The 144,179-nt window shown below is 40.9% G+C and overlaps 1 pseudogene; it reads left to right on the top strand.

The window, feature by feature from the left end:
- Positions 1-25,484: 25,484 nt before the first annotated feature.
- LOC149252482 (calcium-transporting ATPase, endoplasmic reticulum-type pseudogene) lies at positions 25,485-101,267 on the top strand (annotated as a pseudogene).
- Positions 101,268-144,179: the final 42,912 nt, after the last annotated feature.

A 144,179-nucleotide genomic window follows, 5' to 3' on the forward strand; every position in this document is an offset into this window, starting at 1 on the left:
CTATATATAGAGCTCTCTCATGAGGTCTATAGGGGCTGGGGATCTTGTGAATGTAAGGAAGTGCTGTTGGTTTGAGTATAGAACTATTGGGTGATTTGCTTGAAGGAGGTGAAGAGGAGATTTCTTTCTGCTGGGAGGTGATGCTGGATTGGGCCTTTTATGGTTGTATTACTTCCTGAACTTTACTTCTTCCATTAATAAAGCATTTGAGATTCTTCTATATGCATGTGTCTCAATGGTGTATTGCTATACTTGTGTATTTGATTTATCCTAATCCTTGAATCAATTATGAATGTATGCTTCTTGTAGTTTCCCTCTCTTGCCATTTTGCAGGATCTTGGTGTAGCTGGGCCAGTGAAAGAGCAAGGAGCTGGGAGCAAGCAGCAAGGAGAGAAGATTGGATCAATCATTAGCAGAAGACATCAGTTAGTGGATCTCTTCCCTCTCTCTCTTACATCTCATAAAGAAGTAATCTCAAATAGCTTTGCTTTGATTGTTGCTGAGGTACTATCACCCTTAGAGTGGGATAGGGTCATTCCGTATTGGATACTTTTCCCAACAACACATATCCAACTGCCATAAGGAAATACGCTTTTCCTATGGGTTAGTTGAGTTATTGCATGATGGACTTCAGTTATAACTCAAGTGATTGAGTTTGGTGGAGTTGATTGAGGAGTTGATGGAGTTGTGTTCAGTTTGACTTAGTTGAACTAGTTGTATTTAGTCTAACTGCCAAAGACACTAGTGATGAGTGATGTGAATTAATTATTAATTAATTCACTAATTATTAACTCATAAATCAACTAAAGAATACATCAGTTAACTCAGTGCATGGACAGTTCAGTGGAGACAAGTGTTAGAGGTGGGTGAAAGGGTGAGACTACTATCAGTTGTGACTATAGTTGTGCATGAGATTTGCATAATGATTGATTGATATTTCCAATGAGGATTGCACAGTACAAGCCAAGGGAATTCGAACTTAGATCAAGATCTATTCTCAACTTGGATTTCCTAGTAGAGGCAGGCAAACGGTGGAGGAGATTTGAACCTATGACTTGTTCAGATCTGAGCTAGTTTTTGTGTAGCAGGTGGAGATAGTACTGAGTACTTGTGAGGAGTATTGTACTATGTATTGTTACATGTTCTCTATCATTATAATATATAGATAGTTGGGGGTTTTCAGCTGTATGATTTCCCCATTACATACTGTGTTGATATGTGTGATTGATGTTTCAATGTGCGCATGCGATTGTTTTTTTATTCCACAAATTGATGATCAATGGTAGAGGAGGTTATGTATTATGCATGCATTCCAAAAATAGTGTATAATCAGGATAATCTCTGTGAATAAGTGTTATATTATTCAAAATTTCTACACAAAATCCTAAGGGATGGATTTTATTGGCCAACCTTGTTTTCTGATGTAAAGAAATTTGTCACTGCTTGCCATAAATGTCAAATTTTTGAAGGCAAGAGAAAACTATTACCTTTACACTTGAGACCAATTTCCACTGAAAAACCCTTCCAACAATGGGGACTGGACTTCATTGGAGAAATCCATCCTCCCTCTTCTGGCCAACATAAATGGATTCTCATTGCCACAGATTATTTCACCAAATGGACAGAAGCCATTCCTTCTAGACAAGCCAATGACACAATGATTATAGGATTCCTAGAAACCAACATATTGTCTAGATTTTGTTGTCCTGAGAAGATCATAACTGATAATGATGCTGCCTTCAAATCCAAGAAAATGATAAGTTTCTGCAATAAGTACCATATCACTTTAGGCTATTCCACATCCTATTACCCTCAAGGTAATGGTCTAGCTGAGTCTTCAAACAAAAGCCTAATTAATATTATTAAGAAATTATTGGAGGAAAAGAAGACAAATTGGCACAAGAAACTTACTAATGCACTATGGGTAGATAGACTCACCACCAAGAAATCTATTGGAACTAGTCCTTATGAATTAGTCTATGGCATGGAGGCTATATTTCCTTCATCTTTAGGAGTTCCTGTAATGAAATTACTTCAAGAAGCTCAAGTGGAATCCAATGATATTGAAAGGAGGATAAACCAAACCATCCATTTGCAGCAGACCAAAGAGGAAGTGTATCAGAGATCCCAAGTGTTACAAGAGAAACTTAAGAAAATATTTGATAAAAGAACCAAGGCAGAAGATTTCTACCTTGGAGACAAATTTTTAAGATGGGATCTAGGAGAGAGGATAAGGGATAACATGGGAAGTTTGACTTCCTATGGAAAGGATATTTTATTATCCATGCTTTACAAGGAAACAATACTTACTATCTCAAAAACTTGGATGGCACAAAAACAAAAGAAGGGCTAGTTAATGGTCAGATGTTGAAACATTACTATGATCCTACTTTTTAATGTATTCTAATTTTAACATGTACATACTATATCCTTGGTAATGTCATAGTTTGGATTGGATAGTAACTTGCTGGAGTTGAAGCCCGAAGAGAAGGCCCTAAGCTTCAGAAGTGTTACTGTCATACATACAATAAAGCAACAAGCACAAGGAGATTTCAGAGCACAGTCAAAGTCATTCAGAAGCCATCTGACCTACTGTTCTTGACTTTCCACTAGGAAAATCCATCCCCAAGTGGAGCCAGTGGCATATTTCATTATTGACTTGATGAGCTATGAATATGTTCATACCTTTCTTTGTTGCAAAGGTTTTCCATATTTTCAAAAAATCAAAAAATTTGAAAAATGTAAAGAGGGTATACCCTAAAAGAAAAATCAAAGGGTGAAAAGAAATAAAATGGTAAAAAAAGTGAAGGAAAATGAACCCCACCAAAAGAAAGACCAAGGAAAGTGTGCAAGTCTAAATGCCATTACTTTTTACTCTTATGTAATAATAAAATTGTGTGCAACTTGTAACTTATATCACAATTGGTGAATAGTAAAATAGTTTAAACTTGACTAGTTCATATTTTCAATTTTATGTTTTAGAGATAGAGAATAAAATCTGACCAAACTGTTTAATCTTGGAAGATAAGTAGATAGGTAGAGTGAATAAAAGGAGATAAACAATTTAATCTAAGCCCTTGGATGTAATAAAGTTAGACTTAGATAGATTTCTATATGTAAAAGAAAAAGTGTGATAAGGGTTTGCCAGTCCAAGTGCACCCTAATAAAGAAGAAAAAATGTCAGGCTAAAGTAGGTAGGGTAGGTAGATGGTGTTGCAGAATTACTTGTGATGGATAATTTCTATAAATGTGTTAATTTTCACTTTTATCACAAGTGCAAGGTAGACATTACACATGATGCAGTTCAAGCAAAACAAGGTCAAATAATTAACTTCCCTTCACATTTTCCCTGAAGATTTCACTAATTCCCCCTAAAGTATTAAGGTCTTTGAAAATTAAAGGGGCTCAGAGCATTTCTCTGACTTTTGGAGGGACCGGACCCTCGGCCCAATAATCTAAAAGCCTAAAGTACTTAAAAATCATCATTCATTCATTCTCATAAGTCTTTTCCTAAGTAAAATCCCATTTTACTTAGGAAAGTTACACAATATTACATAAATCTCCTTTCCACTTAAGCCTAAGTTAAATATACTCTCTAATGTTTTACTTAGCGCTTATTCTCATTTTATGTCATATTAACTTTTAACACATATTATATAACTCCCGAATAAAGTGCCACCCTTTCCTGTATTATTTAATTATATATTAAAATCCCCAAATTATTATATACCCTGCCCCTGTTAATTATAACCATAGATATAGTTAAAAAGGCATTATTGGATTAATCCGATATTCATTAATAACCTAATCTCCCCGCTCTGCAAAAAGGAATTAATTAACCCCAAAGGTTAATTAAGAACCTCCCCACCATTCACAAACTCCTCGATATGAGTTATTAGCTTATTTATTAAAATGGGCCCACCGCAGTTAAAGTTCCACCATATCCCGCTCCCGTCCACATCATTCGACAGTTGGTATCAATATCACAGCCCCCCTGGTGACCACGCGTTAACACGCGATCACCAGGTGGTTTTCCTCCCGTACCTCCGCCACGCATCGTGCAATCAATGGGATCGCTATCCCCCAACTGAAAACCACCCGATCCCAAAAGCGGTGTGATCCCATCTCACTTACCGCCCTCCATAAATGTCAAAACGTCATTTCCCTACATACGTCACCCGCCCGATAATCCAAAAAAACCCCCGCCAACCTAGATTTTGTGAATAAAACCAATGAAATGTCATTTTCAATGTTTTATATGGCAAACTGTGTTCCCATGCAAAGCGACGTCCCAGTCAACCGCTGAAGCTTTTCAACCACCACCTAATCAAAAAATTTGCAGCGACGCCATCCGGAACCTGTTATCCATCCTACCATTGCACTGTTCACTTCCCCAATACAAGTATTTACCCATTTCCACCGAAACCCTATAAGTTTTGGTTTCACACTGAATATTCCATAGAAAAGACCAAATTCACTATAAATTTAGTCTTTATATAGGTTCCCAAACCTGCTGTTTTGACTATTTTTCAGAGAAAACCCAAATTCCATTCCTGAATCCACAAGAACCAGAGATGGAAACTCCCATAGCTCTAAATGTTGTACCCATGAATGCTCCTCACAAAGATTTAGATTATCTGCCCTTGGTTGATAAAGATTTTTAGATAAAAGACTTATTTGGTAATGAAAACCACCTTAAAACCTTTTGCCAAGCCAGAGACAGCTATCTTAATGGCTCTGACATCTTAGGACTGTGGGAATCCAACCTTCCCATCTACTTCCTCCCTTCAGTCCATGTGTTCCTAGATATAATTCATCACTATTGTGCCAATTATGACCCTAACCAAAGAGCAGTGATGTCCCCAAGTCAAACAATCCTTTTTCCCATAACTGCTTATTCCATCAATGAAATGTTGCAATTCCACTCCAGTCACGCTCTCACTCCCCTTTCCATGGGATACTTACTTGAAAAAGCTCCACAATTGTCTCAATCAGAATTGACTCACATCTGTCAGATGTTCATGGACCCTAAACATCAACTTAAATTCCCACCTCCTTATCTACAGGTTTTCTTTACATATACAGGAAAAATTATTGTTGATATGATAGCCTCCATCATGGGATTCAACTCTGAAGAGTATGTTAATGAGATAACCTTAGTGTTGTTGTCAATTTTTACTCCTGGACAGCCCCCTACTGTTAAATATGATTATTCCTCTTATATTGCCAACAAAATTCATGACCAATTCCTAAGACTGGACAATGAATGAGTCTTCAAATACACTACTTTCATCTATCATCTTCTGTTGTATTATCAGTTAGACAACTTCCCTTTCCCTGTCAAGAAACTTGACACCAGAGGCAATCCAAGGTCTGTCATTTTTTGGAGTCCCATTTTCCATAATTCCATTGAGACCCCTTACACCTACAATGAATTCATTGACCTATTTGTCCATCCAGCAACCACTTTACTGATAGGAGTTTCCCATCCTAGGATAAATGGCGATATGAAGAAAATCCTCTAGCTCTCCAAGCGATACAAGATAGGTGACTGGTACCTATATAAGAATCACACAGAAATTAGGATTTATGGGTGTGAACTCTGCCCTTTTAAGCTACCAAAGTATGTTCCAATGAGACTCTTTGCATTGGAATATTTCAGGCAAATGATAAATGCAAACCTAGTCCATTTTTTTAATGCCAAGAAGAAAGCTCATCTTAGAATCAAGAACTAGCTAGGCCCTTTTTTCTGCAACACTAGGGAAGCATGGAAAGAAGCAGAAAATTTTTTAGAAGAGCATCTTAACTTACAAAAGAGTTTTGGGTGGAAACCATATGATCCTAATAGCTTTATATGTGATAGAAGAATGAAGAACAGGTTGTCCCCATATATTTACCATAGGATTCCAGAAATTAAACAATATGCAAATATGGATGAATGGAGGGAAGGAACCCTAGTAGAGCATGATAGTGAACAACTCAATTTTGAGACAGTTATGAGAGATATTGAGAAAACACTTGACTTGGATTCTTTTGGGAAGGTACCATTTAAGTTATCTCAAATATCAGGAGTTGGTGCCTCTAGTGCTGGAACCTCTCAACAACCTTCACAGGAAACAGGTATACCAGCTACAGGGTCATCTAAGGGCAAGGAATTAGAGATCAGATTTCAACACATTGAACATCCTACAATGTCCAAGAAGTCTGAAACTTTCAGAGAATAGGTTCAAATACAGACTCCTCCCACTCAAATAAATATAGGAGAGCCTCCAGTTCTACAAACTCCTCTAAATGAGGAAAGAAACAAAAAGAGAGATAGGGAAATAACTACCCCTACTAGTGAACCATCAGGACAGCCTGGAACAAAGAGACAGAGATTAAATCCCCTCTCAGAGGAGGAATTTGCTGGAGAAAATACATATAGTCAGAGGGAAGAAAGAGTGGAAATCCAGCATACTTTCCCAATAGAAGGAACATCGACTAGCTCTCAGAGGCAGGAGCTAGAAAGGCAGAAAAGTGTAGAGATATCTTCTTTCAAGCCACCAAGGACTGATGCCTCAGATATTAAGAAAACATTCACAGAAATAAAAGCCAGGAATGATCCATTGAGGCTACAAGTTTATAACCAGTATTTGAAGATGGCTCCTACAAATCAGCAAAGATTGATGTCAGCCTATGGTATCAAAGAAGACAAGATGATAAGGAGCTATTTTAAGCCAAAGGTGCAGCAGCCTAGATCAGCAGTAGATTATCTCAGAACAAATTTTGAAGTCATGGCAATGATATTCATCCTTTGGATCAAATTGAGTTGCATAAGCAAATGGGAGAAATGATTTACTCAACCTTGACTGGCAAGGCAATGATGGCCCACATGTTAGAAAATTCTTTGGATAATACTACTACTCAACTACACTTGGAAAAGGACTCCTCTCAGGCCAAAGATAATATAATAAAAAACTTAGATGAAATAATTATTGGATTGGGCCATGATCCCAAAGATGCAAAGGCTACAGAAGCCTTGATCAAAAAGAAAGATGAAGATATTGCTGCCCTAAGGAAGAAACTAAAACTACCACCTTCAAGGCATCCACAGACTGATGAGGTGATAAAGCAAAAATCTGAAGAAAGCTGATGGATTTACTCTTAAAGCTCAATGAATGACTGAATGATATTGAACAAGCACTTGAAAAGGCATTGAAGGACAAGCAGGGAGAGTCGACCTCCCATCCTCCCAATGTGATACCAGTAGTATCAACAGTAGTCCCATCAACTCTAGGAGCAGCATTGGCACCAAATATTCCACCAGTCACAATAGAGGCAGTTACAGATACAACAAAAATAGAAACAACAGGAGTAGCAGAGGGTAGTACTGCTAATTTGAGCACAGAAGAGCTAATAAAATCAATGGAGGACCTGAAACTACAATTTTCAGAACTAAATAAGGTAAAGAAGCAATATGCCAAACTGGAACAAAGCTATGATCTCTCAAATATAAATGTTGTAGAAAATATGAGAGAGATTAAAGTGTTAGAAAATAAAGTGAAATCATTGGAGAAAGATCTTACTTTCGACAAGCCTATGTCAAAAATTAAGAAAATTATTTGGGCCAACATCACTCAATCCATAAATGATGTTTGGCCATCCATCCAAGTAATTAATGAGCATATTGATCTTGCGAAGGCAGCCCAAGAAGAAATCCAAAGAACAAAGGCAAAATTAGGAAAAATGTCTGAGGAAGCCAACAGGCTCATACATTTTTTGAATACTAGAAATAAAGAACAACTAGAAGAATTAGGATTATTGTCAGAACAAAACCGTTTTGGAAATCAAAAGGGTATTAACCAAGAAAACTTTGATGCAAAATTTAGAAAGAAGATGTCATGACATGTAGGCAGAGATTAATGCTTTTATGGAAAAGTTTGATATTTTGCAGGGTAAAGGGCTACCCAGTCCTTTAGTGATCAATGATAGATTAATGAGGCATAAAGATTATGTGGAGAAATTGAATAAGTATGCAGGAAACCAAGTAGGTTCATCAACAAGTGCATCAGGAATACAAGCATTCCCTACAGGCAGAGTTCTCTATGATAGCCTAGAGAACTTATTCTATGTTGAACATGAACTAAAGCACTTGTTCCCAATTCAACCTACATTTTTCAGGTATACAGAAACAGATGAAACCCTAAGAAAGCTTCAGAAAACTAGAATACCATAGCTAAAATGGTGGGAGGAAATTCTTGAAATTTTGTAATTTATTCTAGGTAAAAGGTAAATTTTGATTTTTACTATAGTCAATGAAGGTAAAGAAGATGAAAATATATCAACAGATAAAGAGTATCAGATGCAGGTAAAGTGTATCAATAGGGAGGTCAAAACAAAGCAACCAGCACATAATTACACCAAGGGCAACAAGAGGCCAAATCATAGGGCCTAACTCCAACACATTCTCGAGGATAGGGACAACAAACCATTCAGTTGCCTTATCTGTCATCTACGAGGTCTTCTAACCCTATTTTCTTGAAAAATATGATTAGTCACCCCAATTTATATCTCACTTTGTTATGAGATATTTCATTGTAATTTTTTTTTGTATAAATACCCCCTCAATTGGAGTACTGAGTGTGGCTTCTTAGACATTGCTGTAATATTGACTATTTTGGAATAAAGTGTTGTTGGACCAACTTTTGTATGGCTTGTTGGATAAAGAATTGATGCAAAGGACTTTCCACAGATTTCTTGAACCAAACACCGGATCAATAAGTCCTCTATACCTTATGTTTTAAAGTTTTCCTTGTTTATTATATCATCTATGTTTCATATCTAAATGATAAGTGAAAAAGAGTAATTCGGAATATGCTTGATTGCACTCTGTTTTCAATCGTTATTATTCCCTATGTTTTCTTCTGAATTAGGATAGACATTGAAATCTTAAATGCTCCTATTTTTTAGTTCATTCATTTTGATTATTTATTAAAGAATACTTAACTACTCTTTATTAGTAATCATTCAAGTTCCCTCTTTAAATAGGCTGAAGGATTCTTAACTGCCCTTCACCCATTTTTAGCCCATTCCATCTATTCCAAGTCTTTATTTGTTCCCTGTTTGACCATCTTGCCCTGTGAAACCATCTTTTGTTAAGAAACCAAATCTAGTTAAGCCATCTTCTTTGACTCTATTAGCCCAATGGCCTAAGCTACTCAGTTTTACCCCTCTGCTATTGAATCTCACCACCCAAATTCAAACAAAACTCCTAAAATTCACAACTAGCCTAATATCTTTCAAAACCAAGCTAAACCATAAAGAGAGAGCCCTCTCTGAGTACAGATTGGCTAGATTTTGTACTTAAAAGTTGGTTTGTGGTTACCTCGGACCCCTTTCCTCTTCCCATAAACTTCAAGGAAAATCTGAGTGATAACACCCTCCATCATTGTCTAATACTTCATCAGCAAACAACATCGGGGAGGGATCTGTTGGGTGTGGATCATGATTATTTAGAGGTCTTTGTTTCAGCTGGATGTATACCCCAGGAAGTTTGTACAACCCTCCATGCACGAGGGTACAGGGGGGACTTCCCCCTGTAGGGGTTCACGGGGGCCGATCCCCCTAGCTGGGGGGTTTGGGGGCCAGCAGTCCCCCAGCAGGGGTTTCGAGGGTAGCACCCCCGAAGCTAAAAATAGATGTACAATTGCCTTGTAACAGAATAGTAATTTCTAGTCAATCTGGGCCATTCATTAGGCAGATGATCTGATTGTAGAACTTATGTTTAGTTTAGGGTTTTTTTCCCTAGAAGGCAACCCCTCTCTTTGTATGAGGGCATTGTATTGAGGCTGTGTAGTAGATGTGTATTCTCTGAGCAAGAAATAGAGAGGTGAGACTGTGAGAGAAAACAAAGGATACTACAGAGGATCTGCTGTAGGTTGTGTCTCTTCATTTTACTGGATAATACAAAGGAAGGACTGGCTATTCGGGGTGGATGTAGCCCAAAATGGGTGAACCACGTATATTTGTGTCTCTCTGGTTTTATGCCTTTTCTGTGTTTATATTTATGCAATATTCTATGTGTTCCATTGCTCTGTAATATATAATTTTCTAACAGGATCATGGACACACACATCATTAAGTTTCCTCATATATACACAAATCCTTATTTCACCCATCTGTTTCTTCTCTTGAACCACCATCGGGCTCACCCAATCAGATTCTTCAACAGGTTCTATGATGCCTGCATCCAACATCTTATCTAACTCATGGCGAACCTTTTCATTGTATTTAGGATTAAGGTGATATGACCTTTGTTTAATAGGCTTCGCATTTGGCTTTAGAGTAATGTTCATAACACCTAAATCGCCAATTATGCCCTTCAAATCCAAAAACTTTGTAGGGAACATATCCTGATATTCGCAGAGTAACTCAACAACTTTATCCATAGTAGCGTCATCCCAATAATCTCCAATCTTTGAAAACTTTGGTTCTGCTTCAGTACAAATATTTACTTGCTTTGTTTTCAATGTCGCGATGATTTCCGGGTTATCTATCTATGGGCCCTTGACTTCACGATTCCCTTCTGCCTCTGGAATATTAATATTTCTTGGATCTTCATCCTCTTGTTCAGCAGTCACATTATAGCATTCCATCACATGGCGTAGCTAGGCACTCTAGTCTGGTTGGACCCACTCCATAGGTTCTTGCGGAGTTCTAAAGATAAGTACCTTAATCTCTTGTAGGGCTTCATTGATACTGGTGAAGCCGTCTTCAAAATTGAAGGCCAACAAGAACCCTTCCCTCAAAATATCCCACTCTGTGGTGCCATGGAAGAGCTCCATTTCTAGATACTAGTTCATGGGAATTGTGTCCAAAGTATGGCAGAATATGTGTACCCACTTCGGCTGTGGTTCTGTCCCCCATGCTTTAGTCCATTTTTCTAGGTGATCGCATAGATCATCCTTCCCACTATATTACTCAGTCAATCTAGTGTTAGGGCACCCAAACCATAACCTCATCGTTCTTCGGTAATCTCGCCATCCGTCAAATTTATCCTTGTGTGTACCCCACCATCGTGCTAGCATAGCGCGCAATGCCAAATCTAATGCTTGGAAGTGGTGATCCTCAGGGACTTCATGCTCAAATAAATCCAAAAACTTATCCATGCAGGTTAAACCATCATAATAAGGCAAGTTCCTCACCTCCAACGAAATACAACGCAACTATTTTTTCATCATATTGCAGCACAATGTAGATACTTCATGCAAATGATTCTGCCAATGCTCCAACTCTTCATTTGAATCAGAGGCGCAGGAACTCTCCCGGTCCCACGCAATCCATCCATATGTCATCATATTGATTCAATCTTGGTCTCATGCTATTATTTTATAGATCTGGTCCAGTTCATCTTCACTTTCTTCATAATCATGGACTGGTTCAATGTAGCACGCTCCTTCTAGAGGGTCCAACAACACTACAACCCGAAGCGATTTCCTTTCAAATGATATTGTCCTCTTCTTCAAATTGATAACCCCATTCATGTTAATGGGCAATTCCAAAGAGCACAGGGTATGGATTACTATCATAAATGATCTCTATAACCTCAAAGTCAGCCATCATGGTCACACCTTCTATATCAACTGTGACTCCATATAATCATCCCATGAGGATGACCTTCTATTGGTTCGCCATTCTAAGCTAAATCAGAGACCACTGCAGTGCAAGTCTCCCCATTCTTTCCCATGTTTGTTTTGGAAAAATGTTCGCATCAGACCCCAAATCCAAAATCACCTGGTCCATATCATAATCTCCTATCTGTGTGGTGAGCCTCATCTCATGTCTCGTTCTTTCCTTATGTTTGCCAAATTTTCTGACCAACAGGTCTCCATCAGGGACCTTCTCTTTGCTAGCGCATTTGTTTATTAATTCCTGCATGCCTTCCACATCTTTGGTATCACACAGGAGTTTTATGCAGGTCTCCAAAAATGTAGTAAGCATAGAGGGGTCAACCTCTGTAGGTGCGCTAGTTTCTTGCACCTTATCCTAACTTCCTGAGGTGGATGCCTCAGTGAAGCTTTTCTTGGCCTCCATAAATGTTTCCTTAGCACGTTCCATATCAAAACCTAGTTCCTTCTTTGGGGTCTTGTAGACCCATTCATCCTCTTCAGGTTGTTTAACCTTATCCTTTCCAGTTGTTATTCCACTTCTCAACACTATATTCACACTTTGATCTTCCTCACGGGTCTTATCTCTCATCATCTATAAGTTCTGCATAGGTTGTTGAGGTTGCACCTTCTTCTTCTTCTATAGTGTGGTCAAATTGGTTGCACTATTGAAATTAAGGGCATGTCTAATTCTGGCACTCCCTCGCGTAGTGCCCTGGTGTTCCGTAGTTGTAACAAATGACGTGACCCCATCCTCTACTGGGTCCTCCTCCTCCTCGGCCTCATCCTCATCCCTGATAACATCTGCGTGCTCCTCTGGTTCCCTGTTCTGGAGGCCAATTTTATACTTGCATCTGGTATGTAGGTGTTATTTCCATCATCATCTCATAATTATGATAAAGTTTCTCATCATGGCCTACTGATTTTCAGAAGGTACATAACAACTGTTGAGGTGTTTGGACGAACTTTTGAAAAAAATGGAAATTATCTATCGCATGTTGTCCAACAACCTGAAAAATAGCGCACGATAGCATAGCCCCCACGCTCGGTCCTGCTAGATCTTCTAGCCTCAGGGGAATTGGTCCCCCTCCTATAATATATTTCACGAATATGGGACATTATATTTTATCGTGCCCCTAGATTTTGAATTTCAAACATTAGACTTATGTGCACACCTCTGGTTTAGTATCCATGTCTTTCTTCAAGCTCTGTAATTCTAAGTAGAGGCTCTGTAACTAAGAGTTGATATGTTGAACCCCTAAGGTGGCGTCTTGAATGGGCATTGCATGCAACCTCATCATGATTTCCAAGGCTTCTTCTTGAGTTCCTATCTTTTGTTGCGATAGATAAATCCTTAGGTGGGGAAGAAGCAAAGCTATAAACCATTCGCGATGCTGACCATCTGTGAGATGCATGTTAGCTTCTCGAATCACACATTTCAACCTTTGATCTAATTACCAAGGTGTCTCATCAACCCTCATCATGATTTACTTAAATCCAACTATTGACTGCAAGTGACACTTAGGCTTACCAAACTCTTGGTTTAAAGAAGCCTTAGTCTCTGCTAGTGATTCCAAAGGATTATCAGAACAGTACTTAATATACCAAGTCAGTGTACAATCCTATAGAGAGGTAAACAATTGTGCCTTCTTTATATTGTCATCAGTAATTTGCTGCGCTCTTCACATAGTATTCACAACAAACTAGAACTGATCAGTATCTTCATTCCCTATTCCCTTGAAAATTGGCAACTTCATTGTGTTTGACATGTCGAATGGTGGTGGTGGTGGTGGAGGTGTGGGCGAGGGTGTATGAGGTGGAGGTGGAGGTGGAAGTGGATTGGATGGATGATGTGTTCATGGAAAACCCTTTGTTATCAGCTCAACAATGCTTCATGACGAAGTTCATTTCACCCCTTCATAGTCACTCAAACGAGGTCCAATCAATGGACTATACTCCGATCTTGATCCTTCATGATTTCTAAACAGCCTTCCACTTCGTGTAGCTCTGAACATCAAGGAAATGGCATAACTCACTTTTCACACAATATAATTTTAATCCAAGTATTCAAAGATGTTAAATACTTACCTCGTGGTCCTTCGAAAAACCATCGCTCCGCTTTGTTGTAGCTAACTAAGGTATCGACTGTGAAATTTGTAACAAATCCTCTCAGAATTCAACCAAGTGAATGATTAATAGCCCGCGCAATATTGTCTTCGGAGGCTTCTAATCATCATACTAGTTTTGGAGTCCATGCTATTGGACCGTCAAGCTTCCACCTCCCTTGACCGTCTACCAATTTAGCTAACCACTCATATAATTCGATTGGGAAGGTGAATATGAAAATTTCATGTATCTTTGTATACAAATACCTATCCAACCACTTCCCTTATGACAGGCGCAGATTCCTGTTTTCCTGCACTGAAAATTCGTGAATTTTTCTATCCAGCCACTTTTCAATTTCTTTCTTGGTCAGATTCCATTGATGCAACATCACACATCTATTTCAAGCAGATCCTAGTCCCGACAACGAAACCATTTGTTGGCTTAGGGGTTCCTGACCCCGGTTTAGAGTTAGTTGTGCTAACTAAGAAATCCCTACACTACTGGCCCTTTCGAAAACAACCCTCATAATGCAGGTTGTAGTCTCACCAGAAGCAGTATAGGGGCATGCAAGAACCAAGTTTTTGCATCCAAAGACGAGTGTGATGTCTTTTAGCGCCTTCATATATGCCTTCACACAGATCGATAAGCCCTTAGGGATCAATACTACAACTCTACTAAAATAGCCTCCAGACCTTTGCGAAGGTCTAAAATTAGCCTTTGTGGACCCTTAAAAATTGATTTATCAACTTACGTGCATTAGAGAACAATCCTAAATTAATGTTCGCGCAGATCTACTTAAGTTATGTAGTAAGCATAACAAAATTTATCACAGTCTTCGCAAAAGTACTTAACATGCATTGTTTACATCTATTAAGACTTATTCAAGAGAATCACACATCATAATATCAATATTTCATAAACACATTATTTATTCACAACATATATCGTAAACAGAAGTAGATAGAGATAAACAGATATACACAGGATTTCTTTGGTAACTCTCCCTATTTATATTCAATTCATCTTTACAGACGCAGAACTACCCTGCGCGCTCACCTGCAGGGGTCCATGCACTCAGTCTTTCTCTCCTATCTGACCCACTTCTTTGCACTATCACTTCTAAGACTCCATTCATTATCCACACAGACATTCCCTAGACTCTCTAAGACACACATATTTATAGCCTTTTTCATACAATCCCATGGTCTGTGGACAATGGGTGGATCTCAAAACTAACTCACACTTTACATAAACAATGGGCTAAAACCCCTTTGACTCCTAATCATCTATGCACTCTGCATCCACAAATCCTGGATACTTTACATTAGATACAAAAAATACATCAAAACTTGGGTTATTTTAACCCCGAAACTGACCCACAGGACCCCATCCCGACACTTGGTAAGCCCACATGCTGACTGCGCAAGCCCCTACAACTGAGTGCATAGGGAAGAAGAGTCTATAACAATGAGGAAGACATATAATTAAGACTATTTTGATCCATACTTGTGTAATTGTGCATCTATATTTACTTATGCCAATTTTGTATAGTTGCTCTGTTAATCTGAAATGATATGAAGTAATGCTTGATGCGTGAAAGTATATGATCTGTTTATTTACTTACTGTTATGAATATCTAAAGCATTTCACAGAGATTTAGATTCTGTTTCTGTGCGTTACTGCAATTATTTATATTTTAAAGGTTAGGGTTCATGAAGACTAAAAGAAGCCCTATAAAGCACAGGTGCCCATCACACTGACCTCTAGATGCAGAAACCTTGTTATGTCATCCCCCAATACTACTTTGGGTGAGACTATAGCCTACGCTACACAGGTTGTTTCTGGAAGGACCAGTAGTTAGGGTTTTGTTCATTGGTGCAGCTAACTCTCAACCTAGGTCAGGACCCCTCAATCCAACAATGGCAAACTCAAAAAGGTCAATAGGCTACTATAGATGGTTGACAGAGGTTAAGACTTACCTTGAACACATAGTGGTATGACACAAGAGTGACTTGGCAGAATTACTAATGACCACTAGGTGATATCATGCAACGATGGAAGAGCCATCAAAGCACACTCCATATGACTGGAAGAGTAACAATCCAAAGGATTAAAGAGACTCATATGGATGGTACAGCTCCTAGACAAGCTAAAACCTAACTGTGAGATAATGAAATGGACAAGTGCCATGTTCAAGGGCACCGCATCTGACACTTCCATTTCGATGACTAATGGAAAAATATGTTCCCTCCCTTCTATTTTTATAAGTTACTTTTCCATAAACTTGTCCCCTAAGCCTAAAAAATGGATAAACATATATAAGAGGGAACCTCCTAGCCAAATTAGGCTAGGGTATTCCTTTTCTGTAACTAGTCTATCTCATTTTGGAAAAGGGTTAAACTTATACTGGGTAAACAACACTTCAGGTACTTTAACGGGCGTGAACTAGACAAGTTCACTTGACAATCTTTTCTAAATTAAGGAGTCTGAAAAGAGCTTAAAAAAAACTCCTCTTGGAGGAACAAGTGGTATAAAGGATAACAACGGGTTCCGATAAAGGTGGAACTACTCATGTCAGAAAGAGGACAAGAGGTTGGCTAATATTACCACCCATAAAAAATAGTTCACCCAAGGAAGGGTAAAACACCAAGTGAAAGCGGATGGTAGGCCAAGTAGGTGATGACGATAGAATATAGAAACCAAGGTTCATCATGCAAAAGTAGGCTAATAAAAAAGTGGCAATCACAAGGGATAAAAGTGGTTGAATCCTCCTCAGGTAAAGCCAGAAATATGACGAAGAAGAGGACATGAGGCTCAGATTATAGGTCATGGCGGGTGAGAGGGAGGAATTCCAAGAAGGAGCAAAAAAATGACTACCTGGACATGGAATTGGAAAATAATGCTAACTAGGGTATCCATGATTAAGTAAGCTCTATTGCCAAGCTATGACATGCATAAAGGAAGTGCAGAAAGTCACAACTTGACGAAACATACCTACAGCCCAATGGATGCCACAATAAAAATGTTTCCCTGTCCTGTAAAAAACATATAGCCAGACTAGACCCATGGTTAAATCACATAAGGAAATACATAAACATGGATGAGGTAAAAACATGACCATATATTTTGATTTTATAATTATTTGAATTTTTGACATAAATAAGGAATGAAAAAGACTCACATCACACTCCAAACCAAAATAGAGATAAAGGATCACACTCTTATGTACAATATGTACAAGCACAACACAGTCTAGTAGGTGATGCTAAAGTGTACCCACAGCCGAGAGCGGGCCAAGGTTTTCTATACCTAAACTCATGGAGGAGTGGAGATACCATATTGCTCACTAATTTGGGGCCATGCCAAAAGAGATAAAACTGCCCAATCCAAAAATTTTGACCATGCTAAGGACACTCTAACATAGTTTCACTCTCAAAATTAACCTGAGGACATAAGGAAGGATCAAGACATAAATGGGGTACAAGATGATCTTAAATAGGTGGAAAGGATTTCGAAAATTCATTGGCAAGTTCAATAGTAGAATCCCAAGACTTCACTCAGTCCATGGGTGCAATGCCAAGGAACACCGGGAAGGTGCCCCCTTAGTTGATTCAAGATTTAAAGTTTGAGGATCTAATTGTTCCTCATCAGGGAGACTAGAGGCATAAAGAGGCATAATATCCCTAGGATTATCTGTGGATAGATCCATTACCTCTAAATTGACTAATCAGGGAGGCTCGTCATCAAGGAAGTCATGTGGAAGAAGGGGAGGGGCGGCCCGTATGGGAAAAGGAACCTGTCATATTCGATATTCGGATGGAGTTTCAGACTAGTGTCAGGAGGTACTAACAAGAATACCAGAGAGGAAATATCTTCCACAAAAGGTGGTGGAGGATTCTCACTAGCATGATCAACTTCCATAATAACAGGAGACACCACCCAAGGAACAAGAGATTGATGGGGTCCACAGGCACCAGAAGAGATCGTATGCATAGGAGTTGTGGTAGAAGTACAAGCAGTGTGGGGCAGTGATAATTGAGAAAATATCCAAATAAGAGATGAGATTTTAAACAAGCCCATGTCAACACTCTCATACTGACCATGTTTATCTCCCATGAATGGTACAAAATTCCCAGTAGTGGAAATCTGGTCAAATGGTACGCAAAAGTCAAGTTGATCATCAGTGACAATATTGTGTTCATGAGCAAAGCAAAGCAGACATAAAACAAATGAGATGACTACAATCATCACGTAAAACAAACTATGACCAAGGATTAGGTTGTAATCTAACGTGGCGTTGATAACCTTGACATCAACATGGACAATTTTTACCCCTAACTCGATGGAAAAATATAGAAGAACTCCCTTTGGAACAAAGTTGTGTCCATCAAAAGATTGGAGAGTCGTGTTGGATGTGGTGAGTGTCGGAGAACCTATAGCCTTCTAGAAAGATGTAGCCATGACACGTGTGGAAGAGCCCTCATCCAACAAAGTGTGATGAACATTCCTATGGTAAATATTCATAATGATTTGAAAAGAAATCTGATGTGAAAGACGAGGAGTGTCTTTATTAGCATTAAAAGCACTGATATTTGAGTTAGACGGGTCAACACCACCAATGGTAGATAAGAAGGCTTTACGTTGTGTTGTAGCGGCTACAACCACCCTCAAAAAAATTTCCTTAGCTTCGTTTTGGAGCCTCCCTTCCAACCTTCACAGCAGCTTGCCTTGCTTCATCAAGTTCACAAGCTTTAGTGTTTTGCTTGCACAAAGTGAGCATGTCGATCACACCTTGATGTATTCCCCTCATAGGCTGATCACCCGGACTTGATCCAGCTACAAGTTGAGCAGTTCCCCCAAGTAATTGTGCAATTTTTTAGAGCAACTAGCCTTCCCTTCAGAAATTGTGCAATCTAGACTGGTAGCCTACTAGGCTCTAGAATTACGCAATTCTGGCAGTCAACACACACAGTGAAAATTGTGCAATTTTCCCTAGCAGGGCTACTCAGCCCAGAATTTGTGCAAATATGGAAAACAGTCATATGATCTACCCATAAATTGTGCAAATATCCTGGGAAACCAGCGTAGCTCCCAACCAAAAATGTGCATTTTCTCCCAACAGTCAAGCAGTCTCTTGCATGTGCAGCTGAGTTGACTAGTTCCCTCCAGGACCAAGAAAAACTGACTTGCATGCATGGGTTGCTTCTCCTAAGGAACCATGCAAATGCATCCCTTGTTTCAGGGATCTATTTTAAGTAGTTGGATGTTACATGCAAGAATCATTTCAGAAACCTCCCATGAAATGTCGCTTTCCCTAGATTTGTGGCATGTGCGTCACAACCTTGATCTTATCAAGACTCGTCAACTAGATGCTGTAGAGCTCATTCCACACATCAACCTTGCAACTCTGACATCTCACATCACATATAGGAGATGTCAACACATTCAGCTGAGCTGTTTTGGTGTAAGCCCACTTTTGATGACTTGTGTTGCATTTCTGGTGCTTTTTGTGTTTCGCTTCATGATGAGCCCCAAAAATGGATAGTTATTTGGGCTCATTCAACCTCCTAATTCAACTTAATCCACCATTATCATTAGTTTATTGCATATTTTTATTATATTTACGCTAATAGAGTGAATTGGGTTAGTCATTATGCCAACAAGTCTAATGGGTGCTTTGTGTAGCCTTTTTGGTCAACTTGGAGACAAAATTGAAGGTTTTAATGAGCACTTGGCAGCCAAATTCGTGGGAGAACAAGGGATAGGATTTGTAGGAAGGTGTCCCCTTCATTTATGGGCCCTTACCACAAATTCTCCACCATCAGCTCGGAGTTCAAAGGCCACCAAATCAATTAGCACAAGGGCAGCCAAGCAAGTCAAGTAGGACTGTTGTTAACTACAAGTCTTGGGCAGCTGAGTCCCTAAAGTTTAGGAGGATTGTTGGGGTCCTCAATTTGTATAAATAAGAAGGCTTAGGGCCTAATTTTGGTTAGCTGGTATTTAGTCATTTCATAGTCTTGTTGTAGTCATTCTGTAGTTCGATTTTTAGGAAATAGATTAGTTTTGTTGTCAGCTCATTTTCAAGTTCTCCTTGTGGACAGTTTTGATGTAACTCTTCATTTCTTGATCAATAAAGATGAATCCAGCTTTGCACCAGCTCTAAATCTCTCTTAGGAGGCTGTAGCTCTTGGGGTTGGGCCCATCTCAACTGCCCAGTACCTCCTTTGTTTACCTTTATGTGTCTTTGCTGCATTCTTAGAGTAAAATCTGCTATTTAGATTTAAAACTTGTTGTGTTATTTAGGTTGCTTTTGATGATTAAAGTAGATTTTCATGTACAGATTGATTTGGATAGATTAATAACATAAAGGATCCTTGGAAAAAGGGGCTCAAGCACCTCTGATCTTACCTCTCCCTCAGTGGGATCGTGAGTTGGGACAAAGGTGACCTTGTTGCCCACAAAAACGCTACTTTGCTTCACCATGCAAGTATTAGTGTTGGATTCTTAGTTGTCAAACTTGATATCAGTTTTGACTACATGCTTAGGGTTATGATTGCTTAGTTTCATAGTTATTTCATCTGATTTTGTGCAAATAAACTTCTGTTCCATTTCTTTTGCTATTATCTAGGTCAGATTAGGTCAAGGTAATTAGGTTCTTGATTTTCCAAGTCTTCATTTGTTAAATTCGAAAAATAACTTGCAGAGCACCTATTATCCTTCTCTATCTACCCATAATCCATCAGATAATCTACGCCAACCCTTAGTCCATGATTCGTACCCTTCATTTTCCATACTTTCCCCACCTTGCCCTAATTCCTACATTCTTGTGCATCATCGCTTCCTCCATCCTTGAACAAATCCAATCGCTCCTTAGCATCATCCACCAAGTCCTAGAACTCTTCACACCCCTATTTCACCTCCATACTCATTCCTCCATCTTTTTCCCTCCATCCATGCTCCAAAATCCCATTTCGAAACATCATGTAGAAGAATTACAGAACATCCTGTAGAAATCCTGAACATCCTGTAGAACCCCTGCAGACTTCCTGTAGAAGCTCATAAACGCGGTTTCTTGGCAGCCAAACTTTGTGAAACTCTCTGGAAGGGTGTTAGGGACTCCTTAGACCCTCTCTGAACCTTCCCGACCTCTTCCAAGCATTTCTCCTCCTTGATCCACCTCTGCACAGTCAAAAATAGTTAAAAGCACATGCATGATAATTCCAACAACTTAATCAAAAATACAAAAAGATGTTTTCTTCAGATAGAGGTAGTCTAGACACATGTATTTTACCTTCATAGAAGTAATGGCATCTCTTTCAGTAGTTTGCATGCTCTCCTTTCCGTCAGTAGGACTAGCTGGTAGAATTAGGGTTTGCTAGGGTTTGCGTTTCTTTTTGGCTTTCAGTTTCTTTTTGCAATTAGATTAGCTTCCTTCGAGTTAGCTTTCATCCATCAATTAAAAAGCTTCTTCTAAGAGCTCATAGAAGTTGGCTTAAGCTCCTAGTGGACTTGTGCCAGCTGACCAAGTGACAGCTGCGACAAGAGCTAGTACTTGTGCATACAGCACCGTCGCTTCCAAGTTTGTTACGAACTACCGGGTTGATAAAATTAAAGAAGGGAGTTCCAGGAGTTGTAGCATTATTGCTACAATACTGGAGCCCACCATCTTTTTGGCGCCGTTGCCGGGGAAGCGTCAGAGTATTGGTGATTGCCGCTTTTCTTCTATTTTCCACTAAAATCTTCTACTAAGTAGTTTATTTCATTTCCATTATGCAATTTCGTTTATGAAAAAGTAGATTAGCATTTCCCGCTTTCATAGATTAGCATTTCAATTCCGCAATTTCCTTTCTGCAAGCGTAGATTAGCATTTCAATTCTGGAAGCGTAGACTAGCATTTCATTCTTGTAATTTCATTTGAGCAAAATAGATTAGTCCTTTCCTGCTTTCATTTCAATTCCGCATTTTCATTTTAGCAAGATAGTTAGTTGCAGTTCAATCTATTTCAGTTTTGCAGGTAGAAGTAGAAAAAAAGCAAAAATCAACCAAAAAGATTTCATTTCATGCCTTGTAGGAGTAGAGATAATTTAGAAAAATATTTGCACAACACCCCCCACTGCTTCACGCAGCCAACCTTCTTTCTTCTTCGATGGCTGTAATTAAGAAGAAGCCCTAGGTGGACATCAAGGCATCTTTAAAGAACCTCTAGGGGAGAAGAAGAAGAAAACATTCCTCTGGAGCGAATGGCTACAAGCAGAAATGTTGGGAGCAGTACCTTATCCAAAAATGAATTTGCAAATCAGATCGAAGATTTCAAGAGTGATATGAGGCAGTTTCTTGCCATGCAACTGGATACCTTGCGGATCCAAAAGAAGCAAGAAGAAACCAGGAGGACTTTGGCCATTTTTTGTCCTAGGTGCACTAGAAAGCATCCTAGGAATGAATGTCCATTATACTCCATAGAAGTGTGTTTTGTCTGTGAAGAATACCATCCTACAAATCAGTGCCCTTCCTTACCCAAAATCAAAGCTGCATATCAGAGAGCCAAAGGAGCCACTGAATCACTCTATTATATGAACCAAAGGAGGCCACATGAACCTAGATCTTATCATCAGGAACTACAAGGGACATCCGAGACCTATTATGACCCCTATCAAGCCACTTTCATGCCTTCTTGGGGTCCCCCTGCTCATCCTTCCTGGTTCACACCTCCTCCTTGTTCCTTCATAGATCCATATTATGCCCAACCAGCTGCTCATTCGTTTCACTCTTATGCTCAGCCACAGCCTCAGTGGAATGCACCTCATCAGGGGTGGAGGTCCCAGTACAACACTCCTCCCACTTCTTTTCCTCCACCACCTGCTCAACCGCAACCATCACCTCCTCCTCCACCAAGGCAACCCCAAATGCCTACCCAACCAAAACCCCATCCGCATCCATCTCAAATACACACCTCCATTCAACTAACCGTACCACGATTTCCAAAACCATACCATGGAGTAGCTCAACCCAATTGCAAAGCTGAGGCACAACATGTCCAAACAACTACTCTTGAGCTCAATGATCTTCACCATAGCTCAGAAAGAGTATTGCAAAAAAGAGACTATATTGCAAGCATTGAAGGACCACATCCAGCAAAAGAAGATTCAAGAGAAGAGATCAAAGAACCATGGGCTGCACTTGATGAAGAGAAGAGATTAGAATTAGAGATTGAGAAAGATCCCTCATGGGTACCATCAAATCTTCCATGTATTCAAGAGAAAGATCAGCAAAAAGAGGAAGATGAGGAAGTCTTGGTAGAAGGTTACATGAAACATGATCCAGATCAGCAAAAGGGCCAAGGATATCAGAGCTATATTGAAATATGGTTTCAAACAGTCACTAAGTTGCAGCAATACTCTCTTCCTCAGCTATGTTTGATCCCTTCAAGGTCAGATCATTTGGTCTCTAAAATCCGGATAGTTGTCAAAGCATGCATTTCGAGCCTTCACATCATCTTGTCTCTAATCTCGATGTGCACATGGCTCCATTGGAGGTATTCTTACACTTGAAAATGATTTTGTTTTTCAAGTAGGGTAGGGTAGAGAAAAAAAAAAAGAAAAAAAGAGAAAAAATGAAAATAAGAAGAGAATAAAAATCTAAGGTGCAAACCTCCTCGGAGGCGCCTTAGATTGGCTCATTGATTGAAAACCTCCATGAGGCGGTCAATGGGTTGGAAAAAAAAAAAGAGAAAAGAGAATAAGATCTCTGGGTGAAAACCTCCCTTGGAGGCGCCCAGGGCAGGCAATTAGAGTGAAAACCTCCATCAGGCGCCCTAGTTGTTTTTCAAAAAAAAAGAAGAGAAAAATAAAAATAAAAATAAATCTAATTTCCATTGAATAATTTCAGGTTGCAGCAATGACATTGCAGGTCAGGAGGATCACTCAAAACAAAGACAAAGGAGTTTTTGTGCCTTCTATAGGAAGTTCTGAATTTCTATAGGAAACATCTTGTAGAACCTTTGGACGAACCAAATTTAATTTTAAAAGGGAATCTGATGGTGGGAATCTGTTGGTTAGGCCTACAAGCACCTTTGTGTCCATCCCTCGCCTTGCTCCATCATTTTTCCACCTCATTGTGCTTCTCATTATGCTTCTACAGGAAGTTCCTGTATAAATTGTAGGGAGCTAGAAATGGATTTCAAAAAGGTGGTTTGGCGAACATGGTAGCTTCCTCAAGGGTTCAGAAGTCCTCTTGCAATCTTCAAACTCCTCCTCCATCATCTCCATACCTGCATCATAGCCCAAGTTCATTTTTCATACCATGCAACAAAATTGCAAAATGCCTTGAAGCAAAAATACTTAGAACAGAATTTGTTTTTGCCTTAACTTGAAAACCATGCATCCATTTGAAAAACCGTTTTATAGAGAATTGTATAGGGATGATGGAAACATGCTCGAGCAGTTTCAGGCCATTCTGGTGCATGGTTTCCAAGAAATCAGCCCCCATCACCATCAGTCATTTTTGCATTTTCTCCATATCCGTGCATCCGTTTCAAAACCTGTTTCATGGGGATATGCATATGGGTGATAGTAACCTATCCAAGCAGTTTCAGTCGATTCCGATGCACGGTTTCCGAGAAATTGATCTCTAAAATCTTCAGCCATTTTCCATTTTTCTCGAAATATGTGCATCCATTGATCACGATTTTGCTATGGGAGGTGCATCATGATGATAGGAATGCGCTCAGCAAGTTTCAGATCAATCCGGTTTGCCGTTTGGGAGCAATGGCGAAAACAAGTTCCGGTCCTGTGAAAATTCAGCGCAGCAGCTTGAAGGTGCAGATCTGAGCGTGGAAATGAACTCCTGCAGCATGCATCCAGCCAGAGGACACCTGCACAAGGAAAACAAGCAAAAATCATCAGCCAAGCCCTCATGCAACCAAAGAAACCAGTGCATGCAGCAATGACTAGCCTCAGCACCTCACAGCAGCCATTTGACTTTAGGTACGTGACTGAAACTTGTTCTTCTATTGCACAAATCTAATTTAAAAACTGCATGAATGAATGGAATGGTGGAATTGAGCCATGAATATAGCAGGATTAAGCCGATAATTCCTTGTCCAATTCTCTATCAATCAGCCAAGAATCATGCAACGTATGTGTTAGACAACTCACGTGGAAATTAAAAAAACAAAAAAAAAACAGACAGTGGTAGAGGCTTTAACTCCAGTGCAACTGATTAACAAGAAGAGGACATGTAGCTCATTATAGCATTGTCGTCTGCATGTGGCCATGTACACCTGGCCACCTCACTCCTTCACCACAAATCACGCAGCAATTAACGAACGCTCAGCTGAAACTCACAGACTACTGTTAACTTGCACTTGCAACATTTTCAACTGAAGTATGCATCCTCTGATTCCACAAAATGATTAACCCATCGTCCTCCATTGAGCTTTGTGGCCTGGTTCACAATTCTCCAGCGTATCGGGCTCACTTAGAGGTGCAGGGGCACTCTACAGGTGGTTCTACAGGAATTCGTCTACAGGAAACGTAGAAAATAGCTCTGCAGAAGGAAAACCCGAGATTTTTGTCAAAATTCAAGCTTGAAATGAGAAAAGTAGTTAAAGCTCGTGTCCAAGGTTACCAGGGTTCTTGAAAGTATTGATTTTGGAGTTTTTCAAATGCATTATAGATCTGTTAATGGTGGAGCAATCTGTTTGAATCCAGAATCTGATCATCTATTTCATAGTCCATGGAGGACAAGATATTCCCTGCTTGGTCTAAAACTGTTGAAGAATGCTTAGAAGAATATGATGTGAGCTTAGAGAATGGTTTAAATTTTCATGAAGTGGAAAAATGCCGTCAAATATATGGATGGAATGAGCTCCAGAAGAAAAATGGTACACCTTTGTGGAAGCTGGCAGTGGAGCAATTTGATGATACAGTTGTTAAAATACTTCTGCTGGCAGCTGGCATTTCATTTCTTCTTGCCTACTTTCGTGATAATGTGTCTTCTGAGGAGGGCATAACAGCCTATGTAGAGCCCCTGGTCATTCTCCTGATTCTCATCCTCAATGCCATTGTTGGAGTATGGAAGGAGAATAATTCTGAGAAGGCTTTGGAAGCTCTCAAAGAAATGCAATCTGATCATGCAAAGGTCTTGAGAGATGGACATTATGTTGTAGATCTTCCCTCCAGAGAACTTGTTCCAAGAGATATAGTGGAACTGAAGGTGGGAGACAAGGTTCCTGCAGACATGAGAATTGTGTCCCTCAAGACATCCACCTTTAGGATGGAGCAGAGCTCCCTGACCAGAGAAAGCATGCCTGTGGTCAAAAGAACATATCCAGCCACCTTGTGTGACTGTGAGTTGCAGTCAAAAGAATTCATGGTGTTTGCAGGAACTACAGTTACTAATGGCTGCTGCACATGCATTGTTGTGAGCACTGGCATGTTTACAGAAATAGGTAAAATTCAGGCACAAATTCAGGAAGCTTCAATGGAATGTCATGATACCCCTTCGAAAAGAAAGTTAGATGAATTTGGTGAAAGACTGACAACAGTGATTGGTGCCATTTGTATTCTTGTCTGGATCATGAACTAAAAATATTTTCTTTCATGGGAAGTCATAGATGGGTGGCCAAAAAAATATCAGGTTTTCCTTTGAGAAATGTACGTACTACTTTAAGATTGTTGTTGCTCTGGCAGTTGCTGCTATACCAGAGGGATTGCCTACTGTGATTACTACATGTTTGGCTCTTGGCACTCGTAAGATGGCACAAAAGAATGCTATTGTGCATAAGTTACCGAGCGTGGAGACTTTGGGTTGCACCACAGTGATTTTCTCTGATAAGACAGGTACTCTTACAACCAATCAGATGTCTGTCAGTGAGTTTATAGCCATAGGGCACAGTGCTGGTTCACTTAGAGAGTTTACTGTTGAAGGAACAACATATAATCCTGAGGATGGAAAAATATTGGATTGGCCTGCACATAATATGGGGGAAAATTTAGAAACTCTGGCAGAAGTTGCTGCAGTTTGCAATGATGCAGGGATATCTTGTCAAGGTCACCAGTTCTGTGCTACTGGTATTCCCACTGAGGCAGCCTTGAAGGTATTGGTTGAAAAAATGGGAGTTCCAGACCCAATGGAAAGTGATACAAGTGCCATTCTCAACAGTGGCACAGTGAAATTGGGCAATTGTGATTGGTGGATACAAAGATCAAAGAGGCGGGCTTTATTGGAGTTTGATTGTGATCGAAAATCCATGGGTGTTATTGTCATGGAACCAATGGGACAAAATCGTCTGCTAGTGAAGGGCGCCATGGAAAATTTGCTTGAAAGGAGTGCTTTTCAATAACTTGCAGATGGATCAGTTGTTGAATTAGATGATGCATCAAGGGAATTACTCTTGAGGAAGTTTCATCAAATGAGTTCAAAGGCTTTGTGTTGTTTGGGACTTTCTACAGGAAGTTCTGTATTTTTACCAGAAACATCCTGTAGAAGCCTTTGGGCAGGCCAGAATCAAGTATGGAGAGGGATTTGAAGTTTGAAGTCTGTTGAGGAGGCATGCAACCACTCTTCTCTTCCATCCTCCATGGGTTTTATCTCCTTTCACCACCATTTCAACCATCATATTAAATATACTTACACAATCATACCCAGGCTGAGAATTCTCTAGGAAAAGGAGCAAACAGTGGGAAGAAGCAGAGAGAAAAGCATGGTTTTCATGACAGAGAAGATGACATCACTTCAGGAGCTTGGCATGACAAGGAGGCCACCAGGGCCATCAAAGATGAGGAGATAGATTGGTTGCTTAGAGGATGAACAACACTTTCAGTAGGGGGGTGATGATGAGCCCCAAAAATGGATAGTTATTTGGGCTCATTCAACCTCCTAATTCATCTTAATCTACCATTCTCATTAGTTTATTGCATGTTTTTATTATATTTATGCTAATAGAGTGAATTGGGTTAGTCATTATTCCAACAAGTCTAATGGGTGCTTTGTGTAGCCTTTTTGGTCAACTTGGAGACAAAATTGAAGGTTTTAATGAGCACTTGGCAGCCAAATTCGTGGGAGAACAAGGGAGAGGATTTGTAGGAAGGTGTCCCCTTCATTTATGGGCCCTTACCTCAAATTCTCCACCATCAGCTCGGAGTTCAAAGGCCACCAAATCAATTAGCACAAGGGCAGCCAAGCAAGTCAAGTAGGATTGTTGTTAACTACAAGTCTTGGGCAGCCGAGTCCCTAAAGTTTAGGAGGATTGTTGGGGTCCTCAATTTGTATAAATAAGAAGGCTTAGGGCCTAATTTTCATTAGCTGGTAGTTAGTCATTTCATAGTCTTGTTGTAGTCATTTTGTAGTTTGATTTTTAGGAAATAGATTAGTTTTGTTGTCAGCTCATTTTCAAGTTCTCCTTGTGGACAGTTTTGATGTAACTCTTCATTTCTTGATCAATAAAGATGAATCCAGCTTTGCACCAGCTCTAAATCTCTCTTAGGAGGCTGTAGCTCTTGGGGTTGGGCCCATCTCAAGCGCCCAATACCTCCTTTGTTTACCTTTATGTGTCTTTGCTACATTCTTAGAGTAAAATCTGCTATTTAGATTTAAAACTTGTTGTGTTATTTAGGTTGCTTTTGATGATTAAAGTAGATTTTCATGTTCAGATTGATTTGGATAGATTAATAACATAAAGGATCCTTGGGAAAAGGGGCTCAAGCACCTCTGATCTTACCTCTCCCTCAGTGGGATCGTGAGTTGGGACAAAGGTGACCTTGCTGCCCACAAAAATGCTGCTTTGCTTCACCATGCAAGTATTAGTGTTGGATTCTTAGTTGTCAAACTTGATATCAGTTTTGACTGCATGCTTAGGGTTATGATTGCTTAGTTGCATAGTTATTTCATCTGATTTTGTGCAAATAAACTTTTGTTCCATTTCTTTTGCTATTATCTAGGTCAGATTAGGTCAAGGTAATTAGGTTCTTGATTTTCCAAGTCTTCATTTGTTAAATTCGAAAAATAACTTGCAGAGCACCTGTTATCCTTCTCTATCTACCCATAATCCATCAGATAATCTGCTCCAACCCTTAGTCCATGATTCGTACCCTTCATTTGACATACTTTCCCCACCTTGCCCTAATTCCTACATTCTTGTGCATCATCGCTTCCTCCATCCTTGAACAAATCCAATCGCTCCTTAGCATCATCCACAAAGTCCTAGACCTCTTCACACCCCTATTTCACCTCCATACTCATTCCTCCATCTTTTTCCCTCCATCCATGCTCCAAAATCCCATTTCGAAACATCCTGTAGAAGAATTACAGAACATCCTGTAGAAATCCTGAACATCTTGTAGAACCCCTGCAGACTTCTTGTAGAAGCTCATAAACGCAGTTTCTTGGCAGCCAAACTTTGTGAAACTCTCTGGAAGGGTGTTAGGGACTCCTTAGACCCTCTCTGAACCTTCCCGACCTCTTCCAAGCATTTCTCCTCCTTGATCCACCTCTGCACAGTCAAAAATAGTTAAAATCACATGCATGATAATTCCAACAACTTAATCAAAAATACAAAAAGATGTTTTCTTCAGATAGAGGTAGTCTAGACACATGTATTTTACCTTCATAGAAGTAATGGCATCTCTTCCAGTAGTTTGCATGCTCTCCTTTCCGTCAGTAGGACTAGCTGGTAGAATTAGGGTTTGCTAGGGTTTGCGTTTCTTTTTGGCTTTCAGTTTCTTTTTGCAATTAGATTAGCTTCCTTCAAGTTAGATTTCATCCATCAATTAAAAAGCTTCTTCTAAGAGCTCATAGAAGTTGGCTTAAGCTCCTAGTGGACTTTTGCCAGCTGACCAAGTGACAGCTGCGGAAAGAGCTAGTACTTGTGCATACAGCACCGTCACTTCCAAGTTTGTTACGAACTACCGGGTTGATAAAATTAAAGAAGGTAGTTCCAGGAGTTGTAGCATTATTGCTACAATATTGGAGCCCACCACTTCATATGAACACTGTCTTCTTGATTTCATTGAATTCTTACTTTCGTTTTGATACATACTAGCTTGTAATAGAACCTTTTCATTTTTCGTTTCTATCTCACTGTTGTCGCATGCATGAAACTGCTTTGCACGAACGGTCACTGATTCGGTGACTCGCTTCACCCACATGCATGCTGATATGTTTACTAAATCTTTCGTTCAATGTTTACATGCATGATCAATAATTTCTTCTTCACTTAGTGTCACCATGCATTGACTTCCACATTTGCTTTCAGTTGCCCGTCAGCGAGTCTGGGCATCCTTGGCCTGGACTCTGCCTCACCAAGAACCTCACCAAGATAGCATTACCCAATCCTAAGAGGGAAGGCTCTATCCTCCTCTCAAGAACTGTGCACTTCTTCCCAGTGACTATCCTCCTGGACTATTTTGTGCATTTATGAGGGACAGTGACTGTTGGCCCAAAAAATTGCACAATGTAGTCACTAAGCCTGCGGGCATTTCCAGATGATATCGCACATTACATAATTGCAGCAGTCAGCAACGAGACTGGACTATGCATTACACAGTTAGTCTCCCAGCAGCCTAGACTGTGCCTTGTACAGCGAGAAGCATCATGAACAACAGCTGAAGGAAGCATACCAAATGCAAAGAATGCAATGAATGCAAGAGGAAGGTTGTTCACAACACATAAATGGAACAAAGTTGCAAGCTCAAGCAGATCCATTGCTGATGAAAGAAACTTTGGAGACTCAGGCTGTGAGGTGATGGTGCAACATGAAGATCACGCGAAGAAATATAATGTAACAAAGAAGGATTTTGATGTGCTGAAGCAGCAACTCAAAGGAACAACATGAAGCTACACATATAGAAGAATGAGTTGCAGTAGCAACAAGAACAACAGTGGGCACAACATTTAATCACGGATGAAACTGCGCCCGTACATGTTAAAGATCCATCCTACCAGCTAGCACGAAACAGACATGGTGAGCAGTGTTGTTGATCGCATGCAAGGGATTTAGTAGCATGCATGTCATTGTGCACATTCATGTGATCCAACCCATTCAGTGCACTCACCAATGTGAAGATAAGAAGCAAGTCAAAATGGAGCTGAACATGTACTTCGGGAAGTTGATGCACATGACCACTAGCACACACTTCAAGATCAACACAGACACTATGCATCAGTATGTTGCTGGTTCAACCACACCTAAGTAGACCATGTGCATGTTAGCAGATGAGTTGGATGAAGGAGCCATACCAATTCACTAGATGCAATGAAGGCAAGAGTTCGCTTCAGCAAGATTTCACCATGGGGTGAATGCACACCATCACAAATGACCAAGCTTGGCATTAGCTCACCACCTTCGCCATCACAAGCATGTCAAAGAGTTGGTCTAATCACAATAGACCGAGTGTCAGTGATGTCTTGCATGACTTTCTCAAGCCATTTTGTCTCACATGAGCACATTTGTAATGTAATGTAACGTCATGTCAAGTGGAAGTTCAAGTGTCAATAGTTGGATGTAACAGTCATAGAGTAGATGAAGAGTCATGAAGGTAGATGAATTGTCACAAAGGGGAATGTCAAGGATCACCCTACCCTTTGCTATAAATATAACCTCATAACTCATCATAAAGGCTTTTGGTCAGCCAAGCTTCTGATAAGACTATCTTGGAGATAGCTTGGACAGTATTGTAACGCATCTTGGCTTCTCCACTGCATGGAGCTAGTACATCTCTTTCAAGGAGTGAGTGGATGTGGTTGTAACATTCCATTGTTGGGTCTAGCGGGTGTACATGGATGTATGTATGACTGGAACTTACACTTATTTATATAATAAGAGCCATCATGTTTCATGCACATGTTGTAATGTATTCCAGTTGTCTTGTTTACTCTAAATCGCATATGTATTTTCTTTCTTACGCATGCATGCATGTATTGTTCTGCATGAACATGTATGAATATTTCTGAAATGTGTTGATTGGTTTAACCATCACTTTGGATTGCCAACTAACTTGCTTTCCAACTTGTGATGCATCTTCGCTCGTGTGTTCACTTCCCATCCGAGTATTGTTTCAAGTTGGCAAGGGGTGCACTCATCTCAACCCACATGTGTTAGAACCTCTCATGCACCTTCCTTGACTCACCGTAGTGGTCACACCCTTGCTACCATAGATTTATCTTACTTGCCTATGTGGGAAATCACAGTCGAGGAATTCCTATATGACCCATTGTTAGGACTCCAACACCAAACAATGTGAGGTCTAATTGGGACTTATTACCGGGGAGATCCCCTTGACATGTTGGCGAGTCCAGCACTGTCAACATTTTGGCACTAGAAGGAGTCCTAGATGACAAGCAGAGTCCTCACATCTATTTTGAATCTCTACACATCTATCATGACTCACTACTGAGTTTCTCTTCCGGAATGTGTGTCTTATGGAAACGATTTCATCATCTTGAAAAAGTTCTAGGATAACTTCTCTCATAAAACATTTGATGTTGGAGGTTACATAGCCTTGGTAAGGCACGCGGTCTGTGTTGTAGCCTCATGCGAAAGACATGGATTCTTTGAAGAATACATGAGTTGCGCGCTATTCATCTACATGCTTCGAGGTCACCCAATGCACTAGTTTGCCATGCTTCCTGAAAAATCTATTCATTCTCTTGCTCATTTAGTCGTAGAGATAGACTGTGCTTTCAATCACTTTAACTGGAAAGCACTTGATCAAGAAATTCTGAAATTACAAAAATCACTCGATGAATACATTGATCAGTTTTACACACACTTTTGTAATATTGCATACTAATTCCCTAAAGATGGAATTAATTGGGAATTTCTTTATGGAATATTTGAGTATCTTCTTCACATATTCGACCCCCACTCAAGACACTTTAGCGATGGAGCTGTGCAATCATAGGTAGGCACAGTCACTATAAAAAGTGACCATCTGCCTTCACCTCATCAAACAGCTCCACCATCGTGGAGTGATATGGGAGATCATGCACATCACTCTGTTGAGTTGTCACACTCTCCCACCCCACCTTCTCTTGAAATTTGTGCAGATTTGGCTTGCAAGTATGTTGGTTGTCACGTGGAGTATTTCCCTCGACATCCATCCTCATGTTCTATTGATCCTCTAGATTGTACTGTCTTGTGTTCTCCCACTCCGGACTCCTCACCTGTTGTGAACGAGGATCAAGTTGTCGACAGAGTTGGTGTTATGCAGTCAACTTGCACCATCGTTCATGATGAGTGTGTGCAAGAATCTAAAGAAGAGCCCATGGTGAAGGATGAATCCCTTCCAGCCGCGCCTCATCTGCTTCATCTTGACATCCCTTGTGATTTTTCTACTGCTAATTTCACTTGTAAAAACCCATTTCCAGATGTTTCTACTTCCGATCATTCATAGGACACATCCGATGTTAGTCTTTCATTACAGTGTAGAGAGGACACATATTCCTCAAAAAATCCATCCAATCTATCATTTATCTTTCCTTAAAACACAGAGGGTGAACATGTTTTCTTCTCATCTACCCCTCTCCATGATTCATCAAATCATAAGGATGTTGACCAACATCCAGATTTTTTTGATACTGGTTGTTGTGATCCATTCAATTCCTCATCCGATCATGATGTTGATTCAATCGTTGTTAATATGTCTAAGACACTAGTCTACGATGATCTATCTGTCAACGAAGTAGAAACCCCCCAGACTATCGAGGCACTTTAGGTCGAGCTCATGGTTATGTTAGGCCCTCGCTGTCTTGAGGTTGGTTTCAATTCCAGTCAGGAAAATTTTGAAACACTCAAGGTTCCTCATCACTATCTTTTCTGCAGTGAATATTAACACAACACCCAGATTTCACTTCCTCCACTCAAACTACACGATCCCATCCCTCATGTGTTCGAGGAATCTTAAACAAAAAGCACACATGCACAACACAAGTGGTCTAACTTTCTCATGTTTGCTTGCATGTCACATTCAAGAGAATGCATACACTCAACATTTGCATGCAGTGTAGCACAACATCATGGCAACACCATAGAATGCATGTCATGCACTTTCACTCATCTTTGTTCTGTGATTTCTTGGAAGCTCGGACTGTGCTTGTATTCATTGTTACATATTTCTGATTTGCTGGTTCACACAGCTGCCTTTCTCATGAACCATGCCTTCACCAACATGGGTTAACCAATGTGTCAGTGGATGCATTGGAAGTATCACTTCACATGAGATGACCCATGCACTGTTAGCTTAGGAGTAGGAGTAGTGTTTGCTTTTGATTTGTTTTCTTGCATGCTTGTTTTCTTACTTGCTTTGTTTTTTTGTTTGTCTGTCTGCTTTCTTGTTTGCTTGCTTAATTTTCTTTTGCTTTTTCTTCTTCTCTTGCTTTGCTTTGTTGTTTTTTAGTTCGCTTGTTTCGTTTCATAGGATAGTTTCGCATGAAACCATGTATGACTCTCGAAGCAAGCTGGGTAAATTACAAGAGGCCTTGTGCTACTATCACTGCTTGGTTATCTGTCATCCTCCCTCTATATGAATAAATTGTTACTTTTAGTCCATGATATGTCGAAGGAAAATATGTACTGTTCGAAGTGAACCTTGGTGAAAACACAATGCTTGCGTGCTAACTAGTGCCACGTACTCTAGTCAGTTGTTTTTGGGTTAACCCTTGTTAGGTCAGTCAAGTAGACTAAGGTGAGGGGGAAAACTTAACAAGCACGTCAGAGGTATAATAAACTACTTCTCTACTGGAACAACCTCTTCTTCTATTAATAAGTCGGGATCTCCTCTTCCGCCTCTGAAATAAATAAGTGTTATACATAGTTACAAAAATGAAAAAAATAAAAACAAGTTTGAAAAAATGAAAAATGAATAAGGCGAAAGAAGAGAAAGGCTTCCTACACAAGGGAGGTGACACAAATAACTCAGTCGAGGTACTGACCAGGCTCATTGGTAGCGGAGCCATGCTTGTTTTCCTATGTCACTCCGCTGGGGTACTGTCCAGGCCTGCTGGCAACGGAGCAACACCAGAGATGAAACTATGACTCTGACGACTATACTTCTTGTGCACCAATATACCCCTCAACCCCAATTGAAACAATTTTGTTGCCCTAGCTTGGAATGTGTGTCATTCGACCAAGAGATTGGTAGATGCTACATCTTACAATCAAGCTAGTGTGAAACTAGGACAAGCTGAGAAGTGAACAATAATTTCGGAGGTGTTAGACATGCTTTTCATAAACAAGGTCCATTTAGAGAGCTAGAGTTCTACTAGTGTTTCACCAAGTGTTGTAGCAACAACAACCACCCTCCAAAATATTTCCTTAGCTTCATTTTGGAGCCTCCATTCCAACCTTCACAGCATCTTGCCTGCTTCGTCAAGTTCACAAGCTTCATTTTTTTGCTTCCACAAAGGCAGTCTGTCGATCACACCTCAATGCATTCCCCTCACAAGTTGATCACCCAAACTTGGTCCAGCTGCAGGCTGAGAAGCTCCCACAAGTAATTTCTCAATTCTAGAGGGAAACCATCCGTCCCTCTAGAAATTACGCAAAATTGGAAGCCTGTTGGGATCCAGAATTGTGCAATTCTGGCAGTCAACAATCACAGTGAAAATTGCATACTTTTCACTAGGAGGGCTGCTTGGCCTAGAATTTGTTCAAATATGGGCAACATTCAGATGCTCTACCCAGAAATGCACATTTTCTCCCAGTGGTCGAGCACTCTTTTGAATGTGCAGCTAAGTTGACCAATTCCCTCCGGGACCGAGCAAAACTGACTTGCATGCATGGGCTACTTCTCCCAAGACAACATGCAAAGGAATCCCTTGTTTAAGGGATCTATTTTTAGCAGTTGGAGGTTACATGCAAGAATCATTTCAGAAACCTCCCACCAAGTGCCGCTTTCCCTAGATTTGTGGCATGCTTGTCACAACCTCAATGTTATCAAGACTCATCATCCAGACATTATAGAGCTCATTCCTCACATCAACCTTGCAACTATGACATCCCACATCACATCTAGGAGATGTCAGCACATTCAACTCAGTTGTTTTGGGGTAAGCCCGCTTTCCATGACTTGTGTTGCATTTCTCACGCTTTTTGTGTTTCACTTTATATGAACATTGTCTGCTTGATTTCAGTGAATGCTTGCTATCATTTTGATACATTCTAGCTTTTACTTGCACCATTTCAGTTTTCATTGCTATCTCAGTGTTTTCGCATGCATGAAACTGTTTTACACGAACAGTTGCTGATTCGGTGACTCGCTTCACACACATGCATGTTGATCTATTTACTAAATCTTTCATTCAATGTTTACATGCATGATCAATCACTTCTACTTTCACTTAGTGTCATCATGCATTTACTTCCACATTTTCTTTCAGTTTCCCATCGGTGAGTATGGGCAACCTTGGCTTGGACTCTGCCTCACCAAGAGCCTCACCATGATAGCATTGTGCAATATTGAGAGGGAAGGCTCTGTCTTCCTCTTAAGAAATGTGCATTTATACCCAGTGACTGTCTTCCAAGACTTTTGCACATTTCTGAGGGACAGTGACTGCTGGCCTAGAAAATTGCACAATGCAGTCACTGAGCCTGCGACCATTGCCATATGATATTTCGCATTGTGTGATTCTAGCAGTAAAAAGCCACACTGGACTGTGAATTTTACAGTTCTAGGAGTCAGTCAATCTTCAAGTAGTCAAGAATGTGCCTTGCGCAACCTTGGTAGTAAGTCTCCCGACATCCTAGCCAAAATTGTGTAACCTTCATGATCAGTCACATAGGTATGTTGCAAGTCAGTTCTCAAGTTCATTTTAGTTTTCGACTAGTAGATTTCCTTCCATGACTGTTTCCATATCTCTAGGTATCGCAGGTGTTCATATGCCTCTCAGAAGTACAGGTACAATGGTTTCCAAGAGAGCAGAGTCGAAGACACCATTCAGAGCACACCTGGAGATGTAGTCGATCAAACGTCTATGAGCTTTCCTATTCACGAAGATATAAAGTTGTTCATGGACAAGGAAATCAAGATATGACAGTAATGAAATCACAACGAGCAACATCATGAATAGCAACTAAAGGTAGCATACTGAATGCAACGAATGAAACGAATTCAACAAATACAACGAATGCAAGACGAAGGTTTTTGACAACACAGAGGTGGAACAAAGTTGTAATCTCAAGCATATCCATTGGTGATGAAAGAAACTTTGGAGACTCAGGCTATGAGGTGACAGCATGGCATGAAGATCACGTGAAGACATAGAATGGAACAAGAAGGAGTTGCATGTGCTGAAGCAGCAACTCAAGGGAAGAACATGAAGATGCATAAACAGATGAATGAGTTGCAAAATCAACAGGAATAAGAGATGAGCTTTTAAACAAGCTCATGTCAACACTCTCATACTGAGTAGGGTTATCTCCCACGAGTGGTACAAAATTCCCAGTAGTGGAAATCTTGTCACGCAAAAGTCAAGTTGATCATTAGTGACAATCTTGCCTTCATGAGCAAAGCAAAGTAGACAGAAAACAGACGAGATGAATGTGATCATCATGTAAAACCAACTATGACCAAGGATTAGGTTGTAATCTAACGTGGCGTTGATAACCTTGACATCAACATGGATAATTTCCCCCCCTAACTCAATGGAAAAATACATAAGAACTCCCATTGGAACAAAGTTGTGTCCCGCAAAAGCTCAAAAAGTCGTGTTGGATGTCGCAAGTGTCAGAGAGCCTATAACCTTCCAGCAAGATATAGACATGACACATGTGGAAGAGCCCTCATCCAACAAACTATGATGAATATTCCTATGTCACTCCACTGGGGTACTGTCCAGGCCTGCTGGCAGCGGAGCCACACCAGAGATGAAACTATGACTCTGACGACTATACTTCTTGTGCACCAATATACCCCTCAACCCCAATTGAAACAATTGTGTTTCCCTAGCTTGGAATGTGTGTAAATCGACCAAGAGCTTGGTAGATGCTACATCTTATAATCAAGCTAGTGTGAAACTAGGACAAGCTGAGAAGTGAACAATAATTTCGGAGGTGTTAGACATGCTTTTCATAAACAAGGTCCATTTAGAGAGCTATAGTTCTACTAGTGTTTCACCAAGTGTTGTAGCAACAACAACCACCCTCCAAAATATTTCCTTAGCTTCATTTTCGAGCCTCCATTCCAACCTTCACAGCATCTTGCCTGCTTCGTCAAGTTCACAAGCTTCATTTTTTTGCTTCCACAAAGGCAGTCTGTCGATCACACCTCAATGCATTCCCCTCACAAGTTGATCACCCAAACTTGGTCCAGCTGCAGGCTGAGAAGCTCCCACAAGTAATTGCTCAATTCTGGAGGGAAACCATCCTTCCCTCTAGAAATTACGCAAAATTGGAAGCCTGTTGGGATCCAGAATTGTGCAATTCTGGCAGTCAACAATCACAGTGAAAATTGCATACTTTTCACTAGGAGGGCTGCTTGGCCTAGAATTTGTTCAAATATGGGCAACATTCAGATGCTCTACCCAGAAATGCACATTTTCTCCCAGTGGTCGAGCACTCTTTTGAATGTGCAGCTAAGTTGACCAATTCCCTCCGGGACCGAGCAAAACTGACTTGCATGCATGGGCTACTTCTCCCAAGACAACATGCAAAGGAATCCCTTGTTTAAGGGATCTATTTTTAGCAGTTGGAGGTTACATGCAAGAATCATTTCAGAAACCTCCCACCAAGTGCCGCTTTCCCTAGATTTGTGGCATGCTTGTCACAACCTCAATGTTATCAAGACTCATCAGCCAGACATTGTAGAGCTCATTCCTCACATCAACCTTGCAACTATGACATCCCACATCACATCTAGGAGATGTCAGCACATTCAACTCAGCTGTTTTGGGGTAAGCCCGCTTTCCATGACTTGTGTTGCATTTCTCACACTTTTTGTGTTTCACTTTGTATGAACATTGCCTGCTTGATTTCAATGAATGCTTGCTATCATTTTGATACATACTAGCTTTTACTAGCACCATTTCAGTTTTCATTGCTATCTTAGTGTTTTCGCATGCATGAAATTGTTTTACACGAACAGTTGCTGATTCGGTGACTCGCTTCACCCACATGCATATTGATCTATTTACTAAATCTTTCATTCAATGTTTACATGCATGATCAATCACTTCTACTTTCACTTAGTGTCATCATGCATTCACTTCCACATTTTCTTTCAGTTTCCCATCGGTGAGTATGGGCAACCTTGGCTTGGAATCTGCCTCACCAAGAGCCTCACCATGATAGCATTGTGCAATATTGAGAGGGAAGGCTCTATCTTCCTCTTAAGAAATGTGCATTTATACCCAGTGACTGTCTTCCAAGACTTTTGCACATTTCTAAGGGACAGTGACTGCTGGCCTAGAAAATTGCATAATGCAGTCACTGAGCCTGCGACCATTGCCAGCTGATATTTCGCATTGTGTGATTCTAGCAGTAAAAAGCCACACTGAACTGTGCATTTTACAGTTCTAGGAGTCAGTCAATCTTCAAGCAGCCCAGAATGTGCCTTGCGCAACCTTGGTAGTAAGTCTCCCGACCTCCTAGCCAAAATTGTGTAATCTTCATTATCAGTCACATAGGTATGTTGCAAGTCAGTTCTCAAGTTCATTTTAGTTTTCGACTAGTAGATTTCCTTCCATGAGTGTTTCCATATCTCTAGGTATCGCAGGTGTTCATATGCCTCTCAGAAGTACAGGTACAATGGTTTCCAAGAGAGTAGAGTCGAAGACACCATTCAGAGCACACCTGGAGATGTAGTCGATCAAACGTCTATGAGCTTTCCTATTCACGAAGATATAAATTTGTTCATGGACAAGGAAATCAAGATATGACAATAATGACATCACAACGAGCAGCATCATGAATAGCAACTAAAGGTAGCATACCGAATGCAACGAATGAAACGAATTCAACAAATGCAACGAATGCAAGACGAAGGTTTTTGACAACACAGAGATGGAACAAAGTTGTAATCTCAAGCATATCCATTGGTGATGAAAGAAACTTTGGAGACTCAGGCTATGAGGTGACAACATGGCATGAAGATCACGTGAAGACATAGAATGGAACAAGAAGGAGTTGCATGTGCTAAAGCAGCAACTCAAGGGAAGAACATGAAGATGCATAAACAGATGAATGAGTTGCAAAAACAACAGGAATAAGAGATGAGCTTTTAAACAAGCTCATGTCAACACTCTCATACTGAGTAGGGTTATCTCCCACGAGTGGTACAAAATTCCCAGTAGTGGAAATCTTGTCACGCAAAAGTCAAGTTGATCATTAGTGACAATCTTGCCTTCATGAGCAAAACAAAGTAGATAGAAAACAGACGAGATGAATGTGATCATCATGTAAAACCAACTATGACCAAGGATTAGGTTGTAATCTAACGTGGCGTTGATAACCTTGACATCAACATGGATAATTTCCCCGCCTAACTCAATGGAAAAATACATAAGAACTCCCATTGGAACAAAGTTGTGTCCCGCAAAAGCTCAGAAAGTCGTGTTGGATGTGGCGCGTGTCAGAGAGCCTATAACCTTCCAGCAAGATATAGACATGACACATGTGGAAGAGCCCTCATCCAACAAACTATGATGAATATTCCTATGGTAAATATTCATAATGATTTAAAAGCAATCTGATGTGAAAGATGAGGATCATCTTTATCAGCATTAAAAGCACTGATATTCGAGTCAGATTGGTCAACACCACCAATGATAGATAATAAGGCTTTGCGTTGTGTTGTAGCAGCTACAACCACCCTCCAAAATTTTTGCCTTAGCTTTGTTTTGGAGCCTCCCTTCCAACCTTCACAGCAACTTGCCTTGCTTCGTCAAGTTCAGAAGCTTCAATTTTTTACTTACACAAAGTCAACCAGTCGATCACAGCTCGATATATTCCCCTCATAGGCTGATCACCCAGACTTGCTCTAATTGTAGGATGAGCAGTTCCCACAAGTAATTGTGCAATTCTGGAGGGAAACCACCCTTCCCTCCAAAAATTGCGCAATCCTAATTGGTAGCATGCTGGGATCCAAAATTACTCAATTTTGGCAGTGAACACTCATAGTGAAAATTGCGCAATTTTCCCTAACAGGGATGCTCAGCCCAAAATTTACGCAAATATGGGTAGCAGTCATATGCTCTGCCCATAAATTGTGCAAATCTCCTAGGAAGCCAACCCAAATCTCAGCCAAAAATGAGCATTTTCTCCCAATAGTCGAGCAGTCTATTGCATGTGCAGCTGAGTTGACCAGTTCCCGCTGGGAACAAGAAAAACTCACTTGCATGCATGGGCTGCTTCTCCCAAGAAAGCATGCAAAGGAATCCCTTGTTTCAGGGATCTATTTAAAGCAGTTGGATGTTACATGCAAGAATCGTTTCAGAAACCTCCCACAAAATGTCACTTTCCCTAGATTTGTGACATGTGCCTCACAACCTTGACGTTATCAAGACTCATCAACCGGACACTGCAGAGTCCATTCCTCACATCAACCATGCAACTCTGACATCCCACATCACATCTAGGAGATTTCAACACATTCAGTTGAGTTGATTTGGGGTAAGCTCGCTTTCCATGACTTGTGTTGCATTTCTGGTGCTTTTTTTGTTTTGCTTCGTATGAACACTGCCTGCTTGATTTCAATGAATGCTTACTATCATTTTTATACATACTAGCTTGTAATATCACTATTTCAGTTTTCATTGCTATCTCACTGTTGTCACATGCATGAAACTGCTTTGCACGAACGATCGTCGATTCGGCGACTCTCTTCAACCACATGCACATTGATATGTTTATTGAATCTTTCATTCAATGTTTACATGCATGATTAATCACTTCTTCTTTCACTTATTGTCACCATGCATTCACTTCCACATTTTCTTTTAGTTGCTCGTCAACGAGTCTAGGCAACCTTGGCCTGAACTCTACCTCACCAAGAGCCTCACCAAGACAACATTGCACAATATTGAGAGGGAAGGCTCTGTCTTCCTCTCAAGAAATGTGCATTTCTTCCCAATGACTTTCCTCGAGGACCATTTTGCGCATTTCTGAGGGACAGTGACTGTTGGCCTAGAAAATTGTGCAATGTAGTCGCTGAGCCTATAGGCATTTCCAGCTGACATTGCACATTGTGTAATTGCAGCAGTAAACAACAAGACTATACTATGCATTGTGCAGTTCCAGAAGCCAGTCAGTCTCCCAGCAACCTAGACTATGCCTTGTGCGGTATTGGCAGTCAGTCTCCCGACCTCCCGGCCGAAATTGCGCAACCTTCATGATCAGCCACACAAGTATGTTGCAAGTGAGTTCTCAAGTTAATTTTTGTTTTTGACTAACAAATTGCTTGCCATGAGTGTTGCTATGTCTCCAGGTATCGTAGGTGTTCATTTGACTCTCAGCAGTATAGGTACAATGGTTTCCAAGAGAGCAAAGTCGAATACACCGTTGAGAGCACACCTCGAGATGTAGTTGATCAATTGTCTATGAGCTTGCCTACTCACGAAGATATCAAGTTGTTCGTGGACAAGGACATCAAGATATGAAAACAGCAGCATCACAATGAGAAGCATCATGAATAATAGCTGAAGGAAGCATATCAAATGAAATGAATGCAACGAATGCAACAGATGCAATGAATGTAAGAGAAAGGTTGTTGACAACACATAGGTGGAACAAAGTTGCAAGCTCAAGCAGATCCATTGCTGATGAAAGAAACTTTGAAGACTTAGGCTATGAGGTGACGACAGGACATGAAGATCACGTGAAGAAATAGAATGTAAGAAAGAAGGATTTTCATGTGCTGAAGTAGCAACTCAAGGGAAGAACATGAAGCTACACAGACAAACGATTGAGTTGCAACAGCAACAGGAACAACAGTGGGCGCAACATTTACTCACGGATGAAACTGTTCCTGTACATGTTAAATATCCATCGCAGCAGCTACCACGAAGAAGACATGGTGAGAAGTGTTTTTGTTCACATGCAAGGGATTTAGTAGCATGCATGTCATTGTGCATATGCATTTGATCCAACCCATTCAACACACTCACCAAGGCGAAGACAAGAAGCAAGTCCAACTGGACCTGAACATGTACTTCGGCAATTTGATGTGCATGACCACCAGCACACACTTGAAGATCATCATGGACACTATGCGTCAGTGTGTTGCTAGTTCAGCCACACCTAAGAAGACCATGCGCATGTTAGTAGATGAGTTGGATGAAGGAGCCATACCAATGCACTGGATGCAATGAAGGCAAGAGTTTGCTTCAGCAATATTTCACCATGCAGTGCATGCACACCATCACGGACAACCAAGCTTGGCACCAACTCACCACCTTCACCATCACAAGCATGTTAAAGAGTTGGTCTCATCACAACAGACCAAGTTTCAGTGATGTCTTGTATGGCTTTCTTAAGCCATTTCGTCTCAAATGAGCACATGTGCAATGTAATGTAACGTCATGTCAAGTGGAAGTTCAAGTGTCAATAGTTGGATGTAACAGTCATAGAGTAGATGAGGAGACATGAGGGTAGATTAACTATCATAAAGGGGAATGTCAAGGGTCACCCCTGTTAGGATTCCAAGAAACTCTCCTAGGTTGTAGCTCGGAGATGCCTGGTAACATATAAATTCAACTATTGTTGCAGGTTTGATGGAAGGACTGATGGTTGGGTTCAAGCCAAATAACCACTTCTACTTTGTTTCACTCAAGACATGCATGAACACCCCCAAACTACAAGGCTTTAGACCACCAACTGCTCACAGTTTTAGATAATAAGATGAATATGGAAAATACTAACCACACCAGCAAATGCACAAGACCATGTTGTTATAGCTCCAAATCTCACTCTTATGGTTTGTGATGCTGCACTCATGGCCTAGGGTAACCCCTCCTTCCAGACCTGGTCCTAAAATTTAAAAAACAGTGTTTTATCCCTTATACGCGACATTGCCCTGAGTTAAACGCGTGTACATGCGGGTCTGTGTATACCCAACTCGCGTGTATGTATTAAAACACTTTAAAAAATAAATAATTCCTTATTTTCGAGCAGAGATCGCGGGTTTTACCTGCTGATCACCTGTTAGTGCCCGTGGCCCAACTGTTCCCAACCAACTCCTAACTAAAAAACTACTTTGGAGTTGGTATAAAAAGACATCAAAGGGAAGGCCTAAGGGAGAGAGAAAAGAGAGCAAGATTATTATGTTGAGATTTTCCCCTTAGACGAGGTCTGAAGTCCTTGGTGCCTTCTGCACTTCCCCCATTTTTCATAGGAAACCCTTGTTTCCATGTGTATTGGTGATCATTCATTCTTTATATCACCATTGAGTAAGACTTGGAAGGAGCTCTTGTTGGAGGCTTGAGGCTGGAACGAATCCGGGAGGAAGCTTTGCTTGGAACCTACTGAAGGTGTTTCAGGTGAAATCTTTCCATTATATGTACTTTACTTGCCTTTATATAAAGAAACACATCTTGGTTCCCGAAACAATCTTTCTTTGTGCTTATGAGATTCTTGTTTTGAATTCTTATGCAAGTAGTTACTTAAAGATTTTTATAACTAACTTTATATCATGAAGATGGTTTATGTATAAGTATTTGTCCATGTACTGCTGTGTTCTTTGATTTTTTTGTTTTACAGGTCAAAGGAGAAGAAGGGAACTCCAAGAAGGGTTTGGACCCTAAAGGCCTTCTCGAACATAGGACCTTAGGTACGTACCCTCAACATTAGAATTTGCTTACTGTAAAGATAATGGCTGTGTGTGTGTTTCTTTGAATAAGCAATTTTCAGTCTGGTAGAGTCTTAACCCAAAGGACCCTAGGGGTACTTTCCCCTCAACCAGAATTGGCGACTCCACTGGGGAACAACACTCTTGTTGTTCCTAGTTTGCGTAGTCTTCAAGCCAATCAAGACTCAGCCCCTCTGTTTGCTGGCTCTGACTGTCTGATCTGTTCTGGAACTCTAAGCTTTTCCAGTTTTTTCAGTCTGTATTTTTTATTTTTCTTGAAAATATTCAGATACGCTGTTTTGTTGGATTACAAAAGCGTATATACGCAAGTTTAACTAAGTGAACCCGCATATACGCAGGTTTCCTCAGTTACAGTCGCGTGTACATGCACTCTGCACATCACTGCAGGCGCGTATATTATATAATTTTCAAGATTTATAAATTTTCTTTTTGCTGAATGTTTGTCTGGTGGTTTGGGTCAGTTTGAAGCAGTCATTTTCCAGTAACAGTCCTCTGTTTAACAGGGGGCATCTTGTTCTGAACTCTCTCTAGTTATAAGGAGTATTAGTCTTGTTTTCGTTGATTACAAGCGTCATTGTTTTTTTTTGACACACAAGATTTCTGGTTAAGAATCTTGACTGCTCTGTTTTGGCAGAGTAGGAAGATTGGATTCAATCTTTGTGTTCATTTTGTTTTGGTGACCCTTTTGTTTGCTTAACGAAACCATTTTTGTGACCATTTGCTCCTTCGTTTCGGGAAAGTTGTTTGTTACCATTTTCTTGAAACTTGTCTTTTGATCTTTTGGACTTTCATTGCTGCTTTTGATTGTTAAGAGCGATTTCAAACACATTTATTTTTGTTGGGTTTTCATCATTTGAAACGTGTCAATTCAAAAAAGTGTTTGGTTGCCTATTCATCAATCATTGGTGTCAGTATTTTTGAGAGCATTCTTTGAAAAAGACTTATTGGCTTGATTGAAAGAAAATCTTTTGAAAGTTTTGAGTTTCGATTTCTTAAACTTGCTTTTCATTTGATTTCCTTTTTTTTGCGAAGTGAAAGTGCTTTGTGTTTATCTTAGAGCTTGTTTTTATTGTTTGGACGAAATGATTGGTAACACATCATCTTCTATCTAAGCATTTTAGTGGCAAGACAAATTTGATAAGGTAGCAACTTTCCTTCTTTGTTTTTAGAGTAGTCTTTAAATCTTGCATCCACATATAGTTCTTGCATTAGGATAGATTTGCATCTCTTTTTAGGCATATATAGTTTTGTTAGTTTTTGTGAGTGTGGAGTCTGAAAAGAAAAGGAAAATTTGTTTACATTAGAAGTACCTTTGAACCTCATAGAAATTGCTCTTCATCGAAAACAAAAAGTGCATGTGCATGTAGCTAAGTTTTATTAATTTCTTTTGCGTCCATAAAAACACCACAAGTTTCATCTCCATTACCTTGTGACTTAAAGAACAGCCTAATAAAATCAAGCACTAATTAAAATCCACTAGAACTTTTTGTTTTAGTCAGTTACACCAAAAAGTTTAGGATTTTAGGGCCTTGGATTAGGCGAGTGGAGAGTTAACTCTCCAAGGCCACATAAAATGTCAAACATAAGAGTCTGAATAACGAGAGAAAATCCAATAGCGTTAGGAAGACCAGGAAAGCTCTGGATATGGGAGTTAAGCACGAGGGTCTGTGAAGATAGGGAAGAGAGATACTCCCTCTCCTACTTGTCCAAACTTACCTCACGACTGTTCCGCCTAGCTTCTGCGACGAGTTGGTACCCATAGTTGCCTCTCCTAGCGATCTACACAGGTGGCCGTGGAGGGGAATCCTGTGGAACCTGAGGTTGACGTTGTATCACTCTCGACGGTACTACTGGAGGGCACCCTTGCGAAGCTTGGGGGCTTGCACCGGCGTAGGTTGTTGTTAGGAGGTTAGTGTAACTTCCTCTAATACCTTCGCTGATAGGACTGGGCCCTCATCATCCCAGACTATCTTCGGAAGGCCCCTTGATTCACTTTCTCGTATTTTGGTGTCCGGTCCTAATCACCCGGAGCGAAAATATGTGGAAGTTGTTTGACTGGCTATGTCTTTAGGGACTTTATAGTGTGTGCTCTGTGCTCCTAGTTGGCCTAGCTTTTAATTTTTTGAGTCTTTAGTTAGATGATAACAAAAAATTCAAAGTGGCTGACCGATCTCCAAGACGGTCTCGAAGACTTCGTGGTCTCTCTCCACCAAGTTTTGAGTCTTCTCCTAGAAGGTGCAGAGGCAATACTACCGGTGGGTTCCGTCCCACGCCGGTTGACGCATCGGGGATTGATCCTCCTCTCGGGGACATTAGCGGCCAAGCAAGGCCTGGCACTTCTGAGCAAGAGAGGGACACTCCAGTCCTTTCTCGAGTTCGCTTTCAAGCGGAGGATAACATAGAGGTAGAAGAACTTTCAGAGTCATTAGTGGCTCCAAATTCTCCACTACCATCTAGTCATCCAGACGTATTACAATACGTCGGGACTCCGACGCATAGACCGTCAAGTCCAGGTTACGCTACGCGCTTACCATTCATGACCACTACTGGAAGCATGGCTTCTACGAGTGCTACGACTATGCAAACCCCTACATCGGTGCAAGGGGGAGGAACCATTTGCATCCCCTCCACTTCCTTGTTCGGATCTTTTTCTAGCACATCTTTAGTGGGGTCTACCTCCATTCCGTCCACGAATGGAAATGCCCAAACCAATGCTTTTGGTACTAGACTCTTCCCTTTTGGCACCCAATCACAGGGTATTCCATCGGTTCCGTTTAGTGCTGCTATGTCCATGATGGGCGGATCGGCTTCATTCCAGGGTTTTCCTTTCGGAAGTGGTCATATACCACATTCCAACCCGACGGTAGGATCCATGCCTTTTTCTTCTATAGGACAAAGAAGAAATCCTTTCCAAGGTTGGAATAACCCTGGGGTTAGTAGTGCGGGAACTGGGAATTCGTTTAACAGCCAACAAGGGAATAGGCCGTACTCCACGGTTAGCATGTTTCAAAGTATTCCTCCCCTTGCTTCGGCTTGGAATCCGTATCAGGGGTTATCAACTCCCTACAATCCTTTAGGAGGAAACTTTGCTGGTTATGGAGGTTATACGGCAGGAGTTAGTCAAACTCCGAATTTTGCTGGACCACAAGGATTGCCTTTTGGTTCAGCCGGTTCTATTGGTCACTTCGGGCAGCCTGGTGCCTCCCAAATTCCAGGACAATCTTTTCAGAGCTTTGGGAGTTCTGCCCACTCTGGGTGGAATCCCCAAGGTCCTCCTAGGCTTCCGTTTCTGGAAACGTTAAACTTGCCAAATCTCACTAAGTTAACGAATCACCCAATTAAATACAATCCAGCCTGGCCTCTGGTCCCAACCAAACTCCCTTCGGATATTCCAAAATTTGAAGGGAAGAGTGGTGAGGACCCAGGCGACCACGTAACCACATTCCATCTGTGGTGCTCATCCAACTCCCTCATCGATGATTCGATTAGGTTGAGACTCTTTCAGCGCACCTTGACTGGTAATGCGGCCAAGTGGTATATAGAGTTGCCAGGGGGCAGCTTCACATCCTTCGCCGACTTAGCCAACATCTTCTTAAATCACTTTCAGTTGCCTGTCCGCTATGACGCCGGAACTGAACTTCTGGCCACCTTTCGTCAGGATAAGGCTACTCACATTTCCGATCACATTCAGGAATGGAGACGGAGAAAGAGGCTCATTAAAGCCGAAATTCCTCCGGAATACCGTCTCGAGTGGTTTTTGAAATCTTTACAACCTGAGATCTCCAAAGATGTCTCCATGTCTGGGGTCTATTCTGAGGAGCAAGCTATTTTTAGGGCCCAACAATTAGAATTGATTTACTCTCAGTCTGGGATCCTACAAAACTACTTGCCAGATGCTCCTGGATCTAAGGTTGATTTAGCTAAGCCGAAGCCATGTCTGCACGCGGATGGTATCGTTGGGTCAGTAGACACAACTACAGTGAACTTGTTGAATCAATTGCAGCAGTTGTCTTTGCAAATTGCTTATAACAACCAAGTCACATTGTCTAATCCTCCCGCTTCCCAAACTTATTCAATTAATGCCGTCCAATCTGATAACCCCAAAGGAAATGAAAGTTCCAATGGGAAAAAGAAAGGACGTGGTAAGAAGAAGAACCAGGATGGGAAGCCTGATGCAATTAAATCCGACAACAATGCTGGTGGTGGTGGAAATGAGTCGAGAAAGAAAGTAAAGTTTCCATGAAAGTTGTGCAATGGAGACCATCTAACTCATCTCTGCCCCAAGATTCAAGACGCTCAGCGCTTGTTAGGACAACAAGGGACCTCTAGTTCTCAAGCTGTGTTAACCAAACCTTTCCCCCAAGGGCAGCAACTTCTTGCTGGCGCAGATTTAAATCCTGGTACCTCCACAGGGGGCAACCAGGAAGGGGACAAGTCATCAAATGTGTTCATGATGGGTGCTCACGCTAATGTGACCACACGGTCACAAGATTATGGTGAAGGTGAAACTTCTAAGAGTAAATCAGTTCCCGAAACTAACAACCCACTTCATATTGAGCGACCTTCTGTTGAGACTATACCTCGAGTGCCGAAAGGTTCCGCAAAATGCGCGACTATCAACCCTAATATTAGGGCAGCCCAGAATTACTCCATTGTTGAGGATCTGGCCCAGAGTCCATGTGCTATGTCCGCGTTAGAGGTTCTCTAGTCATGTCCTGCTCAACGAAGTGCCTTGCTATCGGCAATGGGGACAGTATATCCGAGTAATTCCTTAGCTCTCACTTTTGATATGAGTAATGTCAAAAAGAGACTTCCTCATCACATGGTTTTCCAGATAAATTCTACCTACCAGGAAACAAATATTTTTCGGACGGTTGTAGATGAGGGAGCTTCCACGTGTGTCATGTCTATGTCATGTTGGAAGGCTATTGGATCGCCGTCGGTTGTTCCTTCACCTACCCTATTGACAGCATTTGATGGTCACTCTCATAGGCCATACGGGATTATCCCGGCCTTTCCTATATGTGTTGGAGGAAAGGTCATTCATATTGAAGTAGAGGTCATAGATGCTAACCTAGACTATAATCTCCTCTTAGGAAGGAACTGGGTATACGAGATGGATGCCGTGGTTTCGACTCTGTTTCGTGTCATTTGCTTTCCTCATGAGGGGAAAATCGTTAAGGTTGACCAATTGGACTATTGTCCAGTTGATCCTCAAGCAAACTCAGACTCTACTATTCCTTTAGTGGGTAACCCCCGTCCGCCTACCGAGAGTCTAGGAGTCGGGATGTACTCTTCATTGATGGGTACGTTTAATCTTCCCCCTCCTACGGCTGGTATAGATACAATTTCATCCTCCAGGGATCCTTTACGGAGAGAGTTTGTCCAAACTCCTTATTCTTCGAATCCTGGAACCTCAGCTTCATCTGTGACCACATCAGGTGATGACAAGGTGGGTGGAATAGAATCTCTTATATCTACAGTAGAACCTAGATGTGAATCTATCGATAACTCTGTAGATAACCATTCTACTATTTCCTCTGGGAAAGAAATAGATGATAATGTGGCTCATTTTCGGACCCTTGATTCCTCCTCTGCATTGGATTGCTCGGATATTTTTTTCCATCGGATGAAGTGGTATTCGAAGCAATGACGGCCATAGATCGACCTTTGGAAGATTTACATCGTCGGTTACACTTTCATTCCCCTGTGCATGAAGTAGAATCTCGGTCCTCCAGTTCGACTAGTGATGTTTGTACGGTTCCTTTGGCTCCAACACATTTATTTGCCGAAGAGAGCATATTGATTGGTTCGATCGTCGTACCTATAAACATCCCTAGGAGTAAGTTGGCGGAGCCCCCTAATGGGCTCTACCTAAAGAAGTACTTTGCTTAGTTTTACCAGGCAATGGCTTCTTTGTATTTTATGTACATTTGTACATATATCATCGAGAGTTTTCTGATATCAGCACTTTTTGGTCTGCTTTGGCAGGTGCTGATGGATGATTTGGTCTATTTTGGGTTCGCCGATGGTGCTAGTCGACACACTCGGAATCTTGCTTCCGCAGCTTGGGTACTTTATTATCCAACTGGTCAATTGATGGTATCGAGAGGCATGTGTATCGGTCCTGCAACAATATGGCCGAGTATACAACTGTTATCAATTTATTATCCGAGGCAATCTCTTATGGGATCGACTCGTTGGTAGTATATCTTGATTCTCAATTGATAGTGTCTCAATTAAATAACATTTATCGGGTTAGGGATCCATTATTATATCGCCAATATTTAAGGGTGAGGTTGTTGCAAAGATCATTTATTTACATTAATTATTTGCACATTCCAAGATCTCAAAATTGGTTAGCTGATTCTATCGATAATCAAGCATTAGACTGGCATATCAATCATTCATCATCATAAAATCATGCATCAAAAAGTCAAACTATCTATATATATATATATATATATATATATATATATATATATATATATATATATATATATATATATCATAAAGCGCCTCGAGTGTACATATGTGTGTCTAAAAATATACAAAATTGGGACACAAATGCCCATAATCATGTCAGGAATATCTAATGCCTCGGCTCAGGATGAGCGTCTAAGTATGTCACTATAGCATTGGCCACGCGCCGAAAGACGCGAACCCAGTCACGTGGCATGCCAACCACATGACGCTGCATATTTGGAGGAAGGTCCTCTATGGCGGCCATCGGTACTCGGCAGCTCAGTCTCACCAAGTGTCGCTGGACGTTGTTTAGGGTCCGTTCCGTATCGGCAGCCGCCTCTTCGGCTCCTCGGCCACGCCGTCCATGCCGCGGGAATCCATCTGGTCGTACAGGCCCAATGTCTGGAACATGATCATCATATTAGTCATTTGAATCTCATCATATATATATATATATATATATATATATATATATATATATATATATAGATATATATTCAACATTCATCATTATATTTGAAAAATCCAAAAAATCATAAAATCAGGAAAAAATTCTCACCAATCTCGCCCCATGCTGCGTCCGGTGGCAACACTAGATCAGGATCTCGTCGGAAATCCAGCCCAGCATAGGGGTAGTCATCCACGGCGATGATTTGCTGCTCCCACCAGGTAAAGAAGTCATCGTCAAATGCATTCCTGGGGACTTCCCCACCCCCCAGACGTTTCATCAGGTCAGCCCACCGGCCCATGCTTGGATCGCGTGGGCTACTGATGGAAACAGCTACCCTGGGGCAGAGTGCGGGAACCTTCTCAAAGAAGAAAGTGCACAAGATGGTTCCGAACCCAAAGTTCTTGGTACGTCCCCTCCTGATAGAAGTGAGTTGTTCCTTCATGTTGGCCAGAAGAGGAGTACACCAGTCAAACACAGTAGTGAGACAGTCCACTGCCACGCTCATGGTTACCCATGACGCCTGATGTAGTGAGGATGATCCGTTCACTCGAGCTATGGTGAAAAAGATTATCCTGAGTGACAAACTCACCACATGTGGGATAGAGATCTGGCTCCCGACCTTCTGATGACCCGGGCAGTAAATCTGTACATAGTCATCTACACTGAGGTTATTCCGTGTCCTACCCCGGAAATGTACTACCTCTCCCCTTTGGGAAAGGCCCATGATAAAATATATGTCTTCCACTTCTATCCTGAGTGGCATCTGATCAATCATGAATGCTTCCTCATCGACATCCCAATAATCAATGAGCCTCTCGAGCAGACGCGTGTTCGCTTTCATATTTGGCAATTTGAAGAATTTAAGCAACCCGCATCCCCGTAGAGCATCTAATGCTTCATCATTGCCCATGACTTCATTATCCACGGCTGCGTGCTCTCTTTCATGCCATGTGATAGTCATCCTAGAAGAAAAAATCATTTTCATCCATTAGTTTTGTTTATAAAAATAGTTCGCTGTGCACACGCGGGTTCCTATACACATAGTCGCGTGTAGGGCCGTCGTATACGCGAGTTCAATATTGCCAACCCGCGTGTACGTCGCGAAGGAATTTTTTGCAAAAATCCAACGGCAAAAAATCAACTAAAATTCCTAAAAACTATCACAATTAATTGCAAGGCAAGTTTAAGGCTTACCTTGAAGTTTTCGGCAAGTTTGAACGGTTGAATTGGTCACAGGGAAGTTTGCTCCTTTTGCTCCACAATTTTTGCTCTCCAAGTCAAATGGTGAAAATGGTGAGTCCAAAGTGCCTTTTATAAGTTTTGAAAATACTAAATTTTAAAAAAAAAATTATTTTGTTTGGCCTCATGTGACTTTTAACTTGGGAGCTTGGAATGCCGAGTTTGGTTTGTTTTTCAGGACATTTTGGACATTTTTCGACAGTTCGAGATGGTTCCATGACCGCTGACCCGTCATGGCAGGTATCGTGTTTTCACTGGCATATAGGTTAGGGACACCATTTTTCCGTTGCATTATGCATACTAGCCTCCATATGACCGATACATCTGTCGTAGGGTCCACCCCATCGTGTTATGGTTCGTAAGCCATTTTCACACGCCGATTCTTTAAATCATGACACGATGGTAGAGCCATCCCTTTACATGGGCATCGTAGTTAGCACCTCACTGACATTTGTTGCCCATGCTGCTTCGTTTTGAGTAGGCTCGGGAGTCCTCTGTAGTCCCGCCATGACTTATGCGTTGAAGACTCATTCCTCTTTGCTTCTTCCCTTCGTTCTGGCCTTATACCCTAGAGGCTCCTATGTGTGTCGAGTTGTACTTTTGCATTGCATGTTGACCATTTGCACCTTTTGGCCTAGAGCCGGCTTCACTTGGACTCGTGTTTAAGCCAACTTTTGACCATGACATCTGCAAAATCAACCTTGCATACTTTTGACTTCTGCAGCTTGACATACCCTAATCCGTGGAAGGAACATACCTCTGAGTGTCACTGACCAGTTTTCACCTCCCTGCATTGAGCATAGGAACGTTCCTTTCCCAGGAACTAGATCATCTGTTTCAACGACACTCGTTCTTTCCACTGTACCGTAGAATTCTCTTATTCTTTTTCAGACTTAACAGAAAAAGACAAAAAAATTAAATATTCCAAAAAAGAGCGGGAACAGGGACATTATTTCCATTTATTGTTGGCAGCTAGAGTCAGTCGTGTCGCCCTTGAACAAAGCACTCAAAACAAAGTCTCCTCCGCATGGGTGGGATTTAGTTTGACTTAGGTATGCCATAACCTTGTTATTGAGTCAGTTCTCCCCCGATTGGTTATCTCTTCCAATCATATGGAGGGTTCGTTCGTGCCTCCTGCATGGCGAACTTATACAGAGTCATCATATGATGCCACATAGTCACATTGAGTCCTGCTTTTGTTCAAGGGAAGTTAGCCTGAGTCGGCCTCTCTTCGGTGTCTCTTGACTCATTTTTCAGTCGGCCATCCCTGGTTGTCAGTATCATGTCTATCATCACATCAGCTATATTGGTCCTTTACTCGTGCCGGTTTGAGAAGGTCCCCATTGACTTCTTGCTGGCGGGTCTTGTCCTTATCGACGACGACACCTTGCTCTGAGGACAGGCCTAGAGCCGCACCCTGGCCCTATTTTCATTATTGATAGGTCACCTTGTGCTCAGCATCGATCAGTATCATGGGTCTTTGACTGAGTGGTTTCCCTTGTGTTCGACATCACCATACATTATCACACATTGGGATTCGTGCAGTACCTTGGTTTCCATTTGACCCTATTGGTGGATACCTCGCCTCTATGTCAGCTTTCATTATTGGTTGGTTCAGAGGGTTTCTGATCTCCTTTTGGTGGCTTGGCAGGCTGAATTCTGGTGAAGTCCTCCTCGGTTTCTCGACAGACTTCCTTTCCATGTACTTACATAATATATTTCGGCCATCATGTTCCCCTTCTGACCTCATATATTAGGGGGCATATGTTATAGCTCCAAATCTAACTCTTACGGTTTATGATGCTGCACTCATGGCCTAGGGCAACCCCTCCTTCCAGACCTGGTCCTAAAATTTAAAAAACAGTGTTTTATCCCTTATACGCGACATTGCCCTGAGTTAAACGCGTGTACACGCGGGTCTGTGTATACCCAACCCGCGTGTATGTATTAAAACACTTAAAAAAATAAATAATTCCTTATTTTCGGGCGGAGATCGCGGGTTTTACCTGCTGATCACCTGTTAATGCCCGTGGCCCAACTGTTCCCAACCAACTCCTAACTAAAAAACTACTTTGGAGTTGGTATAAAAAGACATCAAAGGGAAGGCCTAAGGGAGAGGGAAAAGAGAGCAAGATTATTATGCTGAGACTTTCCCCTTAGACCAGGTCTGAAGTCCTTGGTGCCTTCTGCACTTCCCCCATTTTGCATAGGAAACCCTTGTTTCCATGTGTATTGGTGATCATTCATTCTTTATATCACCATTGAGTAAGACTTGGAAGGAGCTCTTGTTGGAGGCTTGAGGCTGGAACGAATCCGGGAGGAAGCTTTCCTTGGAGCCTGCTGAAGGTGTTTCAGGTGAAATCTTTCCGTTATATGTACTTTACTTGCCTTTATATAAAGAAACACGTCTTGGTTCCCGAAAAAATCTTTCTTTGTGCTTATGAGATTCCTGTTTTGAATTCTTATGCAAGTAGTTACTTAAAGATTTTTATAACTAACTTTATAGAATGAAGATGGTTATGTATAAGTATTTGTCCATGTACTACTGTGTTCTTTGATTTGTTTGTTTTACAGGTCAAAGGAGAAGAAGGGAACTCCAAGAAGGGTTTGGACCCTAAAGGCCTTCTCGAACGTAGGACCTTAGGTACGTACCCTCAACATTAGAATTTGCTTACAGTAAAGATAATGGCTGTGTGTGTGTTTCTTTGAATAAGCAATTTTCAGTCTGGTAGAGTCTTAACCCAAAGGACCCTAGGGGTACTTTCCCCTCAACCACATGTGATGGCCAGTTGCAACTAGTAAAGAAGTCTATAAATCTATTCTACTAATGCAAAGACAGGATGACAGCTCTCTTGCATTAGATAGAAAGAAACCTAGACCACCTATTCAATGATGCATACAAGATTCTAACACAGAGATATGATTACAGCTATCTAGTCCTAAATATCAAGATATCAAGAACACAACATATCAGGCATAGCTTAGAATAGAGGAAAATGGAAAGTGAACAGTTAACAGTAAAAGAAGCTTGTATTAGCTGACAATGAAGATGAGACACTGCAAGTGACAAAATATCTACAGTCCCCAGAAGTTGAACTTTACATCAAATGCCAACCTTGATTACATCTTGCTTCTAGGTATTTATAGATTTACATTATAGGGGCACTTGGCCATTTTATGTATGGAGGGGTCATAATTGACCACCAACCGCATTTAACTGCCTGATGGAGTGTCTGAACATGCTTGCTTTCTTTAGTGGATGAATCTGACCTGCTCAGGTGTTGTGCTATCCCTTTTTGGCTATTGGAGTGCTCGTACCAGTGGAGTCCATAACTGATAAATTCAGTTATAGGGTCGTGCTGCATCCTTTTCCCTCTTGATCATGCTTGCTATTTAATATGGTTGTTGGAAGCTTGATTGCAACTGGTACTAGCAAACTGGTTATCTCCTTCCTTATGCAACAGAGTGGTCAAGGAAGTGCAATGCATGGGAAAATAGTCAATTAGGATGAGAAGGAAGGAAGACCATCAGATCGAGGAAACGGAGGGCGAAGATGGATCGATGGATGCTATAGGCCGAGGTGGGAGTGGAGTAAATTGGGGCCATCAGATCTTCAACGGACATGTAGGACGGTCATCAGGAGTCGAAGTTGCACGGGCGTTTAACGGGTGGGGTGGATTGGTCAAGTAGTAAATGGTATTCATCGCACTGCTTTTGGGCATGAAGTGGTAAAAGCCTAAAGTCGCGCGATTCCATTCAGCGATCGACACGTAGCGGTGGATGAGAGAGAAAAACCTCTCTCATCATGTGTTCATGTTTGATTGAGTTGTGGGCGCGATAAGAGCGAAAAGTGTCGGATCAGGCGGAGATGGATCAGACAGTGGAGAGTGGTCAGACATGTTGCTTTATCGGGCATGATGTGGGCCGTTAGATCGGCGGGGGTTAATCAACGGTAGGAAAAAGGCGCGAAGGGTTTTATGAGTGCATGAGGTCATATGGGTGTGGTTTTATGACGGGATTGGGGTTTACGCTCAAGGTTTAGGCCAAAAGGGGCTATTTTGCAAGGTTTAGGAGGCAAATAGGGGAAACAAAGATGGAGGAGAATAAACGAGGTAAGGGAAGAAAGGAGAAGGTGGCTAATGTGAGCCCTTCTTTGAACATAACCAATCAGACCATGATCCTTTCTTACCTTAGGAAGTCAGCACTATATGGCAGAGCTAACACTGGCTCCTTCTGGGTATGAGATCCTCCCTGTGAGGTCTCAAGAACTGTAGACCACTGCCTTTCCTACAAAATAGATCAGCGAGAATTCTAGTATTCCATTGGGCATGGAGTCTAATTAAGCCTACACTAAAACTTGTAAAAAGAACATATTTACAATGTTGAGGCATAAAAGCCTTAATTAACATAAACCTTCAAAAACCACCCATTTACTGGGCCATCAAAAACTGTTTCTCCTTCCATGCTTTGTAGCATGAAAGTGTTGTTCCCCTGGATTTGAGCAATGACAAATGGCCTAGTCCACAGAGCATCGAACTTCCCATGATTGCCTTTCTTTTCCTTCAGTGCATCTGATTTGAGCACCAAGTTTCCAATTTGAAAATTGTCCACCTTTTCCTTTCTGTCAAAGGCTTCCTTGATTCTCTTTTGATGTGTTGTAGAATTTTCAATCAAATGATCCTTGATCTGGTTCACTTCTGCCAAGTCACTAACCCTCTTTGCCATGTCATCTTCCTCATTCTACTCTTCCTGCGAGAATTTAGCCACAAGGAGGGTCAACTGAATTGGGAATACAACCTCAGTGCCATATACTAGCTTGAACGAAGAATTCCTTATGGATTTCTTGGTGGTCACTCAGTCAGCCCACAATGCATATTTCAGCTTGGAATCCCAGTTCCTCTTGTTGTCCTCCAGTAGCTTTTTGATTATCCTTATCAGTCTCTTATTGGATAATTCTGCTAGACCATTACTTTGAGGGTAATACGAGGTGTAATGAACTAGTTTAATGCCCATTGAGTCACACATATCCACCAACTCTTTTTCCCTGAACGCTGCTACATTGTTTGTAACTAATTTGTGTGGACAACCAAACCTGGTGAAAATATTTTCTGTTATGAACTTCATGACCACATGGTGGTCAGCTTTCCTTGTAGGAATGGCCTCAATCCATTTAGTGAAGTAGTCGGTGGCTACCAAGATCCATCTGTGCTGGCCACTGGAATGGGGATTAATTTCCCCTATGAAATCCAAACCCCACTACTGGAAAGGGCCACTGGCATGTATTGGCTTTAAGGGTAAGGATTTCAACTGCCATTTTCCTTCAAACCTCTGGCACCTGTCACAAGATTTTACAAATGAAAAGACATTAGAAAACAAAGTGGGCCAGTAATACCTAGCTCTAAGGATCTTATGGGTTGTAGTTTTCGGATAGTGGTGTCCTCCACAAATGCTAGAATGAAACTGATGCATGAACTCCATGGATTCTTATTTGTCCAGACATCTCAGAAGGATTCCAGATGGATCCCTCCAATAGAGTAGGTTTTCATGAACACAGAACTTGGTTGTCATGAGCTTAATAGTTCTGGCTTGGCTTGAACTTAGGCCCAGAGGGACTTCTAGCTTCAAAAAAAATTGAACTATTGTAGAATACCATTCACAAGAAGCTATATTTTTTTCCAATGACTGGTTCTACCCTGGTTCAACTGTTTCCTCCCCTGTCTGTCTATCATCTAAGCTTGTGCCTATCCAATTCATGTCCAACATTTTGCAATTTTCTTCAGCCATTAGTTTGGCAAGGCCTTGACCTCTGACCAGCTTGGTGGGCTCTAATTCAATGTTGAATTCAATAAAATTTGCAATCCACTTAGCCCTTATTCCATCAATATCTAGCTATGTTACGACATCCTTTACTGAAGCAGAGGGCACATATGTAATTACCTTGGAGTGTAGAATGTATATTCTAAAGGCTTTCAAGGATTTGATAAGAGAATAAGTCTATTTTTCTACAATGTCATTCCATAGTTCTGCATCCCTTAATGTTTTGCTAAAGAATGCCATAGGATGCTCTAAACCCTCATCATCTTTTTGCATCAAGACCACTGCCAGGGTTTCACCGAAAGCAAAGGAGAAGATATGGAACTCATTGCTATAATTGGGGCTGATTAAGGTGGGAACTTCCATAATAGCTCTTTTGATGGCTTCAAAAGATCTTCTTGTTGCATCAGTCCATTTGATATCTGATCCCTTGTTCAGCATGGAGGTGATGTGTTTTACCAATTCTGCAAAATTAGGAATAAACCTCCTTACAAAATTTATTTTTCCCAGAAAGGATTGGATGTCCTTTTCTGATCTTGGGATAGATAGGGTCTATATTGCTTTCACTCTTTCTGGGTCAATCTTGACACCTGCGGCAGAAACAATTTGTCCTAACAGCTTGCCCTCTTCTAAAGCAAACTGAGAATTTTTAGGATTGACTGATATCCCAAACCTTCTGCACTGCAGAAACACCTTCTTCAAATGTTGTAAATGATCTTGATGGTTGTTGGAGTATACTGTTATATCATCCAGGTAGACAAGGACAAATTTATCCTTCTCTCCCACAAATGCTATATCCATAGCTCTCTGAAAGGTGGCTCCAGCGTTCATCAACCCAAAAGCCATCTTAGAGTACATGAAAGTGCCCTAAAAAGTGGTGAAAGAAGTCTTTTCTTGGTCATTTGGATGTACAACAACCTGGTTATACCCTAAAAATCCATCTAGGAAAGACATGACTTTGGCTCCTGAGACTTTTTGCACCAAGTGCTCCATCTTGGGTAGAGGATAGTTGTCTTTCTTAGAGCATTTGTTTAGGTTTCTGAAATAAACGCACAACCTGATATCTCCATTTTTATTCCTCACCACCACCAAGTTGAATACCCATTTTGAATATCTCAGAGGAACTATGATTTTGGCAGCTAATAGATTCTTGATTTCTTTTTCAATCAGAGGGAGGAGCAAAAGACCGATAGGCCTTAGCTTTTGCTTGAAAGCAATGGTGTCTTTTTCCAATGGGATCTTATGCTGGATGATATTTTTGTCATAATTTTTGAGGTCACTGTATTCCTAGGCAAAGACATCAACAAATTGCTTCATTATGGTGTAGTACTCAGCACTTTGGGCTGCAGACAAATGGGTGGACAGATTTATATAATTTGGATGATCTGGACTCCCTATGTTATGCTTATGGATTGCAGACTGATCTTATTTTTGCTTCCTTCTTATGAGGCACATCATTTTGGTCAAACAACTTCTCTAAAGGCACTAGCCCTTTAGATATATGATTGCTAGGCAACTAAACAATGTTGTCTTAGCCAATTTTGTTCCTAAGATGGGGTTGGGGACTTTCCTTCAAGGTTTCATTCTCTTGATCAATTTGTGTTTCAGATAATTCATTAATGACTTGTAGAAACCTATTCACTTTATCATCATCCTCAAAGACTTCCCAATGTTGGACATTATCAGGAAAGGATGGTCTATATTTTAACTGGACTTCATAAACCAATATAGGGGGCATGGGAGGGATGAACATGCTAGCAAATATAGCAAGGGAATCAGCAAGCTGATTCTTGACTCTAGGAATATATGAGATACAAAAACTATCAAAAGAATCTTTGAGTCTCCATACCTCATCCCTATATGCTTTCAGCCTTGGGTGCCTTTCTTGGAATGTTTTGTTCACTTGTTGAATGATGAAATCAACATCTCCAAACACCTTTATGTCCCTGATCCCTCTGTCTTTGGTAGCGTTTAAGCCCAATATCAGAGCCTTATACTTTGATATATTGTTGGTGACCTGAAAAGTCAGCTTAAGAGACAGATGTGTGTTTTCTTGCTTTGGAGATACTAGCACCACTGTTGCTCCTGCAGTTTTCCTTGAACATGCTCCATCAAAGAACATATCCCAAACCTGATTTCCTTGCTCTTCCATGGCCTCATCTACTGGTTTTTTGAGCTGCACCAGGACCTTATGGGATTCTTCAATTTGAAGAATACATGATTCAAAATCAGTGTCCACAACATAAATAGGATGATTAGTGGGATTCTTGTCATCACTGATGATGTAGGCCAGCTGAGCTTCCCTATATAGTCTTCTTCTTTCTCCTCCAAAAACTGGGACAGTGGCATAAGATAAATCATTCTGCAATGTCCCACCCAGCCTCTTAATCCACCCTATAGAAAGTAGCATACCAAACTTAGGGGGGACATTTGCTACCACAATATCCATCATCATTCTTTTCATGGGCAGCTGAGTTAGGGTGATAGCCAAGTCTTTGATTAATCCCAGATACTTCACCTTCCTTGAATCAAGGGAGAATAAATCATGATAAGGTCTGGTAATGTCAAGGCCTAACTCTTCCATGACAGCTTTGGGCATCATATTATGGTTGGCACTTGTGTCCAGCAGACAGTTGTGGATGGTTTTGTCATGAATGGTCAAGGAGACATAAAATGATGGGGAGCTCTTATCAGAGGGTTTAGTCATTTGGCTAAGCATAACTGCAAGTTTATCATCTTGTAAATTTACATAGTCATTGGAGGCTTCTGTGGCATTGAGCTCAAGGGAATCAAGCATAGGCTTTCTAAAGACCTCACTCTTTGCAAGTTCTATCAAAGGTACCGATATTTTTAACTTCTGGACTTCTGATTCAAAACTGAAAGGGGAAGGGAGCTTTTCATGGCTTCTTACCTCTTGTGCTGGTACTTTGAGGATGATGGGATCAATTGATGGTCTCTTCTGTTTGCTGATCTGCTGCTCTGTGGGGACAATAGCTCTTTGAGAAAGATTCTCTTTGACATTAATCATTCTTGACCTCAAATTGTATCTTTGGTGGTCTTCAGTCTATAGAACAGCTTCTCTATCGCACTCCTAACTAGTCTGTTTCCTGAGTAATGACTCTTCATAGGTGGCCAATGTAAAAAAGGCAGCACTACCCTTATCCTCCATGCAATGAATTTCATCCTCTTCATCAAATTGTTCCTCCTCCATGACTACATTCTGGAAAGGAGACTTAACCCTTTGTTCGTCACTGACCTCTTTGCCCCTCTGAATGATCTGCAATTGTTCATTTGCTCTTCTGAATGGATTTGGATTTCTAGGAGCAAATGTGCTAGGTAGCCTTGCCTTCCTAGAACTCTGCTCAACCTTCATCTTGGATACTTCAGCAGCCAATGACTTTATCATTTTAGTCATTTTGTCCAACTTGGGCTCTGAAGATAGAGAAAAGGAAGAAGCCTCATCTCTATACCTCCTTCTATCAGCATGACCCTTGAGTTTCTCTGTAGCCATGATATTAGATTCCACCTCTAAGGTTGCATCTTGCATTTTAGCTAGAGAAGCACATATTCTTTCTCTTAATAGTAGGTAGAAATTAGAATCAAAGGCATTAGCATAGGTGAGTTTTGCAGAGGTGGGGGTAGGCTTCACTTCAGTTGGTATTTTGCTATACATATAGTTGAATCTTTTATTAAAGTCCGATAATGATTCCCCATTTTCCCTTTTGAGGTTGCCAAACTCAGTATGGTAGTATAATAGATCTTTCTTATCTCCCCAATGCTTTAATAACACATCATCTAATGCTTCAATGTCTACTATAGACCTAGAGGTCAACTTTCTAAACCACTTTCTAGCCTCTCCATCAAGGATTTGGACAAATACTCTCATCCACACATCATCTTCACTGATATCTAGGTTATCAGCATAGCTATAAAAAGATGTGAGGTGTTATTCTACTGTTACTCCCTCTGTACTAGTGAACTTAGGCATGTATTTCTGGTATTCTCCTGCGGGCATGCCATTCAAAGGAACAGGCAGGACCAAGGGTCCATACCTAGCAGCTATGATTCTTTCCATTTTAGTGTGTGCTTGGGAGCCTGCCATGATTGGGGTAGATGGAAAGGTACTGGCAGTTTGAAAGGTAGGTAGCTGAGAAATGACTAACAAGGATAAAGGAATATGATGAACTATAGGGGAGGTTTTCTTTGGACTGAGATCCAAAGGGGAACTTATTGAACAAGGAGCTTTATGAATCTCTAGGATTATTTCTTCACTGGTAATTCTAGGCTCTATATTTTCAAAATGAACATGCTCAGTTACAAGCCTCTCTTGCAAAGATACATAAGATTTTTTAGACTTACCTGATCCTGATGCTCCTTTCTGAATGATCTTTTTCTGCTTAACAATCTTCTCAGGGTCAGGCACTAGGTCAGCCGGTGATTTCTGAGGATTTCTCTGGGTTTGCCTCACAAACTAAGCCAGAACTGTGATGTGGAGTCGCCAAAAAGTGGGTCCTCCAGTAGAGTCACCAGATAGATGATTACAACTGAAAATGTGTCTAGACTTTGTCTATCATCAAAGCTCGATCTGTGTCATTTTCCCAGGGAAGCTGAGCTTCAATCTCCTCTCCCCAACAACGACACCAATTATGTTAGGATTCCAAGAAACTCTCCTAGGTTGTAGCTCAGAGATGCTTGGTAACGTATAAATTCAACTGTTGTTGCAGGTTTGATGGAAGGATTGATGGTTGGGTTCAAGCCAGATAACCACTTCTACTTTGTTTCACTCCAAACATACGTGAACACTCCCAGACTACAAGGCTTTAGACCACCAACTACTCATAGTTTTAGATAATAAGATGAATATGGATAATACTAACCACACCAGCAGATTGACAAGACAATGTGATGGTCGACTGCAACTAGTAAAGAATTCTATAAATCTATTCTACTAATGCAAAGATAGGATGACAGCTCTCCTACATTAGACAGAAAGAAACCTGGACCACCTATTCAATGATGCATACAATATTCTAACACAGAGATAAGATGACAACTATCTAGTGCTAAACATCAAGAGATCGAGAACACAACATATCAGGCATAGCTTAGAATAGAGGAAAATGGAAAGTGAATAGTTAACAACAAAAGAAGCTTGTATTAGCTGACAATGAAGACAAGACGCTACAAGTGACAAAATATCTACAGTCTCCGAAAGTTGAAATTTACATCAAATGCCAACCATGATTACATCTTGCTTCTAGGTATTTATATATTTACATTACAGGAGCACTTGGCCATTTTAGGTATGGAGGGGTCATAATTGACCACCAACCGCATTTAACTGCCTGATGGAGTCTCTGAACATGCTTTCTTGCTTTTGTGGATGAATCTGATCTACTCAGGTGCTGTGTTGTCCATTTTTGGCTGTTGGAGTGCTCGTATCAGTGGAGTCCATAACTGATAAATTCAGTTATAGGGTCGTGCTGCATCCTTTTCCCTCTTGGTCATGCTTGCTGTTTAATATGGTTGTTGGAAGCTTGCTTGCAACTAGTATTGTTAAAATGGTTATCTCCTTCCTTGTGCAACAGAGTGGTCAAGGACATGGAATGCATGGGCAAACAGTCAATCGGGATGAGAAGGAAGGATGATCGTCAAATTGAGGAAACAGAGGGTAGAGATCCGAGTAATTCTTTAGCTCTCACTTTTGATATGAGTAATGTCAAAAAGAGACTTCCTCATCACATGGCTTTCCAGATAAAGTCTACCTACCAGGAAACAAATATTTTTCGGACGGTTGTAGATGAGGGAGCTTCCACATGTGTCATGTCTATGTCATGGTGGAAGGCTATTGTATCGCCGTCAGTTGTTCCTTCACCTACCCTATTGACAACATTTGATGGTCACTCTCATAGGCCATACGGGATTATCCCTACCTTTCCTATATGTGTTGGATGAAAGGTCGTTAATATTGAAGTAGAGGTCATAGATGCTAACCTAGACTATAATCTCCTCTTAGGAAGGAACTGGGTATACGAGATGGATGTCGTGGTTTCGACTCTGTTTTGTGTCATTTGCTTTCCTCATGAGGGGAAAATCGTTAAGGTTTACCAATTGGACTATTGTCCAGTTGATCCTCAAGCAAACTATGACTCTACTATTCCTTTAGTGGGTAACCCCCGTCCGCCTACTGAGAGTCTAGGAGTCAGGATGTACTCTTCATTGATGGGTATGTTTAATCTTCCCCCTCCTACAACTGGTATAGATACAATTTCATCCTCCAGGGATCCTTTACGGAGAGAGTTTGTCCAAACTCCTTATTCTTTGAATCCTGGAACCTTAGCTTCATCTGTGACCACATCAGGTGACGACAAGGTGGGTGGAATAGAATCTCTTATATCTACAGTAGAACCTAGATGTGAATCTATCGATAACTCTGTAGATAACCATTCTACTATTTCCTCTGGGAAAGAAATAGATGATGATGTGGCTCATTTTCGGACCCTTGATTCCTCCTCTGCATTGGATTTCTCAGATATTATTTTTCCATCGGATGAAGCGGTATTCGAAGAAATGACGGCCTTAGATCGACCTTTGGAAGATTTACATCGTCGGTTACACTTTCATTCCCCTGTGCATGAAGTAGAATCTCGGTCCTCCAGTTCGACTAGTGATGTTTGTACGGTTCCTTTGGCTCCAACACATTTATTTGCTGAAGAGAGTATATTGATTGGTTCGATCGTCGTACCTATAAAAATCCCTAGGATCTGATGAAGAGAATTGTGCTTTGGCTGCCAATGCAAAGAAAGGGAAGAGCAAGAAAGCTTCTCAGTCTGGTGCGAAAGGCAAGAAGCATGATATGTCCAAGGTGAAGTGTTTTCACTGTCACCAGCATGGACACTATGCCACAAATTGTCCGCAGAAGAAGAAGAACAAGCAAGTTGCTGGATCTGCAGGGGGAGAGGCCTTAGCTTCTCAGTTTGAGCTTGATTTTTCATTGATCGCATGCTTGGTTTCAAGTGTGATGGGATCAGTGTGGTTCTTGGACAGTGGTGCATCTTTTCACATGACGGGAGATAGAGATTTGTTCTCTGATCTGGAGGACAAAGATCTTGGAGTGCACATCGAGATGGGCGATGATGGTAGATACAGTGCGACCGGTATCGGTACCATTTCCTTTGAGAGGGAGTCTGGTAAACCCTTTGTATTGAAGGAAGTCATGCATGTTCCAGGATTGAAGAAGAATCTCATCTCAGTGGCGATGTTAGAAGACAAGGGGTATGATGTTGTTTTCAGCGAGGGAAAGGCCTTCCTGCGCAGCAAGACAACTGGTGAGACCCGGAAGATAGGGGTTCGAGTGAGGAACCTTTATCAGTTGCATGTAGATGGATGCGCAGCAATGGCAGGCAAGGCAGAAGGATTGGTGAGCCGGGATGATGGCGAGTTGTGGCACAGGAGATTGGGTCACCTTCACCATGGAGCCTTGAAGATACTGCAGCAGATCACTACAGGGCTTCCTAAAGGCACACTTGCGCAGTCAGATCAATGCAAGGGGTGTACTTTGGGGAAGTTTGTGAAAGCCACCTTTCACGAGAAGGATAGTCGCGCCACGACGATCCTTGAGAGAATTCACACAGACATGTGTGGACCTTTCTCAGTTGCTTCGACAACAAAACACAGGTATTATGTGATTTTTGTTGATGATTTCTCTCGTAAGTGCTGGATCTTCTTCATGCAGAAGAAGAGCGAGACATATTCAAAGTTCTGTGAATTCAAAGCACTGGTCGAGAAGGAGTCGGGGAAGAAGGTGAAGGCTCTTAGGAGCGATAATGGTGGTGAATACATCTCGGACGAGTTCAAGGATTTCTGCAAGGCAGAACGGATTCGTAGAGAGCTCATAGCTCCCCATAACCCACAGCAGAACGGGGTAGCTGAGCGGAAGAACAGAACGATTGTGGGTGCTGCACGAGCAATGTTGCATGATCAGGGCCTACCCCTTCACTTGTGGGCGGAAGCATGCAATACAACAGTTTATGTGCAGAACCGTTGTCCTCATAGGATACTTGGCATGAGTACACCCGAGGAGGCTTATTCTGGTAAGAAGCCTGATCTTTCTCATTTGAGGATTTTTGGTGTTAACGTTTACATGCATGTGACGAAGGATGCCAGAAAGAAGTTGGAGCCGACTGCAGAGGTTGGGATATTTGTGGGGTACACTGATACGCCCCACAACTATCGTGTGTATTTGCCAGACAGTGGTAAAACTGTTGTGCGACGGGATATAAAATTTCAGGAGGAGAAAGCCATGAAGTGTTCGCTTGAGAGGGAGCTACACTTGCATGCAGATGAGGAGCTATTAGTTCCTAAGGATGAGCTTCAGGACGTGGATCAGCCACAGGACGAGGTTCATGGAGTGGAAGAGACCACTCATGCAGCGCCAACCATCAGAGGGCGAAAGCGCTTGACAGAAGCTGAGCGACTGGCTCAAGATGCAGAGAAAGTTGTAGGACCACCTACAGCCCAACGCAGGCAGAGACAGTCACCTGATCGGTACACTGGATACATGGCTCTTATGAGCAAGTGTGTTGTGACTGAGCCATCCTCTTTCGAGGAAGCTGTGGAGGATCCCGCATGGGTAGACGCCATGGTGGAAGAGTATGATTCTATTGTCAGAAACAGTGCATGGGAGATTGTTCCTAGACCGGAAGGGAAATCAGTGGTAGGTTCGAGATGGATCTACAAAGTTAAGCAGGCAGCTGACGGGAGTGTGGAGAAGTACAAGGCAAGATTTGTTGCCCGAGGCTTTTCACAGATTGAGGGGATCGATTATTAGGAGACCTTTGCACCTGTCGCAAGGTATTCTTCCATACGGACGATTCTTGCTCTCTCAGCGCAGATGGGATGGCACATTCATCAGATGGATGTGAAGACTGCGTTCCTCAACGGAGTCATTGAGGAGGAGGTGTACATTGAGCAACCCGAAGGCTTTGAAGTCTTCAGCAGCGAGTCGCATGTGTGCAGGCTCAAGAGAGCGCTGTATGGGTTGAAGCAAGCACCACGTGCTTGGTACACACGGATAGACAGCTATTTCACAGGACTTGGATTCTCCAAGAGTGAGGCGGATCCGAACCTATACCAGATTGTGGTGGAGGGTAAGTTGCTTATCATTGTACTGTATGTTGATGATTTGATTCTAACGGGTGATGAGCTGTTGATACTGTCATGCAAGAAGGATCTTGCTACAGAGTTTGAGATGAAGGATTTGGGCCTCCTTCACTATTTCCTAGGATTGGAAATATGGCAGCGCAGTGGTGGACTGTTTGTTTCTCAGGGCAAGTATGCTCGGGAGATACTGGAGAAGTTCAACATGCATGGCTGCAAGCCTGTTGATACTCCTCTTCCTGGAGGTTGGAGGAAGGAGGATGCCACTTCGGGAGAAGAAGTGGATGCCACTGTTTATCGACAGTTGGTGGGGTCGCTAATGTATTTGGTCAATACACGACCTGATATATGCTATGCAGTTAACCAGCTTTCACAAGCTATGGTTAAGCCTACCAAGCTCTTCTGGAAGGCGGGCAAGCATGTATTGCGCTACTTGAGAGGCACATCGGGATATGGTTTGTGGTACAGACAGGAGGATGAGGTGAAGCTATGTGGCTTCACGGATGCAGATTGGGCAGGGAGCCCAATAGACAGAAAGAGCACATCAGGAGGGGTCTTCAGTATCGGATCGACAGCAGTTTCTTGGTACAGCAGGAAGCAGAGATCTGTGGCACTCAGTTCAGCGGAGGTCGAGTATATGGCAGCAAGTTTGGCTGCATGCGAAGCTATATGGATGAGGAAGATCCTGGTTGGTTTGTTCGGTTCTCATTTGGATCCTACTGTGATTTACTGTGATAACCAGAGTTGCATTAAACTCTCGGCTAATCCTGTATTTCATGATAGATCTAAACATATTGACATCAGGTACCATCATATCAGAGATTGTGTGCAGCGGAGGATCATGTTACTTTCGTACATTCCAACGGAGGATCAGGATGCTGATATTCTGACGAAGGCTCTCACCAGGAGCAAATTCGAGTACCACCGAGGCAGGATAGGGGTTGCTGATAATCCATATCTTTTCGAGAGGGAGTGTTGAGATTGCAACAAGATGATGGAGCTTAGTGAAAAGAGTCGCCTTCACTAAGTGGGCCCGCAGGCTATTCTTGGCGCAAGTCTATTTTTAGACTATGTCTATTTTTAGACATATGGATCATGTCTATGTTTATGGATGATTGATCAAGTTGGGAAACTAGATGGACTTCTATTTTTGATGAAAGTGTGAGTGATCACAGTGTGAGTGATCAAGTCTATTTTTAGACTGGCTGTCAAAAATAGAAAAGTCAAATATTATTATCTCACAATAATATTTGGACTATAAACTTAATCTTATTCTCTTGGAGCACTTCAGTTTGAGCTACGGAAGTGGCACATGTAGCTGTCAGAAGGAAATTCGTTTTTCTTATGAGTCAGTTGAGTTGTTGCATGCATGACTTCAGTTAGAACTCAAGTGAGTTGAGTTTAGTGGACTGGAGGTACAGTTGATGGAGTTGTGTTCAGTTTAACTTAGTTAAACTGGTTGTAGTTAGTCTAACTACAGATAGACTAATGATGAGTTGTTAAACTAATTATTAACTCATAATACAACTAAAGAATACATCAGTTAACTCAGTTGCATGTCAGTGCATGTTCAGTTCAACAGGGACAGGTGGTAGAGAATCAGATTGCTATCAGTTGTGACTATAGTTGTGCACCAGATCTTGCACAATCAAAGGATTGAGTATGCCAATGAGTTTGCTCACGTATTTGGCCCGCATTTTAGCCTTTGCTCACGTCCACAAAGAGTGAGTGACTATTTTGCAGGTGAAAAACGAGTTTGGGAAGCAATTCTCATCAGTTCTTGAGCAGGTATTGAGCAGTGGAGGCAGGCAAGCAGTGGAAGAGATTTGGAGATCAGATCTGAGTTGTATTGTGTGTAACAGAGGTGGAGATACTTGTGAGAAGTATTATGCTGTGTAATGTTACATGACTCAATCAATATAATATACAGATAGTGTGGGGTTTTTAGCGAGATGCTTTCCCCAAGATACATACTGTGTTTATGAGTTTGATTGATGCTTCTATGTGCGCCTGTGAATGTTTTTGCTTCTGTAAATTGATGATCAACGTAGAGGAGATTATGTATTATACATGTTCTGCTTATAATTGTATGATCAGGATAATCTCTGTGAATATGTGTCATATTATTCAAAATTTCTACAAACACCACAAGTTTCACCTCCATTACCTTTGACTTAAAGAACAGCCTAATAAAATCAAGCACTTAATTAAAATCCACTAGAACTTTTTGTTTTAGTTATTACACCAACAAGTTTAGGATTTTAGGGCCTTGGATTAGGCGAGTGGAGAGTTAACTCTCTAAGGCCACATAAAACGTCAAACATAAGAGTCTGATTAAAGAGAGTAAATCCAATAGCGTTAGGAAGACCAGGAAAGCTCCGGATCTGGGAGTTAAGCACGAGGGTCTGTGAAGACAGGGAAGAGAGATACCCCCTCTCCTACTTGTCCGAACTTACCTCACGACTGTTCTGCCTGGCTTCTACGATGAGATGGTACCCATAGTTGCCTCTCCTAGGGATCTGCATAGGTGGCTGCAGAGGGGAATCCCGTGGCACCTGAGGTCGACGTTGTATCACTCTCGACAGTACTTCCGGAGGGCACCCTTGCGAAGCTTGGGGGCTTGCACCGGCGCAGGCTGTTGTTAGGAGGTCAGCGTAACTTCCTCTGATACCTTCGCTGATAGGACTGGGCCCTCATCATCCCAGACTATCTTCGGAAGGCCCTTTGATTCACTTTCTCATATTTTGGTGTCCGGTCCTAATCACCCGGAGCGGAAATACGTGGAAGTTGTTTGACTGGCTGTATCTTTAGGAACTTTATAGTGTGTGCTCTGTGCTCCTAGTTGGCCTAGCTTTCAATTTTTTGAGTCTTTAGATAAGATCATAACAAAAAATTCAAAGTGGCTGACCGGTCTCCAAGACGGTCTCGAAGACTTCGTGGTCTCTCGCCACCTAGTTTAGAGCCTTCTCCTAGAAGGCGCAGAGGGAATACTACCGGTGGGGTCCGTCCCACGCCGGTTGACGCATCGGGGATTGATCCTCCTCTCGGGGACATTAGCGGCCAAGCAAGGCCTGGTACTTCTGAACAAGAGAGGGACACTCCAGTCCTTTCTCGAGTTCGCTTTCAAGCGGAGAATAACGTAGAGGTAGAAGAATTCTCAGAGTCGTTAGGGGCTCCAAATTCTCCACTACCATCTAGTTATCCAGACGTATTGCAGTACGTTGGGCCTCCATTATATAGACCATCGAGTCCAGGTTACGCTACGCGCTTACCATTTATGATCACTACTGGAAGCATGGCTTCTACGAGTGCTGCGACTATGAAAACCCCAACATCGGTGCAAGGGGGAGGAACCATTTCCATCCCCTCCACTTCCTTGTTCGGATCGTTTGCTAGCACATCTTTGGTGGGGTCTACCTCCATTCCGTCCACGAGTGGAAATGCCCAAACCAATGCTTTTAGTACTGGTTCCTTCCTTTTTGGCACCCAATCACAGGGTATTCCATCAGTTCCTTTCAGTGCCGCTACATCCATGATGGGCGGATCGGCTTCATTTCAGGGTTTTCCTTTTGGAAGTGGTCATATCCCACATTCCAACCCAACGGTAGGATCCATGCCTTTTAATTCAATAGGACAAAGCAGCAATCCTTTCCAAGGTTGGAATAACCCTGGGGTTAGTAGCGCAGGAATTGCGAATCCATTTATTGGCCAACAAGGAAGTAGGCCGTATTCCACGGTTAGCATGTTTCAAAGTATTCCTCCCCTCGCTTCGGCTTGGAACCCATATCAGGGGTTATCGACTCCTTACAATTCTTTAGGAGGAAACTTTGCAAGCTATGGAGCTTATACGGCAGGAGTTGGTCAAACTCCGAATTTTGCTGGACCACAAGGCTTGCCTTTTGGTTCAGCCGGTTCTACTGGTCACTTCAGGCAACCTGGTGCCTCCCAAATCCCAGGACAATCTTTTCAGAACTTTGGGAGTTCTGCCCAGTCTAGGTGGAATCCCCTAGGTCCTCCTAGGCTTCCGTTTCTGGCAACGTTAAACTTGCCAGATCTCACTAAGCTAACGAATGACCCTATCAGGTATAATCCGGCCTGGCCTCCGGTCCCAACCAAACTCCCTTCGGACATTCCAAAATTCGAAGGGAAGAGTGGTGAAGATCCGGGCGATCATGTAACCACATTCCATTTGTGGTGCTCATCTAACTCCCTCATCGAGGATTCGATTAGGTTGAGACTCTTTCAGCGCACCTTGACTGGTAATGCGGCTAAATGGTATATAGAGTTGCCAGGGGGCAGCTTTACATCGTTCGCTGACTTAGCCAATATCTTCTTAAATCACTTCCAGTTGCCCGTCCGCTATGATGCCGGAACTGAACTTCTGGCCACCTTTCGTCAGGATAAGGCAACCCACATTTCTGATCACATTCAGGAATGGAGACAGAGAAAGAGGCTCATTAAAGCCGAAATCCCTCCGGAGTACCGTCTTGAGTGGTTTTTGAAGTCTTTGCAACCCGAGATCTCCAAAGATGTCTCCATGTCTGGGGTCTATTCTGAGGAGCAAGCCATTTTCAGGGCCCAGCAGTTAGAACTGATTTACTCTCAGTCTGGGATCCTCCAAAAGTACTTGCCAGATGCTCCTGGATCTAAGGTTGATTTAGCTAAGCCAAAGCCAGGTCCGCACGCGGATGGTATCGTAGGGTCAGTAGACTCGACTACAGTGAACTTGTTGAATCAATTGCAGCAGTTGTCATTACAAACTGCTTCTAACAACCAAGTCACATTGTCTAATCCTCCCGCTTCCCAAAATTCTTCCATTAATGCCGTCCAATCCGATAACCCCAAAGGAAATCAAAATTCCGATGGAAAAAAGAAAGGACGTGGTAAGAAGAAGAACCAGGATGGGAAGCCCGATGCAAATAAATCCGGAAACAACACTGGTGGTGGTGGAAATGAGTCGAGAAAGAAAGTTAAGTTTCCTTGCAAGTTATGCAATGGAGACCATCTAACTCATCTCTGCCCTAGAATTGAAGACGCTCAGCGCTTGTTAGGACAGCAAGGGACTTCTAGTTCACAAGCTGTGTTAACTAACCCGTTTCCCCAAGGGCAGCAACTTCTTGCTGGCGCAAGTTCGAACCCTGGTACCTCCGCAGGGGGCAACAAGGAAGGGGACAAGTCATCGAATGTTTTCATGATGGGTGCTCATGCTAATGTGGCCACACGGTCACGCGATTATGGTGAAGGTGAAAATTCTAAGGGTAAATCAGTTCCCGAAACTAACAACCCACTTCATATTGAGCGACCTTCTGTTGAGACTATACCTCGGGTACCGAAAGGTTCAGCTAAACGCGCGACTATCAACCCTAATATTAGGGCAGCCCAGAATTACTCCATTGTTGAGGATCTGGCCCAGAGTCCATGTGCTATGTCTGCGTTAGAGGTTCTCCAGTCATGTCCTGCTCAACGAAGTGCCTTGCTATCGGCAATGGGGGCAGTGGATCCAAGTAATTCCTTAGCTCTCACTTTTGATATGAGTAATGTCAAAAAGAGACTTCCTCATCACATGGCTTTCCAGATAAAGTCAACCTACCAGAAAACGAATATTTTTCGGACGGTTGTAGATGAGGGAGCTTCCACGTGTGTCATGTCTATGTCATGTTGGAAGGCCATTGGATCACCGTCGGTTGTTCCTTCACCTACCCTATTGACAGCATTTGATGGTCACTCTCATAGGCCATACGGGATTATCCCGGCCTTTCCTATATGTGTTGGAGGAAAGGTCGTTAATATTGAAGTAGAGGTCATAGACGCTAACCTGGATTATAATCTCCTATTAGGAAGGAACTGGGTATACGAGATGGATGCCGTTGTTTCGACTCTGTTTCGTGTCATTTGCTTTCCTCATGAGGGGAAAATCATTAAGGTTGATCAGTTGGACTATTGCCCAGTTGATCCTCAAGCAAACTCTGACTCTGCTATTCCTTTAGTGGGTAACCCCCGTCCACCTATTGAGAGTCTAGGAGTCGGGATGTACTCTTCATTGATGGGTACGTTTAATCTTCCCCCTCCTACAGCTGGTATAGATACAATTTCATCCTCCAGGGATCCTTTACGGAGAGAGTTTGTCCAAACTCTTTATTCTTCGAATCTTGGAACCTTAGCTTCATCTGCGACCACATCAGGTGACGACAAGGTGGGTGGAATAGAATCTCTTATATCTACAGTAGAACCTAGATGTGAACCTATCGATAACTCTGTAGATAACCATTCTACTATTTCCTTTGGGAAAGAAATAGATGGTGATGTGGCTCATTTTCGGACCCTTGATTCCACCTCTGCATCGGATTGCTCGGATATTGTTTTTCCATCGGATGAAGCGATATTCGAAGCAATGACGGCCGTAGATCGACCTTTGGAAGATTTACATCGTCGGTTACACTTTCATTCCCCTGTGCATGAAATAGAATCTCGGTCCTCCAGTTCGACTAGTGATGTTTGTACGATCCCTTTGGCTCCGACACATTTATTTGTCGAAGAGAGTATATTGATTGGTTCGATCATCGTACCTATAAACATCCCTAGGAGTCAGTTGGCGGAGCCCCCTGACAGGCTCTACCTCAGGAAGTGCTTTGCTTATCTTTGGCCAGGCAATGGCTTCTTTGTATTTTATGTATATATTTATACATATATTGTCGAGCGTTTTCTGATATCAGTGCTTTTTGGTCTGCTGTGGCAGGTGTTGATGGATGATTTGGTTTATTTTGGGTTCGCCGATGGTGCTAGTCGGCACACTCGGAATCTTGCTTCCGCAGCTTGGGTACTTTATTACCCAACTGGTCAGTTGATGATATCGAGAGGCGTGTGTATCGGTCCCGCTTCAAACAATACGGCCGAGTATACAGCTGTTATCAATTTATTATCCGAGGCAATCTCTTATGGGATCGACTCGTTGGTAGTATATCTTGATTCTCAATTGATAGTGTCTCAGTTAAATAACATTTATCGGGTTAGAGATCCATTATTATATCGCCAATATTTAAGGGTGAGGTTGTTGCAAAGATCATTTATTTATATTAATTATTTGCACATTCCAAGATCTCAAAATTGGTTAGCTGATTCTATCGCTAATCAAGCATTAGACTGGCATATCAATCATTCATCATCATAAAATCATGCATCAAAAAGTCAAACTATATATATATATATATATATATATATATATATATCGCAAAGCGTCTCGAGTGTACATATGTGTGTCCAAGAATATACAAAATTGGGACTCAAATGCCCATAATCATGTCAGGCATATCTAATGCCTCGGCTCTGGATGAGCAGCTAAATAACTAACTATAGCATTGGCCACGCGCCTAAAAACGCGAACCCAGTCACGTGGCATCCCAACCACATGACGCTGCATATTTGGAGGAAGGTCCTCTATCTCGGCCATCGGTACTTGGTAGCTCAGTCTCGCCAAGTGTCGCTGGACGTTGGCGAGGGTCCTTTCCGCATCCGCATCCGCCTCTTCGGCTCCTCGGCCACGCCGTCCATGCCATGGGAATCCATCTGGTCACACGGGCCCAATGTCTGGAACATGATCATCATATTAGCCATTTGAATCTCATCAAAAAATATTTTTCAAAGTTCATCATTATATTTGAAAAATCCTAAAAATCATAAAATCATAAAAATAAAAAATCTTACCAATCTCGCCCCATGCTGCATCCGGTGGTAACACTAGATCAGGATCTCCTCGGAAATCCAGTCCAGCATAGGGGTAGTAATCTATGGCGATGATCTGTTGCTCCCACCAAGCAAAAAAGTCATCGTCGAATGCATTCCTAGGTACTTCCCCACCCCCCAGACGTCTCATCAAGTCAGCCCACCGGCCCATGCGTGGATCACGTGGACTACTGATGGGAACTGCTACCCTGGGGCGGAGTGCGGGAACCTTCTCGAAGAAGAAAGTGCATAAAATGGTTCCATACCCAAAGTTCTTGGTCTATCCCCTCTTGATAGAAGCAAGTTGTTCCTTCATGTTAGCAAGAAGAGGAGTACACCAGTCAAACACCGTGGTGAGACAGTCCACTGCTACGCTCATGTTTACCCGTGATGCCTGATGTAGTGAGGATGATCCGTTCACTCGAGCTATGGTGAACAAGATTATCCGCAGTGACAAACTCGCCACGTGTGGGATAGAGATCTGGCTCCCGACCTTCCGATGACCTGGGCAGTAAATTTGAACATAGTCGTCTACACTGAGACTATTCCGGGTCCTGCCCCGGGAGTGTACTACCTCTCCCCTTCGGGAAAGGCCCGTGATGAAATATATATCTTCCACTTCTACCCTGAGTGGCATCTGATCAATCACAAAAGCTTCTTCCTCGACATCCCAATAATCAATGAGTCTCTCGAGCAGACGCACGTTTGCTTTCATATTTGGCAACTTGAAGAATTTTAGCAATCCGCATCCCCGTAGGGCATCTAATGCCTCATCATTGTTCATAACTTCATTATCTACGGTTGAGTGCTCTCTTTCACGCCATGTGAGAGTCATCCTGGAAGAAAAAATCATTTTCATCCATTAGTTTTATGTATAAAAATTTTTCGCTGCGCACACGCGGGTTACCCTATACACAGTCGCGTGTAGGGCCGTCGTATACGCGATTTATATACATCCAACCCGCGTGTACGCCGCAGAACGATTTTTTGCAAAAGTCTAACGGTGAAACATTAATTAAACTTCCTAAAAACTATCACAATTGATTGCAAGACAAGTTTAGTGCTTACCTGGAAGTTTTCGGTAAGTTTGAACGGTTGAATAAGTCACGGGGAAGTTTGCTCCTTTTGCTCCACAATTTTTTCTCTCCAAGTCAAACGGTGAAAATGGTAAGTCCAAAATTTCTTTTTATAAGTTTTGAAAATGCAAAATTTTTTCAAAATTTTATTTTGTTTGGTTTCATGTCACTTTTAACTTGGGAGCTTGGAATGTCGAGATTGAGTTGTTTTTCAGGACATTTTGGACATTTTTTCGACGGTTCGAGACGGTTCCATGACTGCTGACCCGTCATGGCAGGTATCGTATTCTCACTGGCATATAGGTTAGGGACACCATTTTTTCCGTTGCACTATGCATACTAGCCTCCATTTGACCGATACATCTGCCGTAGGGTCGACCCCATCATGTTATGGTTCGCAAGCCATTTTCACTCGCCGATTCTTTAAATCATGACATGATGGTAGAGCCATCCTTTTACATGGGCATCCTAGTTAGCACCTCACTGACATTTGTTGCCCATGCTGCTTCGTTTTGAGTAGGCTCGGGAGTCCTCTGTAGTCCCGCCATGACTTATGCGTTGAAGACTCATTCTTCTTTGCTTCTTCGCTTCGTTCTGGCCTTATACCCTAGAGGCTCCTATGTGTGTTGAGTTGTACTTCTGCATTGCATGTTAACCATTTGCACCTTTTGGCCTATAGCCGGCTTCACTTGGACTCGTGTTTAAGCCAACTTTTGACCATGACGTCTCCAAAATCAACCTTGCATACCCTTGACCTCTGCAGCTTGACATACCCAGATCCATGGAAGGAACTTACCTCTGAGTGTCACTGACCAGTTTTTCACCTCCCTGCATTGAGCATAGGAACGTTCCTTTCCCAGGAACTAGATCATCTGTTTCACCGACACTCGTTCTTTCCACTGTACCATAGCATTCTTTTATTCTTTTTCCGGCTTATCAGAAAAAGACAAAAAAATTAAATATTCCAAAAAGAGCGGGAACAGGGACATTATTTCCATTTATTGTTGGCAGCTAGAGTCAGTCGTGTCGCCCTTGAACAAAGCACTCAAAACAAAGTCTCCTCCGCATGGGTGGGATTTAGTTTGACTTAGGTAAGCCATAACCTTATTATCGAGTCAGTTCTCCCCCGATTGGTTATCTCTTCCAATCATATGGAGGGTTCGTTCGTGCCTCCTGCATGACGAACTGATACAGATTCATCATATGCTGCCACATAGTCACATTGAGTCGTGCTTTTGTTCAAGGGAAGTTAGCCTGAGTCGGCCTTTCTGCGGTGTCTCTTGACTCATTTTTCAGTTGGCCATCCCTGGTTGTCAGTGTCATGTCTATCATCACATCAGTTATATTGGTCCTTTACTCGTGCCGGTTTGAGAAGGTCCCCATTGACTTCTTGCTGGCGGGTCTTGTCCTTATCGACGACGACACATTGCTCTGAGGGCAGACGTAGAGACCGCACCCTGGCCCTATTTTCATTATTGATAGGTCACCTTGTGCTCAACATCGATCAGTATCATGGGTCTTTGACTGAGTGGTTTCCCTTGTGTTCGACATCAGCATACATTATCACACATTGGGATTCGTGCAGTACCTTGGTTTCCATTTGACCCTATTGGTGGATACCTCGCCTCTGTGTCAACTTTCATTATTGGTTGGTTCAGAGGGTTTCTGCCGTGCGCTAGCCACATCTTGTGTACGCCGGAAACGTACTTCGGTTGGGTTACTACATCTTTTTCGTCCGATTCCTTCCACATTATTGGCCTACGGGTTACACTCGCGCTAGATTGATGAAGGATGCCTAAATGCCTTCCTTCTAGCGGATCTTTCCCTATCGACTCCGACTCATTGCTCTGGGGCAAAGATCTAGAGTCCATTTGGCAGTACCTTGGGGTTTGCAGTCATTAGTGGCAGATTCCTCGCTATCGACAGTGGGAAACCATCATTGTCTCCTGATTGATAGATTCTTACAGGTGTTCGACTTCAGCTCATCTATTCACACTTGTTAGATTGTACTGGGTACCTTGACGCTCATTATCATTATCGGTGAGTAGTCTCGCGTTTGTTAACGGTATACATCAATGACCGGTAATCAAACGATTTCTCACATGGTCGACTTCAGATCATTTATTCCCATGGTGTAGAAATGTACCACAGCGGTCGGTGAAGACCTCAGGTTGTATCAGCATTCATGGGTTCACTTGACAGTTGCTCTTGTTGCTGCTAGTTGATACCACTCCACCTTATATGTTGCAGTCAGTCATGGCGACATTCTATATGCTGGCACCTGAGTTTGCAGTGTAGTACCATCCTATTCCATCATGTTCAGTTGGTACCTTATGGGATCAGTCTTTGATTTCAGTGACCCGTTTCATCTTTCAGCATCATTGAGAGTCTTATATGTGATATTCAGACATGTACCTACTCGTTATGATCAGATGATCCATTATGTATTTTCCAGTCATTTATACTTGTATACTTGGTGGATCCGCTTGTACTTGATATGCGGACATGCTTTACTTTTCCTGAGCATGGGTATGCCTGCCTCAGACGGTGTTTCTTTCTGATCTCCTTTCGGTGGCTTGGCAGGCTGAATTCTGGTGAAGTCCTCCTCGGTTTTTCGGCAGAGTTCTTTTCCTTGTACTTACTTAATATATTTCGGCCATCATGTTCCCCTTCTGACCTCATACATTAGGGGGCATCTGTTATAGCTCCAAATCTCACTCTTATGGTTTGTGATGCTGCACTCATGGCCTAGGGCAACCCCTCCTTCCAGACCTGGTCCAAAAAATTTTAAAAACAGTGTTTTATTCCCTATACGCGATATTGCCCTGAGTTAAACGCGTGTACACGCGGGTCTGTCATACCCAACCCGCGTGTATCTATTAAAACACTTAAAAAATAATAAATTCCTCTTTTTCGGGCGGAGATCGCGGGTTTACCTACTGGATCACCTGTTAGTGCCCGTGGCCCAACTGTTCCCAACCAACTCCTAACTAAAAAACTACTTTGGAGAGGGTATAAAAAGACATCAAAGGGAAGGCCAAGGGGAGAGAGAAAGGAGAGCAAGATTATTATGCTGAGATTTTTCCCTTAGACCAGGTCTGAAGTCCTTGGTGCATTCTGCACTTCCCCCATTTTGCATAGGAAACCCTTGTTTCCATGTGTATTGGTGATCATTCATCCTTGATATCATCATTGAGTAAGACTTGGAAGGAGCTCTTGTTGGAGGCTTGAGGCTGGAACGAATCCGGGAGGAAGCTTGCTTGCAGCCTGCTGAAGGTGTTCAGGTGATATCTTTCCGATATATGTACTTTATTTGCCTTTATATATAAAGAAACACGTCTTTGTTCCCGAATAATCTTTCTTTAGGCTTATGAGATTCTTGTGTTGAATTCTTATGAAAGTGGTTACTTAAAGATTTTTTATAACTAACTTTATAGCATGAAGATGATTTATATATAAGTATTTGCACATGTACTGTTGTGTTCTTTGATTTGTTTGTCTTGCAGGTCAAAGAAAGAAGAAGGGAACTCCAAGAAGGGTTTGGACCCTTAAGGTCTTCTCGAACGTAGGACCTTAGGTACGTACCCTTAACGTTAGCATTTGCTTAAAAGTAAAAATGATGGCTGTGTGTGTGTGTTTCTGAATAAGAAATTTTCAGTCTGGTAGAGTCTTAGCCCAAAGGACCCTAGGGGTATTTTCCCTTCAACCAATGACACGATGGTAGAGCCATCCCTTTACATGTGCATCGTAGTTAGCACCTCACTGACATTTGTTGCCCATGCTGCTTCGTTTTGAGTAGGCTCAGGAGTCCTCTGTAGTCCCACCATGACTTATGCGTTGAAGACTCATTCCTCTTTGCTTCTTCGCTTCGTTCTGGCCTTATACCCTAGAGGCTCCTATGTGTGTCGAGTTGTACTTCTGCATTCCATGTTGACCATTTGCACCTTTTGGCCTAGAGCCGGCTTCACTTGGACTCGTGTTTAAGCCAACTTTTGACCATGACATCTGCAAAATCAACCTTGCATACTTTTGACTTCTGCAGCTTGACATACCCTGATCCGTGGAAGGAACATACCTCTGAGTGTCACTGACCAGTTTTCACCTCCCTGCATTGAGCATAGGAACGTTCCTTTCCCAGGAACTAGATCATCTGTTTCACCGACACTCGTTATTTCCACTGTACCATAGCATTCTTTTATTCTTTTTCTGACTTAACAGAAAAAGACAAAAAAATTAAATATTCCAAAAAAGAGCGGGAACAGGGACATTATTTCCATTTATTGTTGGCAGCTACAGTCAGTCGTGTCACCCTTGAACAAAGCACTCAAAACAAAGTCTCCTCTGCATGGGTGGGATTTAGTTTGACTTAGGTATGCCATAACCTTGTTATTGAGTCAGTTCTCCCCCAATTGGTTATCTCTTCCAATCATATGGAGGGTTCGTTCGTGCCTCCTGCATGGCGAACTTATATAGAGTCATCATATGCTGCCACATAGTCACATTGAGTCGTGCTTTTGTTCAAGGGAAGTTAGCCTGAGTCGGCCTCTCTGCGGTGTCTCTTGACTCATTTTTCAGTCGGCCATCCCTGGTTGTCAGTATCATGTCTATCATCACATCAGCTATATTGGTCCTTTACTCGTGCCGGTTTGAGAAGGTCCCCATTTACTTCTTGCTGGCGGGTCTTGTCCTTATCGACGACGACACTTTGCTCTGAGGACAGGCCTAGAGCCGTACCCTGGCCCTATTTTCATTATTGATAGGTCACCTTGTGCTCAGCATCGATCAGTATCATGGGTCTTTGATTGAGTGGTTTCCCTTGTGTTCTACATCAGCATACATTATCACACATTGGGATTCGTGCAGTACCTTGGTTTCCATTTGACCCTATTGGTGGATACCTCGCCTCTGTGTCAGCTTTCATTATTGGTTGGTTCAGAGGGTTTCTGCTGTGCACTAGCCACATCTTGTGTACACCGGAAACGTACTTCGGTTGGGTTACTACATCTTTTTCATCCGATTCCTTCCACATTATTGGCCTGCGGGTTACACTCGCGCTAGATTGATGGAGGATGCCTTAGTGCCTTCCTTCTAGTGGATCTTTCCCTATCGACTCCGACTCATTGCTCTAGGGCAAAGATCTAGAGTCCATGTGGCAGTACCTTGGGGTTTGCAGTCATTAGTGGCAGATCCTTCACTATCGACAGTGGGAAACCATCATTGTCTCTTGATCGATAGATTCTTACAGGTGTTCGACTTCAGCTCATCTATTCACACTTGTTAGATTGTACTGGGTACCTTGACGCTCATTATCATTATCGGTGAGTAGTCTCGCGTTTGTTAACGGTATACATCAATGACCGGTAATCAAACGATTTCTCACATGGTCGACTTCAGATCATTTATTCCCATGGTGTAGAAATGTACGACGGCGGTCAGTGAAGACCTCAGGTTGTATCAGCATTCATTGGTTCACTTGACAGTTGCTCCTGTTGCTGCTAGTAGATACCACTCCACCTTATATGTTGCAGTCAATCATAGCGACATTCTATATGCTGGCACCTGAGTTTGCAGTGTAGTACCATCCTATTCCATCATGTTCAGTTGGTACCTTTTGGGATCAGTCTTTGATATCAGTGATCCGTTGCATTTTCCAGCATCATTGACAGTCTTATATGTGATATTCAGACATGTACTTGCTCATTATGATCAGATGATCCATTATGTATCTTCTAGTCATTTATACTTGTATACTTAGTGGATCCGCTTGTACTTGATATGCGGACATGCTTTACTTTTTCTGAGCATGGGTATGCCCACCTCAGACAGTGTTTCTTTCTAATCTCCTTTTGGTGGCTTGGCAGGCTGAATTTTGGTGAAGTCCTCCTCGGTTTCTCGACAGACTTCCTTTCCATGTACTTACATAATATATTTCGGCCATCATGTTCCCCTTCTGACCTCATATATTAGGGGGCATCTGTTATAGCTCCAAATCTCACTCTTATGGTTTATGATGCTGCACTCATGGCCTAGGGCAAACCCTCCTTCCAGACCTGGTCCTAAAATTTAAAAAACAGTGTTTTATCCCTTATACGGGACATTGCCCTGAGTTAAACGCGTGTATACGCGGGTCTGTGTATACCCAACCCGCGTGTATGTATTAAAACACTTAAAAAAATAAATAATTCCTTATTTTCGGGCAGAGATTGCGGGTTTTACCTGCTGATCACCTATTAGTGCCCGTGGCCCAACTGTTCCCAACCAACTCCTAACTAAAAAACTACTTTGGAGTTGGTATAAAAAGACATCAAAGGGAAGGCATAAGGGAGAGAGAAAAGAGAGAAAGATTATTATGCTGAGATTTTCCCCTTAGACCAGGTCTGAAGTCCTTGGTGCCTTCTGCACTTCCCCCATTTTGAATAGGAAACCCTTGTTTCCATGTGTATTGGTGATCATTCATTCTTTATATCACCATTGAGTAAGACTTGGAAGGAGCTCTTATTGGAGGCTTGAGGCTGGAACGAATCCGGGAGGAAGCTTTGCTTGGAGCCTGCTGAAGGTGTTTCAGGTGAAATCTTTCCGTTATATGTACTTTACTTGCCTTTATATAAAGAAACACGTCTTGGTTCCCGAAACAATCTTTCTTTGTGCTTATGAGATTCTTGTTTTGAATTCTTATGCAAGTAGTTACTTAAATATTTTTATAACTAACTTTATAGCATGAAGATGGTTTATGTATAAGTATTTGTCCATGTACTACTGTGTTCTTTGATTTGTTTGTTTTACAGGTCAAAGGAGAAGAAGGGAACTCCAAGAAGGGTTTGGACCCTAAAGGCCTTCTCGAACGTAGGACCTTAGGTACGTACCCTCAACATTAGAATTTTCTTACGGTAAAGATAATGGTTGTGTGTGTGTTTCTTTGAATAAGCAATTTTCAGTCTGGTAGAGTCTTAACCCAAAGGACCCTAGGGGTACTTTCCCCTCAACCACATGTGATGGCCGGTTGCAACTAGTAACGAAGTCTATAAATCTATTCTACTAATGCAAAGACAGGATGACAACTCTCTTGCATTAGATAGAAAGAAACCTAGACCACCTATTCAATGATGCATACAAGATTCTAACACAGAGATAGGATTACAACTATCTAGTCCTAAATATCAAGATATCAAGAACACAGCATATCAGGCATAGCTTAGAATAGAGGAAAATGGAAAGTGAACAGTTAACAGTAAAAGAAGCTTGTATTAGCTGACAATGAAGATGAGACACTGCAAGTGACAAAATATCTACAGTCCCCAGAAGTTGAACTTTACATCAAATGCCAACCTTGATTACATCTTGCTTCTAGGTATTTATAGATTTACATTATAGGGGCACTTGGCCATTTTAGGTATGGAGGGGTCATAATTGACCACCAACCACATTTAACTGCCTGATGGAGTGTCTGAACATGCTTGCTTTCTTTAGTGGATGAATTTGACCTGCTCAGGTGTTGTGCTATCCCTTTTTGGCTATTGGAGTGCTCGTACCAGTGGAGTCCATAACTGATAAATTCAGTTATAGGGTCATGTTGCATCCTTTTCCCTCTTGATCATGCTTTCTATTTAATATGGTTGTTGGAAGCTTGATTGCAACTGGTACTAGCAAAATGGTTATCTCCTTCCTTATGCAACAGAGTGGTCAAGGAAGTGGAATGCATGGGCAAATAGTCAATTAGGATGAGAAGGAAGGATGACCATCAGATCGAGGAAACGGAGGGCGAAGATGGCTCGACGGATGCTACAGGCCGAGGTGGGAGCGGAGTAAATTGGGGCCATCAGATCTTCAACGGACATGTCAGACGGTCATCAGGAGTCGAAGTTGCACGGGCGTTTAACGGGCGGGGTGGATTGGTCAAGCAGTAAATGGTATTCATCGCACTGCTTTCGGGCATGAAGTGGTAAAAGCCTAAAGTCGCGCGATTCCATTCAGCGATCGACACGTAGCGGTGGATGAGAGAGAAAAACCGCTCTCATCATGTGTTCATGTTTGATTGAGTTGTGGGCGCGATAAGAGCGAAAAGTGTCGGATCAGGCAGAGATGGTTCAGACCGTGGAGAGTGGTCAGACATGTTGCTTTATCGGGCATGATGTGGGCCATTAGATCGGCGGGGGTTAATCAATGGTAGGAAAAAGGCGCGAAGGGTTTTATGAGTGCATGAGGTCATATGGGTGTGGTTTTATGACGGGATTGGGGTTTACGCTCAAGGTTTAGGCCAAAAGGGGCTATTTTGCAAGGTTTAGGAGGCAAATAGGGGAAACAGAGATGGAGGAGAATAAACGAGGTAAGGGAAGAAAGGGGAAGGGGGCTAATGTGAGCCCTTCTTTGAACGTAACCAATCAGACCATGATCCTTTCTTACCTTAGGAAGTCAGCACTATACGGCAGAGCTAACACTGGCTCCTTCTGGGTATGAGATCCTCCCTGTGAGGTCTCAAGAACTGTAGACCACTGCCTTTCCTACAAAATAGATCATCGAGAATTCTAGTATTCCATTGGGCATGGAGTCTAATTAAGCCTACACTAAAACATGTAAAAAGAACATATTTACAATGTTGAGGCATAAAAACCTTAATTAACATAAACCTTAAAAAACCACCCATTTACTGGGCCATCAAAAACTGTTTCTCCTTCCATGCTTTGCAGCATGAAAGTGTTGTTCCCCTGGATCTGAGCAATGACAAATGGCCTAGTCCACAGAGCATCGAACTTCCCATGATTGCCTTTCTTTTCCTTCAGTGCATCTGATTTGAGCACCAAGTTTCCAATTTGAAAATTGTCCACCTTTTCCTTTCTGTCAAAGGCTTCCTTGATTCTCTTTTGATGTGTTGTAGAATTTTCAATCAAATGATCCTTGATCTAGTTCACTTCTGCCAAGTCACTAACCCTCTTTGCCATGTCATCTTCCTCATTCTACTCTTCCTGCGAGAATTTAGCCACAGGGAGGGTCAGCTGAATTGGGAATACAACCTCAGTGCCATATACTAGCTTGAACGAAGAATTCCTTGTGGATTTCTTGGTGGTCACTCAGTCAGCCCACAATGCATATTTCAGCTTGGAATCCCAGTTCCTCTTGTTGTCCTCCAGTAGCTTTTTGATTATCCTTATCAGGCTCTTATTGGATGATTCTGCTAGACCATTACCTTGAGGGTAATATGAGGTGTAATGAACTAGTTTAATGCCCATTGAGTCACACATATCCACCAACTCATTTTCCCTGAATGCTGCTACATTGTTTGTAACTAATTTGTGTGGACAACCAAACCCGGTGAAAATATTTTATGTTATGAACTTCATGACCACATGGTGGTCAACTTTCCTTGTAGGAATGGCCTCAATCCATTTAGTGAAGTAGTCGGTGGCTACCAAGATCCATCTGTGCTGGCCACTGGAATGGGGATTAATTTCCCCTATGAAATCCAAACCCCACTGCTGGAAAGGACCACTGGCATGTATTGGCTTTAAGGGTAAGGATTTCAACTGCCATTTTCCTTCAAACCTCTGGCACCTGTCACAAGATTTTACAAATGAAAAGACATTAGAAAACAAAGTGGGCCAGTAATACCTAGCTCTAAGGATCTTATGGGTTGTAGTTTTCCAATAGTGGTGTCCTCCACAAATGCTAGAATGAAACTGATGCATGAACTCCATGGATTCCTATTTGTCCAGACATCTTAGAAGGATTCCATATGGATCCCTCCAATAGAGTAGGTTTTCATGAACACAGAACTTGGTTGTCATGAGCTTAATAGTTCTGTCTTGGCTTGAACTTAGGCCTGGAGGGACTTCTAGCTTCAAAAAAAAATGAACTATTGTAGAATACCATTCACAAGAAGCTATATTTTTTTCCAATGATTGGTTCTACCCTGGTTCAACTGTTTCCTCCCCTGTCTGTCTATCATCTGAGCTTGTGCCTATCCAATTCATGTCCAACATTTTGCAATTTTCTTCAGCCATTAGTTTGGCAAGGCCTTGACCTCTGACCAGCTTGGTGGGATCTAATTCAATGTTGAATTCAATAAAATTTGCAATCCACTTAGCCCTTATTCCATCAATATCTAGCTATGTTAGGACATCCTTTACTGAAGCAGAGGGCACATATGTAATTACCTTGGAGTGTAGAATGTATATTCTAAAGGCTTTCAAGGATTTGATAAGAGAATAAGTCTATTTTTCTACAATGTCATTCCATAGTTCTGCATCCCTTAATGTTTTGCTAAAGAATGCCATAGGATGCTCTAAACCCTCATCATCTTTTTGCATCAAGACCACTCCCAGGGTTTCACCGAAAGAAAAGGAGAAGATATGGAACTCCTTGCTATAATTTGGGCTGATTAAGGTGGGAGCTTCCATAATAGCTCTTTTGATGGCTTCAAAAGATCTTCTTGTTGCATCAATCCATTTGATATATGATCACTTGTTCAGCATGAAGGTGATGTGTTTTACCAATTCTGAAAAATTAGGAATAAACCTCCTTACAAAATTTATTTTTCCCAGAAAGGATTGGATGTCCTTTTTTGATCTTGGGATAAATGGGGTCTATATTGCTTTCACTCTTTCTGGGTCAATCTTGACACCTGCAACATAAACAATTTGTCTTAACAGCTTGCCCTCTTCTAAAGCAAACTGAGAATTTTTAGGATTGACTGATATCTCAAACCTTCTGCACTGCAGAAACACCTTCTTCAAATGCTGTAAATGATCTTGATGGTTGTTGGAGTATACTGTTATATCATCCAGGCAGACAAGGACAAATTTATCCTTCTCTCCCACAAATGCTATATCCATAGCTCTCTGAAAGGTGGCTCCATCGTTCATCAACCCAAAATCCATCTTAGAGTACATGAAAGTGCCCTAAGGAGTGGTGAAAGAAGTCTTTTCTTGGTCATTTGGATGTACAACAACCTAGTTATACCTTGAAAATCCATCTAGGAAAGACATGACTTTGGCTCCTGAGACTTTTTGCACCAAGTGCTCCATCTTGGGTAGAGGATAGTTGTCTTTCTTAGAGCATTTGTTTAAGTTTCTGAAATAAACTCACAACCTGATATCTCCATTTTTATTCCTCACCACCACCAAGTTGAATACCCATTTTGAATATCTCAGAGGAACTATGATTTTGGCAGCCAATAGATTCTTGATTTCTTTTTCAATCAGAGGGAGGAGCAAAGGATCGATAGGCCTTAGCTTTTGCTTGAAAGCAATGGTGTCTTTTTCCAATGGGATCTTATGCTGGATGATCTTTTTGTCATAATTTTTGAGGTCACTGTATTCCCAGGCAAAGACATCAACAAATTGCTTCATTATGGTGTAGTACTCAGCACTTTGGGCCGCAGACAAATGGGTGGACAGATTTATATAATTTGGATGATCTGGACTCCCTATGTTATGCTTATGGATTGCAGATTGATCTTCTTTTTGGTTCCTTCTTATGAGGCACATCATTTTGGTCAAGCAGCTTCTCTAAAGGCACTAGCCCTTTAGATATATGATTGCTCGGCAACTAAACAATGTTGTCTTAGCCAATTTTGTTCCTAAGCTGGGGTTGGGGACTTTCCTTCAAGGTTTCATTCTCTTGATCAATTTTGTTTCAGATAATTCATTAATGACTTGTAGAAACCTATTCACTTTATCATCATCCTCAAAGACTTCCCAATGTTGGACATTATCAGGAAAGGATGGTCTATATTTTAACTGGACTTCATAAACCAATATAGGGGGCATGGGAGGGATGAACATGCTAGCAAATACAACAAGGGAATCAGCAAGCTGATTCTTGACTCTAGGAATATATGAGATACAAAAACTATCAAAAGAATCTTTGAGTCTCCATACCTCATCCCTATATGCTTTCAGCCTTGGGTGCCTTTCTTGGAATGTTTTGTTCACTTGTTGAATGACGAAATCAACATCTCCAAACACCTTTATGTCCCTGATCCCTCTGTCTTTGGTAGCGTTTAAGCCCAATATCAGAGCCTCATACTTTGATATATTGTTGGTGACCTGAAAAGTCAGCTTCAGAGACAGATGTGTGTTTTGTTGCTTTGGAGATACTAGCACCACTGCTGCTCCTGCAGTTTGCCTTGAACATGCTCCATCAAAGAAAATATCCCAAACCTGATTTCCTTGCTCTTCCATGGCCTCATCTACTGGTTTTTTTAGCTGCACCAGGACCTTATGGGATTCTTCAATTTGAAGAATACATGCTCCAAAATCAGTGTCCACAACATAAATAGGATGATTAGTGGGATTCTTGTCATCACTGATGATGTAGGCTAGCTGAGCTTCCCTATATAGTCTTCTTCTTTCTCCTCCAAAAACTGGGACAGTGGCATAAAATAAATCATTCTGCAATGTCCCACCCAGCCTCTTAATCCACCCTCTAGAAAGTAGCATACCAAACTTAGGGGGGACATCTACTACCACAATATCCATCATCATTCTTTTCATGGGCAGCTGAGTTAGGGTGATAGCCAAGTCTTTGATTAATCCCAGATACTTCACCTTCCTTGAATCAAGGGAGAATAAATCATGATAAGGTCTGGTAATGTCAAGGCCTAACTCTTCCATGACAGCTTTGGGCATCATATTATGGTTGGCACTTGTGTCCAACAAACAGTTGTGGATGGTTTTGTCATGAATGGTCAAGGAGACATAAAATGATGGGGAGCTCTTATCAGAGGGTTTAGTCATTTGGCTAAGCATAACTGCAAGTTTATCATCTTGTAAATTTACATAGTCATTGGAGGCTTCTGTGGCATTGAGCTTGTTATCACTGAAAATATTTCAAAGGAAAAGGAGAGCAGAAATCTTCATCAAATTCAAGCAAGGCAGCTCCTCAATTAAGCAAGGTATTTTCTTCCAAGTTGTTTTGTCTAAAGAAATTTCAAAGGAGAAAATGTCAAAATAAAGGAAAATATCATCATCAGTACAACCATCACCAATGTACAAGAATGACAGAAACAAGGCAGCCAGCAGTCAAGAAGAAAGACAGAGCTTTGAGGAGGATAAGGAGAAATTTTGAAACTAGCTACAAATCCACATTTTCGTAGCGCAGACAGTGTAAAAATTCTATTTTGCGCTACGAAATCAGTGTTTTCGAAGCGCGCTGCGAAACCCCTGTAGCAGCCTGTTTCAGCTGAAGAAACTCTGTTTTCTGCTTTTACTAGTCAATTTCTAAAAGCTTTCCTGAGCAGCTGAGAACTTAATTTTGCAAACTAAAAGAGGCTTTTCTTCCTAACATGTTGTACTACAAAAACCTCTTTCCGTTTCTTCAAATTCGTTCTGAGGTGGGAGTAATTTATGGTTAAACTTGCGCTACGAAACTGCAGAAAGTCAAGCTTTGTCTACTGGTTTTAGTAGTGTTTTTCAAAATCAGTTTCTGGTCACATGAAAGGCTATCTTGGAATTCTGAAGGAGGTTTCTCTTCATAACATGTCCAGATACAATAACCTATCTCACTTTATTCGTATGTGTTTTCAGTTGGGAGATAAGAAGCTTTCATTGAGACCCTAATTTCAGAAAACGGATTTTTCCCTGTTTGCCACGTGTTTTTCAAGGACAGGTTCTGGACCGCTGGAGAAATATTTTAAAAAACCAGGAGAGGTTTTTGTTCTAGACATCATGGGCTACAAAAACCTCCTTCAATTTCGTAAAATGTGTCATGGATGAAGAGATAAAGGCTCTGCAATTTTCAAGGATCTAACCCTAAGAACAGGGAAACATGTTCCCTAAATTCTAGGGTTTCTCATCAGCAATTGGGTGACCACGTGGGAGGCTTCATCAAATTCGACCTCATGGAGTATTAGGTGTCAAAGAATGCTTTAAATGTTTATATAAGTTTTTTGTAATCATAATAAGGAGTTACACTCCTAATTGTATTAGGTCTCTAGGACTACTAGTTAGGTGTCAAATACATTTAATGGTTTGTTTTATGGTTAGAATAGGTGTCACTGATGGCAAATTCGAATTCTCTTGAGGAGGGATGATGGAATCCTAATTGTAAATGCTTTATATAGAGCAAGAGATCGAATTAGCAAGGGGTTGGAGACTTTTTGGCTCAATTGCTGCTCTATGTGCAGACTGTGTATATTTTTAACCTAATGCAGAATTTCTACTTAGACAACTCAAGATTCATGAAGAGTTCTTGTATGTTCTTATTTTGATGGCATCTTCCAATACTTACATTGCAGTGAGGTTTACTTATGATACTCAGAATTCATCAATGATGCTCTGACTTCCTTCATAGATAAACTAATTGTGTTTCACTGTTTTATATTTGCATTTCTGCACTTGAACTCTATAATGCCTTGACTTCCATGCTAGGTAGAATGTTTTGGCTTCACTACTCAGGATTCAAAGAGGGTTTTTAATGTCCTATTGTCTCATGGCTTTCCTCTTTCACTTACTTGCAGTGGTATGAATACATGTTACTTAGAATTCATCAATGATGCTCTAACTTCCTTCATGTATTTATAAACTGTGTTTCCTTGCATTGTATCTTTGTTTTGTTGATGTATAAAAACTCTCTATGCCCTGACTTCATGTTAAAGCTGATCTTGCTGTGGTACTGAACATACTTTGACTCCATAGCCCAATGGTAGCCAACCTTCATCTTTCAACCTATAAACATATACAATCACAAACTATAGAGTTAGCCATCTATCTTATTCTTTAATCAAAATCTTTAACCCTTTGAGAGAGCCCTCTCAGGCTGAGGAGGCTAAGGCTCAGCCAAAAGTTTGGTTTGAAATAGTTACTCAAAGTCTTCCTGATCAACAGCCTATCAGGGGCATGATTTTGTGATAACATTTTGGTGCGTCTGCCGGGAGCCTGAAGTCTATTCATTCCCGAAATCAATGGTTGAACTTTGAAGGTAGCAGGAACTCAGACATCTTTGAGGCTGCAAAACTACCTTGGCGACTCCACACATTGAATAAGAAATTGTAAGGTGACTCCACTGCTAGAAGATCAGTAGCTTGATAAAGTTTCAAAATGAGTTCCACTGCAAGAATGAATGCCAGGTATGCTCCTATGAATCGATCTCATATCCCTGGTTTTCCAAATCCTATGCCAAAGGTTGATTGGTTAGAGGATCTTCCGATATTCAAAGATGAAAAGAAAGACAATGCTGCTCTTCATTTGGTTAGGTTTCATATGCATGTACGCAGTCTTAAGGTTCACTTTCCTGAGGATTGTCTCATGAGGATGTTTATGGCCACTTTAGAAGGAAAAGCATGGTCTTGGTATAAAAGTTTGGAAAATGGTTCATTATCTTCTCTTGCTGATTTCCATGATGTCTTCTATGACATGTATAAAGAGTGTCATCCTTCCTTATTGTTGCTCAAAGATTGTTGTAGACATTCTTTAAGTCTTATTCAGTACTTTGAGGATTGTTATGATGATGATGAATTTAAGGATGAAGAAATTTTAGAGGCTCTTCATAACAATGCATTTCAACACCAAGAAGAAAGTACAACATCTCATGAAATGCAGCATGAAGATCAGCAGGGGTTTACTTATGAAAATCATATTACATCCTCTGAGATTGATGTAGAGATGCAGCGGACTTCTCAGTCTTCAAATCATAATGAAGATGAAAATGATTACGCACAGCAAGAAGAAATGTTGGAAGAAATTTTTTATGACCCTCAGGCAGAGGAAAAGGTTGTTCATTTTTGTGATTCCTTGCAGCAGCTTGCAACAAAGAATGATCTTTATAATGAGGAAAATTTCATTGTTTGTGGGCATCATGCAGAAAGGCAGTTGGATAGCACATCAAAGGAATTTTGTGTGGTTGAGGATAAGTTGTTAGAAGATATAAAATTTTATGAGAATCATCAAACTAACCATGTGTTTTTTGACCCTATAGCTGAATACATGGAAAAGATTTACTGTTCAGGCTTCCAATTATATGTTCATCTTGAAGAACAGTTGCACCTCATGCTTCCTTGGTTATTTCAGTATCTGGTTTATTTATGCTTCAAGCATAGTAAGGAGATCCGAGTTTCAGATCAGATTGATGACCGGATTTATTGGAAGTTTCATGTTCCTTGAGCTACAAGTGGAGCTTGCAGCTAATAGGGTAGGTAGGTAGGAAAGTGCAAATAAGCTCAAGGTGACTGAGCATTTTTATTTTTCAGTAGATATAGACTTCTTTCTCCTACAGTGATCATCAAGCTTAAGCCTGAGGTGAAGGCCCAAGGAACTTAAAGAAGATGTTTGTCAAAAAAAATTTTGTTCATGATAAGAGGATAAGGCACTGGAACTGCAGGTTCTTAGTGTACCACAAGGGCACACTATCCCAAGTGGAGCCACTGTTATCACTGAAAATATTTCAAAGGAAAAGGAGAGCAGAAATCTTCATCAAATTCAAGCAAGGCAGCTCCTCAATTAAGCAAGGTATTTTCTTCCAAGTTGTTTTGTCTAAAGAAATTTCAAAGGAGAAAATGTCAAAAGAAAGGAAAATATCATCATCAGTACAACCATCACCAATGTACAAGAATGACAGAAACAAGGCAGCCAACAGTCAAGAAGAAAGACAGAGCTTTGAGGAGGATAAGGAGAAATTTTGAAACTAGCCATGAATCCACGTTTTCGTAGCGCAGACAGTGTAAAAATCCTGTTTTGCGCTACGAAATCAAAACCCCTGTAGCAGCCTGTTTCAGCTGAAGAAACTCTGTTTTCTGCTTTTACTAGTCAATTTCTAAAAGCTTTCCTGAGCAGCTGAGAACTTAATTTTGCAAACTGAAAGAGATTTTCTTCCTAACATGCTGCACTACAAAAACCTCTTTCCGTTTCTTCAAATTCGTTCTGAGGTGGGAGTAATTTATGGTTAAACTTGCGCTACGAAACTGCAGAAAGTCAAGCTTTGTCTACTGGTTTTAGTAGTGTTTTTCAAAATCAGTTTCTGGTCACATGAAAGGCTATCTTGGAATTCTGAAGGATTTTTCTCTTCATAACATGTCCAGCTACAATAACCTATCTCACTTTATTCGTATGTGTTTTCAGTTGGGAGATAAGAAGCTTTCATTGAGACCCTAATTTCAGAAAACGGATTTTTCCCTGTTTGCCACGTGTTTTTCAAGGACAGGTTCTGGACAGCTGGAGAAATATTTTAAAAAACCAGGAGAGGTTTTTGTTCTAGACATCATGGGCTACAAAAACCTCCTTCAATTTTGTAAAATGTGTCATGGATGAAGAGATAAAGGCTCTGCAATTTTCAAGGATCTAACCCTAAGAACAGGGAAACATGTTCCCTAAATTCTAGGGTTTCTCATCAGCAGTTGGGTGACCACGTGGGAGGCTTCATCAAATTCGACCTTATGGAGTATTAGGTGTCAAAGAATGCTTTAAATGTTTAGATAAGTTTTTTGTAATCATAATAAGGAGTTACACTCCTAGTTGTATTAGGTCTCTAGGACTACTAGTTAGGTGTCAAATACATTTAATGGTTTGTTTTATGGTTAGAATAGGTGTCACTGATGGCAAATTCGAATTCTCTTGAGGAGGGATGATGGAATCCTAATTGTAAATGCTTTATATAGAGCAAGAGGTCGAATTAGCAAGGGGTTGGAGACTTTTTGGCTCAATTGCTGCTCTATGTGCAGACTGTGTATATTTTTAACCTAATGCAGAATTTCTACTTAGACAACTCAAGATTCATGAAGAGTTCTTGTATGTTCTTATTTTGATGGCATCTTCCAATACTTACATTGCAGTGAGGTTTACTTATGATACTCAGAATTCTTCAATGATGCTCTGACTTCCTTCATAGATAAACTAATTGTGTTTCACTGTTTTATATTTGCATTTCTGCACTTGAACTCTATAATGCCTTGACTTCCATGCTAGGTAGAATGTTTTGGCTTCACTACTCAGGATTCAAAGAGGGTTTTTAATGTCCTATTGTCTCATGGCTTTCCTCTTTCACTTACTTGCAGTGGTATGAATACATGTTACTTAGAATTCATCAATGATGCTCTAACTTCCTTCATGTATTTATAAACTGTGTTTCCTTGCATTGTATCTTTGTTTTGTTGATGTATAAAAACTCTCTATGCCCTGACTTCATGTTAAAGCTGATCTTGCTGTGGTACTGAACATACTTTGACTCCATAGCCCAATGGTAGCCAACCTTCATCTTTCAACCTATAAACATATACAATCACAAACTATAGAGTTAGCCATCTATCTTATTCTTTAATCAAAATCTTTAACCCTTTGAGAGAGCCCTCTCAGGCTGAGGAGGCTAAGCCTCAGCCAAAAGTTTGGTTTGAAATAGTTACTCAAAGTCTTCCTGATCAACAGCCTATCAGGGGCATGATTTTGTGATAACATTTTGGTGCGTCTGCCGGGAGCCTGAAGTCTATTCATTCCCGAAATCAATGGTTGAACTTCTGAAGGTAGCAGGAGCTCAAACATCTTTGAGGCTGCAAAACTACCTTGGAGACTCCACACATTGAATAAGAAATTGTAAGGTGACTCCACTGCTAGAAGATCAGTAGCTTGATGAAGTTTCAAAATGAGTTCCACTGCAAGAATGAATGCCAGGTATGCTCCTATGAATCGATCTCATATCCCTGGTTTTCCAAATCCTATGCCAAAGGTTGATTGGTTAGAGGATCTTCCGATATTCAAAGATGAAAAGAAAGACAATGCTGCTCTTCATTTGGTTAGGTTTCATATGCATGTACGCAGTCTTAAGGTTCACTTTCCTAAGGATTGTCTCATGAGGATGTTTATGGCCACTTTAGAAGGAAAAGCATGGTCTTGGTATAAAAGTTTGGAAAATGGTTCATTATCTTCTCTTGCTGATTTCCATGATGTCTTCTATGACATGTATAAAGAGTGTCATCCTTCCTTATTGTTGCTCAAAGATTGTTGTAGACATTCTTTAAGTCTTATTCAGTACTTGGAGGATTGTTATGATGATGATGAATTTATGGATGAAGAAATTTTAGAGGCTCTTCATAACAATGCATTTCAGCACCAAGAATAAAGTACAACATCTCATGAAATGCAGCATGAAGATCAGCAGGGGTTTACTTATGAAAATCATATTACATCCTCTGAGATTGATGTAGAGATGCAGCGGACTTCTCAGTCTTCGAATCATAATGAAGATGAAAATGATTACGCACAGCAAGAAGAAATGTTGGAAGAAATTTTTTATGACCCTCAGGCAGAGGAAAAGGTTGTTCATTTTTGTGATTCCTTGTAGCAGCTTGCATCAAAGAATGATCTTTATAATGAGGAAAATTCCATTGTTTGTGGGCATCATGCAAAAAGGCAGTTGGATAGCACATCAAAGGAATTTTGTGTGGTTGAGGATAAGTTGTTAGAAGATATAAAATTTTATGAGAATCATCAAACTAACCATGTGTTTTTTGACCCTATAGCTGAATACATGGAAAAGATTTACTGTTCAGGCTTCCAATTATATGTTCATCTTGAAGAACAGTTGCACCTCATGCTTCCTTGGTTATTTCAGTATCTGGTTTATTTATGCTTCAAGCACAGTAAGGAGATCCAAGTTTCAGATCAGATTGATGACTGGATTTATTGGAAGTTTCATGTTCCTTGAGCTACAAGTGGAGCTTGCAGCTGATAGGGTAGGTAGGTAGGAAAGTGCAAATAAGCTCAAGGTGACTGAGCATTTTTATTTTTCAGTAGATATAGACTTCTTTCTCCTACAGTGATCATCAAGCTTAAGCCTGAGGTGAAGGCCCAAGGAACTTAAAGAAGATGTTTGTCAAAAAAAAATTTGTTCATGATAAGAGGATAAGGCACTGGAACTGCAGGTTCTTAGTGTACCACAAGGGCACACTATCCCAAGTGGAGCCACTGTTATCACTGAAAATATTTCAAAGGAAAAGGAGAGCAGAAATCTTCATCAAATTCAAGCAAGGCAGCTCCTCAATTAAGCAAGGTATTTTCTTCCAAGTTGTTTTGTCTAAAGAAATTTCAAAGGAGAAAATGTCAAAAGAAAGGAAAATATCATCATCAGTACAACCATCACCAATGTACAAGAATGACAGAAACAAGGCAGCCAGCAGTCAAGAAGAAAGACAGAGCTTTGAGGAGGATAAGGAGAAATTTTAAAACTAGCTACGAATCCACGTTTTCGTAGCGCAGACAGTGTAAAAATCCTGTTTTGCGCTACGAAATCAGTGTTTTCGCAGCGCGCTGCGAAACCCCTGTAGCAGCCTGTTTCAGCTGAAGAAACTTTGTTTTCTGCTTTTACTAGTCAATTTCTAAAAGCTTTCCTGAGCAGCTGAGAACTTAATTTTTCAAACTGAAAGAGGCTTTTCTTCCTAACATGCTGCACTACAAAAATCTCTTTCCGTTTCTTCAAATTCGTTCTGAGGTGGGAGTAATTTATGGTTAAACTTGCGCTACGAAACTGCAGAAAGTCAAGCTTTGTCTACTGGTTTTAGTAGTGTTTTTCAAAATCAGTTTCTGGTCACATGAAAGGCTATCTTGGAATTCTGAAGGAGGTTTCTCTTCATAACATGTCCAGCTACAATAACCTATCTCACTTTATTCGTATGTGTTTTCAGTTGGGAGATAAGAAGCTTTCATTGAGACCCTAATTTCAGAAAACGGATTTTTCCCTGTTTGCCACGTGTTTTTCAAGGACAGGTTCTGGACAGCTGGAGAAATATTTTAAAAAAACAGGAGAGGTTTTTGTTCTAGACATCATGGGCTACAAAAACCTCCTTCAATTTCGTAAAATGTTTCATGGATGAAGAGATAAAGGCTCTGAAATTTTCAAGGATCTAACCCTAAGAACAGGGAAACATGTTCCCTAAATTCTAGGGTTTCTCATCAGCAGTTGGGTGACCACGTGGGAGGCTTCATCAAATTCGACCTCATGGAGTATTAGGTGTCAAAGAATGCTTTAAATGTTTAGATAAGTTTGTTGTAATCATAATAAGGAGTTACACTCCTAGTTGTATTAGGTCTCTAGGACTACTAGTTAGGTGTCAAATACATTTAATGGTTTGTTTTATGGTTAGAATAGGTGTCACTGATGGCAAATTCGAATTCTCTTGAGGAGGGATGATGGAATCCTAATTGTAAATGCTTTATATAGAGCAAGAGGTCGAATTAGCAAGGTGTTGGAGACTTTTTGGCTCAATTGCTGCTCTATGTGCAGACTGTGTATATTTTTAACCTAATGCAGAATTTCTACTTAGACAACTCAAGATTCATGAAGAGTTCTTGTATGTTCTTATTTTGATGGCATCTTCCAATACTTACATTGCAGTGAGGTTTACTTATGATACTCAGAATTCATTAATGATGCTCTGACTTCCTTCATAGATAAACTAATTGTGTTTCACTGTTTTATATTTGCATTTCTGCACTTGAACTCTATAATGCCTTGACTTCCATGCTAGGTAGAATGTTTTGGCTTCACTACTCAGGATTCAAAGAGGGTTTTTAATGTCCTATTGTCTCATGGCTTTCCTCTTTCACTTACTTGCAGTGGTATGAATACATGTTACTTAGAATTCATCAATGATGCTCTAACTTCCTTCATGTATTTATAAACTGTGTTTCCTTGCATTGTATCTTTGTTTTGTTGATGTATAAAAACTCTCTATGCCCTGACTTCATGTTAAAGCTGATCTTGCTGTGGTACTGAACATACTTTGACTCCATAGCCCAATGGTAGCCAACCTTCATCTTTCAACCTATAAACATATACAATCACAAACTATAGAGTTAGCCATCTATCTTATTCTTTAATCAAAATCTTTAACCCTTTGAGAGAGCCCTCTCAGGCTGAGGAGGCTAAGCCTTAGCCAAAAGTTTGGTTTGAAATAGTTACTCAAAGTCTTCCTGATCAACAGCCTATCAGGGGCATGATTTTGTGATAACAGAGCTCAAGGGAATCAAGGATGGGCTTTCTAAAGACCTCACTCTTTGCAAGTTCTATCAAAGGTACCGATATTTTTAACTTCTGGACTTCTGATTCAAAACTGAAAGGGGAAGGGAGCTTTTCATGGCTTCTTACCTCTTGTGTTGGTACTTTGAGGATGATGGGATCAATTGATGGTCTCTTCTGTTTGCTGATCTGCTGCTCTGTGGGGACAATAGCTCTTTGAGAAAGATTCTCTTTGACATTAATCATTCTTGACCTCAAATTGTATCTTTGGTGGTCTTCAGTCTATAGAATAGCTTCTCTATCGCACTCCTGACTAGTCTGTTTCCTGAGTAATGACTCTTCATAGGTGGCCAATGTAAAAAAGGCAGCACTACCCTTATCCTCCATGCAATGAATTTCATCCTCTTCATCAAATTGTTCCTCCTCCATGACTAAATTCTGGAAAGGAGACTTAACCCTTTGTTCGTCACTGACCTCCTTGCCCCTCTGAATGATCTGCAACTGTTCATTTGCTCTTCTGAATGGATTTGGATTTCTAGGAGAAAATGTGCTAGGTAGCCTTGCCTTCCTAGAACTCTGCTCAACCTTCATCTTGGATACTTCAGCAGCTAATGACTCTATCATTTTAGTCATTTTTTCTAACTTGGGCTCTGAAGATAGAGAAAAGGAAGAAGCCCCATCTCTATACCTCCTTCTATCAGCATGACCCTTGAGTTTCTCTGTAGCCATGATATTAGATTCCACCTCTAAGGTTGCATCTTGCATTTTAGCTAGAGAAGCACATATTCTTTCTCTTAATAGTAGGTAGAAATTAGAATCAAAGGCATTAGCATAGGTGAGTTTTGCAGAGGTGGGGGTAGGCTTCACTTCAGTTGGTATTTTGCTATACATATAGTTGAATCTTTCATTAAAGTCAGATAATTATTCCCCATTTTACCTTTTGAGGTTGCCAAACTCAGTATGGTAGTATAGTAGATCTTTCTTATCTCCCCAATGCTTTAAGAACACATCATCTAATGCTTCAATTTCTACTATAGACCTAGAGGTCAACTTTCTAAACCACTTTCTATCCTCTCCATCAAGGATTTGGACAAATACTCTCATCCACACATCATCTTCACTGATATCTAGGTTATTAGCATAGCTATAAAAAGATGTGAGGTGTTATTCTGTTGTTACTCCCTCTGTACTAGTGAACTTAGGCATGTATTTATGGTATTCTCCTGCGGGCATGCCATTCAAAGGAACAGGCAGGACCAAGGGTCCATACCTAGCAGCTATGATTCTTTCCATTTTAGTGTGTGCTTGGGAGCCTGCCATGATTGGGGTAGATGGAAAGGTACTGGCAGTTTGAAAGGTAGGTAGATGAGAAATGAATAACAAGGATAAAGGAATATGATGAACTATAGGGGAGGTTTTCTTTGGACTGAGATCCAAAGGGGAACTTATTGAACAAGGAGCTTTATGAATCTCTAGGATTATTTCTTCACTGGTAATTCTAGGCTCTATATTTTCAAAATGAACATGCTCAGTTACAAGCCTCTCTTGCAAAGATACATAATATTTTTTAGACTTACCTGATATTGATGCTCCTTTCTGAATGATCTTTTTCTGCTTAACAATCTTCTCAGGGTCAGGCACTGGGTCAGCCGGTGATTTCTGAGGATTTCTCTAGGTTTGCCTCACAAAGTAAGCCAGAACTGTGATGTGGAGTCGCCAAAAAGTGGGTCCTCCAGTAGAGTCACCAGATAGATGATTACAACCGAAAATGTGTCTAGACTTTGTCTATCATCAAAGCTCGATCTGTGTCATTTTCCCAGGGAAGCTGAGCTTCAATCTCCTCTCCCCAACAACGACACCAATTATGTTAGGATTCCAAGAAACTCTCCTAGGTTGTAGCTCAGAGATGCTTGGTAACGTATAAATTCAACTATTGTTGCAGGTTTGATGGAAGGATTGATGGTTGGGTTCAAGCCAGATAACCACTTCTACTTTGTTTCACTCCAAACATACGTGAACACCCCCAGATTACAAGGCTTTAGACCGCCAACTACTCATAGTTTTAGATAATAAGATGAATATGGAGAATACTAACCACACCAGCAGATTGATAAGACCATGTGATGGTCGACTGCAACTAGTAAAGAATTCTATAAATCTATTCTACTAATGCAAAGATAGGATGACAGCTCTCCTGCATTAGACAGAAAGAAACTTGGACCACCTATTCAATGATGCATACAAGATTCTAACACAGAGATAAGATGACAACTATCTAGTGCTAAACATCAAGAGATCAAGAACACAACATATCAGGCATAGCTTAGAATAGAGGAAAATGGAAAGTGAATAGTTAACAACAAAAGAAGCTTGTATTAGCTGACAATGAAGACAAGAAGCTACAAGTGAAAAAATATCTACAGTCTCCGGAAGTTGAACTTTACATCAAATGCCAGCCATGATTACATCTTGCTTCTGGGTATTTATATATTTACATTACAGGAGCACTTGGCCATTTTAGGTATGGAGGGGTCATAATTGACCACCAACCGCATTTAACTGCCTGATGGAGTCTCTGAACATGCTTTCTTGCTTTTGTGGATGAATCTGATCTACTCAGGTGCTGTGCTGTCCATTTTTGGCTGTTGGAGTGCTCGTATCAGTGGAGTCCATAACTGATAAATTCAATTATAGGGTCGTGCTGCATCCTTTTCCCTCTTGGTCATGCTTGCTGTTTAATATGGTTGTTGGAAGCTTGCTTGCAACTAGTATTGTTAAAATGGTTATCTCCTTCCTTGTGCAACAGAGTGGTCAAGGACATGGAATGCATGGGCAAACAGTCAATCGGGATGAGAAGGAAGGATGATCGTCAAATTGAGGAAACAGAGGGTAGAGATGGCTCGACAGACACTACAGGCCGAGGTGGGAGCAGGGTAAATTAGGGCTGTTAGATCTTCAATGGACAGATTGGACGGTCATCGGGAGTCGAAGTTGTGCGGGCGTTTAACGGGTGGGGTGGATTGGTCAGGCGGTAAATTATATTCATCACACCGCTTTCAGGCATGAAGCGGTGTTACCGGGAATAGTGTCTATGCAGAACTGCTAATCCCACTAAGGTTGGTAGCTACCTTAGAAACAAACAAAGTAAAACTACTTTTGTTTTCCTTTATGAAAGATATATGAGAGAAGAATAAAAGAGACCAACCTTTGTCTTGCGCTTGGTTCTTTGCTTGATTCCTCTCTCTTCTGATAGTCCTTTGCTACTTGCTTTCTTGTATACCCAGCTTCATAGAGTACCTGTAGAGTCAAAGCAGCATAACACTATACGAGAACATGGATCTATTATCATAAGCAATATAGGATCAGATGTATATTAACCACACAAATGCATAAAACATCAATCACACAAGTGTATGGAGGAAAACTAGAATAGTTTTATTGATAATCAAGAAAGAGCCAAGAGAATTACAACCAATTGTTCTGACCCAGCATCATCCTCTCAGCAAGTAAGCCCTTCTTCACCTCATGAAAAGTTTAGATCACCCAACACTATGATGTTGCCTCAAGAAACCAACAACAATTCCTTACAAGATGCAAAATTCCAGCCTTTGGATCTCTGGGATGAGGGATCCATATATAGATGTTTGCAAGGGAGATGAGTCAGCTTGTGATTTGATTAGTGTCTTCCCTCTGATATTTCTTGATTCCACTTGGAGATTGATGATCTCTTACTCACCCCTGGTCAAATTCAGATAGGCAAGTGTCACTGGAGAAGTTTCTGGAAGATTCAATGCTTCTCCACCTTGCGGGTTGACCCTGCCATTTGTCCCTTCTCGCCCATCGCACCCCATAGAAGAGCTTTTTGAAATGCAACGTACTTACTGTGTGTATTTAGGTGGGATGCAATGCACTTTGCCTATGGAGCAGGTGAATTGGTCCAGTTTTGACCAGTTCTGAGTGGTTTTTCATGGATAACTTCTGGGAGAAGCTGTAATCAGTTGACCTTGTTCTTTTAGGGGTTGGAACAACACCTTTAGGGACTTAGGAGCCCTTAGTTTATGGACATTTATGCTTGGGTTTGCAATGCCCAAAAATGTCTATAACAGTTGCCCCCTAAAGCATGAGGTCGTTAATCTTTTTGATGTCGGGTGAAATGCTTTATCATGAGGATCCGAAGTTCTTTCAAGCTGGAAGGATACCTGTAATAAGATACAATACAACACATTATCTTCATAATATTTTCATGATCTAGCTGAGGCGGGCATTCCCATGCTCAGCTTTATAAATTCATTTTGATGTACATAGGACAGACAATCGTCTGAGTGTAGACTGATGATTCCAGTAGAGCCATCATCCCTTAGATTGGATGATTATCTGTGCAGCAATGATGTACATTTGATTTTTTTATTTTCCTGAATATATATCGCAGCCTAGATGGATGAAACTAGATCTGGGGTCTTCAATCTCGTTCGATCTTCACTCAAAGTACAAGTCGATCCATGTGAGAGATGTTCTGGAGTCGAACATGGAAAGACATCGACTGATTACCAGGCAATGATGTAAGCTTTTAACAGGCACGAGAGGAATCACCGATAATGATAATGATCCTCAAGGTACTGCAGTACAATTCACGTGGTGTGAATAAGGGACTTGGCGTCGAACACCATGCAAAATCTTTCGGTTGAAGGCCATTGATGTAAACCTGTCGCCAGAAGTGAGAAACTTGCCATTGAGGCATGCAAGCTTCAAAGTACTGAAAGGGGTGTTCCTAGATCGACTTCTTGGATAATGAGCTGATGTTGACAAGAAGCGATCCGTCATAGGAGGGCCTTAATGAATCCCACATCAATGACACAGAATGGAGCAAATGATTTTAATGGAGGTGAAAATGATCTGGTGATATAAGGTTCAGGGTGGCGGTCATGAAAGAATGAAGCGTAAATTTATTGCAGTGGGTGAGACACAGGTGAATTCTCTGAGTGACTTCTCTTGAACATACTTGCGACAATGACATGATGGATTGGTAGCATTAACCCCAAATGTGGATGGTGTGATGGAACCATGGTGATGTTACCAGTGAATGAAACAACCCAACTCGACTTGGATGCGGAGTGAAAGTGTCATGTTCAAGAGTGACTTGCTACCAACAAAGTTTTTTCAAGTTTTCTTCCCAATTTTTCCCCAGTCATTGCTGACCAGTACCTCTTTATTTTTGTCAAGCTTCAGGAGGATAACATATGCTTGTTCTATAATTTTCCCTTCGGGAAAACCCATCGCTATGTTTTAACGAGCCTAGCGATAGTGAAACTCGTTCTTGTCTGTTATGGACAAGTTTGTCACTATTAGGTTTTAACGAGTTTAACGACAAAGATAACTCGGTCCTTTTCAATTTTAGAGAGTCTGAAAAGGGATGTAAAGGAAACTCCAAAAATCCTTTTTCGTCATCTAATCCCTTAGGTCCGAAAAAGTATAAAACAATACAGAAGGGATGAATTTTCGGTACTTTTAACGAGCTGAACAAAACAAGCGCTCGATCTTTTCGTGTAATAATCCCTCAGGTCCAAAAAGATTAAAATCTAAAGGAGGGATAGCACTTCCGGTCACTTTAACGAGCTGGAGAGGCCAATGGCTCCACAATCTTTTCATATTTTATGAGTCAGTTGAAAAGAGCTTAAAGGAGACTCGTCTTTGAGGAACGAGTGATAAATTCGGGTAGCAGCTGATTCCAGGTAAGGTTTGGAATTTTCCAATCACGGTAGTGTTACAAGGATGGCTAATAGGATCACTCTTCGCAGCTGTTCCTCAAAAGGGGTAAACAATAAACTGAAGGTGAATGATCGGCCAATACAGAGTGGAGGTGATGATGAAAACACGACCAAGGCTTTTAAAGGCTGAAGCACTACATTCATGATGGTTATTTACTGGAAATTGGTTCATTTTTTAATGAGTTTAAACACTGGGGGAAACATTTGCTCATTGCTTATGTTTATTTTTTAATGAGCATGAAGTCCGCGTTAAAACTGCTCGATATAACGGTCATTTCTTGAATTTACCATTAATATCTTTGTTCCTTCAAAGATTGTACTACATGCTCAATTGCTTCATCAAACTAGTTAGAAATGAACAATATACGTTTGAAAAATGAGTTAAGACACTAATATTTTACTTGAATTACGTAAAAAGTAATTTAAAAGTGCTTTTACCTCTCATTTTACCATTTCATTTGAACTTTTATTTGTTGGAGCTTTGGAGGTGCTTTCCCCCCTTGATTTTCACCAGCTGATTTCGAGAGATTCTGTGGACAATTTCTGGCGCCGTCTGGACCAGGTAGGAACTAAACTTGAGCTCTTTCATTTCATCTTTTCCATTTTGCATTCTGAGCTTGATTCCTAGTTTTTCTGAGCCTCTGGGGTTTGAAAAACACACCCTGGCTCCAGCGCACCCTTTCTACATCGAAAGGTGCATTGCATGTTAGCCTATCCACTGGACAGTTGGCATGCAACGCACCTAGGACAAAGCTAGAGGTGCGATGGGCACAAGGAGGGAAATTTGTGCATAGTTTTTAATGGAAATTTTTGCCTGTTTCTCACCAAATCAGGATCTAACTCTTCTCTTGTTTATTTTCAAAGATTTATTGGAGCAAAATGAAAATTACATGGCGAGAACGTGAGCATGAAGAAGAGGACATGTTTTCTTTACATGATCCGGCTACAGTAAATGCATTGCGGAACTGTGGTCTGCTAAAGTTTTTCCGCATCTCTAGCATGAGGCAACAAATCAAATTGCTACAGTATTTGCTCAATGCTTAGGACCCTACCAGCCAATTGTTCCAGATTAGTGGCAAATCCATCCACTTGACTGTTGTAGACATCTATTTCTTGACCGGCTTGTCGAAGCAGGGTGCCCATATCTCTTTATTAGGTTCAGCCCGTGGGGGCGAATCTGTGAGAGATTACGTTCGCAGGTATTGCAGAGAGGGATCTCAGCCAAGTAAGGACGGCAAGATCATCATCCTAGATGTCACTGACAGGTCTTTGAGGACCATTCTGTTCACCTTTGGTAGGATGGCTGGTGGTGTGGCTCTTCATGTGGCCAACCGGTCTTATATGCAGTACGCCTTGGAATGTCTCAAACCGAAGGTGTTCAAATGGTGTGATGCAGTACTCCTTGTGATGAAGGAACAGTTGACCAAGGTGAAAAATGGAAGATTGAAGAACTTTGGATATGGTCCTATTTTGACTGCCTTCGCCTTGGAAAAGTTACCACTGATGCAACCATAGTATATTGCACTTGGTTTACCTCCACCGACTGAACCACGGATGCAGAGATGGGTCAACCATATGTCCAGGCATGCTAGTCAGTCTCAGATTTCCTTTTCTGATACCTTCTTCAGGTGGTTCGATTGTCAGGAGATGGTTTATTCTGAGTATCCATATGCTGGTATGGATTTCCAGGGTGACCCGGATTTGGTACTGTCGGCTGGCGAGCAGTGGGGTGCCATTGGTAAATTCTTTGACCATTTTTCTGTTTATCGTTTCTCTTTATAATGTCCTTATGCTTTATTCTATAAAGACTAATCAAAACTCATGTGCTCATGCAGATATTGGTCTTGTTCGGCTAGTAGTACGCCTGAGAGTGCTAGCTGCCGCTCCAGTAGGAGAGGCTGTGGGAAGGGCTATCCTTCGTGACCTTGATTTGGCCGAGACTCTTTCAGCATTACAGGATCCGGTCGAGGGCCTCACTCTCGGTATTCCGGATGTGAGGACTGACGAGCTGCCTTTGAGGTTGCAGCGACATACTACTGGCATGCCAAGTCGATGGACTAGGCTTTTACGCATGATTGCACAGGTTGTGACTTGTTATCACCAACATCATTAGACTAGGGTGCCCCCTAGCGTTTTGAGTTTTGGGTCATTTGACCAATTTTGTCTTGGTTACAGAACATTATGTGTAAACCATAAATAGTTATATATATATTTTTGATTTTTGGAGTTTTATTTTGGTTAAGTTACATGGTCCGAATGCAAATATTGATGAAATGCTTCTTTTTATAAATGTTGCAAATGTCTATATAACACATAATTTTCCAATGAGTCAGTTAATGTGTTTAAGTTTCTGGAAATATGCTGATATTGTATAAAATCAAATTGCCTTTCCAAAATCTTGACACTTAGGAACATGCGATAGATAGTTGGATTTCGGACGGAGTAGATACCAGTGAGCTGTAGTATGACGAGCTGTGAGTCTAGCCTGACGACCAGTCGGCGTATGCCATGTGTGATGGCATCAGAGAGAAGTTCTATCAACGCGCTATATTCATCGACGTTATTCGTTGATCGACCAATACATACCCCTCTGCAACTTACTAACTCGCTGCTTGGATCGAAAATGGCCCAGGCCGCAGAAGATAGGTTCCGCGAACTACGACTTGCTCCGTTGGCATATCCAACAAAAGATTCCAATAGGTTCGACATCTGCGACAAATGTAAAAAGTGGATTTACTTGACCAAAACAAATACTTTAGCGAAAACAAAAATGTAACAAAAGCATATTGGTTACCACACTGAATCATGCGTAGTAACGCTTAAGGTACAACCCGTTACGAGGTTGTGCCAGTGGAATCTTGTCATAATCCATTAACTCGTAGGCTCCTTTTTCTAACACTCGCTTAACAATATAGGGGCCCATCCATAAAGACTTGAATTTACCTGGTCCCAATTTATCGGATTCTTGGTCATAAAGCAAGACCAAGTCACCTTCTGAGAAGACACGGGGTTTGACCTTCTTGTCAAACTACGCCTTGACTCGTTTCTTATGGGCTTTGTTAGCCAAAGCGGCATCACGATGGGTTTCATCCAATTGGATTAGTTCCAAGAAATGAGCCTCCTCTTCTGAAGTTCCGAGGAGAAGGTCGATTGCGAGTTTGAGCGACGAGATTTCACACTGAACTGGTAAGATTGCTTCTAGGCCATACACCAGTTGGAAAGGTGTAAACCCAGTTGCATTCCTTACCGATGTTTGGTATGCCCACAAGGCTGAGTACGATCAGGTGCCAACTCCTTTTGTGGACTCCAATCATCCCTTGTAGCATGCACTTCAGGACTTTGTTGATTGCTTCAACTTGTCCGTTGGCCTGCGGGTAGTATGGAGTAGAGCTATCGTGAGACAACCATAATTTGGCAGCTAATTCGGCCATCATGTGATTGTGAAAATGTGATCCATGATCTGTGACTATAGCTTGCAGAACGCTGAATCTGGCGACTACATGATTGCAAAAGAAAAGGGCAGTTGTATCACCAGTGCTATCTAATGTAGGCATCGCCTCGGCCCATTTGGTAAAATAGTCCACTGTGACTATGATATACCCATGCCCCCTGGTTGAGGTGGGTTTACATGTCATGAAATTGATGCCCCATTTGGCGAATGGCCCAACAACAACTATTGGTTGCAGAGGCGTGGGTGGTCTTCTGGTTTTGCTATCAAAAATTTGACAGGCATGGAAACTTCTGACTGCGGTTATGCAATATTTGAACATTGTTGGCCAGAAGTATCCTGCTCATAAAAATTTTTGCACCGTAGCGTAACCGGATTGATGTCCCCCACACGCACCTGAATGGCAATCATTCAGGACTTTTTCAGCCTCCTCATGGGTGAGGCACCTCCTCAGAACTGTATCGACACCACGACGGTAAAGCGTGTCACCGATGATCATTTAGTCTTTTGATTGGTATCGAATACATTTTTGTTCAGAGTGGGAGGTATTAGGCCTATATTTTTGGGTTTGGAGATAAATGATTATATCTCCATACCATGGATTGCTTGAAGATATCAGAAACAAATTTTCATCCACGATTGTTTCTTTGGATGTTTCATCGTTGGATGACGATGGGAGATCGCATAATAATTCTGTGAAAACCAGGGCTTTCTTTGACTTGGATTTTACAAATTCCAGATCAAACTCTTGTAGAATTGCTATCCATTTTGAATATTTTCCCCCCAGCAGCTGTCGCGACAATATATAAGTCATGGGGTTGCAATCTGACAGAATGGTAGTTTTTCGAAAGAGGACATAGTGTCGAAATCTCTGTATCACTTGAACAACTGCGAGCGCTAGCTTTTCAACATAAGAATATTTTCTTTCTGTATCATTTAAGTTCCTACTTAAATAATATATAGGATGTTCAATTCCGTTGTCTTCTTGAACTAAAACCATTGCGATGGTTGTATCTGTTGCAGCTAGATACAGGTTAAAGTCTTTTTGATAATCAGGAGCATACATTAATGATGCTTTCATTAGAGATTCTTTTAAAGCATCAAAGGAAGCTTGCGCGACTTGATCCCAAACGAAGGGCACTTCCTTTTTCAATAGACGTGTATAACCTTTAGCAAGTTCGGCGTAATTTGGAATCAACCTCCTCAGAAAGTTTGCTTTTCCTTGGAGTTTCTGAATCTGAAGCAAATTCGAAGGTGGAGGCAAATTTATGATTTCCTAAACCTTACATGGGTCGAGACGAATCCCGTCCTTTGAGACTACAAAGCCAAGTAAACAACTAGAACTGACACAGAACACACATTTGTGTGGATTGAGTCGTATCTTGTAGTGTCGGCAACGTAGAAATATCGCTCTCAATTGTTGCGGATGATCAGTCTGCTTTCACGAATGAGCTAGAAGGTCATCGAGATATGGTTGAATGATGTTTTTGATGTCATGGAAGGTATAATTCATTGCCCTCTGAAATTTTTCCCCTGCGTTCTTTAAACCGAAGGGTAATTTACGATATGTGAATGTGACCCACATACAAATAAATGTAGTCTTTGACTGGTCCTGTGGGTGGATATTTATTTGATTATACCCGGAGAATCCATCCATAAATGAAAACATTTCACATCCGGCACATTCATCACTTATCTGGTCAATAAAGGGTGTAGGGTAGTTGCCTTTTGGACAAGCTTGATTTACATCCCTATAATCGACGCACACTCTAATCATTCCTTGTTTTTTCATAACAGGAACAATGTTCGATACCCAATCGGTTAGAGGAACCAGGTAAATGAAACCAGCATGGAGAAGCTTTTCAACTTCTGCCTTGATGGCAGTGGCTTTCTTGGGGTGCACCTGTCGTAGCCGTTGCCGTACTAGTTTGACATCTGGATACATCTTGATTTCATGTTCAGCTATACTCGAGTCAATGCATGGAATTTCTTCATATGACCAAGCAAAGACATCTCTGAGTTCATGAAAAAGAGCGTTATATATTTCTAGTTCTGAAGGAGAACAACATTTGCCAACATAAATATTCTCTACAACATCTGTTTTGGTTGAGATATTTATGGCGATAGTCTCTTCAATATTGGACAAGTTTCGCTCGGAATCCACCGTGTTTACAGTATTTGATAGGAAATCAAAAACTGAAGGATGATGTAGGTCATCAGGAGTATCTTCTTTACAATCCGGAAGATGGGAATGGTGGTGGTAATCTTCCCATGGCACCCCTTCAATTACCATTGATTGAACAATTCCTTCGTCGGTGCAATGCACTTGCGACCAAGGATCTGAGGGGGTGCCACTTTTCTTAGACCTATCTATCCAAACGCTTGATGATCGTTTATTTGGGTTTACCTCCCATGCTAGAAACATTGATTGCTACAATATTTCTATTGGGCTTGGAGGCAATACCTGCGCATGATCCATGTTTATATCATTTTCTAAGATCTTTTCAATCGAAGATATCATATTGCAGGTTCCTACTGACGCTACTTCCGCCAGATTGATTGGAGGTGGAAGGGCAAAAGTCCCCATTAATATAGGGTCTTTTAGTAGGCCTACTCCAATATTTTGAAGCAAATGGGGGCTTTCATGGATCATCGGAATGCTTCCTGTAACTTGGGAACCATTGGAGAGGAAAGTTTGTTGATCGACGATTGTAATCCCTCCTTGAAAAGGAAATGCAATCTTCCTAAAATAGGTCGACACAACAACAACCATAGCATATATCCATGGTCTTCCTAGTAGGATGTTATAATCGAGGTTTTCGTCGATTACTTCGACATCTATTTTTACTGTTTTCCCTCCTAGTTCAACTTGCAAGTTACTTAGAATACCATATGGGGTATATGTTCGTCCATCGAATGCTTTTAATGTTGTTGAAGACCTTGACAAGGTTGGAGATCCTAAAGTTTTCCAGCAACTCATCGACATAATACATGTAGATGCCCCCTCATCAATAATTTTTCGATGAACAGTTTTGTTGAGGGCTTTCACTTGAATGAGGAAAGCTAGTTGAGCTGGTAACTGAGGATAGTATCCTTTATGATTAAAGGACACAAGATTAGAATCCTTTGGGTCTATCCCACCGATAGCTGATAATAAAGCCTGCTTTTGGGATGGGCAATTTTGTAGTACCTCAAGTGTCGACATAGCGGATGGCGATTGGGCTAGATCTTATAATATATTATAATGTTGTGCTGCTCTGGCACGAGGATTAAATGTCAACTTGTGTACTACTCCCTTTGGCGTTTTTATTGTTAGTTTAGGAATGATGGGTGGCGCAACTTCTGTCGAAGTTGTTGTTGAACTACTAGGTTGATCTTTATCCTTGTTGTTCGACAGCTGTGGATTCCCGTAATCTTTGTTCCTTGTCGATATCAAAGCATCATTTTGCTGTTTGGAAACTGACAACATCAGCACTTAAGACGGGGAAGCATTTCCACTGTCAACCAGATTTGTTCCTGGATTAGGAAACGGATCAGTTAATACTACCGAGGTTTTTGAATTCTTGAAGAATTTTCTAAGCTCAGCTCTGTGCAGACAAGCTGATGTCCAATGATCCTAATCGCATATAAAGCATGGATTCTTTGGTTTCCTATTTCCAGTAGGGATTGTAGAAGATTTTTCAGGTGATGATTCCTCCTATTTCTTCTTCTTCCCTTTGTTTTTCTTCTTGCCTCCTGGTTGCTTGGTTTCTTTGCCTTTATCAGTCGAGATGGCATTTACTTCCGAGGCGAGAAGTTCTTCTTTCGCATTTTGATTGGAAACCTTACGGGCCTTTTTAGATGTAGCCTTTTTCGATTTTGTGTCTGTCGTGCCAATCACACCATCGCCGGCATGAGAGTCATTGTTCGATTTAGGAGGAGGGGGGACTGAAAATTCCGGTCTGGGAGCATCAGGGATTTTATCGTAGAGCGTGCCAGACTGAGTATAAATCAAGTCTAAATGTTGCGCACGAGCAATAACTTTCTCTTCGGTGACGACTCCTCCTTTTGCCACATCTTCTGTAATGGAAGGTAACAAAGACTTAATAAACCATTCAGCTAATAGCTGATCAGGAACATATGTTTTTACCATTCTACGTCGACGTCGCCACTCATGAATATGATCGGATATGTGAGTGGCTGTTGTCTGCTTGAAATTGGTAAGAAGTTCTGTTCCCGTTTCGTACCTTATTGGTAACTGAAAATGGGTTAAAAAGGTGGTGGCTAGGGCACTGAAGTTGTCAAACGAAGCTCTAGGCAATTCGATATACCATTTTGCTACCGGACCAGTTAACGTCCTCTGAAAAAGGCGAAGCCTAATCGAATCATCATTTAGGGTGTTTGATGAACACCACAGATGAAAGGTCATCACATGATTCGACGGATCTTCACCCAAATTTCCATTAAATTTAGGAATATCTGACGAAAGTTTATGCGGAATCACTGGCCACCAAGGGGCGTAGGTGATTGGATCGTTTTTTAATCGATTTAGATCCGGTAACTCTAAAGTCGCCACGAAGGGTAACTGTTGATTCAGGTTAGGCAAAGCATAGCCAGGATAAGATGGAATCGCCTGAGCAGTTGGTCTCTGCATACCAACATAATGCATTTGATGCTGGTAATTTTGGTAAGGTTGATGGGCATAACCATTATATAATGGTTGATTTTGACTGTTTTGAATATACGACTGCCCACTATTTACAAATATTTGTTGCTCAGATCCTTGGTATACTTGTTGGAATTGCGGTTGTTGGTATTGAACCAGCCACGGTTGCGAAACCATGTTTTATTGTCCAAAACTGACCATTTGACCAAGATGTGGGGTAATTGTACCCATTTGGGCCTGTGTCATTCCATTAGTTGGTGATTGTGCTTGAGTCACAGGGACAAGGGGCTGTTGCATTACAACCTGAGAAACCTGAGGTTGGCATACAACAAGTAGCACTTGTACTTGCGATACCGTCACAATAGCTGGCGTAGTTGGTATATTTGACATAGGTAAGCAATGTTGCATCGAATATACAACTCTTGGTTGTTGAGGTAGTATCGGTACCCAACCGCTAGATGTAATTCCAACATAACCTGAATTTTGTTGTGAACTCCCATATGGTTGTCCTCCCGGAGGAGACAATGAAAGGGTATACTGCCCCCCATACGGCGGTAATCCGATACTTAAAGGTATGGTTTGCCCTTGAGGACCGGACTGCCCAAATTGACACCCTGAAGGATCAATTTGCTGAGACTCAACATAAGAGTTTCCCGATACTATTCCGGATGAACAAACATGAATGGACCATTCTGTCAAAATAGCCCTTGAGTGGGCCCCTTCTAGTGATTGAGAACTAGTTGGGACAGATGGTATACCAGTGAACATTGTTGGAGTGACAGTAGGAAGTTCTGCTGTCGCCGTATCGGACGACACAGTCCTAGATGTTGACAGTTGTTCAGACATTTCTAGTCTATCCAAAAGATTGCCTAGCAATTCTACAGGAGCTTCCGATGGCAGTAGACTAATTTTTGATGAAGAAGGATATAGAGTGATCCCGACTCCAAATTGCGATGGAGTACTAGATGGAGGATCCTCCACAATCTCTTCTATAGCAATCAGACTAGGTGGAAGAGGTAGACCGTCTGGTTCGTAAAATATTTCTGGTGCCGAAGAAGGTATGGAATCTGCAACGACAGATGTTTGGGGAGTAACACCCTCCGAATCAGTTGTAGATGGAACTGGTTCAGTAACACAAGTGTTTATTCTCACACTAGGATCAGTGCTACTGTCCTTCAGTGGCTGCTGAACTTCTTCTGTAAAGGCAGGGATACCATAAATGTTTGGAGTAACTGGAGTCTATGATGGTGTTGGAACACTTGTTCTAACTTTACCAGGGGATTTGAAACCGGTTAAATGAGTTCGCTTTGTCCGTAACAGTTTCGATTCCGGAGACAAAGACAGTTGACTCGTAAGCCTCCACGAATGACGGGGTTTCAATTGACTTTCTTCCATGATTGTGGATTACTCGATCAACTAAAAATCAAGGGGAAGTATATTTCCAAATTAGATGAATTTTAGATTCTTTAACACAACTTGTTTTTTCAATTTTTAAGAGTCGAGAAAAAACAAAAGATGACTCTAGTCGCCTTTGATTTTTAATGAGCCTAAAGTGACAAGTGCTCAGATGGAACTTTTTCGTTAAGGAGTCTGAAAAGGAACGAAAGGGACTGCTCTGGAAATCTAGACAGTGGGATTACCAAACCAATCACAAAACTACAGAATACTTTTTACGGTACAGCAGTCAATCTTCCCGAATGCCGTGTTCAGTGCATTGTGATCGATAGGGTGGCAGACATGACTTCCTATGGATAAAGGATTAAGCCTATTGTGGTCTCCCAAAATATACTCGACGGTACATGGGAGCACAAGTCCGTACTGGCACTTATCATCTCAAAGTCAAGGAATGACCCAACAAACAATGAAAACAACAGTTACTAGGCTTTACGATGCCGGAATACGTCTCTAGCCTAGACTTCTAGATGTTGTGCGTTAGGTTCCAAAGCGTTGTTAGATTCATTAAATTTATTTTATAGTTGATCTTGCTTAAGAAATTTTCCTTTTAGGTTCACCGTGTGATGTAGATGTAAAATTCCTAAAATGCAATCTAAGATGACAGACAATCGTTTTATCTTCTTTGTGCAATGAAAATCCTAGCTACTAAGGAAAGAGAGATGGCGTTCTTTCAACAAAGAGCAAAGAGCACATACTATATGCACTGTCCTAAATCAAACCAACAAACAGTCTAAATGCAAATGCACATGCATGTATTTGTTTTCAGCCTTCTTAATATGTAAATGATAAAAAGAAAGCTAATGCACAAATCTGAATTATTTTTCAAAGCGACAATTACTAACAAGTTTCTTTTCAAAACAAAATGAGGACAATGACAACACTTTGCGAGTTGGAATTGAAAACTTGCTTTCGACTCTAGAAAAACTACTAATTCAGATCAAATACAAGAGTAACAGGGTAATCGACTATAAAGAACAATTAGATTCTCTTCTATGACTAAAAATGAAACTTGCGACACTTTCAAATCAAGAAACGACAGTACAATTAGGCTACTTCTTTGTAAAGGAGAACAGAAAATGACTCAAAAAATACATAAAAACATTTACAGTTCTTTGCAAAATGGAGGTAGAATAATGACAAGGAAAGGGGTTTAAAACAGAGGTGTACTGACTACAGGCAAAAAAACCCTTGAATAGATCTGAAAAGAGTGAACACAAAAACCAAAATTTAGGAACAATGTCTAGTCTGATCAGCGCACCTGTAACACAGTGAAACTGAAATGCAACGCACCTACTACACTCGGGAAGTGCGCTGAATTTGAGATTCACAGAACAGACAGTGTGCTGGACTAGGGACGAGACTTTGATTGGATTCCAGGTCACAGTTTGCAGTTCAGTTTAGGGATTTTGGCCGAGCAAGTGGTAATCAGTAAATCAATCACAGGGGTAGATCTAAGGAGGTTACTAGAGCCACCACAAGGGCAATTAGAAAGCTTGTAGATCAATTGTTTAATTCATAAACAAGACCCGGAGATTGACTGAAGTAGCGTTGATCTACTTTGCACTTGCATAGCAAATGCAGTTCGAAGGCTAGCTGGCTTGACTTCAGGCTCTGTCTGTAAGTTTATAAAGTAAAAAAATGTAGATGAACAAACAATCTACTCGCTCCCCAATGGAGTCGCCATTTTGTTACCGGGAATAGTGTCTATGCAGAACTACTAATCCCACTAAGGCTGGTAGCTACCTTAGAAACAAACAAAGTAAAACTACTTTCGTTTTCCTTTATGAAAGATAGATGAGAGAAGAATAAAAGAGACCAACCTCTGTCTTGCGCTTGGTTCTTTGCTTGATTCATCTCTCTTCTGATAGTCCTTTGCTACTTGCTTTCTTGTATACTTAGCTTCACAGAGTACCTATAGAATCAAAGCAGCATAACACTATACGAGAACATGGATCTATTATCATAAGCAATATAGGATCAGATGTATATTAACCACACTAATGCATAAAACATAAATCACACAAGTGTATGGAGGAAAACTAGAATAGTTTTATTGATAATCAAGAAAGAGCCAAGAGAATTACAACTAATTGTTCTAACCCAGCATCATCCTCTCAGCAAGTAAGCCCTTCTTCACCTCATGAAAAGCTTAGATCACCCAACACTATGATGTTGTCTCAAGAAACCAACAACAATTCCTTACAAGATGCAAAATTCCAGCCTTTGGATCTCTGGGATGAGGGATCCATATATAGATGTCTGCAAGGGAGATGAGTCAACTTGTGATTTGATTAGTGTCTTCCCTCTGATAGTTCTTTATTCCACTTGGAGATTGATGATCTCTTACTCACCCCTGGTCGAATTCAAATAGGTAAGTGTCACTGGAGAAGTTTCTGGAAGATTCCATGCTTCTCCACCTTGCGGATTGACCCTGCCATTTGTCCCTTCTCACCCATCGCACCCCATAGAAGGGCATTTTGAAATGCAACGCACTTACTATGTGTATTTAGGTGGGATGCAACGCACTTTGCGTATGGAGCAGGTGAAATGGTCCAGTTTTGACCAGTTCTGAGTGGTTTTTCATGGAGAACTTCTGGGAGAAGCTGTAATCAGTTGACCTTGTTCTTTTAGGGGTTGGAACAACACCTTTAGGGACTTAGGAGCCCTTCATTTATGGACAATTATGGTTGGGGTTGCAGTGCCCCAAAATGTCTATAACAAGTGGTAAAATCTTGAAGTCACACGATTCCATTCAGCGATCGACACATAGCAGTGGATGAGAGAGAAAAGCTACTCTCATCGTGCGCTAATGTTCGATTGGGTTGCGGGCGTGATAAGAGTGAAAAGTGTTAGATTGGGCAGAGATGGATTGGATGGTGGAGAGTGGTCTAACAGGTTGCTTTATCGAGCACGATGTGGGCCGTTGGATCGACAAGGGTTAATCAATGGTGGGAAAAAGGTGCAAAGGGTTTTATGAGTGCGCGAGGTCATATGGGTGCAGTTTTATGATGGGATTGGGGTTTGCACTCAGGATTTAGGCCAAAAGGGGTTATTTTGCAAGGTTTAGGAGCCAAATAGGGGAAACAGAGATGGAGGAGAATAAATGGGGTAAAGGAATAAAGGAGAAGGGGGCTAATGTGAGCCCTTCTTTAAATGTAACCAATCAAACCATGATCCTTTCTAACCTTAGGAAGTCAGCACTATGCGATAGAGCTAACAACCCCACCCTTTGCTAGAAATAGAACCTCATAACTCATTGTAAAGGCTTTTGGTCAGCCAAGCTTCTGATAAGACTATCTTGGAGAGAGCTTGGGTAGTATTGTAATGTGCCTTGGCTTCTCCACTATATGGAGCTAGTACATCTCTTTGGAGGAGTAGGTGAATGTGGCTGTAACGTTCCACTATTGGGGCTAAAGGGTGTACAATGATGTATTGTATGATTGGAACTTACACTTCTTTATATAATAAGGGCTGACACGTTTCATGCATATGTTGTATTGTATTCCAACTGTCTTGTTTACTCTAAATAGCATATGTATTTTATTTCTTATGCACGCATGTATCTATTGTTCTGTATGAGCATGTATGAATCTTGATGAAATTTTTTGATTGGTTTAACCATCACTTTGGATTTCTAGTTGACTTGCTTTCCAACTTGTGATGCATCTTCACTCGTGTGTTCCCTTCCCATCCGAGTACTGTTATAGGTTTCCAAGGCGCACACTCATCTCAACCCACATGTGTTAGAATCTCTCATGCACCTTCCTTGACTCACCACAACGGTCACAACCTTGCTAGCATGGAGTTATCTTACTTGCCTCTATGCGAAATCATGGTCGAGGCATTGCTATACGACCCACTATTGGGACTCCTACACCAGACAGTGTGAGGTCTAATTGGGACTTATTACCAGGGAGATCCCCTTGACATGTTGGTAGGTCTAGCACCATCAACATGTTGTTGAGGACAACTTTTCAAGACCTCCAAAGTAGACATGGCACAAGGATCTTGGGCAAGATCTTTCCACCACTAGCCCTAGTAGTTAAGCTGGGGGTTAGAGGGTGGGTGGTAAGCTTGCCCTTGGTTGTGCCGAGTGCAATGGGGGGTTTGATGGGGGTGGTAGCCCCACTCTATGGGGTGTGGGGCAGCGCCCCGGGAATTTTTTTTTTGGACCCTATATTAGGTGGGCAGACCTACGTATGGTTTTGTCCATGGATTTCAGACATGGTTTTGGGCGCGATGGTTTTTGGTCCATGGTATTTTGTAGATCAGGTGAAGGGAACTATGTTATGTTCTAATCCAAGGTTAATGGATTGGGGTTATGGATGCTTCAACATGTATATATATGTATTGTAGCATTGAAAGGAACATAATGAAAAATCAATCTGGTAGTCCCGTTTTTGGGATCCAGGGGAAAATCTCTATGTATATTTGTTTTATGTGTTATGCTGTCACCATTATTTATTTTATGTTTTTTAGAATTCGTATGTAAGTAATTTATGTACAGGGTTAAAACCTACAAACGCCACCAATGGCGGACAACAAGGCTTTGCATTGTTGAGGACAAATTTGCAAGACCTTCAAAGCAGACATGGCACAAGGCACTTAGGCAAGGTCTTCAACAATAGTATAATGTTGAGCATCCCTAGCCGAAGGATGTGTGTTTTCTTCTAGAGAACACCTTTGTAAGGGTGATAAACCGGTTCCACAGGCTTATCCAGAGTGAGAGGTCCAGTGGGAGGGAGTGGGGTTGATGAGTCCTTCTATGGGGAACTCGACTCAGGAATGTCATAAGAGTTGGTTCACATGGTGACATTGACATCTTTCTTGCACATCAAGAAAGATGAATTATGAAAAGATGACCCATAGTTGCCCCCTTACGGAGGGCGAGAAGGTTGAGAAACCATCTATTGTTGGGGTTGTGTAGGGAATGGATGGGTTAAAATAGCAGGCTGTTGAGTAGATGGTGGTGGAAGAAGCTTATAGACCTCATCCATTTGAGGGAATTCATGAGTAAGATGGTCACCTTGACAAATTTTACAAGGAAACTTGATTTTACGACAACATTCACTAGTGCCCCCTCCCTGACTCTAAGGGTTGGGTTGAGACTCTTGAGAATTTTTATTTTTTTTGTTTATTTCACTTATTATAATTTTGTCCACCAAGTTTTTGGTTTTTCTTTGATTGAGTGGAATTCACCATGAGAACATCTATGGACTTCTCAAGAGGGGGTGATTTAGTAGAGAAAAAAACACTTATTGGATCTTGAGATGTAATAATCAATTGCCCAAGTTGGACAATACGTTGGCTCACACAATTAGAAACAAACCCAATAAAACCATCAACATATGGGCCAGGAACAAGTTCGGGAGGGTCAATGGAAGGCCTAGGGGCATTAGGCAACACTTCATAAAGAGTACCCGACTGTGAATAGATAAGATCCAACTGCTAGGTAGCTAAAATAGCTTGTTCCTCAGTAATGGCTCAAAACATAGACATCCTTGGAAATCTGAGGTCAGAGAGATCGAATGAACCATTTACGTAAGATCTCATTAGATAACTTGGTTCTCACCAACCTCTTGCAATGGTGAACATGGACAATGAATGATCATCCCCACATATTACTGGACATAACCATGCCTAACTGAGGGACAAGAATAGTTGGTTGGGAAAAATGTGGGGTAAAGATTCCTGAACCTACCGGATGACTAGGCTAGGGTGCCATGGTCGGCATAGGAGATGGTGTGGGCATGGAATCATTCGAGAAATTTGCAGGAGTCATAAAAGAAACATGGGGAATGCCCCAAGAAGAAGTAAGAGGTGTGGATGGAGGAGTGGGTATAACCACACTAAGAGGTGGCAATGATGTCATGACAACTTATATTGCTGATGCACAAGGTAAGTATTTATCAGACTCTGCCAAAGGGTAAACTATGGACAAAGGGCATGTGAATGTAGGCAGGTGTGGAAACGTTAGGATTTAACTTCTTAAGGACAAATTCACTGATTGGTAGGAGTAATGAGAATGATGAAGTTGAGATTTGGGTATGCCAATACCCAGTTGGTGGAGAAATATATAGGGAAGGACGATCCACTCGAGCATTTGGCATGATGGATGAAATCCTAGGGAGAAGAACCACAACATGCGTGGGTTCACATATTTTGTCATACTTTGGACACCATCCAATTGAAATGGTATTTGGAGACTCAGTTGCAACATGGGACGACATAATGGAATATCTTGAAGGAGAGATTTTTGTTAACTTTCAGCTTTTAAAATAGGTTTCACTATATAGACAAGGCTATTGAGATTTGCAACAAGAAATGCTAAAAATAGAAAATGCTAAAAATAGCACTGCTATAAATAGTCGGGCTATAAATAGCAATTCAGCCATTGGAGATCTTAGCAACAATGGGTGAAAAGTGAAAGTGCTAAACATAGCTTTTCTAAAAATAGCATTTTGGGATCCCTTCTTATTTTAGTCAGTCTCTGGACTAAACATAGGAAGTAAACTTCGAATTCGATATCAACAACAGTTTGGAAATTAATTAATTAATTCATATTGAGTTAATTAGTCAAGGAAAATCAAACTTGAAGTCTATGTGAGGACATGCAACAATTTCTCCTTTGATTGGGGAATTTACCTTCAGTTAAAGAGATAAGGATGAGTTGTAATATTGAGTTGTAATTAGTTGACTTAGTTTAACTTAGTCAAGTCTAGTTAGATTAATTTAACAGTTTGTTAAATTAATGAGAGTTCAGTTAGTTAATGCTTGCATGCATGTAACTACTGTAATTCAGATAACTAAAGATTCACTCATGGATAACTCATGCATGTCAATTCAGTCAGAGACCCAGTTGAGATCAGATGGAGGGACAGTGTACTATCAATTTCTAGGATATTCCTTGGTGAATATTCCTTGCATGTAGAAGGAATATTATTCCTTATGGATTGCGCAGTTGGACCTGAGGTTATAGTGAGTGTGATGAGGCCAATTCACACATGTGATATCAATGGAACCCAATCAAAACTGCACAAGGAAATATGAGGCTTGGAGGGCGTGAGGAAGATATATTCTATGTCTATTGAGTCTGTGAGCTGTATTATTTGAGTGCAGAGAGAGTAGGATAGCTTGAGAGCTGATTCTTTTTGTAACTTGAACAATATTTCCACTTGTATGATAATACATAGTTGGGGTTTTAGGCTGGTGCTTTCCCCAGTGATATATCTTTTGTGTTATGGTTGATTACTTCTCATTCTCAGTTATATCTATTCATTCTTGATGATGCTCATATCTGTTTAAGCTTCCACAAAGTTTATGGTAGAAGTAGATCAAGTATTATGCTTTAGGACATTGCATATGTCAAATTGATCTACATGTGGGAATTTCTACAAAGGCACTCCTAGAGATCAAAGCCGAGATATTCAAAATGCATAAAGAATTGGTTGCATGGGTATAATCAGATTGGAGTACGCAGTTGCACCATGCACTTGAATTCTATAATTTGGTCGCAGAGGAGGGTGAAGAAGACCCCAGAAACATCAACATCCTTGAGTCTGAAGGACAAAACGAAGTCGTGGGACCTAAGGTAGAGATCCCCAATATATCAGAGCCTTTAAATAGAAAGCAAGTGAATATTGTATTAGAACTGCAACCAAAGTTTGCGAAGCTAGGTGACTATTGGGATGAAGATATAGTTGATAAAGTCACAGAGTTGTTGTGCAAATATCATGACTTGTTTCCCCCCTCAAGTTCTTTGATATCAAAGGGATAGTAACAGATCTGGGTGTCATGAAGATTACTTTAAAGCCAAATGTGAAGCAAGTAAAGCAGTGTCCCTACTGATTAAATCCCAAATATAAAGAAAAGGTGTGCAAAGAGTTGGATAAGATGTTGGAAGATGGGATCATTGAACCTATGGAGGAATAAGACTAGGTGAGTCCCATGGTGGTTCAAGATAAGAAGCAGTAGGATGAAATTCAGATATGCATAGACTTGAGGAAGTTGAATGATGCGTGCATCCATGATCCATTCCCTGTGACATTTACAGACGAGGTACTGGAGAATGTTGGAGGGCAGGAAACCTACTCATTCATAGATGGATTCTCAAGGTACCATCAGATCAAGATCACATTGGAGGATCAGATCAAGACCATCTTTGAAACTGAGTGGGGTTTTTTTAATACAAGTGATGCCTTTCAGACTCAAGGATGCGCCCATAATATTTTCACACATAGTAATTCTGGAATTCAAGTAATTTATCCATAAATTTTTGGAGGTCTACTTTGATGACTGGAAAATGTTCAGATTGGTCAAACACCATGTTGCTATTCTGTGCCTCCTGCTAGATACTTGTTGAAGACATCAGATCGCCCTTACCCTGAAGAAGTGAATTTTCTGTGTACCATATAAGATTCTCTTGGGTCATGTGGTTTTCATGCAGGGATTGATGGTAGACCCTACCAAGATTGTACTCATCGTCAATTTGGAGGCCTCGAAGAATGTTAAGTATTTGTGCGCAACATTGGGCCATATAAAAAATTACAGGATTTTCATCAAGGCATATGCACAAATAACCATGCCAATGGAAAAATTATTTAAAAAGGTTGCAACATTTTGTTGGGACGAGGATTTTCAGAAAAGTTTGGATTTTTTGAAGGATAAAATGGTTACCGCGCCCATTTTAGTATTTCCATATTGGAAGGAGTTTCATATTCATGTAGATCCATATTGTATTGTGCTAGGTGCAGTACTGACCCAACTAGGCGAAGGAGATATTGATCACCCTATATCATTTAGAAGTAGGAAGTTGTCGAAGGAAGAAAATAAATAATCGACCACAAAGCGCGAAGGACTAGAGATGGTCTACATGCTGTAGAAATTTTGGCACTATTTGTTAGGAGCACACTTGAAAATGTATACGGACCATTCTGCTATAAAATATTTGGTCAAGAAGCCTGTGTTGAGGGGAAGATTTGTAGGTGGTTTTTGCTCTTCCAGGAATACGGTTTTGAGGTAATTATGAAGCCAGGATGCCTAAATGTTGGTCCTGATCATCTCTCATGGATTGGGACTGGTGATGAGCTTACAAGTTTGGAGGAATGGTTTCCTGATGTGCATCTCTTTGTTGTTTTCATCGCATACGATCTCTTCTCATATATAATTCAATTTTTGTCTAAAGGTACAACCCTGGTAGGATATTCAATGCAATAGAAGAAAGAACTAGTGGTCTGGGTGGCTGATTTTTTTGTGATTGTTGAACATTTATACAAAATGGGATCTATTGAAATATTGAGCAGATATGTCCTGGATTATGAACAACCAAGCATTCTGGCAAAATAACATGGAGGAATAGTGGGAGGACATTACGCTGGGAGAGTGACTACACATAAAATCCTACATGCAGGACTTTGGTGGCCTACTGTGCATAAGGAATCTAAGACCTATTGTAGGGTGTGCGCTGTTTGTCAAAGAACAGGGATACCATCGCAGAAGAGATGAATCACAAAGAGATTAATTTCTGCAAAATCGCAAAGACATGAATTTCCGCTAAATCCACAAGTGACATTGCAGGTGTTTGAAAAATGGGTGATAGACTTTGTGGGTCCAATAAAACCACTAGGGAAAAAGACGGGGGCTAGATACATTATCACTACGATTGAATAATTAACCAGGTGGGTGAGGCACAACCTATGAAAGAATGTAGCATAGCTACAACCATAGAGTTTATCTTTGAATACATCTTGTCTCGGTTTGCCTACCCCTAACATTTTAATGAGTGATGGGGGTATGCACTACTTAAATAAAAAAATTGTTGCGCTACTTGAGGAATTCTAGGTATATCATCATAAGAGTACACCTTCAATAAAATTTTGGAGAGCGCATTGACAAAGATTTGCAACGCGAAGTGGAATGACTGGGATGTACGCATACTAGTGGTTCTTTAGGCATATAGGACTACTTGTAAGAAATTGACAGGACAAACCCTGTTCAGATTGGTGTATGGGTAGGAGGTTGTAATGCCCATGGAATATATTGAGCCCAGTTTGTAGATTTCAATAGTTACAGACATGGCTGATTGCGATACTATGGAGGAGCAACTCCCGCAATTCATAGAGTTGGAAGAGGATTGCTTCTTGGAAGGATTTCATTAGTAGGTGCAAAAGGACCATGAAAAGCAATGGCATGATCACCATATGAAATAGATAACCTTCAAGAATGAAGATTTGGTATTTCTATATGACAGTAAGTTTACAAAGTTCCCTGGAAAATTTCAAATGCATTGGTGTTATCGGGAAAACTAGTGTCGATTTAGAGATGCTAGTCCCACTAAGATGGGTAGATATCTTAGAAACAAACAAACTAAAGTTACTTGTGTTTTCCTTTATGTTATATAGATGAGAGAGAAGTAGAGAGTACCAACCTGAGTGTTTCTCTAGTCTCCTTACTCGTTTCCTCTCTCCCTTGATAGAGCTTTCGCCACTCCTTTCTCACTTGTCCCACTTCAAAGAACACCTATAGAGTCAAAGCAGTAGAATACCATCAAAGCATGGAGATCTATAACCATAAAAAATGTAGGATCAGATGTATATTAACCATATAAATGCATATACAAATACATGATTCAGATATATACAAGCATATGGAGGAAAACTCAAATAGCTTTATTGATAGAAGTAGTAGAAGAGAGGATTACAACCAAGCTGTCTGATCTAGCATCATCCTCTCAGCATGAAAGCCCTCTTCACCTTATACAAAGCAAGATCACCCAACAATGTCTTCAAAGAGAAACCAACAACACTTCCTTGCAAACTACAAAATTCCAGCCCGTGGATCTCTATGATCAGGGATCCATATATAGATGTTTGTAGGAGAGTGAGTCAGCTTCTGGGATTTTGATTAGTGTCATTTCACTGATAGTTCTTGGTTCCACTTGGAGATTTCATGATCTCTTACTCATCCCTGGGCGAATTCAGAGAGGTAAGTGTCATATGAGCAGTTTCTAGAAGATTATTTGAGTTTCCACCTAGCAAACTGCCTTTGCCATTTGTCTAATCTCGCTCATTGCACCCTATAGAAGGGATTTTCAGTATGCATTGCATCCCCCGTGTGTAACAGGTGAGATGCATCACACCCTCAACATGGAGCAGTCTATATGGTCCAGTTTTGACCAGTTCTGAGCAGTTTTTGAAGGAGAACTTCTGGGAAATGATGTAATCAGCTGACCTTGTTCCTTTAGGGTATGAAACAACACTTTTAGAGGTTTAGAAGCTCTTGGTTTATGGACATATGTGATTGGGGTTGCAGTGCCCAAATATGTCTATAAACGTTGCCCCCTAAAGCATGAGATCGTAAATCTTCTGATGTTGGGTGAAATGCTTTATCATGAGGATCCGGGGTTTTTCGAACTGGAAGGTGACCTGTAATAAGATACAATACAATACATTATCTTCATAATATTTTCATTATCTAGCTGAGGCGGGCATTCCCATGCTCAACTCTATAAATTCATTTTCATGTACATAAGATAGACAATCGTCTGTGTGGCAGACTGATGATTCTGGTAGACCCATCATCCCTTAGTTTGGATGATTATCTATGCAGCTATGATGTACATTTGATGTTTTTATTTTCCTGAATATATATCGTAGCCTGGATGGATGAAACTAGATCTGGGGTCTTCAAACTCATTCAATCTTTGCCCGAAGTACGAGTCGATCCATGTGAAAAGATGTTCTGATGTCGAACATGGAAAGACATCGGCTGATTACTAGCCAATGATGTAAGTTGTTAACAGGCACGAGAGGAATCACCGATAATGATAATGACCCTCAAGTTACTGTAGTAAAATTCACATGGTGTGAATACATGAGTTGATGTCGAACACCATGCAAAATATTTCGGACAAAGGCCATTGATGTAAACCTATCGCCAGAAGTGAGAAACTTGCCATTGAGGCATGCAAGCTTCAAAGTACTGAAAGGGTTGTTCCTAAGTCAACTTCTTGGATAATGAGCTGATGTCAACAAGAAGTGACCCATCGTAGGAGGGCCTTAATGAATCCAAAATCTACGACATGGAACAAAGAAAATGATTTTGTGGAGGTGAAAACGATCTGATGATACAAGGTTCTCTTGAACATATCGGCGACACTGAAATGGATTGGTAGCATTAACCCCAAAACGGAGGGTACGACGAACCAATGGTGATATGACCAGTGAACGGAATAACCCAACCCAACTCAATCATGGTGATGGAGTGAAAGTGTCATGTTCAAGAGTGACCTGCTACCAATGAAGTTATTCAAGTTTTCTTCCCTTTTTCCCCAGTCATTACTAACCAGTACCTCTTTATTTTTGTCAAGCTTGAGGAGGATAACTTATGTTTGTTCTATAATTTTCCCTTTGGGCAAACCTGTCGCTATGTTTTAATGAGCCTAGCGACAGTGAAACTCGCTCTTGTCTGCATGGACAAGTTTGTCGCTATTGTTTTAACGAGTTTAATGACAAAGATAAATCGGTCCTTTTCAATTTTAGAGAGTCTAAAAAGAGACGTGAAGGCAACTCCAGTAGTCCATTTTCGTAATATAATCCCTTAAGTTCGAAAAAGTATAAAATAATATGAAAGGGATGACTTTTCGATAGTTTTAACAAGCTGAACAAGACAAGAACTCGATCTTTTTGTGTAATGATCCCTCAGGTCCAAAAAGATTAAAATCTAGAGGAGGGATGGCACTTTCGATCGCTTTAATGAGCTGGGGAGGCTAATTGCTCGACAATCTTTTCATTTTTTATGAGTCAGATGAAAAGAGCTTAAAGGAGACTCATTTTTTGAGGAATGAGTGATGTTTTTGGATAGCAACTGGTTCCAAGTAAGGTTTGGAACTTTTCAATCACGACAGTGTAAAGAAGGTGGCTAATAGAATCACTCATCGCAACTGTTCCTCAAAAGGGTAAACAATCAAATGGAGGCATATGATCAGCTAAAAAAGAGTGGAGGTGACAGTAAGAACATGACCAAGGTTCAAAAGCTGATAATTATGCGATCGCAATGGTTATTTATTGAAGGTGGGTTCATTTTGTAATGAGCTTGAACTCTGGGGGAACATTTGCTCATTGCTAGGTTTACTTTTTAACGAGCTTGAACTTCACGTAAAACTACTCATGATGATAGTCAGAGATGTTGATTTCACCATTAACACTATGTTCTTCTGACAGTCATACTGTCTGTTCAATTACTCCATCAAATTGATTAGAAATACAAGTACATTCTTGAAAAATGAGCTAAACACCAATATTTTACTTGAATTATGTGAATAGTAACATAAAAGTAGTTTTTACCTCTCATTTTTACCATTTCATTCAAATTTGGGATTTTTGGAGCTTTGGAGGTGTTTTCCCCCTCGGTTTTCATCAGCTGATTTTGGGAGATTTTGTGGACTATTTTCAGCGCCGTCTGGACTAGGTAGGAGCTAATCTTGAACTCTTCAATTTCATTCTTTCCTTTTCTGATTCTGAGCATGTTTTCCTATTTTTCTCATCCTCTGAGGTTTGAACAATTTGTTCTCTCCCCATCGCACCTAGCATACATCGAAACGTGCAATGCATATTGAGCTGGCCATTGGCCAGTCAGGATGCATCCCACCTAGTACACAGCTGGGGTACAATGGGCGCAAAAAGGAAATTTTATGCACTATTTTTCATGGAAATTTTGTCTGTTTTTTTTTGAATCAGAATCCTAATTCTTCTCTTGTTTTTTTTTCAGAGATTCATCGGATCAAGATGGTCGTTACATGGTGTGAACGTGAGCATGAAGAAGAGGATATGGTTTCTTTACATGATCTAGATATGGTGACTGCATTGCAGAACTGTGGCTTGCTCAAATTCTTCCGCATATCCAACATGAGGCAACAAATCAATTTGTTGCAATACTTTCTCGATGCATGAGATCCTACCAACCAAGTGTTCCAGATTCGAGGTAAATCCATCCCTTTGATAGTTGAGGATATCTACTTCTTGACCAGTTTATCGAGGTGTGGTGCCCCTCTCTCACTATTAGGATCCGCCTGTGGGGGTGAATCCGTGAGGGATTACATTAGTCGGTTCCATAGGGATGGATCTCAGCCGAGCAGGGACGGCAAGATCAGTATTCAAGATGTCACTGACCGGTCCTCAAGGAATATCTTATTCACCTTTGCTAGATTGGCTGGTAGTGCGGCTCTTCATTTGGCCAACAGGTCCTATATGCAGTATGCTCTGGAATGTCTTGAACCAAAGGTATTCAACTAGTGTGATGCAGTACTTCCAGTTATAAAAGAAAAACTTACCAAGGTGAAGAACGGAAGATCTAAGAACTTTGGTTATGGTTCTATTTTTACCACTTTCTCCTCAGAGAAGATCCCACTGATGCAGCCACAGTACATTTCACTCAGAGTGCCAGCGTCGACAGAACCATGGATGTAGAGATGGGTTGATCTTATGGCCAGACATGCTGGTCAATTGCATATTTCATTCTCTGATACCTTCTTTGAATGGTTCAACCATCAGGAGGTGGTCTTTACCAAGTATCTGTATGCTGGGATGGATTTCCGGGGTGACCCAGATTTGGCGCTGCCGGCTGGCGAGCAGTGGGGTGTTATAGGTAAAAATATATGACCATATATCTGTTTATTGTTTTTCTAATGTTCTTGTGTCTTTTAAATGTTATCAAGACTAATCAAACCCATATATTTGTGCAGATATTGGACCAGTGTGACCAACAGTGTGCCCGAGGGTAACAACTGTTGTTCGAGCAGGAGAGGCTATAGGGAGGGTTGTCCTTCACGATTTGGACTTAGCTGAGACCCTTGTAGTATTTCCAGATCAGATCGAGGGTCTCACCCTTGGTATTCAGGATGTGAGGACCGACGAGTTACCTCTGAGATTACAGTGCCATACTATTGGCGTGCCAAGTCGATGGACTAGGCTCTTACGTATGATTGCATAGGTAGTGACTTGTTATCACCAGCACCATTAGTCTAGGGTGCTTTTCTTGTGTTTTTGAGTTTTTGGGTCATGTGATTGATTTTGTCTTGGACACATAACATTTTGACAAACGATAAACAGTTATATATATTTTTGATTTTCGGAGCTTTATTTTGGTTAAGTTATATGATCCTGATGCAAATGTTGATTAAAATGCTTTCTTTTATAAATGATGCAAATGTCTATCTAACACAAAATTTGCTAATGAATCAATTAATGTGTTTAAGTTTCTGGAAATGTGTTGATATTGAATAGAATCAAACTGCCCTTCCAAAATCCTGACCCCTAGGAACATACGATAGATAGTTGGATTCCGAACAGAATAGATGCCACTAACCTGTAGGATGACAAGTTGTGAGTCTAGCCTGGAAATAAGTTGGTGTATGCCACGTGCGATGGCATCAGAGAGAAGTTCTTTCAATGTGGTATACTTAGTGATGTTGTTCATTGACTGATGAATACATACTCCTCTGAAACTCACTAACTCGCTGCTTGGATCAAAAATGTCCCAGGCCGTAGAAGATAGGTTCTGTGTACTACGACTAGCTCCGTCGACATATCCAACAAATGATTCCAATAGGTTTGACATCTACAACAAATGCAAAAGTGGATTACCTAACCAAAACAATCACTCTTGACGAAAACAAAAATGTAGCAAAAGCATATAAAGAGATTACTACACTTAGTCAAGCATAGTAACGCTTAAGGTACAACCCGTTTCGGGGTTGTGCCAATGGAATCCCATCATAATCTACTAGCTCGTAGGCTCCTTTTGCTAACACTTGTTTAACAATGTAGGGACCCATCCATAAAGATTGGAACTTACCTGCTCCCAATTTATCAGATTCTTGATCGTAAAGCAAGACCAGGTCACCTTCTAAGAATACACGGGGTTTGACATTTTTGTCAAATTATGCCTTAACTCATTTATTATGAGCTTTGTTAGCCAAGGTGGCATCATGACGGGTTTCATCCAATTCGATTAGTTCCAAGAAACAAGCCTCTTCCTCTGAAGTTCCGGGGAGAAGGTCGACTGCGAGCTTGAGAGATGAAATCTCACACTAAATTGGTAATACAACATCCAGGCCATACACCAGCTAAAAGTGTGTAAACCTGGTCACCTTTATTACCGAGGTTCTATATGCCCATAGAGCTGAGTACAGGATCAAATGCCAATCCCGTTTGTGGGCTCCAATCATTCTCTGCAGCATACGCTTGATGACTTTGTTGATCACTTCAACTTGTCCATTAGCCTGCGGATAATATGGAGTAGAACTGTCATGGGAAAGTCCTAATTTGGCAGTTAATTCAACCATCATGTGATTGCGAAAATGTGATCCATGATCTGTGATTATAGCCTGTGGAACACCGAACCTAGAGACTACATGATTGGAAAGGAAAAGAGCAGCCATTTCACCGTTGTTTTTTAATGTAGGCATCGCCTTGGCCCATTTCATAAAATAGTCAATTGAAACTATGATATGCCCATGCCCCCCGGCCGAGGTGGGGTTACATGTCATGAAATCTATGCTCCATTTGGTGAATGGCCCAATAGAAACTACTAGATGCAGAGGTGCAGGTGGTATTCTGGTTTTGCGGTCGAAGATTTGACAAGCATGGCAACTTCTGACTACGGTTATGCAATCTTTGAACATTGTTGGCCAGAAGTAACCTGCTCGTAAAATCTTTTGTGTCTTAGCGTAACCAAATTGATGCCCCCCACATGTGCTTGAATGACAATCATTCAGGACTTTTTCGACCTCCTCATGGGTGAGGCACCTTCACTGAATTGTATCGATACCGCGACGGTAAAGTGTATCATCGACAATCATGTTGTCTTTTGCTTGGTATCGAATACGTCATTTCTCTGAGTGAGAGGTATTAGGCCTGTATGTTTGGGTTTGGAGATAGATCATTATATCTCCGTACCACGGATCGCTTGACGATATCAGAAACAAAGATTCATCCACGACTGATGCTTTGGATGTTGAATCGTTGGACAACGATGGGAAGTCGCATAGTAACTTGGTGAAAACTAGAGATTTCTTTGATTTGGATTTTATGAATTCCAGATCAAACTCTTGCAAAATAGCTATCCATTTCGAATATTTGCCCCCAAGTAGCTGACGCGATAGGATGTAAGTCATAGGGTTGCAATCTGACAAAATGGTAGTTTTGCGAAAGAGGATATAGTGTCGAAATCTCTGTACTACTTGAACAACTACAAGAGCCAACTTTTCAACATAGGAGTACTTGCTTTCTATATCATTTAAGTTTCGGCTTAAATAATAGACAGGATGTTTGATTCCATTTTCTTCTTGAACTAAAACCATTGCGATGGTTGTATTATTGCAGCTAGATACAGGTTAAAGTCTTTTTGATAGTTAGGAGTGTACATTAATGATGTTTTTATTAGGGATTCCTTTAGAGCATCAAAAGAAGCTTGCGCAACCTGATCCCGGTTGAAGGGTACTTCTTTTTTAAAAAGATGCATATAACCTTTAGCAATTTTTACATAATTTGGAATGAACCTCCTCAGAATGTTTGCTTTCCCTTGGAATTTCTAAATCTGAAGCAAATTTGAAGGTGGAGGCATATCGATGATTGCCTAAACCTTACATGGGTTGAGTCAAATTCCATCCTTAGAAACCACGAAGCCATGTAAATGACTAGAACCGACACAAAATGCACACTTGTGTGGATTGAGTCGTATCTTGTAGTGTTGGCAACATAGAATTATAGCTCTCAAATGCTGCGGATGATCAGTCCGCTTTCACGAATGAGTTGGAAGATCATCGAGATATGGTTGAAAGATGTTCTTGATGTCATGAAAGGCATAATCTTCGTTGTAATCCGGAAGATGTGAACGATGGTGGTAATCTTCCCATGGTGCCTCTCCTATCATCATCGACTGAATAATTCCTTCATTTGTAGAATGTACATGTGACCAAGGATCTGAAGAGGTGCCATATTCCTTTGACCTATCTACCCAAACACTTGCTGAGCATTGATTTGGGTTTTACACCCAGGCTGAGAAAATTGATTGCTACAAAATCTCTATTGGGCTTGGAGGCAATACTTGTTGATGATCCATGCTAACAAAATGTTCAGAAATATTCTGAATGGAAGATATCATATTGCAGGTTCCTACTATTGCCACTTCCACCAGATTACTCAGAGATGGTAGGGAAAAAGTACCCATCAAGGCAGGGTCTTTCAGTAGGCCTACTTTGACATTTTGAAGCGAATGAGAGCTTCCATGGATCATTGGATTGCTTCCTGTAACTTGCGAACTGTTGGGGAGAAAGTTTTGTTGATCAACGATTGTAATTCCTCCTTGAAAAGGAAATGCAATCTTTCTAAAGTAATTTGATACAACAACAGCCATAGCATAAATCCAGGGCCTTCCTAGTAGGATATTGTAATCGAGGTTTCCATTGATAAATTCGACGTCAATTTCTACTGTTTTTCCCCCCAGTTCGACTTGTAAGTTACTTAAAATCCTGTACGGGGTGTGTGTTCATCCATAGAATGCTTTTAATGTCATTGATGATCTTGACAAGGGTGGTGATCCTAAATTTTTCCAACAACACATTGACATAATGCAGGTAGATGCCCCCTCATCAATAATTGTTTGATGAACAGTTTTGTTGAGGGCTTTCACTTGGATGAGGAAAGTGAGTTATGCTGGTAACTGAGGTTCATATCCTTTATGATTGAAGGCCACAAGATTGGAATCCGATGGGTCAATCCCACCTATCGCTGATAATAGAGCTTGCTTTTGGGAGGGGCAATTTTGCAGTACTTCAAGCGTCTACATAGCAGATGGCGATTAGGAAAGATCCTCTACTATATTATAATTTTGTGTTGCTTGGGCACGAGGATTAAATGTCAATTTGTGTACTACTCCCTTTGGCGTCTTTATTGTTAGCTCAGGAATGATGGGTGGCACAACTTTAGTTGAAGTTGTTGTCAAACTACTAGTTTGATCTGCAGCCTTGTTGTTCAACAGCTGTGGATTCTCATAATACTTATTCCTTGTCAATATCAAAGCATCATTTTTTTCCTTCGAAATGGAAAAAATAAGCATTTGGGATGGGGAAGCATTATCGCTAGCAACTAGATTGGTTTTTGGGTTTGGAAACAGATCAGTCAATACTGCTGAGGTTTTTGAACTCTTAAAGAATTTCTTAATCTCAGCTTTATATGGACAATCTCTCGTCCAATGGTCCTCATCGCATGTGAGACATGGCTGATTAGGTTTCTTTTGCCCAAAAGGGTTTGCAGAAGATTTTTCAGGAGACGGATCATCCTGTTTCTTCTTTTTTCTTTTCCCTTTCTTATTGCCCTCTGGTTGCTTCGGTTCTTTTCCTTTGTCAGTGGACACGACATTAACCTCTGAGGAAAGAATTTCTTCATTTGCATTTTAACCAGAAACCATACGGGCTTTCTTAGAAGTAGCCTTTGCGATTTTCGTGCTGGTCGTACCTATCACACCATCGCTGGCATGAGAGTCTTTGTTTGATTTAGGAGGAGGAGGAACGGAAAAATCTGGTTTAGGAGCATCAGGGTTTTTGTCATAGAGCATGCCAGACTGAGTATAGATCAAGTCTAGATATTGCGCATGAGCAATGACTTGCCCTTCAGTGACAACCCCACCCCCCCCCCCTCCTTAGCCACATCTTCTGTAATAGAAGGTAACAATGACTTAATAAACCATTCAGCTAGCAGCTGATCAGGAGCATATGTTTTTACCATTCAACGATGATGTTGCCACTCATGAATATAATCAGATATGTGAGAGGCTGTCATCTGTTTGAAATTGGTAAGAAGCTTCGTTCCTGTTTCGTACCTTATTGGTAACTGAAAATGGGTTAAAAAGGTGTTGGCAAGGGTGCTAAAGTTATCAAATGAAGCTCTAGGAAATTCGATGTACCACTTCACTTCCAGACCAGTTAACGTTCATTGAAAAAGGTGAAGCCTAATCGAATCATCATTGAGAGTGTTGGACGAACACCACAAATGAAAGGTCATCACATGATTCGATGGATCTTCACCCAGATTTCCATTGAATTTAGGAATATTTGACAGAATTTTATGAGGAATCACCGGCCACCAAGGGGCGTAAGCAATTGGATCATTTGTTAGCCAATTTAGATCTGGTAATTCTAAAGTTGCAACAAAAGGCAACTGTTGATTCAGGTTTGTCGAAGCATACCTAGGATAAGATGGGATCACCTGAGCAATGGGTCTTTGCATACTAGCATAATGTATTTGATGTTGATAACTTTGATAAGGTTGATGGGCATAACCATTATGATATGATTGATGGCGACCGTTTTGAATGTATGGCTGCTCATTACCCACAAAGCTTTGTCTCTCAGGTCCTCGGTAAGCTTGCTGGAATTTCAGTTGTTGGTATTGCACCAATGATGGTCGTGAAGCCATTTATTGTTGTCCAATATTGGATGTTTGACCAAGATGAGGGGTGATAGTACCCATTTGGGCTTGAGTCACTTCAGTTAAGGAGCCACCTATCAGCGATTGTGGTTGTGTGGTGGAGACAAGAGGTTGACATACAACAGGCAGTGCTTGTACTTGCAACACCGCCACAATAGCCAGTGTAGTTGGAATGTTCGACACAGGTAGATTTGGTTGCATTGAATATACAACTCTTGGCTGTTGAGGCAGTATTGGCACCCAACCACTGGATGCAATTCCAACTTGACCTGAATTCTATTGTGAACTCTCATATGGTTGTTCTCCTAGAGGGAACAATGAAAAGGCATACTGCCCCCCCATATGGCAGAAATCCAACGTTCAAAGGGAAAATTGGTCTTTGTATACTGGACTACCCAAATTGATACTGTTGTGAAGGATCAATTTGCTGAGACTCAACATAAGAAATTCCAAATATTATTCCGGATGAACAAATGGGAACAGACCATACTGTCGAAACAGTCCTTGGGTGGACTTCATCTAGCAGTTGAGAGCTAGTTGGGATAGATGGTATACTAGCGAAAATTGTTGGAGTAGTGGCAGGAGGTTCTGTTGCTGTTGTATCAGATGACACAGTCCTAGATGTCGATGGTTTTTCAGACATATTGACTCTATCCAAAAGACTTCCTAGCGATTCTACAGGAACTTGCGATGAAGGGTGACTAACTTCTGAATTAGAAGGATATAGGTGGATCCCAGTCCCAAAATGCAATGGGGTACTGGATGGAAGATCCTCCACAATCTCTTCTATCGCAATCAGTCCAGGTGGAAGAGGTAGACCGTTAGGTCCGTAAAATATTTCTGGTGCCAAAGAAGGTACACACTCTGTAGCAATGGATGTTGGAGGGTTGACACCTTCCGAATCAGTCCTAGATGGAATAGATGTGTTTACCGTTACACTAGGATCAGTTCTAATGTCCTCTTATAACTGTGGAACTTATTCTGTAGAGGCAGGGATACCAGAAATAGTTAGAGTAACTGGAGTCTCTGAAGATATTGAAACACAAGTTTCAAATAAACCAGGAGACTTTGACCCAGTCAAACGAGATCGCTTGGCCCGGAATGGTTTCGTTTCTGGAGTCAAAGACAGTTGACTCGTTAGTCTCCGCGAACAATGGAGTTTTGATTTACTTTCTTCCATGATTACGGATTACTTGATCAACTCAAAATAAAAAGGGGAAAATGTTATTCCGAATTAAATGAATTTTATGACGCTTTGACACAATTGGATTTTTCAATTTTTTAGAGTCGAGAAAAAGCTAAAGATGACTCTAGTCGCCTTCGATTTTTAATGAGCTTGAAGTGACAAGTGCTCAGATGGACCTTTTCTTTCAAGGAGTCTGAAAAGGAACGAAAGTGACTACTCTGGAAATCTAGATAGAGGGATTACCAAATCAATCGCAAAACCACATAATACTTTTTATGGTACGGCAGTCAATCTTCCCAAGTGCTGTGTTTAGTGCATTGCGATCAATAGGGCAGCAGACACAGCTTCATAAGGATAAAGGATGTAGCCTATTGTGGTCTCCCAATATATACTCGATGGTATGTGGGAGCACAAGTCCGTACTGGCACTTTTCATCTCAAAGAGGAGGAATCACCCAACCTACGATGAAAGCGATATTTATTAGGCTTTATGATGCTGGAATATGTCTCTAGCCTAGACTTCTAGATGTTGTGCGTTAGTTTCCAAAGCATTTTTATGTTCATTGAGGTTTATTTTACAGTTGATCTTTCTTAAGAAGTTTTCCTTTAAGGTTCACCGCGTGATGTAGATATACAATTCCTAAATATGCAATCTAAGATGATAAACAGTCGTTTACTTTCTTTTTGCAATGAAAATCCTAGCTACTAAGGAAAGAGAGATGAAATTCTTTCAACATAGAGCAGAGAGCACACACTAGATGCACTTTTCCTAAATCAATTTCAGCATGCAGTCTAAATGAAAATGCACATGCATGTATTATTTTCCAGTTTCCTTAATGTGATAATGACAAAAACAAAACTAAGTACAAATCTGAATTATCTTCTTTCAAAGTGACAGTACCGAAAATTTTCTCTTCAAAAAACGAAAGGAAGGCTAAGATGACACTTTACGATTTCGAATTTAAAACTATTTTCGACACTTGAAATACTATTAATTCAAATCAAATACAATGGAAAAAGTGTAATTGACTATCTAAAAGAGGAATACTTTACGACACTCTTTTTCTTGACTGAAAACGACACTTGCAACACTTTCAAATGAAAAGACGACAGTTAGATTAAGGTACTATTTGCAAAGGAGAACTGTAAATGATGAAAAATACATAAAAAAAATTCACAATTCCTTATCAGTGGAGGCTAAAATAATGCAAAGGAAGATGGTTTCAATAGTGATGTACTAATCATAGACAACAAAACTACTGAATAAAGCTAAAGACAATGAAGAAAAAACCAAAATCTGGAGGCAGAGACAGTCCTAGTCAATCATCGCACCTGTAACACAGGGAAATAGGGATGCATCCACCTGCAACACACGGGAGGTGCGATGCATCCAGATTGCCAATGAGAGATAGTGTGATGGTCCAGGGATGAGACAGAGCTTGGTTTTCACTCACAGTTTGCAGCTACGTTCAGGGGTTTAGGCTTAGCTAATGATAGTCAGTAAACACAAAGTATAGGTGCTGATCTAATGAGGTTATTTGAGCTACCACCAAGGCACATAGGATGTTTGCAAGCTAGATGTTCAGTTCATAAACCAACCTAGAGATTGATTGAAGTAGCATTGATCTACTTTGCAGTTTCATAGCGAAAGAAGTTCAAAGGCCAGCTGGCTTAACTTCAGGCTCCGTCTATGGTTTGTAAAGAAAACCACAATAACAAAACAAACAAACTATTCGCTCCCTAGCAAAGTCACCAGTTTATTATTGGGAAAACTAGCGGCCATTCAGAGCTGCTAGTCCCACTAAGATCGGTAGCTATCTTAAAAACAAACAAACTAAAGTTACTTGTGTTTTCCTTTATGAGAGATATATGAGAGAGAAGAAGAGAGTACCAATCTCAATCTTTCACTAGTCTCCTTGCTCGTTTCCTCTCTCCCTTGATAGAGCTTTTTCCACTCCTTTCTCGCTTGTCTTGCTTCAAAGAACACTTGTAGAGTCAAAGCAGAAAAATACCATCAAATCATAGAGATCTATAACCATAAACAATGTAGGATCAAATGTACATTAACCATATAAATGCATATACAAATACAAGATTCAGAGATATACAAGCATATGGAGGAAAACTCAAATAGCTTTATTGATAGAAGTAGTAGAAGAGAGGATTACAACCAAGCTATCTGATCCAGCATCATCCTCTCAACATGAAAGCCCTCTTCAACTCATACAAAGTAATATCACCCAACAATGTCTTCAAAGAGAAACCAACTTCACTTCCTTGCAAATTACAAAATTTTAACCCATGGATCTCTAGGATGAGGGATCCATATATAGATATTTGCAAGAGAGTGAGTTAGCTTCTAGGATTTTGATTAGTGTCATTTCACTAATAGTTATTGGTTCCACTTGGAGATTTCCTGATCTCTTACTCATCCCTGGGCAAATTCAGAGAGGAAAGTGTCATATGAGCAGTTTCTAGAAGATTCTTTGAGTTTCCACCTAGCAAATTGTCTCTATCATTTGTTTACTCTCGCTCATCACACCCTACAAAATGGATTTTTAGTATGTATCGTACCCCCCATGTGTAACAAGTGAGATGCATCGCACCCTTAGCATGGAGCAGTTTGTATGGTCCAGTTTTGACCAGTTCTGAGTAGTTTTTCAGGGAGAACTTCTGGGAAATGATGTAATCAGTTGACCTTGTTCCTTTAGGGTATGAAACAACACTTTTAGGGGTTTAGAAGCCCTTGGTTTATGGACATATGTGATTGGGGTTGCAGTGCCCAAATATGTCTATAACAATTGGCTATGACCCTATGTTGTTATGGAAATTACAGATGGTGGCATCGTTTAGCTTCCAAAGCTGAATGGGGAATTATTTCCAGGAAAGGTCAATGAAAGTCGACTAAAGTTGTACAGGGGTGATCCTTCCCCTGCACAATGACTATATGATTGTAGGATAGTCTTAGTATATCATTCAGGTGAAAGGAGGTACGTGACTTTAAACTACACTTCCCGAGAATTAGAAAGGAAAAGAGAAGGGGTTGCATGACAAGTTAAAGGATTGCACCGAAGAGAGTTGTGCTAAAGGAGTGTTGCACGAAATATTGTCACCATGACATTCTGTAATCAGTGTGAGTCTATCACCACTCATGCTTTCCTCCTTTGCAAGTCTTAAAACTCAGCTCTTCATGTCAAGCCTTGAAAAATAAGAGAAAGCCCTTAAAAATCTCTAAAACTCTGGTTCCACACTTTCTCTTAGCATTACCTGCGGTCCCGCACCTATTGCTCATGTCCCCTATGTACCTGACCACTCTTTTTCTATGTAATGGGTGCGGACCCCTGTAAAAGTCAAAAAGGCGCAAGTATATTCTTAAAAACTCACTTTGGGGTTATTTCTAGAAGCTTCTAGAGGGAATCTTGAGGTGGCAAGTTCGCTCCTTTATGGTTCATGCATCCCATACCTTAAGGAGCTAACCCCTTGATGTGAGGAGATTATCCCTTTGAAGGAGGACTCTATCCCTTCATACGTGGACCTGTAACTTCCTTCCTCTGCACTATAAAATGAGGCATTGGGTTGGTTACTGAGGAGGTTGAAAGATGAATATTTTTTAGGGTAAATGCTATTGGAATTTAGACTTCCTAATTGAGCTTGAGAGGAGAGATTACATACCTTTTTTGATCTAATTGGGAAGAGTGTGAGGCTTGTCAAAGTAGAGGAGATTCTTGCTTGGACCCTGGGAGGAGCTTTTACAACATCAAGGCACCAAAGGTTGTAAAGTTCTTATTTTCAAAGTTAATACAATCAAGTTTATTTTTCTCAATAAGCTGTGTTTTATGGTTTATTTCATGGATTCCTTGATCACCATGATGAATACGATTTATTATATTTGCTATGCAGGTTTTATTTGATGTGCGCTTGTTTGTGTTTGCAGGTTCTTGAAAAGAAACTCTTTTGGACGATCAGAGCATGGCTACCACAAACTAGCATTGGACTTAAGGTAGGGTCTAAAACACCACTTGGTTTTTATTTATAAATCGCAATATATTTAGAGAAAGGTAGATTTGCTTGTTCTCCTTGTCACTAGATATCTGTTGATACTAGGGAGATCGATCTTGTCTGCAAGAATGATTTATCCGACCGACAAATTGGCGACTCCACTGGGGACTTGAATTTTGGTTTTTTGCCTTTCCTTTTACTTTGACTTGAGAAACTTTTTCTTGTTTCTAGTTTTTACTTGATGTGTGTGGGATTGGGTAGGTTTTAGATTTTGAATTACTTTTTGTTTTTTCACGTTTTTGAAAGAGGACCAGACATTCTGTTTGTAACACAGTGCGGACATCCCTGCACTATTACTTTACTACACAGAGCGGTACCGCACCTGGTTATATTGGAGGCCTGCAGACCCTATCAAATTTTTGAAAAAACCTAAAATCTTTTCCTCCAGTAAAGCTTAGGATTTATTTACATTTTTTAGGTCTCTTCTCAGATCTGCATGTGTCCTGTCAAAAATTTCTTGTAAGTGAATTCCATTGGCATTTTGGTTTTAGGTGATTTTCTAGAAGTTTTGCGTGCCTGGTTTGATTTTCGCTTGGCCTTTGTAGTAACTTAGAGATTAGAAGCCTAAGAAACCTCAGATTACCCTGGTGTTTTTGGTCTTCTTGACGAGTTTGACTGATTTCTGAAATCTGCCCTTGGTGAGAAATAGATCTCGTTTTCTCTTAGCAAGGCTTTGAACGAACTTGTTGGAAAGTTTTGAATTTCATTTTTAAAAAAAGAAAACATAGCTGGGTGTTTTGTGATTAATTTGTTATTCTGAACGAATTAGTCCTTAGTTTGCTGAATAACTAAGGAAAACGTCCTCAAAAGAAATTTTTAAAGCTTTTACTTCAATTATGTTGTTAGAAATTTTTAGATCTCAAGCTTAGTTTTTTTATAGTTTTGAGTGTTTTCTAGAAATTATAGAAACTCTTTTGAAAGAAGTTGTTTTCTGTAGTTTTTGAGTGTTGAAAAAGAAAGGGATTTTTTCGTGAGCATAATTAGTAGTCTCATTTTGAGTTTTTTGAAAAAGACAAAAAAGTTTTTCTTTTCATTTATATGTTGAAGAAAAGATTTAATTTTCAAGGAATTTCATTCTCAACTCTTTCTTTAGCTAGAAATTCATTGAAGAAAAAGAAATGTTTATCATCTTAGGTGCATTTTTAGTGTTTTGGAGTCGAGTCTTCACGCCATAAAGTTTCATCTCCATTCCTATTGACTTAAAAAACAACCTATAAAAATAACACTTAAAATAAAATTGATCTAGCAATCTTTTTATTTCTAGGGCTCTTATCACCAACATAGCTTAGGCTAGTATCTTGGAGTAGGGAGTAATTAACTCTCCAAGATAGTTTAAACAAACAAGTAGCTATATCTTGCGGTAGGAGATAAATTCCAATTGTTACATATATGCTCTGGGAAGCACCTCTTAAAGGAGTCAAGCACGAGATCATATTTGAACTAGTGGGGTAATCAATCCTTCCTCATTGGGAACGATAGTAGATATACACGTATTAAAAATGGTAAACCTTGGATTGACCATCGACAAGGAGCCTGGGGTAATTTTTTGGTAAACCTTGGATTATGCCAAGGAGCCTTCGAGGGGATTGAGCTTTGTTACTCTACCCTTGCGTGTGTATCGGATTGTAGACTATTCCCCAGGGTATATTTTGTTTCTGTTGGTAACCATAGTGACCATAATCTATAGGATTCTTTCCTAAGGTGATGGTGGAGGGAAGATACCACTGTACCTAGAGCAGACGTCGACTAGACTCACTTGGACTCTCTGGGGGGTTCTCTTCACTCGAGATAGTTTTGTGAAGAAACTTGTGCCAGTCTATTTCATTAAGTAGGTTGTCGGGGTAACTGTTCCAACCGCCCTTTCTGTATTAAATTCTGCGACGTTGGATTTCATCACCAACTAGTGTTTTTGGTATGGAAAGTTACTATTTGTGTGTGGTTTGAACTCTTAGATTTTTTTTAGGCGTTTGATTCAATTGTTTGCTTCTTTAGAGACTTTAGGTGGTTTTATTGAGATTTTCTTTGTTTGCATGTGAAGTAATTAAAATTTTTAATCATGGATGAATTACCGATACAATCCCGTAGACTTCGGGGGCAACCTCCCAAGTATTCACCAAGCTAGCTTGAAGGGCTACGAGCTCTTTTAACTCCTAGTGACAATAGAGTTGGGTCACCGGAAGATAGAGAATCTTCTTTATTTGTTCATCCTAATTATCCAGTTCAAGCAACAGAGTATATTTCTAAACCAATTTCATTTTCCGAAGTTACTAGTAGTATTTCTTCTACTAGTGAATTAGCTGAAGAACCTAAAATTTCTAAGCCTAAAACTAAACCTGCTGCTACTCCCTCCTCAGGATTTTCTTCTCCAACTTCCAGTGGTCCTGGTTCACCCAGGGTAGGAAGAATCATTACCCAAAATCTTCCTTCGGGACTTATTTCTATTGAGAAACTTGTTAGTCCAGAAGAAGATATAAGTCTCCCTGAAAATCAACCAACTTTAGAACTTAGGGAGCGTGAATCAATTTTCTACAGTCCACCTAGGAGGGATGCTTGGTACCTCTCATTAACCAACTTCTTAGAAAATCCAGGTCTTAGTTTTTCACCACCTCGAATTCCTTTTCATCCAACACCTAGAGTTTATTATCCTCCTTTGAATATGTCGAGACAGTCATCCATGTTTTCCCAATCACCGGAAGCATTTTTATATGGCAGTCCTTCTGTTCCTTCTGGGTATCAGTCACTCACTAGTACTTTTTCAGGGGCATCTCCTCAACCCATTGAACATGGGATATAAACTGGTAATAACGGAACTAAACTGTTGAGCATAGAAGAAATTCTTATGATGTCTGGTACTATTCCAAATTCGCAACCTCAAGGTAGTTAGTTACCGCCTGGGGAGCAACCTCAAGGTACTCAATTATCGCCTGGGGGGCAACCTCAAGGTAGTCAGTTACCGCCTGGGGGGCAACCTCAAGGATAGTACATACCTTCAGGACATTACATTCCTCAAGGTCAACCCGAGACTCAGTACATACCTCAAGGTCAACCCCAGTATCAATATGTACCTCAAGGTCAACCCCAGTTTCAGTATGTGCCTCAAGGTTATCAACCTCAAGGTCAGCACCCAACCCAAGGTTTCTAACCACCTTTTGGACAATCATTTGTACAAGGAGTTGGAAATGTACCTTTGAATTATCAGCCCTATTCTCAACCCGGTTATGGTCCTCAATATGCTCAACCTTCTATGGGTCCATACCCCGGAATGAACATGGTGTGGGATCCATCTCAATCTCAACAAATCTTGTAACCTAATGTGAAGTTGTCATCTCAATCTAGACAACCTTTGGTTCTGGTTCAACCTAGCAACCTATCCAGCCTACTATTCAAACTTCAGCACCTGGTGTAGCTCAGCAGTCTGGGCCTAGTTCGCACCGAACTCCGCCTCAAACGACTAATGCAACTACTACAGCTTCTATTCAATCTACCCCACCTACTTCTGGAGTATCGAAAGCTCTGGTTTCTACTGTTCCTGAATCAACTCCTTAAGCATCTTTACCTCAGTCTAGACCTACAATTCAGACTTCGGTTCAGATGCCTGTAGGACAACCTGGTCCAAGTATGGTTGTCACAAGTCAACTGCAGTTCACTTATCAACCGTACCAAGGACAGTACCAATTCGGTCATGTTGTGCAAAGCCCAGTTTACCAGTATCAACCATACCCTGGATACACTTATCAGTAACCTCAACCACCCCAGTTTGGTCCGGTTAATCCTGGTTTTCTGGGAGGATATAATATTCCAAATGCGATTCCAATTCCAAGTTATCCTAGATATCCTCCTCCTGGGGCTGGTCTTATGACCCAGGGTTTTCGAGACCCTAACCATCAGTTACCATTTATTGCAACTTTGGACTTGCCTGATTTGTCACGCCTTATGAACGATCTGATTAATTATCTTCCGTTTTGGCCACCAATGCCGAATAAGTTGCCCAGTGATATCCCAAAGTTTGAAGGTAAATCAAGAGAGGATCTGTCAAACCATGTGCTGACTTATCACCTCTGGTGTGCATCTAATTCCATTATAGATGATTCAATTCACTTATGTCTCTTTCAATGCACTCCGATTGGTCTTGCGGCCAAGTGGTACATTGAGTTACCGCGAGCTTCTTTTTATAATTTTAGTCAGTTAGCCACTTCATTCTTAACTCATTTTCAGTTTCCTGTCAGATATGACAATGGCATAGAATTATTAACTTCATTAAAATAGTCAATGTCCACATATATTTCAGATCATATTCATGAATGGCAACGTCGACGACATTTAGTGAAAGTTTTTATTCCGGATCAAATTTTAGCAGAATGGTTTGTTAAATCATTGTTACCTAAGATCACTAAGGATGTAGCTAAGGCTGGAGTTGTTACTGAAGAGCAAGTAATTGCTCAAGCTCAGTACCTTGACCTCATTTATATGCAGTCGAGTACTTTACACTAAAAAATCCCTGACCTTCCGAAACAAAATCAAATAATTGCATCTCCTTCAAGGTCTCATGCTGTTGAATGTATGATTGGTTCAGTTAACACCAAAAGAAAGAAGAAATCTTCAAAGAATTCTTTTCCTATTATAACTTTACCAGATTCCCTGACAGGAGACTCTTCTGCTGAAATTCCTACCGATATTCATGTCATAGAATCATCTACGGCCAAATCAAAATCCAATGGTAAAAAGAAGGGGAAGA

The sequence above is a fragment of the Pinus tabuliformis genome, chromosome 7 (genome assembly GCF_031772625.1).
Source record: "Pinus tabuliformis cultivar Carrire ecotype Pingquan chromosome 7, CPIR1, whole genome shotgun sequence".
In the NCBI taxonomy this organism is placed as follows: domain Eukaryota; kingdom Viridiplantae; phylum Streptophyta; class Pinopsida; order Pinales; family Pinaceae; genus Pinus; species Pinus tabuliformis.